General features: G+C 47.5%; 4 protein-coding genes across 11 annotated transcripts; 2 read left to right on the forward strand and 2 right to left on the reverse strand.

Annotated features, from left to right (window-relative positions):
- Nucleotides 1-1191: 1191 nt before the first annotated feature.
- Nucleotides 1192-53330, forward strand: MAP3K3 (mitogen-activated protein kinase kinase kinase 3). Its single transcript, XM_054014197.1, has 17 exons — nucleotides 1192-1505; nucleotides 10445-10566; nucleotides 10973-11062; nucleotides 16815-16855; nucleotides 23802-23901; nucleotides 25653-25766; nucleotides 30851-30971; nucleotides 34806-34939; nucleotides 35856-35929; nucleotides 37107-37174; nucleotides 37466-37558; nucleotides 38603-38794; nucleotides 40916-41064; nucleotides 42947-43078; nucleotides 44069-44198; nucleotides 47020-47197; nucleotides 49719-53330. Exons 1-17 carry the CDS (start codon nucleotides 1502-1504, stop codon nucleotides 49945-49947), a joined length of 1971 nt encoding a protein of 656 aa, XP_053870172.1. The 5' UTR covers nucleotides 1192-1501; the 3' UTR covers nucleotides 49948-53330.
- A 12456-nt stretch (nucleotides 53331-65786) lies between these two features.
- Nucleotides 65787-86624, reverse strand: LIMD2 (LIM domain containing 2). Of its 2 annotated transcripts, none has more exons than XM_054013994.1 (6): nucleotides 86507-86624; nucleotides 74922-75057; nucleotides 73218-73357; nucleotides 68023-68067; nucleotides 67398-67537; nucleotides 65787-66714 (listed from the first exon to the last, which is right to left on the reverse strand). In XM_054013994.1, exons 3-6 carry the CDS (start codon nucleotides 73257-73259, stop codon nucleotides 66555-66557), a joined length of 387 nt encoding a protein of 128 aa, XP_053869969.1. In that variant the 5' UTR covers nucleotides 73260-73357; nucleotides 74922-75057; nucleotides 86507-86624; the 3' UTR covers nucleotides 65787-66554. The 2 variants fall into 2 exon arrangements, with proteins under 2 accessions (XP_053869969.1, XP_053869970.1); XM_054013995.1 differs by lacking the exon at nucleotides 86507-86624 and adding an exon at nucleotides 75491-75582.
- An 8631-nt stretch (nucleotides 86625-95255) lies between these two features.
- LOC128829326 (E3 ubiquitin-protein ligase RNF113A) lies at nucleotides 95256-105489 on the forward strand. Of its 2 annotated transcripts, XM_054014705.1 has the most exons (10): nucleotides 95256-95409; nucleotides 96054-96130; nucleotides 97455-97559; nucleotides 99478-99585; nucleotides 100674-100783; nucleotides 101027-101133; nucleotides 102081-102170; nucleotides 103315-103408; nucleotides 104347-104453; nucleotides 105337-105489. In XM_054014705.1, exons 1-10 carry the CDS (start codon nucleotides 95310-95312, stop codon nucleotides 105408-105410), a joined length of 972 nt encoding a protein of 323 aa, XP_053870680.1. In that variant the 5' UTR covers nucleotides 95256-95309; the 3' UTR covers nucleotides 105411-105489. The 2 variants fall into 2 exon arrangements, with proteins under 2 accessions (XP_053870680.1, XP_053870681.1); XM_054014706.1 differs by lacking the exon at nucleotides 95256-95409 and having other exon boundaries at nucleotides 96105-96183.
- A 2459-nt stretch (nucleotides 105490-107948) lies between these two features.
- On the reverse strand, nucleotides 107949-135443 carry STRADA (STE20 related adaptor alpha). Of its 6 annotated transcripts, XR_008443293.1 has the most exons (14): nucleotides 135360-135443; nucleotides 130907-130991; nucleotides 129332-129389; nucleotides 127562-127590; nucleotides 120688-120790; nucleotides 119962-120083; nucleotides 117814-117922; nucleotides 117563-117686; nucleotides 116157-116328; nucleotides 114058-114162; nucleotides 111780-112021; nucleotides 110189-110231; nucleotides 109156-109431; nucleotides 107949-108716 (listed from the first exon to the last, which is right to left on the reverse strand). XR_008443293.1 is itself a non-coding variant. In XM_054014367.1 (13 exons), the coding sequence occupies exons 2-13, from the start codon at nucleotides 130940-130942 to the stop codon at nucleotides 109279-109281; spliced, it is 1272 nt and encodes a 423-aa protein (XP_053870342.1). In that variant the 5' UTR covers nucleotides 130943-130991; nucleotides 135360-135443; the 3' UTR covers nucleotides 107949-109278. The 6 variants fall into 6 exon arrangements, 5 of the variants coding, with proteins under 5 accessions (XP_053870342.1, XP_053870341.1, XP_053870343.1 ...); XM_054014367.1 differs by having other exon boundaries at nucleotides 107949-109431; nucleotides 130931-130991; XM_054014366.1 differs by having other exon boundaries at nucleotides 107949-109431.
- Nucleotides 135444-138414: the final 2971 nt, after the last annotated feature.

A 138414-nucleotide genomic window follows, 5' to 3' on the forward strand; every position in this document is an offset into this window, starting at 1 on the left:
TTTCGCCTGACTTTGTTAAGGAAACACAGTCAGGAGGGGAGTGATAAAGGAGTGCCATTGCCTAAGACTGAAACCACATTAGGAATAAATGGTCTATTTTGATCATGGCAAAAAATTAACTGGAGTACTTGTGGCACCTTAGAGACTAACAGATTTATTAGAGCATAAGCTTTCGTGGACTACAGCCCACTTCTTCGGATGCATAAGTGGGCTGTAGTCCACGAAAGCTTATGCTCTAATAAATTTGTTAGTCTCTAAGGTGCCACAAGTACTCCTGTTCTTTTTGCAGATACAGACTAACACGGCTGCTACTCTGAAACCTGTCAAAAAATTAACTGTAAGGTTGCGAACCCTTGAGGTGGTTCTTGAAGCCCCAACTCTTGGAGTCATGTGAGAATCTTAGTCTTTGTTTATTGTATTTTTTTTAAATGAAGTTTTTTTGGCCCTTGGTGGTTCAGAAAATGTGAATTCTAAGAGCTCAACAACAACCATACCAAAAAAGCTGAGTTCATCTCAAGAGTTTTTTGAAGCTACACCCACAGCTGTTGGGAACCTGACTGTCCTTGAAGGCAGGCGCCTGACAACCCTATAACAGAGAGGTGTCCTAGGCCCAGCATTTAATGATCTAGCAAGTGCAGATGACCCACAATTCATAGAGGTTAGCTAAAGAATCTAACCCAAGTAGGTGCATGGGCTGCAGGAGGGCAGCTGAAGCCCAAGGATGACTGCAGCCAAGTCATGAACACTGGGGGGAATTAATTACATTTAATTAAACAGCCCTGTCCATCATTGTTCCCGTTGCAAACCTGGGCAAACCCACAACGCAGGGCAAGGTGCAGGCTCCCACTTACCCAGCCCCAGCAGCCGGCTCTGCAACCTACCCATAATAGTGTAGGGGGGCGGGTCCCAACTCCCAGACAGACATCCATCAAGGTGATTGGCAGGTGTAGGGGCGGGGCTGAGCGGATACCGCCCCGTGACGAAGGAGGGGCGGGGCCATCCGTCTGATTGGCGGGGGGGCGGTGCAGCGGCTCTTCCCCTGTGATTGGCATGGAACGGTTCAGCCCCGTGATTGGGAGGGCGGCGCGGGCTCGCCGCCCGTGATTGGCAGGCGGTAACGTCGGGTGGGTGGCTCGGTCCCTGTGATTGGCAGGCGGCGCCGCCGGCGGCGGGTGCGTGCGCGCGCGCGCGGCGGCCGCTGAGCGGTTTGTTTTGCTGACGGTCCGGGCGCCGCGCGGAGGCGGTGCAGGGGAGAGACCGGGGCCCCCCTCCCCCCATCCCGGTCCCGCCGGGGGGTGGAGCCGCTGCAAGGAGACGTTGTCTGCGGCGGCCCGGGCCTGGGAATGCGGCGGCGGCGGCTCTGAGCCCTCCCCCCCCCTCCCTCTCCCCGGCCGCCATGGAGCCGCGGCCGTGACAGCCTGGGGCCGGAGACAGCGCGCCGGAGAGCAGCTCCCCCCGCCCCGCTCCGCCCCGCCTGGGCGCGGGCCCGGCCGCCGCCGAGATGGGTAGGGGTCCGGCTGCGGGGCGAGTCCGAGGCGGGACTGTGGGCTCCGGTGGGGGGGAGGGGCTGGTTGCGGCCGTTGGCTCCCGCGGGGGGGGGAACTGCGCGCGCCCGGGCCCCACTGTGAGGGGCACATGGGAGGATCTGGGGACCCCCCCCCGGTCTGTGGGTTTCGGCTGCCGGTCGATCTCCCCATTCAGGGCCCAGTTGAGAGCCCCCCCCCCCCCCGAATCCAGGTTCACGTGCCTCCCCCTGGGTGTCAGGCTGGACTCCCCCCGCTCTCCTGCCCCTGGGGTGCCACCCGCACCCTGGGGTGCGGTAACGGCTGGGGCTCGCCTGGGCCAGGTGCCCCGGGTGTTCCTAGGGAGGTCCTGGCAGGGCTACCCCCACCCATCTCGGGGAGACTCGCTTCTTTCATCGCATGAGCCCCCCCCTCCCCCTGCATCCCAGGAGGCCTCTGGGGGGGCTGCTGTCCCTGTCCACGGTGGTGTGTAGAGGCCCCCCTAGGGAGGTGATCAGTTACGGGCATAATTGCTGTGCTGAAGCCAACAATGAGGGGAAAATGCAAAAACTCTGCCAGGGTCAGTTATGGAGTAACTTTCATAGGAGATGTGTCTCTCCCCCCGGTAGGTAGTAGTTGTCTTCTACCCTTAAACGTGAGTTTGTATCCCTTATCATCCTCTTGTTTGCTGTAACAATGGGTGTTATCATTCGAGACTTCTAGGAATAATCTTTCTTTGTCTTTGCCTTGTGGCAGTGAGTTCCATTGGTTAATTAGGTGCTGTGTGAAGAAGTATTTCCTCTGCTTGTTTTTATTATTTTTAGACTTTCAGTTTCATTCTTGTATTATGAGAATGTAAATTACAGCACCTCCGGTATTTTTTATTATTATACGTTTGTCACAGGCTCTTTTTACCTCATCCTGAAACTAAATCCTGCTTGAAAACCATTCTTGAACATGACTGGAACTAGTATAGTTTCTTGCTCCAGTGTCAGGAGGCTTATATTTTGAAGAAGTTATGGTGGTTCTGTTATTGCCTGATGGTATTTGACAATTAGTGATATTTGAGGAGTGTCAACATTTTGTGAATTTTTTAAAAAACAATATTGATTTTTGATTGGTAATTTACATTTTTTACAATACTTTTAATATAAGTTTGATCAGGAGAGCGGAGCGCATTTCAGTAAAATTCTAAAAATATAGGGCAAGATTTTCAAACACTGATGTTTAAAGTCAGACACTTTTGGAAGGTGAATGAGCATCTACAGCTCCCCCTGACTTTGACTGAAGTTGTGGAAACTTAGCACCTCCAAGAATCAGGACACGGATTTTGAAGTATGGATTTAGGTGCTTTACTGTAGGAACCCAAATGTGAAAATTTTGGCCATAGCACTACTTGTGACTTGGAATTCTATCAATCTTCAGTCTCCTGTATGAAGCTTCCGTTCAATCCTCATTTGTTTTACTAAATTCATACAATAGCATTTTAGACAAGTAATGGAGCTGAAGAGCTGTTATAAATTGCCACCACAGGCTGTCATAATTCAACCTGAACTATTGGAGTTAATGTTTTAGGAAGACGTGAACTATAGAGGGAAGTGCCTTGCAAGGTTTTCTGAGTTTACCTGGTTTCTTGTTTAGTCCGAAATTAAGTCCATTGTAAACCAGGAGAAAAGTTTAATTTATGTAAACTAGAGTTTACACTTGACCATGTTTGTATACTGGCAAAGAAAGAAAGTACTGTTATTAACCTAACTGCAGAGTTGTGTAGTTGCACTGTTTTGGGAGTTGCAACTTGGATTTTTTTTCTGAAGTTATCTGGTTTGCTAAAACTCTGCTTTGCTATATAGTCTCCTGCATATAATTAGTTCTTATGTTAAAATATAAATCCATGCAGCATCACTAACAATGCTTAAAACAAATTCGGTTTAATTCTTGTGAATTCAAATGCTGATGTATTTAGCTCCATGACTAGGTCATGCTTAGAAATGCAGGCAAAATAGTCTGGTGTTTGCTCTGTAGAAACAGATGTGAAGGTCTTTCATTTTCTCAAGTATTGTGTGTTTTAAGTCAACCTTCCATTAAAATGCTTACTAATCACAATCATATAGCTAATATTTGTGCATGTGCTTGAGAGTTGCAAAATGAAAAGGGGTGACTTCACCGGCTGTTAAACTAATGAATGCTATCCAGCTTTGTTCAGTTGTTCTTAACTTATGAGCAGAAAAGCACTAATTACTATATAGCCATGATTATTTAGATGTCTTTGATATAAAAGAAGATTGGATAATTGATTCAGATAATGGAGGGAATTTTCAACATGATAGACATCAGGAGACAATGACCTAGTTTTGGATAGATGTCTGGATAGTCTAGGTTATACTGTATTCTTTACATTGTTCCATCTAGCTTTCTACTTTTCTTCATAAATTACCCTAAAAAACGTAGTTAATATACTGAGTAGTTAAAGGGATATTAGTTTTGCAATTTGAGGTAACTCCATTAACAATGCTGAAGTGCATTAAGGTTGATTCTCTTGCACTTTATAGGAGGTTATCACTAAATTTAATTTCTGTGCAGAGCTCTTCAGCAGTGTCGGAGAAGCTGATACTGCTTTTGTTAAAGAGCAACGTGCGTATATTTGAGAAGCGGTGGGGAGAGCTGTGTTGAGATTGAATGGCTTGGGTTAGACCTAGACTGAAATGCTCGTTGCAGGCCCAGCTGCAGTTGAGTCTTTCCCTCAATCTGCTTTTTTCCTGCCTGTGTCATTTCCTTCCCTTGGCTCACACACTTACCCGTAAGCTTTTAGTCTTTGCTGCATTGACAGCCACTGTTGCATTATGGGGGAGGGGGAAGGAATAAGCCTGCCATTTACAACCAGTTTTCAATTCTTAACTATTTTGTTAGAATTTAAAATAGGGAGTCAGGTTTTTTTCTATGCCTTACAGTCACATAGAGGAGCTTTGGCTTTTGACATTTGTAAGGCAAGTAAGTTGCAAATTTCTAAGACACTGGCAAATGTGAAGACATAAGCCTCTGATAGTGAGATTAACAAATTACCATAGAACTTCTCTAATGCAGTCTTGTACTGTTAGTAGTAATTGTATTACAATAGTGCCCAGCGGTCTGAATAAGAGGATTGAGGCCTTCATGCTAGGTGCTGTACAGATGTAGTAAAAACAGAGGCTGAACATGTAGTGCAATTTTGTGTCATTAACACTTTACTTTTACAAAATACCCTAGGGTACACTGACCAATGTGCACTGAAGGACTGTAAATTACACTTCTCCAATGAAAAAAAGCTTTAGGCTGTATTTTGATATTTCTAACTTGTAAAATTCATTAATTGCCATGAGTTTCCCAGTCACTGGATCAAACTAACCAGGTGCCTCTGTTAAAAAGTGTGCATCTTTCTTACAAGTAAACAGCAGACACTATGCTGTCACTATCCCTCTCGTTCTCATACCCTGCAAACTTGTTTATAGGGGTTTACAGGCTTCCTGTTTTTAACCAGTGTGCAGATGCTTCTATGCTTTGTTTGCTGAACTTTGTGATTTTGCTTTAAACTATTTCCATCCCTGCCATAGCAAATTTGCTGACTTGGTTTATTACACAGGTCTGAGTGAATTTTAACTGAAATAAATGCTTTACATAAGGAATAACTTTCCTTGTAAGTAGCAATTCCCCTTTATCAATGTTATAACATCCTGGAGTGTAGTTTTTAAAACATGAAAAGCATTTCCTGGACAACATCTTTCTGCACAAAGCAGAACTGTGTTTCTCAGACGTGCTGGAGACCTAGAAAAACAGGGTGTCTCAGTGCTCTTCAAAAGTTGCTTAGATTTCATTTGTAGTAACTTCTGCATTGTGCCGTAAAACTGATAGTGCTGCAAATACTTTTTTTTTAAAAAGTTGAGGCTGTAAAATCTTGATCATGTTAAAATAACTGTTGACCTATATAAAAGTCTTTCAAATTTGTATTTCCATTGCCATACAGACCTTAACTGAAGCTACATTTTGATATAAAATGAGTTCAAATCAAATATTTGATATTCAGTTTGCTTTAAAAATGGAGATAGGAAATGAAGATCAGACACCAAAATCAACTTAAAAAACAAACTGACAAAGTCTATCATATGTTATAGCCTACGGAGTATTCAGCCAATCAAATTGCCTACTTTGCTGGAAACATTCAGCTGTCTCGCTTATTTGACTTTGGGGTCATTATGTGTCTGTGAAGGACGTCAAAATAAACAGTCTACTGTTAAAACTGCAGTACAGCATTGTATATGAACTTGAAAGGGGCTGAGTGCGCTTGACCTGTTTCGAATTTGCAGGATTGGACTCGAATATGTCAGAATATTGACTAGATCACATTTTACACTTTTGTTATAAAAGCAATGGAGAAATCCAAGACACGGAATTTCCTTCTCCAGCCCAGTTCTCTAGTACTCTTTAAAAAGACCACCAGGTTGGAGACAATTTGAAACATAAATCTTTTACATGGGTGTGTTTATGGGCGATACCATGATACCCATAGTCAGTGTTGGTATAACAGTATAACTGTGCATGCACGCATAGCAAACTCTGATATTAGATATCCGATATTAGATTTGTATCCCTGTGGTCCTCCAATGTGGGCCCTAGCCACCTTTGTGCTGTTGGCTGTACTTTCAGGTAGTATCCCAGTCCCATAGGTTTTTTTGTGGTTTTACAATCACATTTTTCTAGTTTTAAACTTTCTCCTCTTTGTTGGGGTGTGAAACACCTGTGCTAACAGGAGTAAAGTGATTGTATAATGGAAGCAGTAAGATTAACTGTACACAAAGTGCTGTCAAATGCAAAATATAAACAAATTTGATTACAGAAATCCTTATTTTTCAATATGGAAGAAAGGAGATCCACTTAGGCGGCTGGGGAACAGTTATGGTTTAATTTCATTACTTTTGAGTACTTGATTCTCAACTTTAAGGTTGCATTAATTTTAAATCTTAGGCTATATTGAGACACACCATGGGCTAGTCTACATGGTGGTGGCTGGAGTAATGCACTCTGGGAGGGAACACAAGAGTAGCCATAGTGGGTCAGACCGGTGGTCCATCTAGTCCAGTACCCTGTCATCCAACAATGGCTGGTGCCAGATGCTTCAGAGGGAGTAAATAGAACAGCAGCTTGAGTGTTCCATCACCTGTTGTCCAGTCTGAGCTTCTGGCAGTTGGAGGTTTAGGGATACCCAGAGCATGGGGTTTTGTCCCAGACCATTTTGGGTAATAGCCATTGATAGACTTATCCTCCATTAACTTATCTAATTCTCTTTTGAACCCAGTTATACTTTTGGCCTTCACAACACCCCCTGGCAATGAGTTCCACAGATTAACTATGCATTGTGTGAAGTACTTCCTTTAGTTTGTTTTAAACCTGCTGCTGCCTATTTTCATTGGTTGACCTCTAGATCTCATGTTATATGAGGGGGTAAACTCTTTCCTGTTCACTTTCTCTATACCATTCATGATTTTATAGACTGCTATTGTATCCCCCCTTAGTCATCTCTTCTAAGCTCAACAGTCCCAGTCTTTTTAATCTCTCCTCCATACCCCTAATCATTTTTGTTGCCCCCTCTATACTTTTTCCAATTCTAATATATCTTGTTTGGGATGGGGCTATCAGAACTGCACAGAGCATTCAAGGTGTGGCTGTACCATGGATTTAGTGCCATGATGATATTTTCTGTCTTAGCTATCTCTTTCCTAGTGGTTCCGAACATTGTTGGCTTTTTTGACATTGGCTTAACTGTTCTTGAAGTCTGTAGAAACTTTACCAGTAACATCAATTGGAACAGAGTTAGGTCAATGCTGAGTGCTGTTGGAAATCCCACAAAAGTCTCCAGGACAGGAACTGTGTGTCTGTACAGAGCCTAGCAAAATAAGACTGACCCTGATTGGGCCTTTTGGATGCTGCTTTGTTACAAATACATACATTTCCTTCTTTTGCTTTGAACTCATAATGGTTTACATGGCATTTTGCATATATTCATCCCACATACACCTCCTTTGGGCGTAATCTAACTTGTTCATTTTGTTACTAGTAAGTCAATTACTGACCCGTTTTTTATAAAAAGTAACCTAAATTCAGGAATAAATATTTGTGATCAAGCATGTAACATGAAATGAGGAATAAATGTGCATCCTTTGCTTCATCAAATAAGCATTGTTTTTTACAAATGTACATGAGAAACATCTGTACTGTAACATTCAGAAATGTCTCATGTTCCCATTGATTCTAAGACTAACTGTTAGGCTTGTACTTATGTAAATCAATATCCTAGAGCAGTAACATGCATCCAGAGTGAATTTTAAAAAAATATCAATGACTTTAACTGGTTTTTTTATTTTTAACTCAGGTTTTGTTGAAATTGTTCAAAAATTAGCCCTAGAGAGAGCTGTAAATTTCAATTTAACCACACCATAAACTGATAGCTCTGAGTACTTTGGGAAGGAGGGGAAATTGCATATCAAGGTCTGCACATCTAGGGAATTGTAATCTCAGGTTTATGACAGACCTTAAAATAGTACAGCCTAAAATTGGATAGAAAATCTTGATAACCTTGTCTATTGTGTTAGTATTTCTTACAACACCGCCAAACGTGAAACCTATATCAGTAGGTTTCCCTTCATCCAACTCTCTCTCCCACTATCCCCTCCCATTTTTCTGCCCAAGACCAGCAAATTTCTGCATGACTCCATAGAGGACAACACATTCTTTTCAGTTTGTTTAAAGTAAAGTTTATATTTGGATCAGATTTTATAACCAGGTTCCACTCCTATTAGAGGAGATTTAACTGGATACAGCGTCTAGAGAAACAAATACCATAGAAGCAGCAAAGAGTCCTGTGGCACCTTATAGACTAACAGATGTTTTGGAGTGTGAGCTTTCGTGGGTGAATACCCACTTCTTTGGATGCATGTGTAAAACCATAGAGCTTTGATAAGCTATACATACAACAGTCCAAGAATATAGTATGTACACGTGCTAATGACAGGATTGTGTAACTGATAACGTCCAGTGATTTCTTGCTCAGAATGCATAGTGCTTCAGAAATGAAGCCAATAAGCCAGTAACAATTTCACCAAAAGTTCACATGCCCTATACAACTGTTTTTCTACAGTATTTAGATGATATTGAAAGCAAGGGACTAATTTCAGTGAATGATTTGGCATAGGCTAAGCAGGTGTCTAGGTAACTCCTACAGGACCTCCTGGTATTCCAGTTCTAGGCTTTCCACACAGCTCTGCCACTTCACCTCAGTCCTAAATTCCGACAGGCTCTGGAAGCTACACTGTATTGGTTACACGAGAACTTTTAACCCAAAAGGTCAATTTTTTCCCCCCTGACAGTTGTAACTAAGTGAAAATGGAATATAGCTGATATAGTTTAGCAGCCCCTCACTATGTGTTTGCTTAACTGTAACTGGGGGGAGTGTATTATCAACTCATCATAACTTCTTTTTTATGCTGATCTATGTTACAAATACGACCGAGTTAGGTGATTGGTTGCAAACACTGCAGTTAAAATGTGTAGTATCAGCAATGACTGTGTCCATGTAATTGGATTAAAGCCTGGGACAATCCCAGGCGTTAGCCTTATTTAAGGGACATAATAAGGTCTTGTGCACACCATAAGGTTAAACAAAGTTGTAACTAGGATAAGTAGACCCAGGACCTTTGACTTTAGTTATATTTGTGGCATAGCTAGGAATTGCATTAATCAACACTTTCACAGTTGTAGCAAAGCATGAGGCCACTTGACTAGTACTGTCCTATAGTTAGCAGGCAGCATGGGTGGTGAAAAATTTGCTGAGGTGAGAACTGAGACTGAAGTCAGCAGACAGAGCCAATGTATTGTTTGGTTAGTGAAAAAAGGCAATGCAAGTCTTGCCATCTCACTTCCACTTGAAGGCAGGGCCCCTGGTAGTTATGACAGGCAACACTGCAGAGCCCAGTTTATTCATAAGACTGACTATGTCTAATAAAATGCCAGAGTTATTTATGTTGTTGCTACATCTACCTGCTCAGCTTTGGAAATAGATGCCACTGGTTTCTCATGGTTAGCTCTTCAGGGCAGAAACCATACCCGCCTCCTTTGTGTGGCACCTAGCGCAATGAACCCCAATCCTGATTAGAGCCTCTGTGTACTACTCTAGTATAAATAACATTAGTTGCTGGCATCCCAGTCATGAGTTCCTACCATGTTCCTGAAGAGGCTGACCTGCAGCTGCTAGCTCTGCTCTGCAAGCCTTCAGTGCTCTTCTCACTGCTGCCCTGTTCTGACTTCTGTCCTGAAGATGTTCTAGCTTCCTTAGGAGACAACCTTTGTGCTGTGAGCACTTGTTTTGGGGATATGGGGAGAAGTGCCCTTGACAATCAGCACAAAAGTTTGAGACCTAGTAATAATTCAGAATAATTGGTTGGCTGGTTCCTTTCTTGCTGTTATGCAGGGCTAGCTCTATCATCAAGCAGTGAAGGTTCTCTGGGGTAGCAGAATGTAAGGTTGGAAGGGGACAGATGTTATCCAGTTTTCCTGTGACAATAAAACACCTACAGCTGGTCCTTCTAAGTGACCTAAATTACCCTTTAGCAAATTTTGCTAGGTGAACTGGACATAGTCCTGGGAGGCAGGAACTCCCATATTTGAATTCTAGCTCTGACCAGACTTGGTTTGTGACCTTAGACAACTCTCTACCCTTCCATTTACTTGCCTCTGAAATGAAGCTAATGCGTGTCTACCTCATACAGGTGTCATGGGGGTTAGTGGCTGTGAATGAAGATGTACACTGTGCACTTGAAAAAAATCTTTTGTCTCTCAGCCAGAGGAACACTAGTTTGAATTCCTGAAAGTTCCCCAACTGCTACTCACCAAAATAACTTCTCTCTTGTCAATTGCAGATGAGCAGGAGGCATTGAACTCCATCATGAAGGACTTGGTTGCACTCCAAATGGGCCGGCGTCACAGGCTGCCTGGCTTTGATACCATGAAGAATAAAGACACTGCTCATTCCAACAAACAGGTAAAGGATTGTTTAATGGAGATTGAAAATTATGACCTGGCACAAGGGATTAGACTAGAGTGGAAGTGGGTCCATTTGCTTCAACTGCAATAAGGCACCAGTGTTTAATGCAAGTCCTGGCATCGCATAGGGATGTGCCTACTTCATGGGCTTTATACTCCCCTAATTTGGATTAGGTCATTGGTTTAGGTTCACTTTAGGTTATTTTATTCCTTCTATTGGACTAAAGCAGGCAATGTTTTGATGATTATTCAGAGCAACTCAATGATCTGCCTCCCTCAGGTGTATGTAGAAAGGCATTATCTGGGTAGATTGGCTGAAAATTCTACCGATTGGCTTTCTTGTTTTAGCTTGCACAGTCCACCTTTTTTTTTTATAAACCAACATTAATATCTTTTCTTTTAAGAAAAAACACAATGCCAGCAGTCCAGCCCTCCTGAGCAGCCCTACAATAACAAACCAGTGTGCCTGTGCAGTAGAAGAAAAAAAAATTCCGGTAAGAAAACTGGCTTCCATTTCAGTATTAGCAATTATAAATTAAGAGCATGTTCATGCTCAGTGACCTTTACAGAGCTCATTTAAGCAGGTATGGGAAGGTGGTGACGTTTTTTTTCTATTGCTTTGTAGCTGTAGAATGTACCTTCCCCAGGGGAGTGTTGGAAGCCGCATTAGTTGAAACATTTACAAACTAATCTAGACAAAGGTCTGGAGATTGTTTTGTAGGGAAGAATCCTGCACTGGCTTCTTAGCAGAGGGAGAGTAGGACAAGATAACCAAATAGGTCTTATCTGTCTCTGATAAGGTTGAATTCACTAGTCTTGAAGACCAAATTATCCTAGAAATTCCACCTGTACTGTGTGCTATTTGTGTGAACCCCATTTCTGTGCAAACTCCGCAATACCCCCCCAGGCTTTTAATATGCAAATATTTGTCCAGCACTTTCAGAGAATTAATTCAAGTCACTTGGGCTTTACGACAAATGGTCAAATGGCTTTAGAGGAGTGGACCCAGTTTAAGCTTTGAGGCTGTTACGTATATCTAGTTAAGTTCCTGCCTGCCCCTGACCTCTCAGTATTGGATGTATTGCCTCACTAATGTGGGGAAGGTCAACAGAGTTCAACACCCATTATAGCAAAGTGTGGTTGACCCTGATGAAATGTGTAATCAGCCACGTTTTACTACAGTTAGAGATGATCAATGCTCGTGAGCCTCCCCAATTAGCATTGAACTCTGTTGTCCTGCTGGTGTGGAGTCAGAGTTCAACACCCATTTATCAAAATGTGGTCAACACCCATTATTTCTTAGGTGGACACAGTCAGACTGGCTGTCATACTTGGGTCTCTGATAAATGGCAAATTCATTGATCTGTTTTTCATGTGATTGTATTTCCCAAGCAAGGGATGCTCAGTGGGGTAAAAGTTAGTTCATTGCCATTTCTGCTATGGAGGCCAAGGATCAAATCCTGGCTTATTCAGGAAGTGGGAATGAACCTGTTGTGGTTTCTTGATCTACACCCGATTTGTCCATCAGACAGAATCTTCACTCCATTGTGCACAATTAGCGCTCTGCTCAGAAGAGGTTTAGGATTGGGGATGCAAGTGTCAAGACTGTTTGTGCAGTGTCTTAATGAACTGTGCCCCTCTCAAGCTAGTGCTTATTCCAGTGGCGTTCAACTTTTTGTCTGAGCCTCCCTTATGATAGATGGAGTGTCCCTTCCCAGGATCCCCTTGTGCTTTGCCATATCACAGTGGTGACCATGCCTTTCTTTTCCTTTTTCCACTCCTTTGTTCCCATTCTGTCTCCCTGTGCATGTTATCCTATTTTCGTTTTGTCTTTTCATTTTTCCTCCTCCTAACCATTGCCTCACTCATCAGAATGTTACATGCAGCATAGGGTAGGGGAGTCTATAGGAAGTTCTTTGGAGCTGAGCTGTTTGTTGTGAGAGCATAGGTGGTTTGAGCTAGTGAGTTGCTTCCTCAGCCCGTAGTCCTATTCCCCTGTGGAATAGTCACTAGAACAGGGAGGATGGATTTCAAGAAACTACCCTGTGCTTCACCCATAGCAGTGTGTTTTTGCAGAGAGTCAGACTAGATTTGGGGTCATGCTGCTTTACTCAACCTTGTGACTCTCCTCCTCTGCTTGTGGCACACACCTCCCTCCCACAATTTAATCAGCATCTCTGTGGAGGCCCACAGGTTGAAGAAACACTGGCTTGGTCCATTGCCCTCATGAGCAGTAGATACAAGTTTCTTAACTAAGCTACTGTCCAAGCTATGTGTATTTCATGGTGAATGTTGTCTTGAATGATGAGTCTATTGGTTTTCTGCCTTGTACCCTAACTCTGCCTGAGTATCCAGAAATCTATTGCTCTTGGGGTCATATTGCCAGGAATCCAGCTCTTTTCCAGTATTTCCCATACTGCCACTGATTGTCCATGGACCTATAGTTCCTAAGTTTAGCTTCTAACAGACTTTCACCCCCATATAGTTCTACTGAAACATAGATAAATTCTGAAATCTTCATCCCAACCTTAAAACTTCTCCTCACACACTTGACTCCTCATTAAGTCACCCACAGTGCTCAGGAAGGCATTGAAGGGATGATACTGACATGCTGACAAAGGATTAGTTCAGCCTGTGTGTCTGAGGAACGCTTAAAAGGGAAGCAAGTAAAGCAGTCCAATTCTTAAACTCCCTTTAGAGGTGTTCTTTACTTTCATGCACTCTTGTGCAGCGTTACTGTTGACTGTCTATATAGCTACCACCCTTTCACCCCAGGGAGGCTACATTTCAGTAACCAGCATAAAATTATCCCCGCCCTGGGTTGTTAGTGGGGATAAAACCCTAGGACCTTTAGCTCTTCTAAAAACCTATCCTTTAGAACAGGGGTTCTCAAACTGTGGGTTGGGACCCCATTTTAATGGGGTCGCCAAGGCTGGTGTTGGCCCTGGCCCCAGCAAGTCTGAAGCCCAAGCCCCACTGCCCAGGGCTGAAGTTACATGCCCACCCTCTTTTTGTTGTCATTCTATTGTTACCCCAATGTCTTACCTGGATTCTTATTTGTTATCCCTCTGTACGTTATGCCATTAAAAGACTCTTTTATAAGACACACATTATATATTCTCGCCCAGTCAGCTGGAAAACATCTTTAATAACCTATCGTTCCATCACTGTTTCCACTCTCCTTTTCCTGGATTAGACAGCCGAACTGGAGTAAATACACAAAGTTCCCCTTTTGATGTCCCGGTGCATAAAATTCATCCTTCCCTGTCATAGGTTGGTCTGCTTACTGTTGGATAGCACCGCCTCCTGGCGGTCCTGGGGATTAAATCAGTCAGGCCTACACTCCTTCCAGTGGTTACACCCAGTCAGTTTCTCCTCTGTAGCCACTCTTGCTCTCAGGAGCCACAGCTGTCCTCTTCTTGACTCAGCCCTCTGGCCAGGTCACTATTGTGATTTCCCTTTCTGGTGGGTGGTGGGGGGGAGAAGGGGGTGTCTCAAGGTTCCTGCTCTCCAACAGTCTCAGTCTTCTGCTACAGTGTCACTCCCGCAATGGCTGGCAGGTGAACCTGGACCCACCCTCTACTCTGGGTTCCAGCTCAGGGATCTTCTACCCAGCACCCAAGGTCTGTTCCCTGCACCTTGCTGCCTTTCCCTGAGCCGCTTCCATATCTCCTATAGCCCTCTCTACTCCTCTGAGTTTGCGTCTCTTCTTTCCCTTCTCCAGAGAGTAACTTTAGGCAGCACGTCTCTGCAACCTCCAAACATTCCTCCCTGTTCCCAGGGAGTGACTGCAGCCTTTCCTAGCCACCCCCTCTATCTTGTCTCTTGTAGAAGCCCCACCTGTCCCTTTCAGGTGAGCTTCTCTCTAATTAGTTGCCTCCAGCCTAAAGCTCCCCAGTTTGCAGTCTAATTAGCTGATTGGGCCCAACTGGCCTAATTCAGCTCTTGTAGGACCATTGTGGGGAGCACACCCCTTGCACTCCCCCCATTCCTGAGCAAACTTTAGGAAAGTTATATGTAAATTACTTTGGCTGCAGATCATTGTTCCTCTGGTCAGGAAGCCCGTTTGTCATGAACAATTATGCACCTACAGGACTTCTGCAGGAATACTGTGTACTGGCAGTGAATGTATGGGTCCCTTTGAGCTGCCTTCTTGACCACTGGGTCTGCCAGATATTTCCTCTACCTTAAAGCGCATTTCCTACCCACTTTTTTTTTTTTTTTTTTTTTTAAGTTCCTAGATGTATGATTGCCTGTTGTCTTTAAGGCTTTCACAGCTGGCTTCATCCACTCTAATCACTTAGGGTTGTGCAGGAGAAATGATAATACCTTATGAGAGCAGATTTTTTTTTCCTTTTTAGTTTTTGTCTTTGTGATCTAAATTGGAACTTGAACTTTGTTCTCTAGTGGTTAAATGTGCTATACTTTCACTCCCTGTGCTGTCTAGCATCCTCTGAGTTTACAGCTTAGTGCACAGGTACCACGTTGGGCCCTTTAATAAAACCTTGGATAACCTGGATGGCAAACCTTCTACACTTTAAATGATGACATACAAGTTACTTGAATTATGAAAGTATTGGTTGTGACTTCCTCATATAGGCTATGTTTATCTTAAAGCAGGGATTTAATGTCTTTTTATAAATAAAATGGCAAATCCTCCTTCATCTTTATAGCATTTATTATGAGGTATCAGACAGGGCATCTATATTGCAAAAGAATAACCCTCAGCAGCGAGTCTCAAAGCCTGAGTTAACTGACTTGGGCTTGTGCTATGAGACTAAAAATAACTATGTAGACATTCCCTCTCAAGATCTAATTATAACTGTAGACTCTAGACAGGGCCAGTTCAGTAGCACCCAACTCTAAGTACTATAGTGCCATGAGAAGTAATTCAGCCAATCATGATCTCTTCTTCCCAGCTAATTTTTATGCTGCAGTTCTGTTATTTGAAATGAATCGGAGGAGAGCAATGCTATACTATACTAATATAAGGAATTCTCACGGTTTGGTTACTTGCCTCCTGCGTCTGTTGCTGCTCTTTAAAAGTTCCATGGCCTCCATGCATCGTCAGTGGGTAATTAGACAAAATGAGCACTCGCACTCTTGCTCACGCTCCCCTTCTGGTGCATGGGGCCACAGATGGCCCCTCTCTCTGCTCCTTCACTCCCCACAGTCCCCCCTTTCACATTCTTTGTCACCATCTCATGCTGCTTCCCCATCCTCCCCTTAGCTCCGCATGGTGCTTCATTCTCCTGTCATTCTCCCCTTCCATACTCTCCCCACATGCCTGCTCATATTACACCTGTGAAGTCGTCCTCTTATCTGCCCAGTCTTCCTGTGAATCTTGATAGAAGAGGAAAAAATAGAATACGTGATAACTATGCCTGTCACATATCAGTTTTGTGTCCTAGAAGTTTACTTGGTAAATTTGCTTATACACCTCTACCTCGATATAATGCTGTCCTCGGGAGCCAAAAAATCTTAACGCATTATAGGTGAAACCGCGTTTTATCGAACTTGCTTTGATCCACCGGAGTGCGCAGCCCCGCTCCCCCAGAGCGCTGCTTTACCGTGTTATATCGGGTCGTGTTATATTGAGGTAGCGGTGTACTTAAAATTACCCTTTGTCCCAGATAACCAAGCGAATATGTCAGTTGCAAATTAAGAGTCAGATATGTTCCTGACTACTTTGTGTTGCTTTGGTGTTACAAAACAGCGTCGAATCCATCTTAACTGGCTTGTATGCGCCAGATACACATCTCATTTTACGTAAGCCATCAGATAGTAAGTTTGAGATGTTACAAGATTAATGCTGCTTATAAATTCCTAGTCTGCAGGGGCTGATATTGGGAGAAAGACACTAGTTGAAAAATGTTTCTGCTTGGGTGGAATGAGTTGGGAGGAAGGGGTCAACAAAAATGGTTCTTCAATGACCACAGCTATTGTGGAGCAGAATAGATGGACAATCTGGTGGTTTCTGATGAATGCTTCTAGAAGCCAGGCTTCGTTATTTGACATCAAATAGGTGAGAACTTACGGTATAAGAAACAGCCTAAGTACTGGAAACTTAAGGCTTTTTATGGGACTAAAGTGGGGAGAGGTTGAAAATTACAACATATTAAAAATGTGAGACCAGAACAAATTAATATTTTGTCACACAGGTCCTCATTGTATGCTTTGTTATATCTTATGAAATATGCCAAAGAATTTGATAATGGACTAATCTGTTTCTTCTCTCTTGGGCAGACTGATGTAAGGATAAAGTTTGAACATAATGGGGAAAGACGGTAAGTTTTGCATTCAGTGTTCTCATATACAATGTTTCTGATAAAGTACCCTAGTCAGACTAAATGGATGTGGACTTCACAGGAATTCCACATGGTGCATGCCATTATGTCTTTGAGCTTACAGTGGGTTTCTGTCTAAAATGGCTCTCTCTGACCTAAAGAGAATGCTTTACCCAGGGTTGGGCGAAGGATAGTTCCTGTTGAGATTCTTGAGTTCTCCCTTTCTCTCTTCAGTGCTCCCCCAACTCTCTATTTTTTTCCACTTTCACCTCTTTGAGGTCCTCTTTTTGCAGCCACAATCCTAGTACCTTCTGGTTCTGTCAATAGTGTTTATCTTGCTCAGAGGGGCTCCTTTGGAAGAAGGTATGGGATATCCTCTCTGCTCCTCAACACACATTTGTAGCTCAGGGAAAGAGGAAGAGGGAAGCTTAAATTAGAAATCACTAGGTTGATGGTTGCCTCTGCAAACCAGAGTCAGGATACAGTGTTGCAAATGTCCCATGTTTTGGAAGAGCAGCTGTAATACTCTTGGAGTGCCTCCATGTTGGCATCATTGGCTGAGAAAAGGGACCCATCGATGCACACTATTGGCAAATTCTACAGTAGATGACATGGGTGAAAATAGAGTTCCAGTTGCCCTAGTTGAACTTGTCTGTGTGTATTCTAGATTCACCCTCTCCTAGTTTGTTTTGGTCATAATTGAATTAAACTCTAAACATGTTTTTCAATCTGTGAACCCTGCATAAAAACTTGCTAATAAAATCTTAAGGTGAATGCTTCACTGGGGTGCTGCTGGGGATGGCTGTGCTGGGTGGTACAGTGACTCCTCTTTAAAAATGGAGAGGAACTCTCCTCTCCTAGGCTCTGATTCAGTAAGATACTTAAGTACATGCATAGTCCCACTGAAACCAATAGCATTACTATGCCCTTAGTTACACATGTTTTGAAGTACCTAACTGAATTGGGGCCCTGTGATGTGCTGTGATTTATATAACCACTGTTAAAGAAAATGAAGATTGCGTGCATCACCCTTGTCTGTAACGCCCAGCCCTCTTATTTTGCTGAAGTGGCTTGCCTTGGGAAATAGTAAAGAAGCAAAGGAATTCCACATAAGTGACTTTCTTCAGTCATGGTCTTGCAACCTTTATTCATGTAAGTAGGTTGGTCTCATTAACTTCAGTGGGGCCTTTGAGTCTGTAAAGATGACTTAAGTAAAGGTTGGAGGACTGAGTTCTTTGTATGTAGCAGTATTTTGGAGGAGAACTCTCAAACCTCCTTCAGGATTCTGATTAAGAAAGTTAGGTTTCATGGGGATGTCATTACTCATATTATTGGACCCTTTTGCTTTCTCTAGAAAAATCATTCTTATGATGTCAAGTTTAAAAAAAAAGTTATTGCACTATAGTAAAACAAAAAACTTAATTTGATGTATCCTTTAAATATATATTTGAACTTTTTAAAAATTGACTAGCTGTTTAGAGTAGTTGCAGGTTTCATACCTGCTCTGAGTTTCCCTGCCCAATTTTATGGCTGTGCAGTTATTTTTCTATTTTTAAAACTTTTTTCTCTTCCCCGTTGCTGCATGAAAGATTCTCACAAAAAGAAACAGACTATTCAGGGCAAACAGTGAAATTGGCTATACCCAAAGTACTGTCCATTGCACAAAAGAAACTTAAAATAGAGCTTTTTTTCCTATTCTTTTAGTTCTAATCAATTTACATATTAATTATAGTAACAAGAAAAGTCATTCTAGCCTGAAGTGACTTCTAGTTGGCAGTCTCTTTATTTTTCATTTGTTTGTGTTACTACTTGTTTTACTTAGCTCAGGATAGTGAAACTAGTTTGGTCAGTTTCATTTTTTTCCAGTGCTTCACTTTCTGATGTCCTTGCATTATCACTGCATAGCAGTTTGAGAGTTGTAGACACTGTAGGGGAAAGACTCTTTACTGACAACTTTTCATTAACTTTTATTCTAATACTGGATTTTGCAAGACTTACAAAACCCCCAAATTAATACTTTAAGGCATTTCCATGTGTACAGTATAACATCCAGCAATTAAAACGTAGTGAACTCCTGCAGTCTCTACTCTCTTGAGGCACAAGAATGTTTTGGTGGGATAAATTACCTTGTACACAGACAACTTAGGCATTTTAAAGTGTCTGATTCCAGAGAGAGAGAGGAGCGTTATTGCAGTTTAAGAACATTGTGCTAATGTTCTTAAGATGTTGATAAATCTTGAAATTGTTTGGTTTTTTTTTGTCCTAGGAGTACAGGAGAGACAATACTGTTGCCCTTTCAATCTGAGTGGCTAGTCAAAGTTCAGGGCCCTGGGGATGTTCCTGCTTGAAGTAGAAACTGATAGTCTAGTGTTTTCTTTGGAGCAATCTTGTTTATTTACAAGAAATGTGCAAAGTCCTGTGTCTCTGAACATAGGAGGAATCAAATAGCAAGAAACAGCTTCTTTTGTTCATAGGACCAAGAGCACTCTTTTAGCCTGCACCTGTGACCCAAAAACCTCTTCTCAGGTTTCATCCAGGGTCAGCCACCATGCTCCTTCCGGCTTCTGTTCCTGTCTGACCTCAGTTTCTGTGTTCCTCCCACACCCCTACCCAAAACAGTACACTGCCAAAAGCCCCTGGGTGCGTTTACACATACCTTTTGTCTTACGCGTGGCTTATGCTTACAATTATGTTAATTGAAGGGTAAATTAAACCTACCAATCTCAATGGGGGGTTAATATAACTCAGAACAAGATTTCACCCAATTCATAACACTACATATATTTCCTTGACAATACGGACAGTGAAGAGGACAGAGAAGAGTCGTCAATTTCATAAACTTTTTTTTTAAAGCTATTGGATCATATTACTCACAAAATTCACTGTCTTTAGGAATTCAGGCATACAACACACTAATCTTTTTTTGGTACACCAAGAGAAAATCCAAAAGTAGTCATAATCATGATCTACTGCATTCCTAATAGAGCGCTGACACGAGTTGGCTTCAAATGTCACACAGGAATGCTGTGGAGTACAACAGAGCCACTGTCCGACATGCCACAATATTTTGTGATATACAGTGTTGTGACAAGATAACTTCGGAAGTGGAACCTCATCAACAGTGCTATTGTCTCTCACATCTCCTTCCCAAATGCTTGTATTTAAGGTGGCACAGAGCTCAGGGAAGTAGAAAGTGGGTTTTTTAAAGTAACATTGAAATGAAAAGTTTGATTGTGTGTTAGTCTAATTATGCAGTTACGCTTGCCCTAATTCCCCATTCCCAAAGTGGCATGCAGTTACAGACAGCAGGCTTGCACTGAGAATGTAAGTGTGTGTGTTTCATTTCAGAGAAGCTGCCAGATCTAACCACAAATATTTAAGGTGGTCAGGCAGGAATGGACTCCTTAAACCCTGAACTCCATGATTTTGTGTTAGTTTAAAAACCGTGCACTCCTCTAATAGAGCTGTTTTCGGGTGCCACAAATCTTGTGTGTTTTTCGTGCAGTGTGTGTAGAATAGAAGCCTTTATAAGGGGCTTCACTGCAGCTGGGAGCCAAGTTATATTTGCCCAGTGCCAAAGTACTATAATTTCATGGATTGGTTTCTTGGTAATATGCAGAAAATGTTATTGTGGGCTGCCTTTTTTAACAAGGGCTATTTCTACATAGCTGAATGTTGTAGGTCTAGTAGCAAGGGGCTGAGGAAGCAGACTGAAGTTAGGAATTATTAAAACAAAACCTCTATATACTTAAAGGGTATCTAGTGGTGGTGAAATCTGCTGGATTGACAGTGTTGGAGACCAGTATCATAGGGCGAGTAAGCACACGCAGTGCAAGCTGGAGCTTCCCAAGCAACATATCTCTACCCTCTTCTGAAGGGATTGCCTCTAGGGATAGGACAGGACCTGAGTGGCCTAGTCAGTACTTTCCCTTAAAGGCTGACAGCAGGGTTGCCAATTAGTGCTAATAGTTGTGGTGGTTGTGATGTGGACTTCCATCTACTTGGAGCTACACTACCTTGCTTCATGTAGCAGCAGGAAGCTGGAGCAGCCATCAGCTTTGGATTAGAGTAACTCACAGAACGTGCTGGGTGCTGTCCAGACACATACAAGAGTCCCTGCACCTAAGAGCAAACCATCTAAACAAAGGGTAGGGGGAAGGGGTTCAACATATAAGCTAAGCGCTAAGGGCCTGGCTTTAGTTCTATGTTTGTTTATGGAGGAGGACCCTAGTGGGTTTGGGGCAGTGGTTCTCAATCTGCAGCCCGTAGGCCACTTGTGCCCCATCAGCACACAGTTGATCAGCTGACATCCTCAGGGCCAGACAGGTAGTATTGGATGCAGCCCACAGTGGTAAATAGGTTGAGAACCACTGGTTTGGGGAAACAAAGGAGTGTGGAGAGTGATGAATGGAAGGAAAGGGAATTGGAGTCTGGTGGGAGGGGTAGCAAGGCCCAGAAGCAGACGATGTTGGAGAGGCAAGGACAAACATACGGCCTGGTCCATGTGGAATGGAGAGGGCAGGCTGCTGGGGATCCGGGATCCCTGATGGATTCTCCATGGACTGGTTGGGTAGAGAGAAGGGCTGGTTAATTTGTATTCTTGCCAGTTGAGCTCTCCAGTTCCTTCCCCACCGCAGGTGTGTCTTTAACCCTTCTTGTGCTGAATGACTTAAGTTATGTCTGGGAAACGCATTTTCCTGATGTGTCCTGACATTGCATTCAAATGGGTTGATGTTCTGTTGACATATGAATGTCCCGAGAGTGCCAGTGAAGGGGTTAAATATTTTAAGGTAGCTGAGAGAGCTGTTCTTTAGGCCTTCACTTTACAGGCACAGTTGTTTAGTGTTGATGTAGCACAGAGCTTCACAACACTGATCCTTCCACTGGATAGAGGAAAAATAGTCCCCTAATGTAGTGTTGTCGGGATATACGACTTGCTGAGTACTTGACAACTTTCAACAGCAAGAACATTCAAACAAAATAAACAGTTTTAAGAATCAGCACTGAAGTTATCTATTACTTTGTCGCCTGAAACCTTTCCAGTTCCTATTCAAAGCAAGTGAAACAATAATAAATACTCAACAAGGAAAGCTGTATTGCGGTCCTTGGAAGCATGACTATGCCACAGGGTCACGCACTGTCCCCCACAAATAGCCACACCATTGACGGTTTTGGATTGCTTCTGGCTGTTTACGTAGTTTTTGGTTTTAAAATTCCTTTTCAGTTGAGACTGAGAGGGAAATGGCTGAATGTTGTAACTAGGATCTCGGTATGGCAAGAGGGTTGTATTTAGGGGAAACTAAGCAGATTATCAGTTTTTCAGGAATGGCTATATTTTGATGAATACCCATTGTGATGGGGCGTCTGTCCCTCACTGGCAGAATAGGGGTTAAAAGCAGCCCTAGAGAGGCTGTGGCAGAGGCAGCCAATTAGAAAGGGGCTGAGAGGAGTAGCCAATCATGGCCAGCAGGCTCATATAAGAAGGGCTGCAGGGTAGAGTAGAGTTCAGTAGTTGACTGGAGCTCAAGGGGAGAAGACCAGGCTCCTAGCAGGAGGAAGGCACGCCAGCACCTGGGATAGAGCAGGTGCTGGCGTGCCTTGTCATTTGTGTAGGTTACTGACAGGCAAAAGCTAGTTTGGTACTGGCCTCTTAATGTCCATGTTGATAGGAGTCCAGAGGCACGTTACCTATAGGTACACAAGGAAAGTGTTGGTGGTGCTCCTTTTAAATGTTTGTTTATATTGGCTCTTGGGAGATTTGAGAGGATGTTTTCAATGCGTGGAGTATGAGTCTGTCATATCTTTTACAGTATTTTATTTGGAACATAGGAGTATGAAACTTTCCATGCCAGTTCAGAGGTAACTGAACAAAATCCCACCATGTACCTGGCCAGTTGTGTAATATTTGACACAGTGAAATGAGGGGTGTCCTTCCTGTCCAGTGTGGTTGGCCACCTTTAAGCTTTGAAGTATCAGGCTTGTTTAGGACAAAACGGCAAACGTTTTGTTCTTTCTATACAGCTCCTAGCACAATGGCATCCTGGTCCATGATAAGGGCTCCTAGGCACTACAACAATACTAATAAGAATGGTTAACATTGTCCAGCCTCAGTTAAGTCCAGCTATATTCATTGACAAAAACTGAGTATTGCAAGCGTTGGAATAGCAGCAGCAAAGACTGCACAGCAGTTGCTGGTGCTGCAATTCAAGATCTTGGGACTTGGATACTCAAGGATGGCCAAAGCAGGGTGAACACTGCAAAGCAATTTCTGTGAATCTGGGTTTTTCACTTGAATCAAGTGTGCTTGTGCCCTTCTCTGTTAGAGGCAAGAAAACACTTCTAGGGAACAAGTTTACTTGTGGGAATGTTTGTGGAAATGGCTAATTTTAAGCAAATATTGGAAAATATTATCAGGAAGTAGGTCTTAAATTCATAAACTAGAGTATTTGCACCAGACAGTCATTTCACTTTTAGCATCAATCTTGGCCTCTAGCAGGACTTGAACTTGTGACCTTCAGAACCAAATGTGAGTCTCTACTTCTTGAGCTAAGGAGATGACTCATTTAGCTGGCAGCTTTAGTAGACTCATCTTCTTACGTGGAATCAGCCTGTAGAGGGAGATACTTCACCAGTACAAGTTACGTATTTATCTAATCAGGGAATAGAAACATACTGTGTCCTGTCAAACAGCTCTAACTTGTAATATGTACTCTGAATGAATCGCTTGCAAGCAAGCTATGAGCCAAGAATCCCTTGCAAAAACAATTAAATGAAATTCAACTAACAAATTTGAGAAAATCACTCCGTTAAGAATAATTTGTGACTGAAAAGTGCAACATTTGAATGAATTAATGTTTTTGAATTGTTCACTCGGTTCTGACCACATCAGTTAGCCAGTGAATCTTTTCCGTTTGGACAATCAGAGACTGTCTTTTTCGCCCTCCAGAATTATTCCATTTGTCCGACCCGTGCGATATGAAGATGTACAGCAGAAAGTGAAAACAGCCTTTGGCCAACCACTGGATCTCCACTACATGAACAATGAGGTACAGACACTTTTCAGGCAGTGTGAAAAGTACACAGGGGCTTCTCTAGAGACTGAGTTTAAATTTAACTTCCCAAATTTCATCTGAAATTAGCAGTTACTGCACAAGTTAGCTCTGGGGGGAAAATGGCACTATTAGCAAAAATCACACTGATTTCTAACTGTTTGCTTTGGAAACATTGACATCTTTCTTTCTCCTATACATGTTTTTTGGAGGGGATGCGGGTTTCAGGGGAAACAGGGAATTTGGAGTCATGTGACCACTGTGCTATCCATTCCAAATGCTGGTCCTGTTGAAATTGTCTCCCCCATCTCGGAACATGTCACTGCCCTCCCCCTTTTTCCTTTTCCGTACTACACCCTAAAGGATGGGATTTTTTTTTAAATCTGTTCCTTACCAGCACAATGCCACAAAAATTAACAGGAATAAGTGGATCGTCAGTGCTGGCGTATGAACTGACATTCTTGAAGTCAGATAGTTCTCCAGCACCTTCCTTGTGGCAAAGTTGCTGTGCTTTATAAATAGGAAAGTGCCATGTTCTGTAAATATTCGGGGCATGATGATTGCTTATTAGCACCAATATGTTTGGTGCAGTTCAAGACACCCTATGAAGACAATCTCTGTCCCCAAAGAGTTTACAATCTGATAGAAACAGTAGACAAGATGCACTAGAGAGGAAAGAATAAGGGGTTTTTTGTTAGCTTGGTTCATTTCTTGCATCTCAAACTGTAGCATCTCTCCTCTGAGCCATTCACTTTCCCTTTTATCATATGTACATTGTAGATGGAGTTAAATGCAGGAAGGATGGTGGCGAATATGCCACAAAGGGGGGCACTGTGGGAAAGGACAGTAGTGAGAGGAGGTGACAAATGGGACATTACAGAGCAACCTGGTAGAGTTGGTATCAGAGATGTAGGCTGGGATGGAGCAGTGTAAGGTCTTGGAGGCAAGGACAAGAAGTTTGGGCAGTGAGGATCCAGGGAGGTAGATCTTATCAGGTGAAGATAATTTATTGGCCAGATTTTGGATGTATGGAAGGGGGCTGACGAGGGCACTGGGGATGCCAGAGGTGGTTGCAGTTACTATTTTGATGGTTCTGTATGTATAAAGGAAATGCATGTGGAGTACATTCCAGAACTTCCCCAGTTGTCTGCCTGTCATTTCCCCTCCTAGTGAGGTATTCCTGAGTTAAACTGCATAGAGCCTCTGGATTTAACCTCCTAGCTTTGTAGCAAGGTGCATATTCTCATTTTTATCATCTCCCACAGGAGCTCAGTTCTGTCTAACCTGGCTAAAAACAGTGTTGTTCCTCCTCCCTGCATTAGCTTATTACCTGAGGTCCACTTTCCACCTGCCCCCTTATTCCCGGATTCACAAGTATCCCTTGTGACACTGCTGCTGCATCGTGGAGTGAGGAATCTCGCTCAGACCTTGGGGGTTTTTTGGTGGGGTTTTTTTGATCCACAGAGCAAATTCAAGTAGAAATCTCAGCCTTTTTGTAGCTCGCTCTCATGGGGAATCTTCCTTGAGGTCAGCCAGTACTGGGGAGAGGGGTGGGAGGAATGTCCCAGGGAAAACGAAGGCATCATGAAGAGTTTTCATGGGAGTCCAAACAGAGATTCTAAATGCTTCGTTATCCTATCTTGTACTCTTCATCTTCCAGTGGTTGTTTAAACGCCTGACTGGACAATGCGTGTGTTATGTTTAATGGCTCTGTTAATTACGTTTCTTTCTTGTTTTACATTTTGCAGTTATCTATTCCCTTGAAAAATCAAGATGACCTGGATAAAGCAGTAGATATCTTGGACCGAAGCTCAAATGTGAAAAGCCTTAGAATATTACTGCTGTCCCAGGACAGAAACCATGTAAGTAACCAATTTTGTGACACTGCAACTAAGTGAAATGCTTGAGATTTTTCACCTTGAGATCCTTATGTCCCCTAGTTAAAGAGCCTTGCACTGCAGTGGTACTCCAGTAAGAGAAGCAATATAAAGTAGTAAGACTGCTATGCTCCACATTCAAATAACCTCTTTGCTTGGACTTTACTAGTAAGTATTGGCTTAATTTTTTTCCTGGTTCAGCAGACTTTTAAGAGTAAAATTAGTATAAATAGAACCTCAGAAGCATCCCCTGGTAAACTAGAACAGGTCATCTTAGTGGATTTGGTTCATAGAGTTGATTTTTGATTTTGATTAGATAGCACATACTGTGTGAATTTTATAACTTAATATTTGTTTGGCTGGGTTTTTGACAGTATTTTGATTAGAGTAGGCGGTGCCCCTATAAGAACAAGGTGGGGCACTTGCTAGTAGAGTGTTTGGAGGAAACTGAGTGCAACATATGGGACACTTTGCCTGTGTGCCCAGAGAGCAGAAGGCCCTTCCCTTGTAAACTCTTCAAAGTCAAAACTTGATTTTACCTCACCATTCCAGAAAGCAAGCCTTATTTTTGAAGGTATAATATTAGCACTTCTTGGGGGAGTGGATGCCTCATGAGCTACAGAGCCTTTCAGCTTGTAGGTGGCTAGTTTGAATCCAGCCTAATTCAGCAGGAAGCTGCTCCCATCTGATGGATGTTTACTTCAGCCGGTATGAGATGAGCTTGAAGGGTCTCAGTTCCAGCTTCCACATCAGAAACTTGCTGTGCTTTGCACTGAGACACCATGAAAACCCGGGTTCCATCGGGAGAGTTTTCCCCCAAAGCGCTCCATGTTAGGGCTAAGCCATACTGGCAGGACAGAGACTTGTGCTGCTTGCTGCTATAGGAAAACGGAGGACACAGTGAGTCAACCGCCCTAGTGAATTATGTCCACCAGCATAAGATCCACACAACTTTTTAAAACTAAAGTTTATGGTTAAATGCAAATAGCTAATAACGGGCAGAGAATGGTACATGGAGCTGCACAAAAAGTTACTCTAAATGTAGCTGCTATCAAATCCTGAAAGTTCATTTCTATTAAATTCTGTAGGACTTCTCCATAAGGATGAGTGCTCAGCACACCTGTAATTCTTGGAGAAGTCAGATTTAAGGACTTAAAGGTACTTCAGCATCTCTCAAACATCACCGTCCATGTTAGATAAAAGTACAATGACCTTCAGATATGGTTTAACACCACCACTGTGCAATCAGGAAATAGCCTGTAAAAGAGAGCCTTACATTTTTGGTATTGGAGAAGAAACGATCATGTTTTTACTGCCCTCCATTAACTTGAATGTTTTCAGGCTACTAATAGGTGTAAGAGATTATCCAAACTTTACACAAGCCACCAGTGACTACCTGCAGTAAAGAATGAATTCTCCTCCCCTCACCAACCATTAGTCAGTGCTGTGATGATGTCCTCTATTAGTTGTTTTTTCCTCTTCTGCTGGAAGCAGAAGCAAATTGTTGCACAGCAAGGGCTTCAGCAAGTGCCACTACTTCCCCTCTCCTCTGACTTCCTCTTCAGCTCCAAGCTGCTTGACAAGAGAGCCCTGCATGTGATAAAGCAAAAGCCCATGAGCCTGAAGGAGGCTTCTTGGCTGCATGATCTCATCTGAGCGAGGCAGCGGGAAGCATTTTTTCCTGAAGTACAGGATGCAGATTTTGTTTTGGTTGGGCTCTTTTCTTTTTTGGGGATGGAAAGGTGATGCAGTGACTTTGGCACAAATATGTGTGTAAAACTAATCTAGTTTTACTGCACTAGCTGTGACTTTACTGGTGAGAGTTTACGACAGTACTTATATTCATTTAATATTGTACCTCTTGCCAGGGCAGCTATGCACCTTATCCTTTTAAAAAGAAACTCTGCCTTTGATCCTTTCTACCAGTACAGATGCTGATAGTAGGAACTGCTATAGCCAATCACCTGAGCTTGTAGAGAAGATTGAGTAGTAGGGCTAGATCCCATTGGATTTTGGGGTAACACCATTTGACTTCAGTGGAGTTGCATCAATATAGAATAGCCGAGGATCTGGTCCATAGAAAAAAACTCAAATAAAAAAAATTGAGAGATAAAGAGAACTTGAGAAAAGGCCCCCACTCCAATCCCTACCTCAAAAGTGTTGTGCCTTGGTGGAAAAAAAACTGAACTTAACTAGTCTTTCATTGTACCCTGCTGTTCACCAAGCTCTGGCTTTGGTGTGCCACCAGGGAATCCAGCCCTACAGGTGAGGGCTCTCAACAGAAAATGTCCTGCAGAGTTAGTAAGGCTGGCCTAACCGATCTCAGCTGCTGCTGCAGCTATAGGTGGGAAGGCAATGTCTGAGAGAATTTGACTTGTATGTTGCCAGTGATTAGTGATTTGCAGTCTCTGGTCAGCTGCAGGGAGGGGCAGGGTGAACAGAGCTGTTGGGCATTTAAATAAAAGGCATCTACCCAATTTGTTGTAAACATCTGTCTGAGAGAATCCTGTGGTAGGCTGAAGACTAGATCCTTATCTAGTGGGTTAGATGAACAATATCCCAAAACCCTTCATTAAAATACAGAGCCTCCCTTTGTCACTAGAAGAATTAATGCTGGTAATTTATCTCTAGTTGCTTAGGCACCTTTATGAAGCAGTCAGAGGACAGTGGATTACACCATCAGTGTTAGCTTTTAACTGCAACCACAACTAGCATCTGTTTACTGCTTTAGCCTCCCTTCCATAGAAAACACCTTCACAAGATCTGAGAGAACTGGCTTTGTGTCTGTATCTAACTACAGTCAGGTGTGTTGATGGCATTCTTAGTAGGGCTGTCTGTTCCTGTTGAAGATTCATCCATGCCCTTCACTCTTGCTACCCCTTCTGCCCCCAAAGACAGTGCTCTCCATGTTCCTTTAATAGCTGGGTAGATGCATGGTGGGATTGGCCTCACTCTGCTCCCATTGAAATAATGTGTTTTACCATTATTTCAATGAGAGCAGAGTTACGCCAACACTGAGTGCCTTTGGAAATCCTATTCATGGTGTCTAGCAGGGCTCTATATCACCTCAGTTCTCCTGCATATGTCCTTCAGACCCTGTGAGGCTCTGTTCAGCTGCACCACCTTAGGATCTGAAAAAAACTGATTTGGGGGTAAGCTTAGTTCCCTCTTTCTTTTCTTTCTCCTTAAAATCAAGCCATTACTTTTTAATATTTTGCATGCTGTGTATTGTAATATAAGGTGCAGTGGTTGGGTAGTTAAGGCACTTGACTACAATCCTGAAGGTCGTGGGTTCCAGTCTCACACTGACTTACCCATTTTGCAGCTGGGTGAAGGGGATGTGATCTGTTGGGTGAGGGTAGTCAAAGGTGGTCAGATGTGATGTCGGCCTCATTACCCCTTGTGTACCATTGGCTGTGAAACAGACATGCCTTAACCTTGTCAGCCCAATAAGCCATTGGCTTAGGGACTTTGATTTTGTATAGTGATATCGTCAGATTTTATATACCAGTTACACACTGCAACATTCATAGTCTTCTAATGTAAAATGAAGCACTCAAAAGGTTGCCTGTGAAAATGTAATTCAGCTCCCTTGTGCATATGCAGTACGAAACAGTCTTTAATTACATGGTCACATACTGTGTTTTCCCACAGGATCCCTGCTTCATTCAGAGGGTAGAAGGTTGTTCGTAGGACCCCTTCCTCATTTGTTGCAGAATTTGGAAGGTTTATATGAGGCAGGGGATTGCAGGAAGAGAAAGAATGGTCTCAGGTTTAAGAAAGTTGAATGTTACCTTGGAGAACTGGATTCATTCCCTGCCTCTCCAGAAAAATTCCTGTGTGATGCTAAGCAAGGCATTTTAACCCGACTTCTCCTAGGTGGTCACTTTCATTGTGTTCTCATTTTCTGGATGCCCAACTTCGGACTCTGGGATCTAATCACCAGAAGTACTGATCATACTCAGCTGCAACCGAAGGCAATAGACATGTAAATTACTATGTAATGCTAAATACGCTGAAAAATCAGGTCCTAGGTGTCTCAAAATGAGCACCCAAAATTAGTGAACAATTTTGACCTTAATTTTTCTGTGCCTCGCTTTCCCATTTATAAAACATGAATAACCCTCCAACTTCACATTGGTGATGTGAAAATAAGATATTTTTGAAGCACTCAGATACTATAGTGATAAGCACCATAGAAAAGACCACAAGGAAATTAAAATTCTGCCCTTGGAACAGCATCTGAATAGTGTGCTTTAATAAGGCTTGGAGTGGTGCACTCAACAATGAGGATAAAACAAAATATTGAATAGTTACTCCCTCTATTCCTTGACTCACTTAGAGATCCTGAGGAAATATGATCATGTAATTAAAGACTATCATAGTTCATACGTGCAGGGGGGCTGGATTAAGGTTGCCCAGGCAATCTTAATTCTGAGATTTCCTAACTTGTGTGTTTGACTATGTAATTTTAATGTAGATTGTTTGCAATTTCTTAGCTTGTTAAAAAACAGAAAAAACAAATTCCATCATGTGGAACCACATTGACGCCCACATGGCTTGTCAACGGGATTGGAACCTTTAAATCCATAACTCGGTCTCTGGCACTTGAGTTGATGGAGTAACTGATAACAGTAGTAGGTTGTCATCCTCTGTAGTTACTAGAGGAGGACAAAACGTAGTTTAAGGGATCTCCAGGTCATTCAGTCTCACCTGTATATCACAGCCCACTAAACGCCACCCAGCCACCCCCACACCAAGCTCATCAACCAGAACTAGATCAACATACATTTTGCCAGTGGGTTTCAGATTTCTGCTGACATCAAAGGAATAGTGAGCCTTGGGTTCCATTCCAGATTGTTCTCTAGTGGTCAGAACCTTCTCCACCTGTTTCATCCTGTAATCGGGAAGCTTGCCCTGCTGCTACCTGTATTGTTCCTGCTCTCTGCATGAAAAGGACTTCAGTCTTCAGGGCTGTCATTCATGCACCTTCTTGTTAGCAGTAAAATTCATATTTCTGAAAATGTGTCCGGGCTGCTCAATTTCTGCTTCCTCTTCTCTCCCAACAGACTAGTTCTTCACCACATTCGGGGCTGCCAAAACAAGTCAGGATCAAAACTTCCCAATCTATGGGGGATGTGAACACAGCCTACCAGCCACCAGAGCCCAGAAGTAGGCTCCTGTCTGTCAGTGAGTATTTCTCACCACTTCCCAGCCATCTTCGTATTCTTAGCCATGTGTATCCATTGGGCATTAGTGTTCATGCTGTCAGAGGAGACAGTTCTGAGAAATCTATTGACTGATTGTAGGAATATTCCTAGGACAAAATAATTCCTTATCAAAAGCCCTTTATACGTTTGTGATAGAATAGTAAGGAATATTGGTGTAATCTGTTGAACAGCTAAAGAGTTACTAAGTGGGATGTTCCAGAAATTCATTGAGGTTAGAGGTTTGGAAAGGCCATATTTAGTCCATTAAACTTTTTTATTTAGACTGGCATTTAAGTCCAGGAAACTACAATGAATTAAATCTTGGGTTCTGGCATCCATCAGCCACCCTGATTAAAGCTTTACTAGGAATATAGGAGTTGCCATAGCAGATCAGACCAGAGTCCTGCATATTCTGATATCTCGGATAGTGGTTAGTATCAGATGATCAAACAAAGGGTGAATACAGGAGGTAGCTGGGGGCTGCCCCATTCAGAATAATAAGTAAATGTACCTGCCTTTCATTTCTCGAGCTTATTCACAGCCGCTATTCTAATTAATTCATGTTCTAGTTGAAAGATCGTTTCAGGGCTGCTGACTGTAGCAGACATGCACTTTTCAGTAACGAGTTCCAAAGCAGTTGCATTTCATTCAGCAGTAGGGCAGCCACAAGAGAGCACTGAAGGTCACTTCCATAATGAAAACCTAATTCTTGTGTGCTGCTGATTATCAGCTCCCATTCATTTCATTGGAAGTTCTGGGTGCTCAGTACTTCCGAGGAAGCTTTTGCTGTGCCAGATCCTTAGCTGTACACGCATTCATTAAGGCAAATTATAGTGCCCTATTTAATTTGTTGACCTAAAGCTACCATGAATGCATCAATTTATCCTTGACCCCTGCTTGCAATGGCTTTGACTAGTTGGAGCTGCTTATCTGTAATGTTCCCTTGCATAATCGTAAAGTATTTTTGCGATCTGTGGGTAAGTGCTAAGAGCTGTTACTATTATTAGAGGCTGTAAACTTTTAATGTGAAAAAGGAAAAAAACAGACTCTGAGACACCCCTTGAAAGCTGTTTGGACAGAAATGCCATCCACAAATGTGACTTATAAATAAGCTTCTTTTGTATGTGAAATCTTGATGTGTAATTATAGAATCATAAAAATGTAGGGCTAGAATCAATCTTGAGGTCATTTTAGTCCGTCCCACAGTACTGAGGCAGGACCAAGTATACCTTTCAGGGGTTCTCGCAACACATTTTTTGGTGGCCTCCAAAAGTGCGGCCACCAACTCTTGCTGGTGGCCGGTATGACAATTTTCTGAAAAACTTTGTTTTTCCTAAAGCTAATTAATATGCACATATACCTGTCCAAATCATTGTAATTTATTTATGTAGGGTTTTTTTGCAGACTCAATAACAATGTACAGTTGTCTATTCTTTACTGAACCTAAACAGAATAGAAACATAAATAAGGTGGTTTGCATGTTCTTGTCTTTTTGTTGTTGTTCCTTTTGCTTTTTTGGTTTGTTTGTTTTTAATAGAATTGCTAGCTAGTAAGTCTGGGTCTGTGAAAAGTGATATTTGTATGTTTGTTAATATCACTTTTGACAGCAGCAGACTTGTTAGCTAGTTGGGAGGCAGTGCAAAGTGATATTAACAAACGCACAAATATCACTTTTGACAGCAGACTTACTCAGCCCTGGCAAGCCGGGGGACAAATTAGGTGGCAAGCAGGCACCTCATTTGTAGCCCAAAAATAAACCTTGAGAAGCCTCCATTCCTGTCACTGATATGGTTGTACTCTAGGCTATAGAGCAGTCTAGATCTCTGGAAGGTGGCTGCTCTTTCTCCCCTCCTCCCCCCACCCCCTTTTTAATTTGGGGTGAGGAATGTAACCCAGTTTCCTGGAGGATTTCAAGCTCTGCTTTTATGCCAGATGTAGATGGGAGGCTAATACAGAGCAGAGTTCTGCTGTGATGGTTTAGATGTGCAGAATACACCTGTGTGGATACTGCCTGCTATGCAATGGAGGTTTCTGAAGTAAAGATAAGCTTTATAAAAACAAAAAACAAAACTGAAAATGGTAAGTGCTGTCTGGCAGCACTTTGTTTTTTTTCCACTCACTTCCTTTGATATACATTGATTTAGAACCGACTTCCTTTTCCTGCCCAGTGATGGTGACCTTTCCACAATAGCGGCTGGCCTGAAGCCAGTGGGACTTGGGCTCCCTTCATCAAGCCATGGCATTGTATCAGAAAAAGTGAAAGTGTGCTCTCCTGACTCCGCCCAGCTATACAGCATGCTCTCCTGTTTATCTTGGTTCTGATTGGTTACCAGTGTCATGTGACCTCTGCAGGCTTTCTTAGAAAATCAGGCAGTCATTTTTTAAAAAGCAGCTGTAAATTGTTTCACATGTTTGGATGCTCGATGCATTCCAAGTTACCTCACAGTATGTACGTTGCCCTGATTTCAGTTTACTATCACAAGTGTAATAAACTGGGGGGTGGGGAGGTTAGTAATAGCTGTATGAAATATTGTCATTAGGAAGGCACTTGCCAGTTTTCATGTGCCTATTGCAGCAGCTGGGCATATTGCATAGGTTAAAGACAGCATCATCTAAGCGCACACGTCTGGGAGTTCTCACCTTCCCAGTTCTGCTGCTGAGTCACTGTCACCTTGGGCAAGTCACCTTGGTCCAGATATTTTTTTCTCAAGGTCCTGAGGACTCACGGCTTGAGTCAGTAGGAGCTGTAAGTGCTTAGCCTAGCCCTTCTGGTAATCAGGATCTTACCCTACCTTGGCCTGTCCAGCCCCATCCTTCCCCCCGTGAAGTGTCCATATCCTTATCCCTTCCTTTCTGAAGCACTCTGAGAAGCACAGAAAGAAGAATGCTGAGGATTAGGCTACCCTCAGTAAACAGCGTACTCTCTGCGCTCACACACACACTCTAGTCAAGCAGATGCTTGACCAGAAACCTCTTACAGTAAGTACCACAGTGCCCTAAGTTCAAGTAAAATGTGATGAAATCGTTCTCCTGTCCTCTAGTCATTGACTCATTCAGGATGGTTGAGACTAAAGCATTAATCTTTGCAGTGCAGTCTTCAAGCTATTTATGCAGTACCGATCTCAGGTGGCAAGGAGGAGATTGCCGGGTGTGCTTACTAATGCAACCCAGCACTGCTTCAGGTCTCCCGTAATGTATATTTAATGAAACACTAAATGTTGGGATGGCTAGCGCATGTGATGCTTGTTAGGCGTCGGGGATGCTGCTGCTCAAACTAAATGGCGCTGTATTTTGCATGTAGTCATTAATAATGGCTGTCCTGACAGGAGCATTTTGTGTAGGCAGAAGCTGATCAGGCAGCAAGGGGATAATGCTTCCATTATGTGGTCAGGGTAGCAAGAAGGCCCTCTGCCTTTGAGTGCTCTTCACTCTCCTTCCAGCACTGAGATAGTGGAGGCAGCACCGGAGTGTCATGAGGTCTGTTTCAAAAAGGAGAAGAGGGCAGGATAGATAGCTGTGATCTGTTGGGGCTCAGGGGCTTCACAGGTGACTCTTGCATGGGATTTTAAACAGCAGTCCTTTTGTTTGTTGAATTCTTCACTTGCCAGCAATGCAGCCATTGTATTGAGTAGCACCTATGAGCTCAGTTTCTGCACATACCTGTTACGATAGCTCCAGAATTGTTCTCCTCATCGTGAATGTTTGAGTGCTCCAGAATTCAGGCTGTTCCTGACTTTCTTGTCTTTATGTACATGCACACAATCTCTTCATTAAGCATCTGGATAATAAACCTCCCTCTGTGTCTGTGGTCCAGGTTCTCAGAACACAGGCCGAAGTTCACCTCCCCCGGGGTATGTTCCAGAGAGGCAACAGCGAATTGCTCGCCAGGGCTCTTACACCAGCATAAACAGTGAAGGCGAGTTCATCCCAGAGACCAGTGAACAGTGTGTGAGTATAAACGTGTGGGTGGTGGGGAATAAATCCAGTAAGCACCAACACTGCTCGCAGTCTTTCCTGTGCCTGCGTTCATCCTAGAATATTCACCAGCAAACAGCTGCTGCCTGCTTGTTCAGTTAAACTCTGCTGTTGTGTATGTACCACTCCAGTGCAGCCCTTGAAACCCTTTGCTATACTGCCAGGAGCAATCCCTAGGCATAACCTGTGCAGGCTCACCACCTATCAGTGAGCTCCTCTGTGTACCCTTGACACACATGCCCAGGGTCACCACCCCTGGCTCTGTGATCTTTTCCTGTCTGAGCAGAGACTGCAGAGACTCTCTCACACCAGGAAGCGGGACCACAGTGCATCTTGTGAGTGGAAAGGTCGGTTAGGGAACAGAATCTCTGCTGGTGCTGGAGTCAGATGGGGCCCCAGATGGGAGCTGGCACTCACCTTGGCAAGGCTGGGACAGCTCTATACATTGTGAAGGCCGACTGGTCTCCAGTATGATGTATATTTCCTTCCTTAAATATACAAACACAGACTGTATGACTCTAACCATATCATTATGCATCCGAAGAAGTGGGCAGTAGCCCACGAAAGCTTATGCTCTAATAAATTTGTTAGTCTCTAAGGTGCCACAAGTACTCCTGTTCTTTCTTCTAACCATATCGTACATGTCAGGGCTCTCCATTATCTAAAATAACATGGTGGCTCCAAACTGCTGCAACCATAATCCCAACAAGTCTTCTGGGGTGGGGTGAAAGATGGGGTGTACTTTCTAAATAGTTCCCCTCTCTTTCTGGACTTACCCCAGTCACTCACTCTGGATGAGCAATGGTGACTGCTGCATCCTTCTATGCAGCATTTTATGTGGCAACATCAACTCGGCTTACTATTGCAGTTTTATTACCTTGTTTTACAGATGTTGGACCCTCTAAGCAGTGCTGAAAATTCCATATCAGGAAGTTGTCAGTCCTTGGACAGATCAGCAGACAGGTACAGACCGACTGATAAGACCTCTTATGTGATCAAATTGTGATGAGGTTGTGTAAAGGTCAGTTTATTTTGCACTTTAAATCATTTTACTTAGACAATAGGATCATAGTCCTACATAATTTCCCAATATACTTCCTAGAGAGAACTGACTGCATTTTAAGATTATGGTTTTGCCAGAAAATAAAATAAATGAATCAAATGGGGCTTAAATAGCTTGTTTGTTTTAAAATACAGCCTTTCAGTGTATGCAGATTGTGTGGGGTTAGACTGTCGGAGAACATCTGGCTTCAGGGTACTGAAATTTGACAAGACACTACTTTTAAAAAAACACAAATATTGGGATGTTACGCGACATATCATTACACTAGATCCGTGTGGTTTATAAAATGTCGCATTTATTCCAAAGGGAAATGAGGGATTTCTCTCCCTCCTCCTGGAGGAGTTCAACTTCCTTCCCCTCTCTACATGTTGCTAAATTCCCCCCTGCTGGCAATAGGGGCACTTGGCTGCTCCTTGCAGGGGTTGGCCAGGATCTAGGAAGGCTAAGAGAGAAATCTTATTAGGGAATCTGAAAGGTGGGTAAGCCTCACTCCATCTAAACCTATTTAGGAGAAATGGATGTGAGAAGCCTGGTTTTGTTGCCAAGACTAGATTTGTGTAACCACCCACCTTAACCTCTTGGGAGACTTTGACAAAGGTTTCCGCCACTGCTTCAGCATGGTCACAGAATTCCATGTGTTGGGGAGGAGCAGGAAAGAGACTCAAAAGATGCTGTTAACCATGTTCATACTTTGGCAAGGTGGCTGCTTTTGGTCCTATATAGAGAGAAGTGTATGTTGACCTGTATAGTAGGGGAAACTGTCAAACCAGTAACAGACTTTCTGTCCCAGAGAGCAAACAGTCTAGGCGCACAAGCTGGACCAGCAGGGCTGATGGCAGGGGAGATTGAACCTAGCTAACTTGGGTTTAGCCGGGTTTTAACTTTGAACTTTCATAGCATAAAAGCACGAAATAAATTACTGCCGCATCAATTGTATTGCTGTGTAGCATCTTGGCTTTCTGTTGCTTCTGGGCCAGAGGTTTGAGATCTGCACTTACCCATCTGGAGCTGAATTAACTTGCAGTGTCCACTGCTGTAAATATCTTCTGAAATGGCTTGTGATCTTTTTTTAAATAGCCCTTCTTTTCGGAAATCACGGATGTCCAGAGCACAAAGCTACCCCGACAACAGACAGGAATTCTCAGGTATATCAGCACCTAGTATAAAAAGCATCCGTTATAGGTATTAATACAGGTTCTGACTTTAGTGTAGCTAATTTGTTATGTGCAGATATTAGTCTCACTCCTTATATTTTCTGTTTTTTGGTGGTTATCCCCCCTTTGTTTGCTGGATACATCTAGAGAACTTTTCAATGAAAAGCTATGAATTTACTGCCTTTTCCTATGAAGCCTGCTGATTGCGGAATGTGCTGCCATTAGAACTTGTTTACATTGCATAAGGAGTCTCTCTCTCTGCTCCTTCTTACCCGTTACCAGATCGTGAGAATCAAATATATGACAAAGCAGGGAAAGGGGGGACGTACCCTCGGCGCTACCATGTCTCCATGCAACACAAAGATTACAGTGACGGTGAGTATGTTGCAGCCCTTCGCCTCTTGGGTTGAAATTGGAGGGGAAGGAGGCAGCAGTTCCAGAGGTGAGCCAGCACCTTTGAGTGGCTGTGGGAAACTTAACAACTAGGGCACAAATGTAACTCCTCTATTTGGAGAGCCTCACCACACACAGCTTCCTTGTGTGCACAGTTGGTGCCATGCATGGTGGTAGTAGCTCAAGATGCATGCTGTCATGTGTGATACCAGGTTTCCCTACTGATGCAGGCTTGCTATCCTTTGCTCCGTCTCTGCCCTCCCTCTCTGAGGGCATCCTTGCTGAACAGTGCCTTCCCTGGGATGATGAATAAGCACGTTGGCCACAGGCTGGAGACTGTAACATAAAGAGGCTTCTACCTTGGGGATCCCCTCTGCTATTTTTATCCTGCGTGGATCTTTGGCACCAGCTATACCTCGTCCGGCTCACTTTAAAGAGTCTTTAAAGCTTCCTTTTAGTAAGACACTGATGGATTTAAAGGAATAAGTCTGTTCGATGACCTGCTGGCTGCTTGGGTAATTTTAGAGATTAAGTTAGTCTTAGCCTGCATACCCTAGTTAACTACCCCTTGTGCTGTGCTGTGCTTGTAAGCCTGGGGTGTTATCTGGCAAGCCAGTCTCTCAGTCCTCTTACTGCAGCCTGTGTGGCCATTAGCAAGCTTCGGAGCTTGCATGGCAGCTTGCCCACTAAGGCTCCTCAAACTTTGCTTTAATTTAAGAGTAAGTTCCTGTTTGGAGCTTGGTGAGGCTGCAGAGGAGGTATGCCTCAGAGTGAGGGCAGTAAAGTGACTCCCCCTCCTGTCTCTCTTGATTATGATGGAGGGTAAGTTGTCCTGCGCTCAAGTAGCATACTCTCTGAATGTGCATGTTTCAGCGTGTGACCTGCACTGTGGTGGATTTCACACGTCTGGTTTCCCCTTCCCCCAGGACTCAGGTCTCTGGCCATGCTTTCCTGTTTGTGCCTAGGTTATTTGGCAACACTTAACGGTCTCCTCCTCTCCCTCTTCCCCGTTGTTAATATCTTCAGGCCGGAGGACGTTCCCCCGGATACGGCGGCACCAAGGGAACCTATTCACGCTAGTGCCATCAAGCCGCTCCTTGAGCACCAACGGGGAGAATCTGGGCCTGGCATTGCAGTACCTGGACCCCCGTGGGCGCCTGCGGAGTGCTGACAGTGAGAATGCCCTTACCGTGCAGGAAAGGAACATTCCAACCAAATGTAAGTGTCAGGTGCTAAAGCAGCCAATCTGGGGCAATGGGTGCCGAGGGAAGGCAGCATGGATGAGGGGAGAAGGCTCTTAATTTAGTGGACCTGGAGTTGGTGTCCGTCTGTCCAAGAGCTTCACTAGGATAAACTGCTCCAAAGCCATGCAGCCTCAGGGTTGCATTTGAACATGGCCATCTACTCTGGCTCCTCTGGGCGATGGGTCCTGATGCTTAGAAACGAATTGTCTCAGAGCTTGGTGCTCCTTCTGCTCCCACCTGTGATGGGAGAAGCCAGTGAGAGTCCAGCTAGGAAAGCATTTCCAGACATAGAATATCAGGCTTGTTTTCTGCATCCCAGTCAGTGTTCTGGTCACACTGTTCAGCAATTCCCATTTTGGTACATTATGATCTGACTGTGTAAGAGAAATTCCAGTAACTGGTTATGCCTGAAATAGCTCTAGTGTCACTAAATAAGAACATGTGGATTTAAAAATACTTTGACAGCAGTCCCTAAAATACCCAGCACTGTTCCTCTCCATGATCCGTACCAGCAGTGCAAGCTCACGCTGAAAGAATTGGCTTTCCTATTAAAAAGCACAAGGTAAAATCTGAAATCAGCTGAATCCAGGTGATGTCCAGGGTTTTTAAGCAGTTCTTAAAGAGCTGTTTATTTCATTGGTACTGTTTATCTTGTGTAGAATGAGGCTTGCAGACTACAGTATGTTACTAATTAAGAATTATTTTTGTTTTTGTGATTCCTGGTAGTAAGATTTATTTCCATGTTAATGGAACCCTGGACTTGTTTGGGAAAGTTTGTTTGTAAAGAATAAAAATATCCAAGTTATTTCCTCATAAAAATAGGTACGAAAGGATAGTGTTAAAATGTGGAGAGCATCAAAGATCTTGTGCAGTAACTTTGAAAGTTAAGTTTAGTGACAAATGTAGGGGTTAACTGTTTAAAGCAAAGTAACTAGATCAAATGTATCTCTTTAAAACATTGACTCCCAATAGCAAAGTCAATTCTTTATGCCTCTTTGCATCCTCAAATTGGCTGCTTGCTGCTTGTTTTTTATAATGAAAATACTTTGTTTACAGACTTTTCTTCGTAATTGGAGGCAATCACTACCCCCCTGATTTAGTGTTACTCCTGTTTCTCTCTCTGTGCTGGTCTAAATGACTGCAAAATATGTAGTTCAGTGGAAAACTGAGCTCAGTTATTAGAATCTGACACCAGAGTTTCCTATTTATACAGAACAAAGGTTTTGTCCCCTCACAAAACACTCCTCTAGCCAGAATTGTGATAAGACCCCTGGAAATGGTGTCAAAACATCTCATCCTTATTGTCATTTCCAGCAGAAAAGAACTGATCTTAGGGCTTGTCTACACTGGCGCTTGACAGCGCTGCAACTTTCTCACTCGGGGTGTGAAAAAACACCCCCCTGAGCGCAGCAAGTTTCAGCGCTGTAAAGCACCAGTGTAGACCGTGCACCAGCGCTGGGAGCTGCACCCCTCGTGGAGGTGGTTTTGTAGAGCACTGGGAAAGCTGTCTCCCAGCGCTTTGCCGTGACTACACAAACCACATTAAAGTGCTGTCAGTGTAAACTAGCCTTTAGCAAGACACCCAGCTCCTTTTTATTCCCTGCAGGGAGCAACTGTGGCAAGATTAGGGATTTAATATTCACCTCCCTCCCCCTAAGGTAATAGCAGCCTCTCCTGAGTGGATGCTGAGGGGGAGGAAATGCTGCATTCCAAAGCAATAGACCACTTACCTGGCCAGAGATGATGGCTGCATTCCAATGGATTTATCTCAGTGGAACCCCTGATGGAGTGAAGCGTCACTAAGTTCAGTGAAACAACTTGGGACATATGCGCCAAGTGGCATTTCGTTACGTTGTGTTCCATGTGTTCATTTTAGCATGAGTGTGATTCAGTGATTAGAGCAGGGGTCTAGGAGTGCATGTTGGAGCCCTGAATTTTAGTCAGGGTTCTGCCACTGACTCACCAACCTCGGGAGAGTCACTTCCCAGCTGTAAAATGGATATTGAGATCTCTTTGTAATAGGATTGATGTTTGTACAGCACCTTGTGATCTTCAACTAGCACTGTAACAGGGCAAATTATGATTGTGTTTTCAGCTCCAAGTGCCCCAATAAACTGGCGACGAGGGAAACTTCTGGGACAGGGTGCCTTTGGTCGTGTGTACTTGTGCTACGATGTGGACACTGGCAGGGAGCTTGCAGCTAAACAGGTCCAGTTTGACCCAGACAGTCCTGAAACAAGCAAGGTATTTGAAAGAACTCCTCAAAGCTGCCAAACCTAACCATGCAGACTAAGATTTTGTCTGTCTCTCCGGAAGCTAACATCTTCCGCTGCCGGTGCTAGGGCTCCAGGCTGCAAGGAGTCATTTAAAAATCACTCTTCTGTTAGTGTTGAGAATAGCTTAAGCTTGAAACTGAAATCTATTTCCTTACTCTACTTTTGGCCCTCCATCCCGTACTGGCTTGTTGCCAAGTTCCTTGTGGGTGCTGAGTGGCTACCATTGGCCTTGTTAGACAAAAGTGCATGAGAAAAACTAACACTGAGATATTTGGGGGTTTGACATACAATTTTGTGTTTGCAAAGCCCCCTTAAGGGTAAAAAAAAATGGTAAATCTTATATTGACCCATTACAGGAAGTTTCTAAAGATTTATTATTCTCTAAACAAACTGAACTTGGATGTCTAACTTCTTGGCCAAAAGGAAGACTGTACGTCCAGGCTGAGAACTTGGCTCTCTTAGCAGTTTTAACTGGCATTCCAGTTGAAATGGGAGCAGGGGGCCATTGGGTGCATAGCCTGCAAGAGTAATGGAGTAACTTGCTGATGCCTGCACCGTGACTCTAATGTGCATTGCCATCAGGGGCCTCCTTGCCAGTTTAACATGCCAGCTTCCCAACATCTAGCGAGTTCACTGTGAGGCGGGAGAATTGGTCCATGGAGATTTAATTGTTCTAACTGAGCAATGGGGATTAGGATCCCAATTTAAGTGAGGCCCTGACCATAGTGGGCCTTCATTTACACCGAATCTCTGCTGTAAATCAGACGGTGATGCTGGGCCAAGGGAGAACAGGCTGGAATGTGTTTTGGAGGCGCTGACACCCCAAACCTGATTTCATTTATCTGTGTAGTGGCTAGTTTCTCCCTCTTGAAAAGATGCAACCTCTCCACAAATGAGAGAGAGAAATCTGGCCTGTGGCAGAGGAGACTGTTTCAGGGTCTGGAGGACTGAATCAGTGGGAATGCTTGTGGGGAGGGGGCGGGGTGGGGGAGACCATGCTGCTGTTCTACAAACCAGTTGTGCTCTGATACCTTTAAGGGTCAGCGTGTTCATTCTCTGGGAGAATCCGATGTGTTTCCTGTGCAGTCAGGATCTCTGATTCAGCCTGAAATTGTTGGATAGCCCTTCTGCCATTGTACTATAAAACTCTGTTGCATCTGTGACAAGGAAAAAGGAGAGAATCTTCATGTGTGTGGTTGCAGACACTTTAGATCCTACAAGATCAGCATCCCTTCCTAAGCTTGAATTTGCGTAAAACTCACTAGCATAAATCTGGGCAGGAAACCAGTGATGGAAATTCTTAGGTTAAGGGCGTCTAAGAAATACCTTGGTATCTAAAGGGCTGAGGATACTACACACTCACTCCTAGCACATCTGCGGGGCTTTCTATTCAGTTACTGTTTTAAAAAACAAACAAACAAAAACCTCACAACCCTCCAGTCCAGGAGGAAGGGACTATTCCCATGTTACAACTGGTGAAATAATTTATTTTTTGAATGACTTGGCCAAAGCCATGTAGTAAGACATTGGTAGTTAAGACTAGAAGCCAGGAGTTCCTGGTACTCAGCCCACTGGACAGCACTGCCTGTATGCTAGACCTTATTACATGTGAAGCACCTGAAATCATATGTACAAACTTTTTACACAATAAACATTAACCTGGTAGTAGCTAGAACATTCACTTTTTCCAGGGTCTGCCTTGGCTAATGCCATCCGGAGGATAGGTTTACACTGAGCCCACAGACACAAGGGGTCAGATTAGTAGCATCACGGAAGTGTCATGGGCAAGGGTTGTTGAAAGGGGGTGGTCCTTATGCACTGTACCTAACCTGCTCTCTCAACATCTGTAGGAAGTGAGCGCGCTGGAGTGTGAGATCCAGCTGCTGAAGAATCTCCAGCATGACCGCATTGTTCAGTATTATGGCTGCCTCCGGGACCGAGCGGAGAAGACCTTGACCATTTTCATGGAGTATATGCCTGGGGTAAGAGAGCAAACACATCCTCTAGAATTGTCGTCCTTGCCTGTTACTCTGATCAGGTCACCCCACGCTTTAAACCTTCTCAACTGGTTACTCTTTCTGAACATTTTAAGTTCAACCTTGATGGCCTGTCACGGCTCTGCCCCTTCCTACCTTCTCTTCATTTTTCTTATGGAAGTATCCCAGACTCAACCACCCACTTGTCCATTTCTCCCACGTCACCTTCCTATATTCTGTGCATGGAACAATCTCCCTGAACTCCTCTCTAAGGCCATGCCTCTCTCTTCCTTTAAATGCCTCTTCCTACAAAACCCGCAAGAAATTAGACAACCAATAAACAAACAGTTGGGGCAAACTGAGGATTTATTATACAACAAAAATATGTGATAGTGTATTTTTAAACCTTTCCCTGCCCTCCCTCTCTGCATCTGATTGGAAGCTCTTGGCAGAGATTGTTTCTTCCTGTGTGTTTGGAAGGTGCATACCATGTTGTAGGTGCCTCCAGAATACAGCTAAGTTCACTGGTTGGAAAACATGTTGGGGCAGCGAGATGGAACCTGTGTCCTACTGGAGTCTCTCCTGTTCCAAAGTTGTTAGTGTAGTTACTGAACTTAGTTGTTGCTTTTTTTTTTTCATATCCTGTTGGCAAAAAAAGTTGTTAGCTGGTAGTCCTGCATTGAACTGTGCAATATCCAAGCAGACACCAGATATCGGGTCCCCTTGAAGGGATTAGAGTATTTTCATATTCCATCCTACCCGGGATCATTATTTGTGACAGCCACTAAGGAGAAGTCAAGACAGTCTGATCTCTCTACCCCAGAGGACAAGGAGCTGAAGAGATTTTTTTGGTAGAAAAAAATATTTTTCAGCTAGTTTGCAGCTCAGAATAGCTAACCATGCTGTGAGCACAATCTCTTGGGTAATGAATGGATTCTCCGGATCCTGTGGCTTGTCATTTCTGAGCGAATCTTTTCCGTTTGCTTTTTGATATAGGGTTCAGTGAAAGACCAGCTGAAGGCCTATGGTGCACTGACGGAAAACGTGACCCGGAAGTACACCCGCCAGATTCTTGAGGGTGTCTCCTACCTTCACAGCAACATGATCGTGCACAGGGACATAAAGGGTGAGAGCATCAGGCCGGTCTCGGGCATGTATGCACCAACACAGGAATCTGTAAAGATGGGGGGGACGAGCGTTTATCTAGGAGACTGCATGTCATGTTTGGGGTTTGTTAAAAACTAAACACACTCTTGGAAGCCTCCAGCTTGAGCCATCGGTGTGACATCTCCTTTATGATGGCCTTCTCAGGGCCCAGAACAGTCAGCAGTACATAAGGGCCTTTATCAGCAACCTATAGAAAGAGGAGAGCTGTATGCACTTGTGACGGGTTGGGTCACAGAAACCCACTTGGGAATGCCACCTGATGTGCCTACGCTACTTCTGAGCCTGTTTTCCCTGCCAGCTTGGGACTTCAGTCCCTTGCCTGGTTTGAGCCAGACACACTTGCCTGCTGCAAACACCGATCCAAGTCTGAACCATGTCCCCCACAAGCTGCAGGCTTAACTGAAAACAGCTTAAGAAGTGCTTCTTTCTCCAGCACTCAGATACCGCACTCCCAATAGGGTCCAAACCCCAAATAAATCTGTTTTAATAAGCATTATACAGGGTAAACTCATAAATTGTTCACCCTCCATAACACTGATAGAGAGATGCACAGCTGTTTGCTCCCCCCCAGGTATTAATAAATACTCTGGGTTAATTAATAAGTAAAAAGTGATTTTATTAAATATAAAAAGTAGGATTTAAGTGGTTCCAAGTAGTAACAGACAGAACAAAGTAAATTACCAAGTAAAATAAGACGCACGTCTAAGCCTAATACAGTAAGAAGCTGAATACAGATAAACTCTTGCCCTGAGAAATGTTTCAATAACCTTCTTTCACAGACTGGATGCCTTCCTAGTCTGGGCCCAATCCTTTTCCCTGTACAATCCTTGTTTCAACTCAGGTGGTAGCTAGGGGATTTCTCATGACTGCAGCCCCCTTTGTTCTGTTCCACCCCCTTTTGCACAAGGTGGGAATCCTTTGTCCCTCTCTGGGTTCCCACCCTTCCTTCTCAATGGAAAAGCACCAGGTTAAAGATGGATTCCAATTCAGGTGACATGGTCACATGTCACTGTAAGACTTCATTACCCACTTGCCAGCACACATGTATACAGGAAGATTTACAAGTAAACAGAGCCATCTACAGTCAGTTGTCCTAGTTGATGGGAGCCATCTAGATTCTAAACCACCATTAATGACCCACACTTTGCCTAATTACAAAGGATCTCCATTATATTTCATATTTCTAGTTTCAGATACAAGAGTGATACATTTATACAAATAGGATGACCACACTCAGTAAATAAGCTTTGTAATGATACCTTACAAGAGACCTTTTGCATGAAGCATATTCCAGTGACATTATATTCACACTCATTAGCATATTTTCATAAAATCATGTAGAGTTCAACGTCGCCGCGCTGTTCTCCACTTTGCAGCTTCTGGAGGAGCTGACATTTGGTGGTTCTAATAAGGATGGTTTCACGGGGAGCTATAATCTTTAAAATCCCTCATCTGCAATTGAGCTCTTTCTCCCACATCCCAACAAAGCGAGGTTTTGTTCCTGGCTGATTTCCTCGCTCCCCACCTGCTGTCACCTACTTCGCTTCTTTTTTGGTTCCCTCCTAGATTAGCCCATGCCTGGCCAAACTGCTACCTCCTCATTGGTCGACAGGCAGGATGCCTTAAGAACACCACGTCTAGATCCAGCAACAGCTTCTGACAGCAGGGTTTCCTTCAGGCTGCTGTCCCAACCTGTCTTACCTCCCCCTTGCAGAAAATCTTCTCCGGCCTCCTGCACTAATGTCCTGTGTGACCCACAAAATCCTTAAACTGCCAGTTCCTAGTATTATCCTCTTAGGAGCCAACCAATCTCCTGTGGGTTAACAATAGTTGTCAGCACAGTTTTCTGTTATCCAGTGGAGAGCCAGGGGGAGCATTCTGGTTGAAGGTGGAGTATCCTATACAGACCTGTAGGTCCTCACATCATTACCAGGCTGATAAAGATGAGGGAGTCGTTGGTGCAAAAACAGCATATTCCTGCTGGGTCTTGTACATTCACCTTAAAGCTAGTCACATGAGCATTGTGCTCCCTGGCAGGTTACTCATTGGTACATCCCCATCCTCAATGCCAAATTGACACACTTGCCTCCAGGGAACTGGATGGACCCCTATAATACTCTGCATAGGGCCCTGCAAACCTAAGACTGCCCTACAGAGGGCACTTGACATAAGGCGTACATAAGGTTTATCAGACAGCAACAGTGAGGGGCTCTAGATCCCATTGCGAGCTTGAAGGGAGTGAAAAAGGCCCTTCTTAGGCTCTAACATACATCTATATAGCAAGCCTCCATCTGCCAGTTCCCTCTGGCCAGGGTAAACAGGACCTCCAAGCAGATAACATAGGCTAACTTGTTCATTGCAGGAGTTCAGTCATCTAATTAGTTCCATCTGCTAATCTTTGCTTTCTGGCAAGCAGAATATACACCAAACCTGCCCTCAGACAAGACCCCTCTCAGCAGAGCTATGTACAGTCTCAGCCATTGACCAGAGGGGCCCTTTATAGGTTGCCAGACCTGTTTGCAGACACTGCAACAATGAGAACACTGACTCAGCACTTCCCCCCCTTCACTTCCTTGTGTTTTTCCCTAAAGTGGCAGTTGTTGACAAATGGCTTGATTGCAGCCTGGAGAACAAAGATGGTGGCATAGCAGGTCACCAGAGGCTTAATTGGGAAAGATCCTATCATGGACCCAGGCACATCTGGATCAGATGTAAACTCTACAGGTTACAAATCCGAGAGCAGGATTGTACAACAGCTGCCTGAATTCTTTTCCCTCCAGGAGCCAATATTCTCCGTGACTCTGCTGGGAATGTGAAGCTTGGGGACTTCGGGGCCAGCAAACGGCTGCAGACCATCTGTATGTCTGGAACAGGTATCCGCTCTGTCACCGGCACGCCATACTGGATGAGTCCAGAGGTGATCAGCGGAGAGGGTTATGGAAGGAAAGCAGACGTATGGTGAGGAATTGCTCAGAGCTTTATCTATATTCCACAGAGAGTCAAAGCTTTTTTTGTCGTAGGTGATGTGGTCAGTTGTTAATGAATCAGCCCTGCCTCTGTAGATTTGGATTCAAATTTAGCCTGAATCAAAAATGAAAATGAGTCTGACACAATTTGGGCTAGCTGATCACAGCATGAGACCTGGGGCTGTTGCGGAGCGTATCATGCAATTTCATCTTCAAAAATCCATTCGGCAAGGCTATGGTCCCTCTATCTATTACATCATCACATGGAGGCAGTTTCTTTCCTCCTATCAAGATGTCTGTGTTCAAGACTGACTCTTATTGTACTTCTATCCTTCCTGTATCCTTAACTGTGTCACATCTAGGTTAGACAGAAAGCCACTTGGGATAGAGTCCTGTTTTCAGTTTTGTCTTCAGTGCCATAAGCGTGCACAGCACTTATAGACACAGGTTAGGATTTTGGTGCATTGACAGAACTGTGAGGAGGGAATGCCTCAGACTGGGATAGCAGGGGAGCTGAAGGTCAGGATTGAGGTGAACTGGCAGACAGACATATGGAAATTGTAAACACACTATGATTAGCACAGGTCAGGAAACAGTACTCACGCAATAGAGGAATTAACAGTCCCAAATCCCTGAAGTATTAGTTTCTGGAGACAGTGGACTGGCCAGGGCCATAGTTAAGTTATGCAGCTTTAATAAGAGTTACCGGTAAAAGCAGTGCTTATGTCTCCTTAATGAAATGAGGACTGCATTATTTTTCATACAACTACTTAACAGAATTGTAACTGAAAATTTTTCCCAGTATACAGTGGTCTCTCCCAACTAGGAATCTCTGGGAAAGCGTGGAGCACATGTGCATCCCCCCGGGATTGATGCAGTTGTAAATTTCCTTTTGATGCTGACAGTGGTCCATTCCCATCAGAGAGGCGCTGCTGTTGGCTGAGCTCCAGGCTTTACAATCCTGATGGTTATTTTGGGGTCAGAATTTTCCAATTCCATGTTAGTCTCTAAGTAATGTATATAGAGGAGACACAGAAACGTAACCGATCCTGCCACCTGGCGCTCAGCCACCGCTGGAGGCCTCTCCAGTTTTTTTCTTAAATAGCAAAATATGTGAGTTATTTGTTATTGCTGGAAAAACTTGACATGAAAAACATTCCTGCTGTTTGCTGAATATCTTAAAGAAACTGGATCTGCTTAAACGGTATAAATCAGTCTAAACAGTAAAATATCCCTGCTTGATCTTGAGCAAACCCCAGCACATCAGCACACATGGTTTGCATTTTCTGTACTCTCTTACTAAGTCTTAGAAAGACTGCGGGGAAATCAGTGTTAACTTTTTTTTGTTGGGTTTAAACCTTGTCAAGAAACTGGTACTTGTGTATGCATCAGATTTAATTCCTTTCCTCCCCTGCTTTGGTGATTCATGGGGATCTGCCTTTGATGAAACATCTTATTCTTTGTGGCGCAGATCAGAAGAGTTTAGTTTTAAAGATGAATGGGGAATTTTTCCCTATTTAATACACCTCTACCCTGATATAACGCGACCCGATATAACACAAATTTGAATATAACGTGATAAAGCTGTGCTGCGGGGGTGCGGGGCTGCACACTCCGGCAGATCAAAGCAAGTTCAATATAACGCGGTTTCACCTATAACGCGGTAAGATTTTTTTGGCTCCCGAGGACATCGTTATATCGGGGTAGAGGTGTAGCAGGAAGTGTGATCTGGAAGCCAGGAACTGCTCAGGTCTGTCAGTGATTCCCTCTTGGCCTTGAGCAGGTCACTTAATTCTTCTTGAGCAAAATTCACTGCCATCATACACAAGAACACTTCCATTCGAGTCACCGGAGCTACACATGCATCAAATCACTGCTGAATTTGTGTCTCTCTAAAATGGGGGATAATACGAGCTTTCCTTCCACACAAGGATAGCAAGGCTCTTAGTGTCTTTCTACTCTGAAAAGTGTTTTTGTCAAAATGGCCTGGTGGGATTACACATCTCTGATTTACTCAGTTTACAGGTACAAAGAGCTCTTTTCTATCTTGCAGCCCTGCAAACCTCCCCCCTGGGATCTGAGAGTTCAGCTGGGTGTTATCCTACTCCTGCACCAGCACCTGTGATACGAGTTCAGAAGGTCAAATGATGCTGTTAGTGGCATCTGTGTGGACCTGTTGCCTTCAGTGGGTAGCACAGGTGTTAACTGAGGACAGAGTTTGAGGGCATAGGGCTGCAGAGTTGTAACTTAAGAAATTGTTGATGTTGTGTGAGCCACAGTGGAACCCAGTTCCCTCTCCCAGAGCTGCCAACTCTCAGCACAGTAGTAAAAAGTAGTCGGCAGATCTGGCTTGGAATCCATGCAGGGAATAGATCTGAGTATGAGGTCATTTTTATAGTCCCTTTTCCGAGCAGAGCTGTACCTGACCACCTGCTGCTAGGAATTCCTCCGTAAATGCTAAGCATTATTGTATGAAGCTCTGTCTCATATTGTTTTCCTGTCTGCTTCTACAGGAGTCTCGGCTGCACTGTCGTCGAGATGCTGACCGAGAAACCACCTTGGGCAGAATATGAAGCCATGGCAGCCATTTTCAAAATTGCCACCCAGCCAACCAACCCCCAGCTCCCTTCTCACATATCGGAACATTGCCGGGACTTTCTAAAGCGAATCTTTGTGGAAGCCCGGCAGAGACCTTCAGCCGAAGAGCTGCTCAGACATCACTTTGCACAGCTCCTGTACTGAATTACCTCCCATGCCAGCAGTTCACTCTGGGCTTTCAATGCCCCTGCCTGGTGAAACCATGCAAATGACCGTTGTGGAGCTGCGTCTTCAAAATGCTGTCTCAGCTGTCCTAGTCCTCTGGACAAGCGATGCTGAGGACCCTGGGGTCTGGCCTTGTGTCCTGGTATGTTTTGCTGGACTGATGCTCATTCTACCAATGGCTGTGCAACACAGAGCTGCATTTTGTCCTTGTTAGCTTGTGAGGTTGCAGCTGGCTGCATGTTTTCTGCCGGCACAAGCAGAGGGATCTAGGAAGCTTCTTGTTGAATGTACGTAGGCAACAGAAATCTGGACCAAAGTGGGACCCGGAGGAGCTATGTTCAGAGTAGAAACATACGACAGCCACCCAAACCCGCTCTCCACAGCGGGCTTTACAGTGTGGATCGCTCTGTTTTCCAGACTGCTAGGTCTTTCCAGGCTTCTACAGTCCAAGAATCCAGCAAAGCCATGTGTCATTGAGCACGCGCTCTCTATATAATTATCTATTTTTCTTCTTAAGTATTCAGCATCTGAAGGTGTTCAGAAAATATTGATTCAGAAAATATGTGAATAGTATTATTTTATAATGAAACCTGGGGTTCGGGGTGGGAGGGGGAGTTGTTTTGCTATCCAAATGTCAGGATAATTAGAAAGGAGTTCCAGCAGAACACGTGCTTTATAGGGCCTGTGCTAAAGGGCTCTCCCAGCGAGGTTAGGGAGTCCATACTTGACTTTCAAGGCCAAAGTTATCCTACTCACTGTACCTCCCTAAGACTTCTTGTTCCAAACAAACCTCTTCTGGAAGGGAGAGTTCGCAGGACGGCTTTCCGCTGCACCTGTCTTTTCAAGTGATAAACTATATTTATACCAATCCCTTAAACCAAAGATGATTTCAATGCTGCCAGAGAACTTACTTCAGGGAAAGGTTAAATACTTGCATTAGGCCAGACTGGCAAAGCTACATGAAGAAAATGGGTTGCCCTTCCTTGCATAGGGAGGAGTTTTCTGGACACTAGTTCACTGGGCGTTCTAGGCTGAAACCAAAGGTGATCTTTCCCTGCATGTTTCAGTATATGTGGAAATATTCGTTTCAGGTTTCTATGATCTTTTAAAAAAAACAAAACAAAAACATGTTAGAGAAGCTTTTGTAACTGAGACATGTCAGTTAATGAGGGAAAGGTAAAGAGCATTTGTCATGCCTGTCTAAAATCAACTGGAAAAATGGGATTGGTCCCCAAGAGAGAGAGGCATAATGTACACAGACCACTTCACTCTGTTGCAGTGGTTCTCAAACTGTGGGTCGGGACCCCAAAGTGGGTCACGACCCTGTTTTAATGGGGTCGCCGGGGTGGCTTTCTACTTGCTGGGGCCCAAGCCCCACCACCTGGGGCCCAAGCCCAAGCCAGAGTCCTAGGCAGCATGGCTCAGACTTCAACGTCCGCCCTGGGTGGTGGGGCTCGGGTTACAGGGCCCCTACCCAGGATTGAAGTCCTCAGGCTTCAGCCCCGCCACCTGCCTCCACCCCACCTGGGGCGGTGGGGCTTGGCCGGGCTCCTCCCCCTCCTGGGGTGGTGGTGTAATTTTTGTTGTCAGAAGGGGCTTGCGGTGCAATGAAGTTTGAGAACCCCTGCTCTATTGTATCTTGCCATGGATATGTACCAAGCTTCTGACATCTCTGCCCCTGGTGACTTGCTAGTCTCAAATGCTGCATTTTGGTTGGTACACTAGTCCTGGTCTTAGTGACACAGAGGACTGAAGGTAATAAGACCTCATTTAAAGGCACACTTGTGGCAGATTAAGTCATGGTTTTTATTAAACAGGCTCCTCACCTAGGAGTAAATAACACCTTGGGTTAATAAAACTGAAAAGGCGTAATCTAAAATGGCTTTCATGGACCAAACTGAGAGACATGTAAGCAATGAAAGCAGGCTAGTGATTGTAATCAGTTTCTAGTCAGTTTCACTTTCAGGCTCTCCGCCACTGACACAAGGATGCAGTGTTTGGGTTGCAAGCATCTTTTCAGAAATTATTTAATTCCTGTGGAAACACATCTGTTGATTTTACAAAAACCTGGATTTTGAGCCAAAATGTTCCAGATGGTGTCCCTTTTAAAAACATACAGCCTCACTCTCGGTTGCCCTATGCATTGTCATCACTTGCACCAGTGCAAAGTGGGGGTATAACACTACCACTCTGCTTTGGGAGCATTTTACACACACACTTTGCGCTGGTGCAAATGACCACATAAGGCGCAGGGCAATGGAAAATTGGACTCGTTCTCGATAGGACTGAGTAGTCCTTCCATTGGGCCAATGGCAGCATTATTCAAGCCTGTGGTTTTAGCACTTGCAGCCAGCTCTTACCTTTTGAAATGTACCAAAGATCAGAGCCTTTTCCTGCTACAGAATTTAACTTGCAGGTGTACAGCAGCCGTGAGGACCAATACAGCATTCTTCTTTGGCCCCTCTTTACCCAGCTTGTCCTCACAGAACTGACCAAGGCCTCGTCTGTGGTCTTTACTTATTACCCAGCACATCACTGTTTGGGAGAATAGAATAGGGGGCTGAGGAAATGGTGCAACTTGTTTAACGTTTCAAAGCAACTAAATCCTCAGGATCTGTTGTGGCTTTTACCTCATACGTATCCCTGGAACGCTGTTCTGGAGCAGAGCAAATAGCATTCTGGACTGACGTGCCAAGTCCTTTACCCTGCCAGAGCCTCTGATCTTATCCAGAGCTCTGGCACTCCCCACCTATGCTGAAATGTGCCTACTCTGCGTATACACTTGTATTCCAGTTTTTATTAATGGAAGAGTAAATTGCAGTTGTACAGTGACAGAAGACTTCTGTCTTTGAGAACATGGTAAGCCAGCTCGGACTTCTTGTATTCCAGTACCTGACCCAATGCCGCCCGTTCGGCACAAGTACAAGCCAAAGCATTACTTGTATGTTTGGAGATGCACTTTTATGAATGTAGTTTATATCGCTCTTTTTTAGCTCTTTTTACATCATGTAAACATTGATGCCTCATACTTTTATTTATATCGTAAAAGATCATATTTGGTGATTTTTATATATATCGACTCGACTGTTACAGGGGGAAATAAATTTGACACCTTTATGAATTTAAAAAGGAAAAACAAAAGCAGCTGGTTTTGCAGAGCATTTGCTGATGGTGTAGAACGAGTAGTGCCAACCCAAAATGCCGCCTTTGGTTCCTCACCGGGCCTGTCAGGCACTCGCCCCCATTCATGCAAACTGAAAATCTTCCATCTGTCCCAAGTGGAGCAACCTTGAGGACTGACTCTCATTCACACTAGGCCCCGTCCGCATAAAGGGGCCTTAGAGTGGGCATTCGTATCCACTCGTGTACAAGACAAGAGGCCTTACAAAACTCTGGCAATGCCAATAGAGCCCATTTGAGGGGTCTGCCTAAAACTAAGCAGTCGTGACTATCGCAAATCTCATTTTACATCTGCAGCTGCTCCTCCCGGGAAGGGAGGGAGACTCAATGCTTGTTATGAGCTCTAGGATCCTCAAGTGAAAGGTCCTGCAGTAATGAAGAGAATTAGAATCTCTGAAGGATAACCCTGTAGTAAACCATTGCTCCTGGGACAGTTAAGACCTCAAATCATTAAGGTGAAATAGCTGCAAAATCCCCATTAGAAAGGAGATTGCTGAATGCCTCACCTGCATGTTCCATGCAATCAACTTAGCATTGAAACAAACCAAGCGTGGAGGGGATTTAATTCCCATTGAGCTTGTGAGGAAACAAAAAATTGGCATTTTGGTCTTGGTGTGACGATTCTGTGCATTCCAGGTTATCCACTTGCTCTCCAGTAGATCTGATTTCTCTCCCAGTACCTGTAAATTGCAGCAATTTGGCTTCTGTGCATGGAAAAAAAAATATTCCAAAGGGATTCAGTGAAGCTGTAGATCACGAAAGCAGTTCCCTTTATTTTGCTGTTAATAAGCAAAACAAACTGATCCATAGGGGAATTGGTGCCTACTTTGGTGACGCACATTATTTCTGAGGTGCCAGCAGGGCCTGTAGAACTTGTTGATGCCTCAGGAAATGTATATCCCCACTGTATAACCATTGCCTGGTATGCAAAGGCCAGGTGTCCAGCACCATACAGCAGATAGGACGAGTGCCCAGTGATTGGTGCTTAGTCACTGTGGCTGCTGGGGGGATTAAGTGTCTGAAAGTGAACTGAAACCTGTGTTCGGCACCTAGGCATTGTCCCTGCAATTGGGAATTGACTGATTTTTTCAGAGGCCTAAGGGAGCTGAATTCCCCGTGGGATTTGGGCACCAACTCCCAGAGGCTCCTGGGACTTTCCCAGGCAACATTAGGCGCTGATCACACTGAATTGGGTTTGAATTTCCCAGCTGGGAGCGAGACATGCCTGGGAAGCAGTTTAGAGGATTCTGGAGTCCGTAACCACGTGTTTGACACAACCTATGGGTAGCAGGGAGATATTACTGTTTTAACCTGGATTGTGCAGAAGACCTTGAATCAGTAGTTTATCTGATTATGTATACCGACCGGGGGCTTGCAGTGCAAAGCCAGGCCAATGTATCGTTTCTTTACAATAAAATTATCATTTATATGAAAACTGGCTTCTCAAGCGGTGTCAATGCTCGTGTGTGTTCCTTACAGACGGAAGGGAAAAAATGAGTGGGACGTAATATCTTATTGGACCAACTTCTGATGGAAGTGACAAGCTGTCGAGCTTCATGGAGCTCTTTGAAGCTCAGCTGTCCTTTCAATCCATAGAAGTTGTCCCAATAAAAGGCATTGCCTCGCCCACCTTGTCTCTCTCGTATTTTAGGCCTAACCTGGTTACAACAACGCTACAAATGGCTCCATTGCCAGTGGTTTCTCGGGTAACTGCGCTGACCTACTTTCAAACACAAGGCTGAGCTTGGTCTGCGGAAGAAGTTTTTTGCCCCAGTGACTCTCCTGGGGGATTGAGGGAGAGAGATCCTAACTGTGAAGCATTGAACGAGGATCCAGTCCTGGGGCCAGGTTGGTATGTCCCCTCTGGCTAAGTCCCTGCCACCGGAAGGGGTGGTGAGCATCTGCCCTTCCTGTCATCTTGTTTCTGCAACTCCAACGGAGGTGCCAGAATGGGACAGAAGAGAGTCTGCGCCTCTCTAAGTACTTCTGTGGCCCCCATCACACTGGTATCTGAGTGCCATCCGAGTATCGAAAATAGAAATACCATTCTCTTCCTCCAGCTTGCCGAAGAACAGCTTGGTTAGTTTATTAGGCCTTTGTCTGAAAGGTGTATTGAGAGAAAGCAGTCAGATGACGGGCTCTGCATTTAGCTCTGAAGGGGGTGATCCCCATGCTCCCATCCCCTGTGGCGGGGAGTTCCGTAGTCTAGGCCTGGCTCCTGTGAGAGCTGTATCCTGCACTATTTAATGTTATGGCTGTGGGAGGAGGTCATAGTCGGGAAGAGAGAGAAGGTCTCTTAGAGCTTAGGTCAATCTCATGGAGGGCTCTGAATATCGGAACAGACACTGAGCTGGACTCTGATCCACGATGAGACCATGCGGAGACCTGGGGTGATGTGCTTATGGCACCCTGTGGTGTTTAATTGGCTACTGTGTTTGGTCCCAGTTGGAGCTTTCAGGGAAAGTAACCTAGAGAAGCCCATGGAGCTTCTAGGGCAGTTCTCACCTACAGTCGGATGCTGCCAGCTGTGCACATGACCTAAATCTCCAGAAACAATGGCAATCGCCAGAACTGCTTTCCCTTGAACATTGCTAGTTGGTCCTTCCGGGGAAACAAACAGACTCAGAGAAACCAGCCCATTGTCCGTGGGGCAAGTAACGAGACTAGAGAGCGCATACAACAGGGGCTTTGGGCTCGAAAGGGAGGAGGAATCTATCCGTCTCATTGGAGCTTGCTAGCAATTGGAGTGAGACTTTCAAAACTGCCTACAGCATTTGGATGCCAACGCCCACTGCCGTCAATGTGTCTAAATGGCTTCAGGTCTGACTTTCATTTACAGTACCCCAGAAGAGAGCAGAACCCTTAATCCCCTGGGAAACTCATGGCTCAAATTGTCACTGGCTTTTTCTGGTGCCTTTTCAAACGGCTTGTCGTGTTCTGCTCTGGTGCAAGGACCTGAGTCCTGGCTTCCCTGAGCAGGACCCAAATGCCTCCAGGATTGCTTTTCTCCCTGCTGGGAGTAGCTATTTACCATTTCATTCAAATATTTAAAAGTTGGTTATTGTAAAGTGTGGTGGGACCTGAGTAAAGGGGGGGTTAACGGTCTGATGCAATATCAACCCCTAAGGGTGTGAAATTACTGAGTTTATTTTAAAAAAAAAAGCCATGTAGTACCCAAAGCCTTTGAGAACCAGACACCAGAGGCTGTCCTGGCCAGAGCTCTCATGCAGTGCTAGAAATCACCCCACATCTCCTAGCTCTGTCGTGTGTCTCATTGCAGGGTGTCTGTCTCCAGTGTGGCCAAATAACATCTTTGTACCACTCCTCCATGGTCTAGTCCCCTGGCAACTTCCCATTCCTGAGTGTTCATCAGCCCCTCCTGGTACTCTGGACAAAATACTGTTCTGGGGCTAACTTGGATTCTTAAATTCATGGTCTTGCAGAATGAAGAACCTGGCATCTCTAGGGATGTCACTAAAATCAGATACCCTCTTTTTCCTCTTCTCTTGTTTTAGGACAATAGACACTTTCTGTCTCTCATGACACTGGTAGCTTAATTCTACTTGGTATCCAGTAAACATTACTGGTAGCTTTTTGGGGTACAGTATTAATGCATGCTTCACAACTACGGTCCCTTAGTCATCTGATTCTTCTGCCAAAGTGTAGGTGGCTTTACCATTGTTGTCCTATTTCTTAAATATTGGCCCCTGTCCTGCTACCATGTGTGGAAGTGGAGATAGAGCAGAAAAGAACTGACTGGGGGGAGATGACCGTGAAAGTGACTAGACACCGTGCTGATCGATTCATACATGAAATAACTTCTCTGCCTTTTGTTTCTTGTAATGGGTAAGTATTATGAGTAACCGTGATACAACTATGCAAGTGAGGTGACTCTAAAGATTTATAATATTTGCCTTAATCTCAGAGCGATTGAATGCTGCATTTAAAGGGAAAGTCACCTTAAAGTGCTACATTATATACACCCTAATGATTGTTTCTAGTGGGACTATAACTCCTGAATTGGGAACCCTTGTTTTCTGGCTTTAGTATTGTTTGTGTGTATATATGCAGGCCCACCGACCGCAATTCCAGGCCCCAGGGCAGAACAATCAATGGGCCCCCTAGAAAGGGATGGCTGAGGTTTATGATGCTACTTTTTATCCCGTTGAGAACACATTAGAAGAACCCAGTATACGTAAATAGTGGCTTTGCTTGATGTAGTTACAGCACCAGTATTAAACAAATTGTGAGTCTAAATATGATGTAGAATTTGTTATTTTGAATTATATATTTAAATTAAATAAATACAGTATGGAATGAAATTGGGGAGAGTCCAGCAGAGGGCAACGAAAATGATTAGGGGGCTGGGGCACATGACTTACGAGGAGAGGCTGAGGGAACTGGGGTTATTTAGTTGGCAGAAGAGAAGAGTGAGGGGGGATTTGATAGCAGCCTTCAACTACCTGGTATGAAATTAATTCTTTATAGAATACGAAGGATCACATACAGTACATATGCTATGGAAGAGGAAGTTGAAATAAAACGTACAACACAAATTTTCATTACTAGGAAAAATATTGGACTTTGTCTAATCTTGAGAGGAAAAGTCATGTGCTGAATTGGGGGGCTTTGTATCTTTGGAGAGAGACCAATCTTATCGATAGTGATCTACCGAACTGCCTGAAAACGTCACAGCCAAAGATGCCTTCTTGAAAATTGCTAGGTATTTTTTTTTAAGATACAAATATGTGAAGTGACAACGGCATTCACTGAATTGCGTGTGCGCACGAGGTGCTGGGCCTGCGCTGGCTGGTGCCGGCTGCGCCACTGTTCTCTCTCAGGTTGCTGTGATCTTCGCCAGGCCTGTCTCTTGTAATGACTCAGGGTTAGATCTTGACAGTATAAACGTTCAGTGGATTTTTATTATTTTTTCCCTCTGAACTCTACACGGCTGAGAACTGGAGCACTTTTCATGTTTCTATCCAGAGTGTCTCAGGGCTTGGCTTGACTTCGGATCTGTCAAAGTCCCTCTGCTGGGCAAAAACCAAGGCATGGAAAGGGGAGGGGAAGCTTGAGGCTTGTGCTGAGTTACAACAGAGAGACCCTGTGCGTGAAATGAGCTGCCATGAAAGGGTTAGAGTGTTGCCTGCAGAGTTGGTCAGTTGTGTTGGATCCCGTGACAGACCCAGAAGGCACAGCCCAGCAGCAATGGAGGCCAAGGTCGTTTCTGCCTCGCAGATTCTGGGCCACTTTGGGTGCTGCAACAACCCCAGGTGTAAGTTAGAACAGCCCCAGGGCTGCTCATACAGCAGCCATATGCAAGCTCCATAGGTGCTGTTCTGGAGCCCCAAATGCTGGAGCTCGTTGTGCCCTGGCTCCGCATTGTTCACCCTGGCTCCCTTCCTGGCAAGCCTCTCTGCTGGGGGCTGTACAGAAATGTAACATCCGTTACTGCTGTATTGGGGACATTCCTGTAGGTGCCCTTGCAGCCCCCTTCACTGTGGGGCTGGAATGTGGCTCCAGATGCTCCCCTTGAAGTAACCTTTGCAACACTATTGGAGTCTGGAGACTCTGCAACTACCTTGAGCCAGGGCAGCCTTTCTCTTCCCCCCTGGCTCGTTCTACTTGGCAAAGGGTGCCGGTGGTTTTCCTCGCTGTGGACGTGAAATGAGCGTGGATTGAACCATTTCTCTAGCCCAGCCCAGCACTGAGAATCGCCTTAGTGCAGGGTGGCTGCAGATCCACCAGGGGAGCACAAAACTCACAAAACTTTTTCTGTGCTTCCTGAAGTGGCTGGCTGGCTGGCTTCCATCTCAGTGATGGAAATGAAAAGCCAAGCGAGGCATTGCAGCCTTCAGCAATAATCCCTGCTGAGCCGCGGCCCTCCTGAGCGGCAGGGTCACTTTCCAGGAGAGATCTTGGCCCTTTACAGGTCGGCCACATTTGGGGGCCCAAAGAATCCTGACCACACTCCTTGCTTCCAGCACTTGGCCGGCACCAATTATAAGCAGCCATCTAGCACCATGTTACAAGCCTGCGGGAGCCCAGGGAGGCTGCTAATAGCTGGAATGGGGTAGGAGGAATTCATGCCTCAACATAGGGGCTCAGAGCCAATGTCCAGCACTGGGGAATGACTATGGGGAGAGGGATAGCTCAGTGGTTTGAGCATTGGCCTGCCTGCTAAACCCAGGGTTGTGCATTCAATCCTTGAGGGGGCCATTTAGGGAACTGGGACAAAAATCTGTTTGGGGATTGGTCCTACCCTGAGCAGGGGGTTGGACTAGATGACCTCCTGAGGTCCCTTCCAACCCTGATATTCTGATTTGAACTAAAGCGATCACTCCCAGCTCTGAATAGCCTCCAGTCCCATTAGCTGTTAATGTGGCAGGTAGAACATGTGAGTTGAGCCAAAGGGGGGGTGGGATCTCAAAGGTGGCTCTTACTTTAAGTTGACAGCTTGTGTCTCCAGGCTGCAAGTAATGGTGCGGTTCAAAATCTGACTCTAGCTTGGAGCATTGGCACTGTCTTCCACATCTAGCCATGGAGAAGACTCCTGCTATAGGGCCAGCTTCTGCTCTTCACAGCTCTGCGAGCTCTATTAGCGTAGTGCCCATTTTACAGACTGGGCAACTGAGCCCCAAGAAGGTGCCAGTGATGGAGCCAGGGACTGAGGCCAGGCTTCCTTGTGCTCCGTTAGCCAGAGGAACAGAGCAGCCGGATCACCGCCTGCTCTCACTGGAGTCAATGGTGTCTCTGGGTCTGTCTGTGTGGCCAGCTCTTGTGATGTTACCACAAGTCTCATAATATTCAGGTATCAGGGGGTAGCCGTGTTAGTCTGTATCTACAAAAACAACAAGGAGTCTGGTGGCACCTTAAAGACTAACAGATTTATTTGGGCATAAGCTTTCGTGAGTAAAAACCTCACTTCTTCGGGTGCATCCGAAGAAGTGAGGTTTTTACTCACGAAAGCTTATGCCCAAATAAATCTGTTAGTCTTTAAGGTGCCACCAGACTCCTTGTTGTTTTTGTGATAATATTCAGGGCTTCTCGTAAAGCCCCCGCTCCTGGAGTGGCCTTTCATTCAATATAGAACAAACTAAGCTTCTAGCCCTCATGGAGAAAAGAACTTGAAAATGTGACCCAAGGGTGACCTAAAGTCTCCCCAAGCAGAGAGCAGATTAAACACAGCCCCAATTTGTTACTGTGCTGACAGGTGCCAATGGCTGCCTGAGAGAGAAGGCGGTCTTGGATCCAAAGAACATCACAGGCCTCGTTCAAACTGTCTAGTAAGAGTAGGGAGGTTGTTCAGGTGTCCCTAAGTCAAGAAGGAGGTTGAGAAATTGGAGAGGGTTCAGAGAGGAGCCCCAAGAATTAAAGTATTGGAAAACCTGCCTTTGAGTGGTAGCCTCCAGGATTTAGCCTAGCAAAGAGTAGGTGAAGGGGTGACTTGACCATGGTCTAATCTGAAATTAAATCAGAGGGTTCTTTCATGGAGCAGCCAAAGGTTGAACATTATGCAACGGCCAGAAGTTAACGCTAGACAAATTCAGACTAGAAGTAAGGTGGAAATGTTTGAGAGTGAGGACCCGTAGCCACTGGAACAATGTATCAGGGTGTGGGGTGGATTCTCCATCACTAGGTGTTTTCCTACAAGCTCTGCCCAGGAGGGAATGCAGGGCAGTCCTATGGCCTGCGCTACAGGACGTCAGCACAGATCATCACAAGGGGCCCTTCTGTCTTTAGACTTGATGGAAACCATGGGGTGGGCCAGCCCCTCTTTCAGGCTCCGCAGAAGAAGCAATCGATCCCCTTTAGGTAGTAAAAACAGCTGGGCCCAGTGGGGTTACTGCCTGAGCCAGAGCCCCTAGGGCACCGAAGGGTTTCCTGCTTGCCAAGGGAGGGGCTAGGATCTCGGGTGCAGGCCCAGTGTGCGGAGGCAGAAAGCCGGGGGGAGGAGGGCGAAGGCAGCCCTGAGGTGGCTGGAGTAGCAGAGGTGGGGATTTCTGAGCCAGGGAACGGCCTGCTCTGTTTCTGTGCTGCTCAGCGAAACAAGCCTTCATCTACAAAACCACGGACACAAACCTGTTTGCACGGAGCCCAGAGCTGCCTCCTACCACTGCCTTCTCCTCCGCATGCACCCAGCCCTGCAGGGGCCCGAATTCTGGCTCTGGACCAAACAGGAACCATTGTTTTAAGTCTCTGTTTTAAAAATTCCCTCCCGAGGTGTTGACGGGTGATGTTGGCAGGTTTGGGGCTGGAGAGCGGGGTTTACTGCTGTTGTTAAGAACACAGACTAGACTTTTGTTGAGGGAGGGAGGAAAAGTCATTATCCCTGTTCTCAATTTTTTTTGGGGGGGGGAGGGGGTTAACTTAAGGCCCCAATTTCTGCAATGCTTTCCTCCTTCCCTCCCCCGCCCACCCACCCCGCCTCTCCCAGGAGCAGTTACAAAATCTAAAATGACTCGGAGATTTTCAGAATGGCAACACGCATTCTCGCTCTCTCAAATGAGAACCCAACCAGCAGCGCCCTGTGTGCGCCAAGTGGGAGGAAGCGAAACAGGCTTTTGAAACTGCCTCGGCTGCTTTCATCATCCAAACCAAGAAAAGGTAAACAAACTCCCCGGAAAGTGAAAAGCAAATTTAAAACCTTCCGCCTCTCCTGCTGCCCCTATTTATTCATCTAAGATGGGGTCACAGGCACCTGGGGCATTTTTAAAATATTTCTTCTAGGCACAGACATTCCACGAGAGCTGAACCTTTTGTTCACTCAGCTTTGGCTGTCAACCACAGAGCGAGAGGCAGGCCCTGGCCTGGAGCGAAATAGACCAGCCACAAAAGGGTGGGATGTAAGAGCGGTGCTAAGCTGGGAAGTGATTTACCCAAAGTCACCCAGCAAATCGGTGGCAGATGCAGGAAGAGAACCCGGGTCTCTTATCTCACCGACCAGTGCTCTAATCATACAATACTCCAATACTGCAATCAAAAACCAGTCTGCTGGAGTCTGAGCCAGGGTGAATTAATTCAGGCCTGCAAGGCTCTGGCTGCAGGGCTAAAAATTACAATATCGACATTGGGGCTGGAGCCTGGGCTCTGAGACTCTCCTCCCAGGCTTTCAGAGCCCTTGCCCAAACATCAAGGCCAGCTGACCTGGGCCAGCCGGGTAGGGTGACCAAATGTCCTGATTTTATAGGGACAGTCCCAATTTTGGGGTTCTTTTTCTTATATAGGCTTCTATTATCCCCCACCCCGTCCCAATTTTTCACATTTGTTGTCTGGTCAGCCTACAGTCGGGCCATGCCACAGGTCTTGTATGGCTACGCTGCTATATCCCTGAGCCACGCTGTCTCCTTGTTGAAACTCGGCGTTATTGCCACATGATTCATGTAGCCTTGACCTCAGCTCGTTACATTTCCACTTGCAAGAAGTTGTCTCCCATTTGTATGTTTTACAGCTGCAGCCCACGCCTTCTCAGCCCTCCGAGGTAATTAGGAGAAAAGCGTAACTGCCGTACACAAGGGGCCTTTTGTAGCTCAGCGGCAGCACAGAGAATGTAATTCTTCTGCAATCACCTCTGTAAGTCATAGCAAATAAGACTTTAGTCATCCCCCCCGAGCTCTGCTGGGAGTCAGACGCATTCCCATGAGCCAGCAAGGTCAGCCAGGCAACTGGCCAGGGCCTGACCCTACTGGAGACTGTGGGAGCTCTGAGTTCGGTTATCACGTCTCTCATGAGATGGGCTAAATGTGAATCTACCTGTGTGGCATTCTCACTGTAGTATCTGCACACCTCCGCTGCCTGAGAGCCAGCACTTTTAAGGCCAAGGTCACAAACGGAGGGGGTGGCAGAGGGACTGGAACTGGGGCCTCCCACGCTCCACCTTAGCATCCTAATTACTGCAGCAGGATCTGCCTGTGAGGCAAAAAGAACCTGGTGCCTCATTAGGGTGACCAGATGTCCCGATTTTTGGGTCTTTTTCTTATATAGGCTCCTATTACCCCCCCCCCCATCCCCTGTCCCAATTTTTCACATTTGCTGTCTGGTCACCCTATGCCTCATGGGCTTGGGAAGATGGATCCTGCAACCCCTCAGTGCCACCATGTTCTCAGTCATGGGGTGGGGGGGGCATCTGCCCCCAATGGGTAGTGGCTGAGGGGTACCCTGCAGCATTAAAACCACCGCTCTCCGCTACCAGCATCCAACCCCTTCCCCCTGTGCCCAGGCTGGGGTGGGGTGTTCAGCAGGTGCCCATACCACAAGCCCTGGGTCTCTACAATCACCTTTATGTTGGCAGCACCGTTCCCAGAGGCTGGTGTAGAATTTCTCATGCCAGTTGTAGGGGGAGGAAGGGGCTCACTAAAAGGGTGTGGAAGGGTCAAGAAACAACTTTCCTGTAAGTGACTAAGTGGCCAGCCCTGTGAGCGGCTGTACGCCTTCGCCTTCACCTCCAACTGCAGTCAATGACCTCCTTGGGATAAAGGGGACTCTCCATTGGCAGTATAGGGCCTATGACACGCAGCTCAGCTGCTCCAATTCCATCCATTAAAGCACAATGATAGACATTTCACCCACTAGCCAGGCAGTTACACTATCATCTTCTAGTTCCATGGCAGGGGGCCCAGTGATCGGGACCCCCAAGGAGAGGAGAGAGAAACACCTTCCCTGTGGCTCATAGAGCTGTGGATTCCAAGGCAGGCCTGCTTCTGTCCAAGTCCCTGTCTTTTTCCATTCTGTGTTCCCTTCCGCCCGCCTCCACCAGGGATCCCAACCAGCGTTGCCCTGCACTGACCTGAGGGGAAATCCACCTGCAGAGCCGAATACGGCAGCTGCCCCGGCTCTGTGGAGGGCTGAGCCCCCCCGAAGGTGCTCTGGGGGGTGCTGTCTCCTGAGGCAGAGCCGGCTGTGTGTGGCCCTAGCCCAAAGAATGAGAGTGTAACAGAGCCAGCGATCGAGCCACCCGCCCGGAGCGCGGGGCCCACGGACCGCGGGCCTGTTAGATGTGGTGGCTCTCAGGCCCCCTCCAGTACCGGCGGCTGGGCAGACAGTGGGAGGCGCCGTGACCACCGCCACTAACTGAGCTGGGGGTTTTACCGGAGCCAGGAGAGGCTGCTGCGGTTAGAGCCGGAGGGGCCAGGTTCAAGCTGTGTGGCTGCCCCAGCCAGGGGGCCAGCATTACACACGGGGCTCCTTTGCTAGCCGCACGTCAGTCATTCAGTCAGCCCGTATGGGCCAAGGCACGGCCCCTATAGCACGGGGGAGACGCTCAGGCCTTCGACTAGCCTGGCTCTAGGGGACGTGTGCTGCAGCGAGGCCCTGCCCCAGGCATCGGAAATCACCTGCCATGCAACTGGGGCGTGAACGCCGAAGTCAGAGCCCGACTTTGCTGGGTGCCTGACTCCACCATGTGCGTAACCAGGCATGCGGCCAAGCCAATCGGTGTGTGAACAGAACCAGCACCTGCCGCTGTTCCCTGCGCATCCTGGAGCGTCGGCCGGGCCCCCCACCATTACAGCATGGTGTTACCCGCTGCAGAGCTCACGCTGTGTGACCCAGGCGTTGGGGGTGGGGAAGGGGAGCAGGCTGCCCCCCCCCCCCCCGAGCCCAGCACACCCCAGTTAGCTCAGGCCCCAGCTGGCCTAGCACCAAGGTTTTCGTACCCATGGCGAGAGACCCAGCACTGGGCAGGCAGGCCCACCCTGGAGGTTCAGCATCCCTCTCCCATCCCCCGCAGGAGCCGAGAAGGTGGGTCAGGCTCACTGCTCCCCAGTTTGGTGCTGGGGAAACTGAGGCACCAAACTGCCCAATGACATGCTGAAGGAAGCCTGTGGCCACGCCCTGAGTGCATCAGAAAGCCGATTGGGTCGTGATTCGTGTCGCTGTAGAATCTGGCTTGAGCGAACAGGGAGAGAGCTGCGGAGCTCCCCCATCCCCACCAGGGCCTGAGCTGTTCATGGGGGAAACGCTGCTCTTTAGCTGCTCTGTGCAGCGGTACTGGCTGAATGGGGAAGGGGTGGGAGCCTCTATGGCACGCTGGCCTCCCTTACACCAGCGCTGCACTTGGGTCAAGGCTCAGCCTCTAGCCGCTAGCCAGCCTCGCCCGTCCTTCTCTAACCCCATCGGGCACCTTGCGCTGCGTGTGCTGGAGGTCAGCCACTGTTCAGTATATTTCTTCCGCTTCGTTTGCACCCACCCTCTGCCAGATGCACACTTGTGCGTGCGCACACCCACTTGTGCGATGCACACTCTGCATGCAGCCTCCCGCACTTCGCTTGCTGTCTGGCCCCTGCTCAGACACCCTAGGTGTGGGTCTGGAGACAGGCTCAGTTAGACTCAGCCAGCCAGCGCTCTGTGGCACCTGTAGGCTGAGCTGCCCTGGGTGACGGCCAGGTCAGCCCAGCCCAGTCATGAGGAGATGCCCATGTGACTCACTGGTAGAAATGCCACCTGAAAGGGCCTGGAATGAATCCCAGGCAGGGGAGGCACCCTCCTCTCTCCCCCGTTCCCCCCCGCCCCGCCCACCTCCTGTCCATGTGGCCGGCAAAGCAGGAGCTCTCTGGGGCAGTCAACTCTAGCATCTGACCAGCAGGGGGCAGTCACACCCACCATCGGCGCCGACCCCCAGAAAGCAAAATGAGTCAGGCAAGGCTCGGAAACCTTGTATTACAAAAATAATCAAAAAAAGCGCGTGGCCGTGGCCTGGTGCAGCAAGCCGGCAGCCCGGGCTCCGGTGCGGAACGTACCAATCAAAGGCAACTAGAAAAACCAGACAGACAACGTTAAACAGTCACGGGGCAACATCGGGAAGGCTGAACACCCTCCGCTGACCTGAGCTGCTGCAAACCAAAGAGCGACCCCCTCCCTGCTTCTCCCCCCCCATGCCAGCACCGGCAGGCAGGACGGGAGTGGGAGGGGGACGGTTGACACCACGGCACTGGCTCTGTGGACGCCCAACTGCCTCCTTCTCCTGGGCAGCAGACACCTGGGCCACGGGGACGGGGTTAAAGGAAGTGCACTTTGCATGCTCGTCTGGTGGGCACCCAGAGGCTCTTCCCCGAGTTCTGCAAGGGGGGGCATATAGATATTAGCAGATACGCCCAGGCCAGCCCTGACCCTCTCCCACCGAGCACCTGCTCTCAAGGGTTATGCTCCATTCAAGTCGGCCCCCTCCAACCGTCCCCACTGAGCCTCGCGCTTCCCAGCACCCTCCCGCCCCGCTCAGGTCCTTCACCTGCCAAAGGACACCCCCCCGCCCCGGCCACGTGGCTGTTTGGAGCCAGGCGGCGTCTGCCTGTCTCCTGGGGGTTGCCTTTGCTTTACAGCAACTCAGTCAGCCCTCGGTTCAGCTGTATGCTCCACGTTGCCCGTTCTGGGTTCGGCGCGGGGGGGGGGAAGGGCAGGAACGGGCCCCATCACGCCGACTTGGTCCCGCTCTCCACCTCCTTGTGCACCCACAGCTCCTTGTGCTGCTTGCGCCCGAACCCCTCGTCGTAGTTGCCTTTGCTCTTGAACAGCTGCTGGAAGTGGGGCTTGCAGTAGAACTCGCCGTGCAGCGCCGCGTAGCTGCCCAGGCTGAAAGGAAGGTGGCACGGGTCAGCCAGCCCCGGGGTCAGCCGAGCGCCGGGAGATGCCAGCAGGCCACAAGGGGGCGCAACCGCAACTCTGGCAATGACCGGACAGCCAGGGGAGGGACTTCAAAAGGGAGAATGTGAGGCAGAGGGGAGCAGCGCAGAGGGGCTTGGGGAGCAGAGCTGCGGGAATCAGTGAGGGGTAGGACAGGAGAAAAGACCTGTCACGTCTCTGCATTGTCACCGGGCACTCAGCAGCCACCCCGGCTCGGAGACGCCCTTGCGCCCAGCAGGGGCTCGAATTCTAGGGTAGGGCAGCTTGGAAACGTCCTTCCAAACTCCTGACCCGGCCTTTGGAGAAGCCAAACGAGCGACGCTCCCAGTGCAGGCTGGCATGGGACCTGGGGCGCGTCAGTGCTCTGGGGCCCGCTGGTTGCAGTCAACCAACATTCGAGTTTCCTCCCTTAATACCGGTGCTCCAGCCATGCCGGAACGCCTGGGGCTGCCGCTCCGGCCGGAGCAGCGTTCCGGTCCTTCGGCGCCTCCGGGAGAGCTCTGGGCAGTGCCTCGCCCTGCACGGCTTTTCACAGGACTCCAGCACTTGATCCCGAGTCTGAGCAAAGGTCTGTGACTCCTGGGGGGCTCAGCCCAACCCCCCCTCCCCCCCCAGCCCAGCCCGCTCCTCACCTGAGCTTGGCATTGCAGTGCTTGCAGCAGAAACAGGCATTATGGAAGACGAACTTATCGGCCACCAGCCGCTCCATGGGGTAGACGGGTTTTTGGCAGGCCGCGCACATCTCCTTCACCTGGGCTTTCAGACTGAACGACTGATCCGCACGGAAACCAAAGGGAGACGGTGGTGAGGGGAAAGCGCCACCTGCTGAGCGCCCGACAGCATCAAGGGAACACAGGTGTCTGGCCGCCCCCACAGCCCACCCGCTGGGTCATTATTAGCATTTCAAATTAGCCTGAATGCTGGGGCATTGGATTTGTGCAAATCAGAGCCATCCACCCCGCACCCCAAGCAAATAGCTCTTCCCTGGAGGTTTCCATCCAAACTGTGACCCAGCCCAGCCCCACTTCGCTTGACAGCGGCTATAGGCACAGAGCACAAGATGTGGGTACCGGCTGCCTTGTGATCTGTTCTTTCCATATATCGCCTATCACACACTCGGGGCAAAAGCCACCCTGGCCCAGCCCCTGGCACGCCAGACCCGTCCATTGCCTTTAGGTTACGCCTCCTCGTTCAGAACCCGCAGGGGCTGCCCCTAGGGTGGGGAATGGGTCTGAGCCAGTCGTGCGGGTCAGGTACCTTGGAACGCTGCACCGTGCTGCCTCCAGAGTTGCTCTTTGCCTCCTAAAGTGGGGGAGAGAAATCAGTGAGAGACTCACCCAACATGCAGCAGGAGAAGGAGCCGGCCAGGCTACAAAGAGACACCTGGTGCCTGACTGGGAAGCAGGGAGATGGTGGCAGATTAGACACGTGTGGGAGGGGGTTAGTTTTATAAGGAACTTTTAGGTTTGTTGCTGATGACACACCGGGCTTTATTTTTCATGCTCCATACGAAACAACCAACTTCCTCCTGGTAACATAGTCCAACGGGCATTTCCTGTACTAAGTAGTACTGTAATTGGAACTACCACTAGAGGGCACTCGACATGCTTAGGCCAGAATTTTCAAAAGGTCAGCTCCCACAATCAGGGCCGGATTCTCCAGAGCTCAGCACACGGGGTCCACTTTTAAGAAGTCTGGCCTTTACTCTGACCCCCTAATGGGGAGCTGAGCGCTTTGGAAAACATGGCCCCCCCATCAACACAGCTGCCAGACAGGCAGACACACCCCTCAGTGAATCCTCAGGCATTGCAGTTTGGGGGCTAGATGCTTCACCCCACTTTACCAGCTAAGCCCCGCTCTACCTGCTGTCCCTCGTCATACAGGAAGCCCCAAGATTTAATGAGACAAGCCAAGCAACAGCTCAGCGTATGATGGCCATCCTTAATCCATGGCTCGGGACTGATGCTTGCTGACACACGCACCCACTACTGCAGCCCATAATCTGGTCAGGGACGTGACTGGCTGGCTGCAATTATTATTTCATTGTATTACGGTCGTGCTGAGATACCGCAGCTGAGCTCAGGGTCCCTCGCACTGGGTGCTCCACAGACCCACAGTTGCTTCCCCAAAGAGGTTACAAGCCGAAGAGATAAACCAGCTGAAGGGTAAGAAAAAGGAAGTCTCGGTATCTACATTTTACAGATGAGGAACTGAGCACAGACCGGTCAAGTGATTTGCCCAAGGTCACCCAGGCAGCCTGTGGCACAACAGAGAATGGAACCTAGCGCTCCTGAATCCCAATCCATTGTCTCAGCCACAAAACCAGCCTTCCTCTCCGACTGCTTCCCTTCCCCTCTCCCCCCAGCCCCTCCAAGCACAGACATTAACACAGGCATTACTCAACTCCTGCTGCATTAAACAGACCACAGCCCATGGCAGATATACTTGCTCTACTCCATTTGCCTGCCACCAAAAAGATCAACCTGTTTAATAATCTCTGAGAAAGCACAGCCACACAGGAATATAGGGAAATGTGTCATTCAAATATTACATGCAAATAAAAACATTCAAATCGCTAGGTCTAAAAAAAACCCCTAACAGCCTATCACTGGTACGACATTTTTACAGCCTGGTCCCTGACTTCTAAGGGCATGTTGTCTATTATGTTTCACCCATTACTAGTTGTGTTAATAGTGTCCTGTGTTTGCTTGCTAGACATGTGTTGTATGTGCTGTTGAACAAAAGGCATGTTTGTTAAATTACAACCACAAGCGCAAATGGCCTCTCAGTATATTGCTCTGAAACAGTTGCATAAACTATGACCCACTCAAGACTTGGTCGTGAAGGGTCAAAAGGGGGACAAGTAGTAGGAACATTTTATGTTTGTATTTTGTAGATTTTAAAATAAAAAATAATAATTAAATGTATTAATGTATGATTTGACCATATCCTGCCAGCCACCCTTTTTGAGTAGCAAAAAAGGAATGGCCGAATGTGCCATTGGTAGAAATGTATCTGGCAGAATTTCTTTGTATCCGGACTAATTTCAAGGCCGTAACAAACCGTTAAGGGTCACCACTTTGATGTAGATTTAGCAGTGTAAAATAAGTGAAAGAATGCCGTAATCGTTTTTCTTTTGCATTGCAATTTAATGTTCCTGTTCAAAATGTTCTGTGTAAATTAATTCTGTTTTGTATGTAAATAAAAAAATGTATATTAAAGAATAAGTGTAAAGGCCATCACTAAACCAAATCGTCTAAAAAAACACGGAGACAAACAGAAGAGCGCCAGGAGGCTGCAACCCGCCCCTATTCAAATGTCAAAAAAGGGCAAATTAACAACTCAAAAAATAAAACAGGTCCCTATCAATAAAAACCAGCATAAAATAACTCCCTAAAAAAATTAATAAAAAAAATAATTTAAAAATAGCAAGCACTCGTCAAACAACAATTAATGACAGCATGACGGTGCAAAACTCATTGGTCCCAATTAAAAAAAAAAATCACTATATAAACAGGGGGCCTTGCCATGAAACTTTGGGTTCGTCCTGCCAAGACTTCCCCGGGGCATCGTGTCGGGACTGACAGAACCCGGCTCCTCCCTTGATCAACTAGATTGATCCGGACTCTGGACTGGTAACTATAACGTTGACCGGCGGGACTGTGTGTGTGTGTGTGTGTGTGTGTGTGTAATGTAATTAAATACATATGCCAATTTGTTGTATCTTCAATAAACGCAGCGTATTGCCTTTTCCCCGAAAAAGATCCCATGTGCTTCTTATGAGCATAACAACACTCCAGCGGCACGTAGGGCCCTGCACCCTGGGACTGCCAATGTCACTGCATCATCTCACCCAGCACTGGTTACCAGAGATTCTACTGCTGCTCCGGCCCTGCTTCATTTGCCCCATCACCTCACCCGCTCCACCCAGTGGTCTGACTCTGCTCCCCGGTTTGTCACTGACAGTGCGACGCAGGTGCGAGCCAGAGAGTTCCTCTCTCAAACAGCCGTTCAGGAACACAGGGAGTCATGGGCTTCTAGCGAGGTACTCAGCAGCGTAACCCAACTCCGGGAGCAGGGAAGTCAATGAACTGGGTAATGAAAATATGTCAGTTTCTGCCCTGTTTGCTAAAGCTTTGTAACTCCAGGCTTGGCGGCTGCTTCAAAGACACCCCTGACCGACTCTCTCCATCCCCTCTCGCTCCACTTCCCCAGCCTCCTCTCTGTCCCCCCACAATAGCCTGTTACTGCAAGAGCCTTCTCCTCTCCAGTGCCTGCTGTCTGGAACAGCCTCCCTCTCACCCCCTCGGTTCTCCCTCTCCTTTCCCAGCGCCGCCTCTTCTCCCTCTGGCTCCGTTGGTATTTTGGGGGAAAACAGTTTGTGTAACACACATGCTGGAAATGCCCATTTCCAGGAGCCGCCTCCACAGACATTTCCCAGCTGTTCTCAGTGCCTGGCACAATAAAGCTGAGGCCAGGGGCCAAATTCTCCTCTCAGGCCAGGTCTACGCTACAGCCCTCTATCGGTATAACTACGTCACTCAGGGGTGTGAAAAATCCACACCCCTGAGCCACGGAGTTACACCGACCTTACCCTCCGCGTAGACAGCGCTGTGCCCACCGGAGCGCTTCTCCCGTCAACATAGCTGCCACCTCTCGGGGAGGTGGGTTAACGACGCCGACGGGAGAGCTGTGCTGCTGTACAAGTCTTCACTCACACCAGCACAAGCCTGGAGTCACCCACTGATCTTAATGGAGAGAGATCTGTAGCAAGGAGAAGAAAATCAGGCCCTGTGAAACTAGATGGACTCCCCTGACTGGGCAGAAGCAGTTGCAGGGTTTAGAAGAGAAGCTGCCCCTTTGCCAAGGGGTCAACTGCAGAGCGAAACCTCCACACAGTCCCCCAGACGCCCATGTAACTGACCTGCATGTCTTGTCATTGATGGGTAAATGGGTCCAGACCACTCTGTGCCTGGCTCGGGCTCGGACTACGCACAGTCTGCCCAGACATCGCTGTGCCTGGCCGGCACGCTCAGTGCCCCCAGGAACAACTTCGCTGAACCAGGAAAAACATCATCACTTTGAAGCTGAAATACGCCCATGGGCAGCTCTATCGGCAGCATCCCATGTCTCATCTCTTCTCAGCAGCCTCAGGTCGAGTGCGTTGCTTGTTTAATAGCCGTCACGTTGTCCCTCGGGGGAAGGACTAGCTCCTGTCCTAGCACGGGATGGTCTCGGGTCTTTTTCCATCTCTACCTAGCCTGATCCTGAATGATACATATGCTCCTGATGGAGATCACAGACTGCCATGGAAACACAAATAAGCACTCGGCACCGCCAGGCAGGAAAGGGGCGAGTGGTAACATGGCGGGTGGGCCACAGACCCAGCTAATCCGCTTTCTGCTTCCTGGGGGTCAAATTTCCGACGGCTTGTCAGTCTCAACCGGGGGGGGGGCAGATTTTCCAAAGTACCCAGCAGACGCCACTGTGATATTTAATGGCCCGATTTTCACCAGTGCTCGGCACCCAACACGGGGGTGAGCTCTTGTGAAAAGCTGGCCCAAAAGGCACCACCTCTGGTCAAACCCTTCCTTAAGACATCGCTGATCCCGATTCTTTTCTAACATGGTTGGTACTGGTAAGTATCCTCCAGATAGCCTGGGCCAATTGTTTTCAGCCAATGGGATAGTAGCATAGGTGCTGGAACTGGGGGTGCAAGGGGGGCTGCCACACCTCCTGGCTTGAAGTGGTTTCTATTATATCCAGGGCTTACAGTTTGGTTCAATGGCTCTCAGCACCCCCCCCCGCCCTCCCCCCCCACACACACACTATAAAAATTCTTCCAGCACCCCTGGATAGTACAGTAGTGAATTTGTTGCTCAGACTAGTCACTGTCCCTGTTGTCTGGTTGGTCAACTAAGTGATGTGGCATCATCTCTGCTCCCTGATTGGATGACTGAAATATTTCCCATGGTGACCAATACAGCTTTTGGAAGAAGACAGGGTCAGGCTAAAGAGGGTGAAAATGCCAGGGATCGGGGCCACGTCGCGACCAGCGTGAGGAATACAAGCCTCTAGTGTCACATCAAGCTGCAGTCCCCCCAAAAGCCGCAGATATACAACACTCACCCTGGGTGGATTAGCGGGCATGGGCCCACAGATCTCTGGCACTAGCATACCCAGCGCTCTTAGCCAAGTTTGCAGCAGCCGCATCAAACTCGGCCCAGCCGCCCCTAGGTGGCATGACCCTGAGTGGGGTTGAATTACATCTAGCAGGGTTTAACTAGTCAACCAGCTGCAATAATGGCCGATGGATCACCCACGACCCGAAGCCCGTTTCCAAGCGCTCAGTACGTGCTCTCTGCCCCTGGGAACACGCAGTTCCTTTGGTGGGGCGGTTCCCACTCTTGCTATGTGAAATAACAACTCCCGGGGGTGAGGAGGACACTTACGTGAGTGGAGGTCGCGCTGGCTGGTCCCTTGGCCTGGAACATGGTTCCTTCCCCCTCTGGCTTTTGGTTTAATCCCGAGGTTGACGTCAGTGGCCAAATGCTGCCGGGCTGCTGCGGCTAAGTCTGGCCCCTTGCGATATCTGGGGAGGACATGTCAAGAGAAGCACGGCTCGTATGGGCAGCCCCGCTCCCTCGCTCCGGGCAAGCTGCCACCAGTTCAAGGCTTGGCAGGGTCGGTGCCTAGAGCGCGGGTGCTTGACCCTGACCAGGTGAATTCGCAAGCTGGGTCCCGGGCAAATATGCAGAGCTGCCCTGGGGGGGGGGGAGGGGGGCAGCAGCTCCAGGCTTCCTCGGTGTGACCTGGGGAAAGGGCAGTGGTCACCGCGCTGCTTGTGGGTGCTGGGGAGGAGGCGGTTCAAATCCTCAGTGGTGCCCCTTGCCTGACAACACCTTCCTCCTTCCCCAGGGTCCAGCCTCCAGGATCAAGCTCCTCAGATTGTCTAAGGAATCGGAGCGACTTAGGCGCCCAAATCTTCCAGGCTCCTTGAAAATCCCAGCCTGAGCACGAAGGATGGGATTCACAAAGGTGCCTCACTTCCACTGAAACCAATGCGAGTTAGGCACCTAAATACCTTTGTGAGCCCCGCCCTGAGCTGAGTTTAGCCCAGTGGCCGGGCACTTGCCTGTGTAACAGGCTGGAAATCCCAGTCTGCAATAATTGGATGAACGCGGCATGTGACCTAGACAATGAGGGCGAGACCCTGTGAAGTGGCATTGGGTCACTGGGCGTTCCTGTAGCCAGCGACCTTAATAGGGGGCAGTTGGAAAAACGCAATGGCTCTAGATAGTAGCCTCCCAACATGCCCTTGGGGGCGATTGTGCAGTACCTGGCCCATGACTGGGGCTCTTTGGTGCTACAGAGAAATAATAATGGCGGAGCTATCAGAGGGCAGACGCCACAGCCAGGCTCCAGGCCAGAGTCACGCAGCAGTTCTGTCAAGGCAGGGAGCCCGGCGATCAAAGGGACCCGGAACGTGGGAGGGAGGGGGAGTTGTGAGTGATCTGTCTGTGGGGAAAACAGGCTGACTTGGAGACAGACAGGTCCTGGGGGAGCATCTGAAGCGGTGGGGGCCTTGCCCACCTCCCGGGGGGTGCTAAGCCGTGGGGAAAAGCAGGCACGCGCACAGACTGGGGATGGTTTTAAGAGAGCTGGGGTCACCCCCTGCACAGACCCTCGGCTCTAGCTCTAGGAGGGGCCAGGTGCCCCCCGCATCAGGCTCCGCGCTGTCCTCAGGTCGAGCGTGCAGGATTTGCAGGTGCTGCAGGCCCTGAGAAAGTGCCTCCGATTTTACCCAACTCATTTCCCGTCTCCTCTGTGGTTGGCTTGTTATTTCCTGCTCCACCGAGCCGCACAGCCGGAGTTACCCTTGGCCAGACGCACATGCTCAGCGGGGTCAGAGCAGGCCAGCCACCACCCGCCGGAACCAGAACCCTGGATCCAAACACCCACTAACAAGGGGGGTCACAATCCAGACCCACCTGGAGGGGCTCGGGCCCCGTCCTGGGGCTTGCCCTAGGGCATGCACCCTGGCAAAGAGAACCAGGGCCCTCTCTCTCCTAGGACCATCAAAGGGGTCTGTGGACCTCCCGAGAAGCTTCCTGACTCAGCCAGAACCAGGGCTGAAAAAGAATCAAAGCTCTTACCAGGCTCCGTCGAGCTCCAGCTGTGGTTGGGGTGGAGCCGAGCAACAAGCTGAGATGCTTTGTCCCTAGTCGGGAGATTGGCCCTCGGGGGAGGGGACGTTCTCAGCACCAAGGAGACACTCGGGGTTGGGGAGACCTACAGCGAAAACACAGAGAGAGTCTGTCCCGGTAGAGCAGTAACAGCATCGCCCAGTGCAGGGGAGGGGGGCGCAGGCTCCGACGCCGGGGGGGCTTGGCACTGTCCAGTGCCCCACTGCCCTGATGTAAACGCACTCCAGTCGGGGGGGTCCAGAGCCTAACCTGCCTGTTCTCTAGGGTCACAGGAGCATCATCCCCGCTGCCTCAAAACATGTCCAGAGAGCAAGACACCAACAGACGGGGAAACAGCTGCCCAGACATGCAGAAAGCCCCTAGGTTTCTCACCTACCCCCACCCCTCAACCTCTGCCCTTCACACATCCCTCACACCTTCAATCCCCCTCCTTCCACACACCCCACCAAAGCTCCCCCCTCCCACATGCCCTGCCCTGCGCAGACCCATGTCAGAGACCCTCCCCTCTGCGCACGTACCCGGCTCAGACCCCCTCGTCTCAGGAACGAAGGCCCAGTGGAGGGGCCCCTCGGTGCACAGCTCTGCAGGGACTGAATAGGAGATGTTGCTACACATCCTTCCTGCCAGAGGACAGGGAGGGGACGCAGCCGTGAAAGCAGCCAGGGAAAGGGTGCGCTCAGGAGTGTGGGTCAAACATCCTGTGTTAGGTCAGAACCCACAGGGTGGCAGCTACCACCAATGCGGCCGCCCCGCCAATGGAGGTGCTAGTGCAGACAGGGCTCAGGCATCGGGGTCAGAGAATACGATGGTAAGAACGCCGGGTTCCTGTCTACACTACAGCCTACGCTGCTGGGAGCGGAACAGACGGTGAATTGCGGGGCCCATACTCGCCAGCGTAGATGCATCCAGAAGGGTTGTCGCCGTCCCAGCCCATAGAAGCTTTACCAGTGGCTCTAGAGCAGCCTTTCTGGGCATGGCCCCGCTGCTCTAGAACAGCCCTACCCGTACTGCATAGGCTGTGCTCTAGAACAGCCTTTCCATGCACGGTATTGTGGCCAAGAGTAGCATTACAGGGGGCTCTCCCCCCCCCCCCGCTCCAGAACTGCCTTCCAGGCTCCAACATCATCCCAGCCATTCTGGAACAGACTTCCCACATGCCACCCTCCCTCTGCTCTAGAACCACTGTCCAGAGCGCAGTGCTGCCGCTCGAGAACCGCCACCTGCTCACTGCGCTTTGCCCATCAGTCTGTAGGAAAGCTTTGGCTAGACATCCCTGATGTGCTGCAGGCAGCTAATGGGTCCAGATCCTCTAACCGACCCGGGCAGCCTCTGCCAGTCACATGGGGCCCGATCAGCGTGGCAACACGGAACCTGCACGCTCAGCGGGGGGGAGAACAGCTTTAAACAAGCAAACTCTGCAGGTGGCATCAAGGGCTTGGGTTTTCCAGGCTGGATCATTCCCAGCTGAACTTGGTCCCTGAGCCCAAACTGGTCACCTGTCAGGGAGCAGAACCCAGCCCTTCTGAGTGTCACTCCAGGGTCTCGCCGCTGGGCCGCGCTGCCTCTCAGTGCCTATAGTTTTACAGCGTTCTAGAACCGAAAGTAATAGTTACAGAGCAGGAAGGAAGCGTGGTGCGGTGGGCAGGGACCCCACTCTCTGCTCCTGCCACTGGCTTCCTGTGTGATCTCGGGTAAGACTCAGCCTCTCTGGGCCTTGGTTTCCCATCTGTACAATTGGGATAATAGCACCGCCCTGCCTCCCAGGTCTGTTGTGAGGATAACCACACTAGCAACTGCGAGATGCTCCGACACTACAGCAATGGAGGGCCAGATAAGCACCTTAGAGCGTGTGTGGGACAATGACAATGAGGGCGAACAGGAGGGGCTGGGCTCTGGAACGAACCGGAGATGATGAAGCAGAGAGAGAGAGACAGGCATGGCAGGAAAAGGCGATCTTGTGGGAGATAGAGCAGGTCAGCGCTAGCTGAGGAGAGAGAGGGGAGCAGCCTGGGGAGGGTGTGCGTTACACACCAAGAAGTGGGACTGGTCGCTGGCCCTTGGCCACACATCGCCCTATGCCCTCAAGAGAGCGAAGAGAAGCGGGGATTGAGACTTGCTGCCATCCACCACAGAGGATACTTAGCTCTTAAGGTCACTCCTGCTGGAACAAGGCCTGACAAAGCAACTATCAGTGATCACGCAGGAAGCAGCAAAAAAAAAAAAAAACAGCTCGGTAACGGAGCTTGTCTTTGAATGGCGGTGGAGGGGACTGGGCCAGATTCATCCCTGGCGCAACTCCACTGACTTCAGTGGCGTCACGCCAGCGAGGAGTTGGGCCCCCAGTCGCTCAACACAGGAGGTTGCCCAATCAGGGTTTGGCTGGACTGTAAACCAGCATTGACGAACCACGTCCGGCTCTGCAATAACAGGTGCAGGGACCCGGCAAGTCATGCACACTTGTGCCTTATGGGCCAGTCTTTCAAATGGCTCAGTGCACCCACAATGGGGGACGAGGCCAGCACAGCGGGTGCATGCTGGATGCTGGGCACTTGAAAACTTGAGTCCTTGTTGCCTAAATGGGAGATGCGCTCTCTGGAAAAGGGGGGGGTTCTACACTCCTCTGGCAGTGCCATTTATACCCCCTTTACGTGCAAATGAGAATCACGCCCACTGCAGCCTGTGGCTGGGTTTGCAGTGATTGCTGCTGAATCCTATCATCATTTCCACTCCTGGCTCTGCGACTCACTCACTTTGACACCTTGGTCAAGGCATCATGCCGCCGCCTGCCTCAGTTTCCCCACCTGCAAGGTGAAGCTTGTGATATTGACCAGCTGGACCTCACATGGAGGGGTGTGCTTTGCAAGGCTAACTCTGTCTGTAGAATACAGCGAGTCAGGAATTTTGCAACAAGTTGTTTTCTCGTCAATAGAAAAAGGGTCGACATTGAATCGAAATGATCACAATGTTCTGATTGACTCAAACCGGGGGGCGGGGGGGGGAGGGGCCGGGGGAGGTTCCGTTTTTTGTTTCACAAATATTTTTGAGATTTCGACTTTTCATCCTAGTCTGAGACAGGGAAAAATGTCAAATGCTTGAATATATTCATGGGGCAGGAAAACTGTTTTCCCACCCAGCTCTAATGTAGAGCACTTTGAGATCCAGAGACGAGAGGCTCTCTATTAGTGGGTGCTAATTAACGATCGATTATCTAGCCCCGATCCTCCTCTGTGGCCCATGGAGTGCAGGCAGCGTGACACACTAGCAGTAACAAAAGGGGCGACTTTATTATTTTTGTTTTAATAACCAAGCAGACTCGGTGCCGCTTTCTCATGGCCCCTTTTGACGTTCTGCGTCGGATGCTCCTGGGAAATGGAGCGTTGTCGCCAGCTGCCGCTGGGAGTGGATTCCCCCCAGTCAGGAGCAACTCTGGGCTCACTCAGCAGCAGTGGAGCTTGTCAGAGAGTGAGCGGAGCTGGCCGTGAAGGGGAGACGTGGGAAATGTCTCCTGCTGGGATTCTCACCCTGCGGAGCCCCTCGGGGCTTTGGGGCATCTTAAGTCATAGCACAAAATCCCTGTTGAGGAAACGACATGTTTCCCCCTTCGCTCTGCCAGCTGGAACATCCACTCAGGCCAACGGTTGCTGCCACCTGATGCCTGTTTGGGAACCGGTGTGGAATGGGTTGGTGGGTACTTAGTGCAGACCCCCAGTGGAACAGTCACCTCCTGCCCCTTGTCAGCAGCATCATCAGAGAGAGGACGAATGGACCAGACGATGGTGACCAACCTGCCCCTTCACCATTAGAGGGTGCCCCTCCAGGGCAGGGCGTGGGATGGAGGGGGCGCCGGGACAGCATGGAGGAAGCCTGCGCCTGTCCATGACAATTCACCAATGCTGGACTTGCTTAGGGCAGAGTCCTGAAGTCCCGGCTCCAGCAAACTCCCAGAGACTTCAGCAAGTGTGTGCCGGAGTCAGGACCTCAGGATCTGGCCCTTCCGTTCTTTTATTTAATTATTGTCTCTGTAGACAAGCTGAAGGTATCTGCAGGGTGGGAGGGGCTCCGGCAGCCACGAGTACCATGCAACAACGCTGAAGCACCACAAAATGAGTCACTTTCTGCTGACACTGAACAAGGAACTTTATTAGAATAAGGAAAACAGGCTCAGTGGTTTGAACATTGGCCTACTAAACCGAGGGTTGTGAGTTCAATCCTTGAGGGGGCCACTTAGGGATCTGGGGCAAAATCAGTACTTGGTCCTGCTAGTGAAGGCAGGGGGCTGGACTCTTTTGGGATCCCTTCCAGCTCTATGAGATAGGTATATCTCCATATATTATATTATCCCTTAAGCTGCTCTGCCTCTCTGCTTCACTGCAGAGTTTCTGCCTAGAATCTTTCCCACCACCCCCGGTTTCCTGCTACAGATTTAAAGAAACAGTACCCGATTGTCGCAATGAACAACCTCCACACACCCACGGGCACACATAGGGTCTGTCAAACTCTGCCTTCTGCTAACCATCGCCCCATGCTGGCGTGTCACTCGGAGGACATGATCTCCCCTGCCATAGTGAAATCTTCACCTGCCAATTGCTCTGATAGGACTAAGGAGACTTTCGGCAGTATATTTGTGAGGGGCAGTGGTACCTCTCGGCACGGCAGAGATGAAGATTTCCTCCCTCCCCTCACTGCGTTCTCTTCTCCCAGGCCACTCGGCACAAGCCTGGAGCAACCTCTGGCCAGCTGGTGAGCGGCCCTTCGGAAAGCCAAAATGCTTCCTGTAGGGCTAGCGAGCCAGGCACCAGGCCCCTCTTAAGCATATGGTTCCCATTACAAGCACTGCGCGGAGCATGTTTACTGGTAGGATAATTGTGCCTGTGCGTCAGACTTTCCCAGGGGTAAAGCGCAGGGCAGGAAAGCTCCCTCGCGCTGCAGGTCCATGAGAAACAGCACCAAGTGAAGGGCTCCCGGCCTCATTTGCTAACGACCTTTGAGTGAATTTCCGGCTGGTGAAAGGTGCCAGGTATCCAAATCAGCACACGGTCTGCTAGAACAGGGGGATGACTTGCACTCAGTACCGTAGACACGGCTCTTCCCTCTGCACCAGGGAAGCGTGTGTGAAAGAGCCCAGCCTGGCGGCCCGTGGGGTTGATTTTCCTGGCTTAGCCATCGTGTGCAAGCAGTGATAGTGCAAATTTCACGCACACACACACACACACACACACACACACACAAACACACACACACAGAGTCCACCCTCAGTTTCCATGGCCCATTCAGCCCTTGCCCTCTCTGCCAGCCAGGGCACCAACTGAATTTTTTTGACATGTGACATGCTGAGACCCACCAAACTCACTGCACCCCGGGCAGAGGTGCCCCCGTTTCTATAGCAACAGTTTTGGGGCCTTGACTGGCCTGGGCTAGATCGGCAGCAGGCGTTCCATCCTGACCCCCACGGGGCTGGGAGGCTGCACTAGCGCGAGCATCCACTTTGCTGGGTCCAGACGGGCTCGCAGAGGACGGGGGAACACACTGGGGACCTAACTGAGTATCCGCAGGAGGGAGGTTTTCCTTCCTGCCCCGCCCATTAGTGCAAGATAGGAGAGAGCCTGGGTCTGAGCACGCTCAGGGCTCACATGCGAGCTCTCGCTGGACGCTTGGAGGGACGGGCGGGCGGATAAGAGCAGTTGGAGCAGGTCGCGGGAGGGCGGGGTTAGTCTGTGGCAGACTAGAAGCGCCCCCTAGTGCTCTCTGACCTGTTCTGCATGTGAGACACTGGGAAACATACGGACCAGGAATGAATAGCACATGGGTGATTCTCCTTTCAAGCCAAGGCAGAGAGACAAAAGATGGCCCAGTGGTGAGGGTCCTCGCCTGGGACTGCGGAGGTGTGAGTTCAAGCCCCTGTGCTACCAGCTTTCCTGTGTGACCTTGGGCAAGTCACTTTGTCTTGCTTTGCCTTGGCTCTGCATCTATAACATAGGGATAAGAGCACTGCCCTACTTCATAGGGTGCTCAGATACTACAGTGATGGGGGCAGGTAAGTACCTTCCCTAGATGCTAACCCAGCAGCTACCCTTGACTTCAGTTGGAGTTGCTCAGCGTCTTGCAGGACTGGGAGCAGCCGAGTGCAGATACAATGCACCAATCTCACAGTCCTAGCCCTTTTCCAGCCACATCTTGCGGCCGAGTTGCCTCTTGAAAGATTGCCCGTGGGAAGGAAATCTGCAGATGGGATGCTGAAGAGAAATAAGTTTCTAGGAGAAACAGGGCTGCCTTTGTCAGGGGCGACACTGCACGAACCATTTTGGAACGGAGAGGAAAAAAACCCTCCCACTCACCCCCACAAGTATCCTTGGAAGCAAAATGGGAGCGGCTGGAGCAGGTGTCTTTGGAAGGACACCAGGCAGAGGGGAATGTTGAAATCCATAGCAACTACCTTTCAACAGTGGGATCTCAAAGCACTGTACAAGCCCCTCAGCTCCCTGTCAGATGGGGGGGTGGGTGCTGAGACTCCCCTACTTTATGGCCAGGGGAAACTGAGGCACAGCAGAGTGGTCAATTTAAAAAAAACGACTGTTATGATTTGTATTGCAGTAGTGCCTCAGGGCTCTACTCAAGGATTGGGAGCTGATTGTCCTAGGTGCTGAGAAACGGGTAGTCAGAAGACAGTCCCCAGGGAGATCTCAATCTAGGTTTCTGACAAGACAATTGAAAAACTGGGGCAGGAAGAGGGCAGATGCGCTAGCACTAAAAGTGCACGTTTCCCAGAAGTAGGGTTGGTCTCCACTCGCCCCAGGCCCAGCTGTGTTCAGTTGGCAGCATCCCGTGGGCACTGCAACAGAGGCGAGTCTTAAGGAGGCGTCTGGAGAAAGCGCTGCTGGGGGATTCCTGCAGTTGATAGGCGCAGAGTCAGCGAGTGGAATTGGAGGAGCGGTGCAGGGCAAAGGTTCCCCTGCCTGAGCCGGAGAGCAACAGCACCGTATCTGCCCTAACCCGTCAGGCTGACAGGCCCAGCTCTCAGCAGAGGAAGCCCTGAGTTAGCACGCTGACCATGATAGATGCATCAAGAGCGGCTGTGAGCTTGCACTGAATGCAAGCACCAGCCACTAGGAAAAGAGGTGCCCGTCATCAACGCTGGAGGGATGGTTGGGACAGTCTGGTCACTGGTGGAAGCAGAGTTCCTTTGAGGAGATTTGGGACTTGTACATGAGACTGCAATGTGGTAATTACTGTGGCTAATTGACTCCCATGAAGAGAACAATTAAGGGCCCTGTGGCTCGCTCTGTGCCATAAGGCCCAGATCCTCAAAGGTCTGGCTCTTGACGCCCATTGATTTCAGTGGGAGTTAGGCATGTAAATACCTAACTGGCTGATAAAGGTGCTGGGCCACATCTGTTTATTGTCGTTATCGCTGGTCGAGTCCTGACCCCCCCCCCCACCAAGGTGGCAGAAGGATTTTCTACCCCCAAGGTCAGGGGGACGGAGGAATTTAGAGCAAAGAGGGGAACCCCCACTCCAGTTCCAGCCTTCTCGCCGGCAGGAGGTCAGAGGTGCCGTGGGGTTTGGAGGCGAATCTTCTGCTGGAGTTGACACTTTCTGATGTCTGTCCGATAAGCATCTGGACTCCGGCACGTTCCTACCGGGGGTGCCCCAGAACTCTACAGGACATGGGGCTGCCCCAGAACTCTATAGGACCGGGGGTGCCCCGGAGACAATCCCATGAACTCTAGACAGCTTTTGTCCTTTTTCACTCCTCCTTCCATCACCGCGCCCCTCCGTCTGGCCGAGGGGGGCTGCACACTGCTCCCTCTAGACCCACTGGCTCCCCAGAAAGTGGCCCAGGACTCCCTGTGCCCCTCAGGGACTGAGGAGGCTGCCCATAATGGGCTCACTGGCTGATCCTGAGGGGGAAAGATTCCCCCCTAAGCAATCGCTTGGTAAAGCCTCCCAGCAGCCTTCAAACGTCACCGCAGGGAAGCCATCTCCTTGGGAGGTTCCACACGCAATCATAGCTGCGCTTGGGACCATTACCAGCCGGTGGCAGCCTGTCTGGGCCTGATCCTGAAAGGTGACACTGAAGTGAGTGGGAGTCGGGGGTGCTTGGCTCATCTCAGGATCAGGCCCTGTTGTTATTAGACACCAGCCAACCCATAGAAGCATTAGCTTGGCCATGCCGAAATACTGGTCCATTTGGTGTCCTGCTCCTGGCAACAGCCATTACGTGATGCTTCAGGGATTGGCAAAAGCAATACACCTAACGCAGCCAGACTGGCATATGTTGCTGTGTATGGGAGCACAGGATTCATTCCTGATCCCCACAGCGGCTCTCAGCTCATTCCCTGCCCCAGGCACTTTGAATACCACAGAGCTGCAAATTACACTGGCCATAAAATCATTCGCCCCCCCTTTTAGACTCTTCCAATGGTATCTGACTTTCAGTCATACTGGGGCAGAGAGTTCCACAGGTAGATAATTAGCTGCATGAAGAATTAGAGGGTCTGCAGTAGTTGGGCACAGGCAAATGGCTAAGACAGCGGGACAGACAAGGCATTGAGCGGTTAATTTGAGGCTCGTAGAGAGAACCATTCGGACATATATCTTAAGGTAGAATTTACTGGTTTTCTGGCATTGAAAAAAAAGCAACTACCACACTCTCCTAAGGTGCCTTAGCGCTGATCCATCCTGACAATGGTAACCAGATCTTAACAATGTTTTTGTCTGGGAATTTCCTTGGTTTTTTAGAATGTACCTAGAGATACTCACATATGAACGCACACTCAACACTTATACTGTCTTCTGCTAGAGAGCCTACAAATAGATACAGGCTTGATTCAAGTCAATGGAACATTGGGGTGTTCAGCACCTCAGAAAAGAGGCAAGATTTTCCATGGTGATTAGTGGTTTGGGATCCTTCATTTTTGGGGTGTCCAGCCTGAGACACCATAAAGGGGCATAGTTTTCAGAACAGGAGCTCCTGTCCTCTGATAATCAAGCCCCTTCCTGGGTTTTGGGTTGGGCACCCCAAAAAAGCACTCGTTCCCACTGAAAACCTTGCCCGTCATTTGTAAATTCCACACGTGCTAATGGCCCTTATAAACACCGAAACAAGGACCACGGTGGAGTTATACTGTCTGAGAGTCCCCCTTCAAACACCATGACTGGACTTCTCTTTGGCTCCAGGCCACCTCTCCCTGCATTGGACCTCTCAGAGTTCTTCAACTCCATCTCCAGGGTGGCTCAGTTCCATTCATCCGTGTCTCCCAACAAATGCTTGCAAGAACTCAGCCAGTCACTGATGGGAGTTCTTGGAGGGTCACAGTTTGCAGGGCTATGACTGTTGAACTGAGCCCTATCCCATACCTCGCCAGTACTGAATGGTACCAGTGCTGATGAGACCAAACACAAACCACTTGGGATTTCTCGAGCAAGGTGATTTGGAGACTAGACATTAAAAAAAAAAAAAAGTAGGAGACCTTTAGAGGGTGCGGAAAGCCAGTCGTTCTGGTTTAATTCATCTGAAACTGGCTTAATTCATCTGAAACTCCACTGTCCCCTTCAAATTTGCCGCTTTCCGCTTTTCTACTAAACTCTCTCTGCTTTGTGGGTCTCTTGCCCTCTCAGCCAATGGGTCTGTTGCATCTACCAGTTGCATCCTGTCTAACATGCAGACAGAGCTCTCTCAGGGGCTGTCTTCTTGGTTTTTTGTTTGCACAGCAGCTAGCACAATGGGGACCTGATCCTTGACTGGGGGGTAACAAGCCTACAAGTTTGGCCTACAAGTCATTTCCTGTCAGTTTCAACTGGACTAGGTTTTAAATGATCCATTTGAATCAAATGGGTCAGTGTGTCATCTCTCTGTGCTTCCGTTTCCCCCATCAGTAGCATGGGGACAATGATCCTGACCTCCTGGGAAAGCATTTTGAAATCTATGGATGCAAAGTGCTAGATAAGAGCAAGATTTTATTATTAAAACTCCTAGACCTGGAACAATCTCCCAAGGGAAGCCATGAAAGCCGCTCGCTCAAGAGGTTTAGAGCTGGACTGGATGAGACATTAGGAAATGCACTGTCAGGAATAATCCTGCATTAGCCAACGGGGGATAAACTAGCTGTGATCTAACAGCTCATCTCCCATCTCTGGTTTCTCTGATCACATTAAAAATGGACACCCCCCCCCTCCAGCCCCTCCCTCGTGTGTATTGCAGCATGTGACAAAGAGCTGCTGAAGAGGTTACAGCCCAACCAAGGCTGGGAAATTCAAGGGAGGAAAAAACAACCCTGCGGTGCAGACGGGGTGGGGGGGATGGTGGTGAGGAGGGCTGGCTGGAAAACAAGAAGTGGGGGGGAGCATGAGAAACACCTCAATAGCCCTGGGCTGTGGGAAAACCAGATTCAGTTCCCTGCTTTGAATTAGGCAGAGCAGGACCTTGAACTTGCATCTCCCCCGTCCCATGTGCATGTCCCTACCACGGAGTGGGGGCCAGACCAGACAAGCTAGCCTGGACCTGCTGAAAGTTCCATCACAACCACTACACTGCCACCAGATGGTTCAGTTTGACCAAGGAGGCATTTCTGATGGACCACAAGTTGGAACCAAACCGTTCCAGCCGGCTTCAGGGCTGTGTCTCCAGCCCAGCCGCCCCCAGCCCAGCATCACCCCCGGCCCGCTCGCTCTCGCTTCTGCTCACCACCAGGCCAGCTCCTCGCCTTGCAAGACCAGGCAAGGCTTGGAGAGGTGTCCATCTCCTCAGAGGGCTACGGGTTCACGCCGCCTGGCCCCTGGCTGACCCCATGTCCCGGAGTGGTCCCCTGGCAGGACTTAATGTATAACGAAAGCGGTGCCGGGGCTCAAGCAACTGTTTTACTTTCATAACTGACGCGGCAAGCCCAGAAGTGCCGGGGCTCTGAACTGCGCGGCCCAGAGGTGCCGGGGCCCTGAACTCCCCCGTCCAGAGGTGCTGGGGCCCTGAACTGCCCGGCCCAGAGGTGCCGGGGCTCCGGACTGCCCCGTCCAGAGGTGCCGGGGCTCCGGACTGCCCCGTCCAGAGGTGCCGGGGCTCCGGACTGCCCGGCCCAGAGGTGCCGGGGCTCCGGACTGGCACAAATTAAGTTCTGGCCACTGGCCAAAAACAGACACCCCGGGCGGGTCATGCAGCCTGAAGATTCTGGCCCCAATGGCCACCCATCTAGACCTCCTCCCACCGCCTCCTCGGAGAGCAAAAGTTGCAGGCGCCGTCCCCTTATGTCTGGCCTGTCTTATGAACCCCCCTTCCCAGAAACCGGGCTGGGCTGGAACCCCCTTCCCATCCCCCCCCTTTCCCCTGCTGTGCAATGGTCCATGCGCCTCCTTCTCCCTGGCTCGGTGTCTGCCTCTCTGTGCATCTCTCCATCCCCTTCCCTCCGGGCATCTTTCTGCTCCGGCGCCGGGGGCTGTTCCCGGCTCCCTCCCTGCCCCCGAGACCAGCAGCAGCAGCTCCCCATCACCCCCCAGCCCGCAGCATTGTCTCCTCCGGCCGCCGGAGCTTGTGCTGGACTCACCCTGTGCCCGCGCCGGGCTCCTCGCGGGGCTGCAGAGCAGAGGGGGGTTCCCCGGCGGGGTCTGTCCGTCCCTCTGGCCAGGAAGGGGGTGGGGGGGGGGGCTTTGTTGGGTTTTTTTCTGCCCAGACTCCGCTCTGGGAGCTGCTTCCTGCCAGCTCCCTCCAGCCGCCTTGCTAGTCCTTTTATCACAAGGCTGCTGCCTGTGATTGGCTCCTCGCTTTTCTCCTTTGTGTGAAGCAACCTATAACCCCCAACCTCCTCCGAGCCCCCCTCGGTCCCCCTCTCGCCAGTCTCTCTCTGCCCCCCCCCCCAATAAAACAGCCCCCATCCCACAAGACCCCCTGGCAAAGTTCTGGGGTTCGGGCTCAGCCATCTATGGCGAGGGGGTCAGCAGTGACTTTGGCTAGAGACGCTCAGGCCCCCTTAGCAACACTATGGGGCAAGATTCTCTCTGCTCATGGCAGCCTCCCCGACCCCTCATGGTAGCTCCCCTGCCCCCCGAAATTCCCTCCTTCCCATAGCTCCGTTCCCAAGTTCCAAGGCTTGCTAAAGCTTGTAGGGTTGGTGGACTACAGGCTCAGCCGTGGGGTTGATGCATTGCCTTGGGAGATCCCTCCCACTAAGGTTCACAGCAGACACGCTCCCTTCCTAAGGACCCGAGAAGGCTTACTGCCGTCCATCTCTGTAGTGTCTGAGCACCTCACAGTCTTTAATTCATTCACCCTCACAACCGCCCTGTTGTGACAGGAAGCATTAGTATCACCCCTCGACACTGAGAGACTAAGTGATTTGCCCAAGGGCACCCAGAAAGTCTATGACTACGCTGTGCTCAGCTCCCACTGCTCTTTTGAAATTCGCCCTTTGTTCACTTCTTTCCAGTGTCACACACCAACCTGTTGGGGAGTTTTGCTCTGTAAATGTATTAAGAACCCCAGTAGCGAATTTGTGACAAAAACTAAGCTGGTTTCACATCATGGTCCCCAAAGACGCCTATGTAGCACAGTTACACGGATAGATCTCTACAAGGATACATGCCGGTTAAGTACAGTTTGATGCCGTGCAGGAAGCCCTAGGTGTGTTTAGACGAAACATCCGTCTGCAAATGCATCCAGGTGACCTAACAGCTGCAGAATTTGTCTACAGAACAAAATGCAAAAAACATTAATGAATTTCCAGAGGTTGTCAATGGGCTGGGATGTAATAACGAAATAATACATCCCACTGACACAGATACAGATCCCACAGTATGGCCTAAAAGACAAGTATGACATAAAATCGCATCCTTTCCCCACTATGAGTACAGGGGCATTAATGGGCCACTTCGCCTTGAATGATCCCTCGAAATATGTGTTAACAAGTTATGCTAAACAATCTGTTCCCCCGGGAGTATGTTTCCCAGACCTGAAGAAGAGCTCTGCGTAAGCGCCTAAGTTTGTCTCTCTCACCAACAGATGTTGGTCCAATAAAAGATATTACCTCATTCACCTTCTCTCTAGTCTCTCTAATATCTGGGGAACAACACAACTACAATAACACTGCGTACAAAACGTTCCATTATCACAGCTGAACTTGACTGGATGGTAAAATTAGATGTTGCTGAGCAACTACAGACACTAAATTACTTGGTTAAGAATATGATCGCTATAATAAAGTCCACACAGCATAAGTTCAGAAATACTATGCATAATGCACAGTGCCCATCTGGGTAGTGAGACGTAAGAACAGAGTCGGAGATGCCCCATTATGTCATGAATGCTGCCATGAAAGAGAAGATATCCGAGTGTGAAATCTACAACGAACACAGGAAACACCATGGAAAAGAACCGCTGAAAGCATGTGAGATTCCTCGTTGCCCTTGGTCCAAAGCTGGTGCAGATCTATTGGAAAGAAACAGGAAAGTAGTTAGAAAAGAATCATATACCAGGAAACTAGAACGGACGAAATACAACAATGCCAAGCCAAGTGAGAGAGGAGGTTGGATTTCAAACAGAAAGTGTCTAGCAAGCGGCATCCACCCACACCAAAGTGATGTGTCAGACCCGCTGCTGAGGGAGAACCCTACAGGAGGAACCGAAAACACCTAAACAAAACTCAGGAGACTGGCTCTATCCATGGTACTTATCTGACCCCCGTGACATTGCTACCCAAGCACCTCACAACCTTTAATATACCCCTGAGGTAGGACAGTGCTGCTATCCCCATGGCGCAGATGGGGGAATGAAGCACAGAGAGTACATCTACACTGCATTGTAAACCTGGGTCTGCAGGACCTGGGCTTGTGGACTTGGTGTTTCCGAGCCCATGTTTGAGCGTCCGCACTGCATTGTAAACCTGGGTCTCACAGGCATGTAACACGCCCACACAGACATTCTGACTCGGGTCTGCAGCTTGACCTGCATCCACACTGCAAAATGACAGGGTTTGGATGTGCGTCCTAGGACCCATTCCCCTGGTGGGTCCTAGGACCCAGGTCCAGAGGGCTTGCTGACCTAAGTCAGAAAGAGTTGTGTGTGGATGGTAGGGAGGGTTGGGGTCAAACCTGAGTCTGAGCCTTGGTTTACAAATGGAGGGTAGACATACGCATGGTCACACAGAGAGTCTATGGCAGAGGGAACTGAATTAGATCTTCCAACCCGTCCCCCTGACCAACCGGCCTTCCTTCCTCTCCTGGGTCTCTGGTTCTTGAGGACATCCAGATTGCCAGCAACTTTGGTCAGGTGCTTAGAGAGGGAGCATATCTCCCACCCACACACCGGCCTCAAAAAACAGCCAAACACAGTCTCCAGGGCGTGGCCCCACCTCAGCGTGGGAACTGAGCACAGCAGAAGGAACTGTTCTGAAGAGAAAGCAGCAGCTGTTTGATCGGAAAGCCACTGAGAGCCGTTACTGACAGACACCCAATACAAGGCAAAATAAGGAAGTTCCAGATCTGCCCTGTATCTTGTGCCATCGTTTGCACCAGTGCGAGGGAGGGTGTAAATTGTTACCCGTCTGTAGCATTTTGCACTCCCATTTCGTTGTGTAAGTGACGACACAAGGTGCAGGGCGATGAAGAATCAGGCCCCTTGGCTCCGGTCCAGGAGACGTGTGTGTATTTGGTTGTGTTTTACTACTTGGCCAGGTCAATTTGTGGGCAGTGGTTTAGGTTTTGTGTTAAGAAACGTAGCCATGGGTGAGATACAGACCCCTGCTGTGTGCTAGGGGTGTCAGCTGAGTTATGTTTTCTTGGGGGATAGCTTAGTGGTTTGAGCATTGGCCTGCTAAAACCCAGGGTTGTGAGTTCAATCCTTGAGGGGGCCATTTAGGGATCTGGGGCAAAAATCTGTCTGGGGATTGGTCCTGCTTTGAGCAGGGGGTTGGGCTAAATACCTCCTGAGGTCCCTTCCAACCCTGATAGTCTATGATCTTTGCACCTGGAGCCGTCCTACATGACTGAGACATGGAAACAGATTAATCAATACAAATACCAGGCTTTTATGCAGCATGTTTCATCAGATGATCTCAAAGCACTTCACAAAAGAGGCCAGGATCATTAGCGCCATTTTACATATGCACAGAGATGGGAAGGGACTTGCCCGAAGCCCCCTGGCAGGCCAGTGGCAGAAGCCAGGACTAGAACCCAGATCTCCTGGGTTACACTCCCAAAAGGATTGGAGCATTCTAGAGAAGAGGACCCTCCTCTGCTCATTAATCTGATCTCTGGCTGAGTGACTGACTGCACAAAGGGCAGCATGGGTATGAGTTTATATCATCTGTGTGGGAAGGACCTTAACTAGAAAGTGTAGCAGCTCACCCCCTATGCTCTGCTCCACGCCAGTGTTTTCCACTGTTAAAGGAGTCAGACCAGAATAGCAGAGGAAAGGCTCCAAATCAGGAAATTAGGTGCATTGGCAGGAATTGGGGCGAAGGAGCCTTAGCTACCCAGCTAAGACAAAGGGGATTGAATAGCCCTGCTGCATGTACAATAAAAGGCATTGGGCAGCTCCTCCTCCTGTTACACTGGGCACCCTCTAGTGCTCGGTAACCTGGCATCTTCCCCTTCACGGGGATCCCAGGCTGGATTCTCGTGCCCCGTGGTAATTCATGGATCCTGCAGCCCCAGCAAGGCTCATTTTTCCATCTCAGCCTCCACCACACCCAGCAAACCTCCAGAATGATGCTCAGCTCTATTACTTGTTGCTATGGTGACGAGCAAGGTGCCAGCGCTGGTGCAGGCTGAACAGCAGAGCTAGGAGGAGACTGGAGTGTGTGTGTGTGGGGAGGTGTAAATCACATCCCACGTTCACCTGCACACACTTCTGCCTTCCTGCTACTGTCCTACCCCAGCATCTTCCCCTCCCCAGCAGGCCAGACACCAGAAACATCCACGCGATGGAACTGGTACTGGTCAGAGACCTCCCCACCCTGGCCAGAGCCAGCTCCATAGTCATCCTTCCATATTGTGTGGCTTCCAGTAGAGACAAAGAACACAGAACAGAGCCAGGACTCCTGGGTTCTAGTCCTGACTCTGCCACTGACTCCTTGGTGTAACCCTGTCATGTCTCTCCATGCCTCAGTTTCTCCAGCAGAAAAACGGGAGTAGAACATAAAGGTAAATAAATGTTTGTAAGGCCCTTGGGTGCAGAGGGTTACTACAGTTCGGATAGGCCTGGGTTGGATGGTACCATGTGCTTACGCTCTTGTCACTGTTATTGGCCAACAAGCATCCTGATCTCTACTCAAGATGATGCAACCACAGGGGAGGAGTGGGAACAAGCTACCCAGGGGATGTGTTCTTCTCTCTTGCTCCTTTGTACCCGTTTGTCCTATGATTGTCTCCTCCCCCTGCCTCTATCTGCTCGCCCCTGTGGCCATATTGGGGAAATCAGGCAGGCTTGGAGCTGCCACAGTTCCACCCAGAGGTCAGAGAGAGATTTCATCAGGTCAACAGGTGTGTATGTAAACAGACCAGGGGGAGGAGGGAGATCTGGATTGTGTCTCTCCCCTTTTTATTGTGGCCCCTTCAGAAGCTGGGTGGTGGTGTGAGCTTTTGAGGGCGTCCTACGTACAACTTCCAAGCAGAAATTACCAGCCCCTTGACCACTCATTTTCATGTGCCCTCCTCTTCCCTGAGAGTTTGTGCTCGTGCATTTAGTTGCATGAATTTGTGTCGTTTAGTCTGGTGTGTGGGTATGTGTGGGTGCGTGTGTGTGTATATTCACATACACATACACCCCCCCACACACACACACACAAGAGTGAGAGAAGAAAATCTTGGCTCCCTAGCCCTGCTGTTTGCTTTCCCCAGCCGCACTGATGAGTCCTGTTGCTGCTCCAGCACCCACGGAGGAAGCCATAGCTCAGGCAGACTGCCAGCAGCAGATGCAGCTCTCCTGGGAACAGCCATTCTTAGAGGTTGCTTTTGACAGCCCCGTCCTTCAGACCCTCACTGAGACAATACGCACCCCCCACTCCCCGGCCAGGATTGCCACAAACCAGAGCATCTGAGCAACATTGTCTGGTTTTGTTGCCAGTGGAGATTAAATTATAGAACACGGACCTGCTTGATTATTACAGGAGGACAATAAAAGGAAGAATCAGGGAGTGACAGATGGTCTTGGGCAGCCCATTGTTTGATCCGAAACCTGCTCAATCCCTAAATAGCTGAAGTCTGTAACATCACTTAGCAGGAACATGCTACACCTTCTGAACAGTGACAAGGACAGATTAATATACATTTCATTACATCAAAACAAGGCCAGGAGGAAAGGATTCAATCTTGTTAAAAGAGAGGGGACTGAGGCCAAGACTCAACGGGGAACCCAACAGAGTTTTCTAAAGAACCAAGTGTAAATCTGTCTGAGAACAAAATGGAAAAGGATTCTGTGGTTCCTACAGAGACATGGGAGATGAGGTGATATCTTTTATTGGCCCAACCTCTGTGGGTGAAAGAGACAAGCTTTCGGACTACACAGAGCTGTTCTTCGGGCCTGGGAAAGATACTCAAAGTGGCACAGCTAAATACAAAGTGGAACAGTTTGGCATAAGTCATTAACACATATTGTAAGAGACCATGCAAGATTCTTCTCTGTTATATATAAGTCCATCAACAGGGGTTACTCCAGAGGACGCCTGTGTAACTGACATTAGAATCTGGCCCTTTTTATAGTCCTTAGCGGGCATGACCCACAACATGACATGAGGAAAGTTCAGGAGGGTTCTGCTTAGACATTACCATGGTGGGGCCGTATAAGTACCAGAGAGGGAGGAGGGAGGTGCATCGGCTGAACTGAGTAAAAGCTCATGACTGGAGGTTAGAACAAGATGCCTGGGCAGAGGCCTGGGGACTGGAATAGCAATGAATCCTGCAGATACGTACCTTGGCAGAGCTGTGGTGGCTCTGGGAGTAGAATAAGAGAGGTCATTGCAGACCAGGATTGAGGTGCATTGGCAGAGCTGTATGAGGGCTGTTTACGGAGCACCTGACCACACACCGTCAAGCAAGTGTTTCCAGTCTTTCCTGCACTGGGCACTAATATACCTTAAAACTGGGCATCCCCTCTAGGAATGAGAGATCCCACCTCTAGGAATGAGCTTCTGTCCTTTCTGCTGCCAACAGGGCGTCTGGTACAATTTGGACCCATGTCCCATCTAGTGGCACCAAGACCACTTAGAGACCAATTAATGGGTCTGCTCTACAGCCTTAGCTGACAGCCAGTTGACTTTTAGCTCATGTCGTAGAGGCTCATGCACTAAGCTCGAGGTCCTGCCCACCGCCGATGGGATCTGTCGGCGTTACATCCACTCTTAGCAGAATGCACCAATTCATTTCACACAGGACACCAAAGAAGAGAAAGACTTTTGGTTACTCCTAGGGTGACCAGATAACGCATGTGAAAAATCCGGATGCGGGGGAGTAATGGGAGCGGGGGTGGAGTAATGGGAGCGGGGGGGGGGGGGGGGGAGTAATAGTATCCTATATAAGATAAAGGCCCTAATATTGGGATGTTCCTGATAATATCAGGCGGTCTGGTCACCTTAGTTACTTTTGACCCAGAGACAAACGGAACTCTAACCCACCCCTCTCCCAATTCTTTGAGCCAGCCAGGATCACCAATAAATCCCCTACCAAAGACACTAAATCCTCTGTACTTGAGAATGGCACCCCTTGCTGCCAGCCACGCTCTTTGCTTGACCAGTTCAAGAACGGGAACCAAATGATTTGCATTGGTGAGGCTTTCCGCTCACAGGAAGTGAGGCAAGGCACAGAGAAGAGCGAGGTGGGGAGATGAGACACAGGTGCAGGGAGGAGGAATTAACCTCTCAGATGCTGCAGGCATAGAGATATACATGCCACCTCAGCATTCATTTGGCAGGCTAGAAAACAGCGGTGTTCTTAATATTCAGAAACAGCTGCTACTGACTCAGTGTAACCTATAATAATCTCTTCTATTAGCACCTTTCGGCCAGGGATCGCAAAGAGCTTTACCCACACAGACATGGAGATGGGAACGCAGGCACCTGTAGGCTGGGATGTGGCAGCTGTCTAACAGGGGGCAGAATGTAATAGCCAGAGGTGGCCTTTGGCCAGGACAGCCAGGCTAACACCCGACACTGTACCTAGAAGTGCCACAGGTGGCCAGGAGCTCGGCTTTCCCCCATTCAGAAGAGAGCAGCCCTGGAACCGTGGAGGTGCTTTGTCTTCAGCACTGCCCCATAGGCAAGGAGGCCACCTCCTTATGGCACACACGGCTCGCACCAGCCACTCTCCCCTGCAGGGGGGGGGGCATTTCCCAGCCTGGCCCCTTGGGCTAGTCTCATTAACGCCCCCACGAGCCGCAGCGCCACAGTCTGAATTAGAGCATCCATGGGGGGCTGTGCCAGACCCAGTCGGTGCTGGGAGGGGAAGCTGCCCCCTCTGGGGCGGCCCCTGGAAGGTGAAAGCTCCCTCCTTGGGGCCCCTGCTTCCCCCTCCCATCCTGGGGAGCCCCTGCCCCCTCCCCTTCCCGGGGCCCCTGCTGCCCCCTCCCATCCTGGGGAGCCCCTGCCCCCTCCCCTTCCCGGGGCCCCTGCTGCCCCCTCCCATCCTGGGGAGCCCCTGCCCCCTCCCCTGCCCGGGGCCCCTGCTGCCCCCTCCCATCCTGGGGAGCCCCTGCCCCCTCCCCTGCCCGGGGCCCCTGCTGCCCCCTCCCATCCTGGGGAGCCCCTGCCCCCTCCCCTCCCCGGGGCCCCTGCTTCCCCCTCCCATCCTGGGGAGCCCCTGCCCCCTCCCCGGGACCCCTGCTGCCCCCTGCCATCCTGGGGAGCCCCTGCCCCCTCCCCTGCCCGGGGCCCCTGCTGCCCCCTCCCATCCTGGGGAGCCCCTGCCCCCTTCCCTGCCCGGGGCCCCTGCTGCCCCCTCCCATCCTGGGGAGCCCCTGCCCCCTCCCCTCCCCGGGGCCCCTGCTTCCCCCTCCCATCCTGGGGAGCCCCTGCCCCCTCCCCTCCCCGGGGCCCCTGCTGCCCCCTCCCATCCTGGGGAGCCCCTGCCCCCTCCCCTCCCCGGGGCCCCTGCTTCCCCCTCCCATCCTGGGGAGCCCCTGCCCCCTCCCCGGGGCCCCTGCTGCCCCCTCCCCTCCCCGGGGCCCCTGCTGCCCCCTCCCGGCACTGCTCCCAGACACGGCGAGCGGGAGGCAGTGGTTGCGATTCCTCCTCCCCGCCGCTAGGGGGCACCGCGCGGCGCTGCTGCCGGCCGCTCCCTTTCCTCCAGCCCGGCCCATCTCGTTGGCGCCGGTGGGTCCCTCTCTCCGCTCCCCGGCCCGGCCCGTCTCGTTGACGGCGGAAGATGGCGGAGGAGACCCCGGTCTGCAGCTTCCTGTTCAAGAAGCGGGGCCCGGCGGCCGGCAGGGGGCGGCGCAAACGCCCGGGCAGCGACCAGGAGCAGGGTGAGGATGGGGGAGGGGGCTCGGCCCCGCTCCGGACCGTGCCATTGTCCGGCGCGCGGGGGGGGGGTGTTTCCTGCTGTGCTATTATCACTGAGGATTCCGGGCCATACCATTTGTACCGCGGGGGTGGGCGCTGGGCTGTCCCAATACCATGGGGAGGGGGCGGGGTTGGTCTGTTCCATTATCTTCGGAGAAGGTTTCTGGGCAGGCCCAATAGGACGGGGGGAGGGGTTGTCCCATTAGCAGTGGGGAGGATTTCTGGACTGTCCCATTATCACTGGGGAAGGGGGTTGAGGGTTTCTGAGTGGTCCCAATATCATGGGGGGAAGGGGTCTGGACCGTGCCACTATCCTAGCAGGTGCGGGGGGGCCTGACAGACTGGAGGGGCCTTGGGGGGCCCCCGCGTTGTGCGTAACCCCATGATGGGAGCTGAGCCAGCCTGACCCCGAGAGGGGCCCGGGTCCCCCTGCAGCCTGGTGCCCGGCCCCTTATGCAGGCTGAGTGGCCCCCAAGAGGCCTGTGCCCAGGGCCTGGCATGTGGGGAGCGCTCCTTGGGGTGAGGGAATGGGGCACCGTGGGGCTGAAGACCTGACCTGGCCTGGCTACTCCTGCCCCTCCGGTTGATGGCTTCTTTTGCTCTGCAGGCAGCAGCAGCGATGAGGGGAGCACGGTGGTCAGGAAGGAGAGGCGGCGGGAAGCGCACAACCCCATGATCCAGAAGGTGACCGAGCCCATCGCAGCGATGCCCAGCTCCACGCATTGTCCACTCCACATGTAACAGACCTCTCCGTTGAGTGCGGGGCGGGATGGGTCCCACGTTTGGACCCAGGAAATCCTTGGGGGAGATCTGCAGAAGGTTCTGTGCACCAGCACCACGAGCCTGCATCCTCGCCTAGCCAGGGCAGTGCCAGACACTCCTTTGGAGTGGATCCAGCCAGTTTATAAGATTCAGATTATGCAGAATTCAGATTCTCACGTAAAAAAAAAACATCCTATGTTTCAAGCCCGTCTGGTTGTGGGAAAATCTTTTCAAACGTGAGCAGACAGTAACTCATGCAGAATTGACTTCCGGGGTCTGCAGGCCTCCTTGGCCAATGCCCCACTGTGAGAGAAGTGAACTTTCCCTCTCCTCTCAAGGGCGTAATATCTTTTGAAGCCTAATAAGGACACCTAAAGGACCCAATTTTACAAATCTAGGTGTGCAAATGCATAGGTTAGGTATAGGCATGTGAAAATGGCCAACAAGGGGCAGTAATTGGGAGATCTAAAAGTGCCCTGTGTGACTTTTACCCAGAGTGATGCAGTATGCCACAGGAACTTTAGTAACTGAAAATTTAGGCCAGGATTACACCGGTAGTGCTTTGCCAGTATAACTCTACTGGTATACTATATCAGCAAAGGGCTTCTCGTTAGATGCGGTTTATATCAACACAGCTCGCTCTTTTACCAGCATAGCTTATTTCACCCCCACCCCACTCCAACTGAAAAAAGTTATACCAGCACCAATGCAGTTTGGCCTGTATAGCAGCATCTACATTAGGGGCCTCTGCCGGCACAGCTATAAGGGTCAGGGATCACACCCTTGATTGACAGGAGCATGGTGGCAGACGTCTGTAATGTACGTATAGCTTTAGTTATTGGCAATGGCTCGCTTGATCTTTTCTCCGACCTCCTATTGTTACCCATTGGAGATGTGCTGTAGATTAAGGGAAATGAATGGTTCTAACATTGCAGGCCCACAGATCCAAATTAAACCTGTCACTTGGCTCTCTTAATGCAAGAATTTAACTTTGTGGTGCCCCTCTCTTGGTCTGGGAGAACCAAAGGTGTTTTGCTCCGTCCTCCTTCCAGCCCAGAGGTAACTGCATTAAACCAGTGCTGTGTCTATATGGGCCCTGATTTCGACAACTCCACTGGTTTGCCTTCCTGGGCTGCAGTTCTATCTCTTGCCAACATGTGATGGGGAACGTGTCCAGGTGTTGTGCTCAGTTTGCTGGTGGTGGATCTTTCTCGGTTCTTCAGATATTTGCCCTCCTGTCTTTCAGACCAGGAAAAGTGGTAAAGAGAAGACCTCGTATGGGGCAAGCAGCAGTGATGATGAGGGGAAGTCGCAAGGAATCGGGGTCGCTTACAAATCAACGAGATCGGCGGTAAGCACTGTGCAGCACGTGGCTTTAAAAGGGGCCAGAAGGGACAATTAGATCACTTAGGCTGCATAACAGAGGCCAGAGAGTGTGTGTGGTTGGTTTTATGATTGGGTCCTAGGATCAGGTTTTGTTTTTGAAACTCTCTTTAGTGTCCATCTGGTGCTTTTCTCTCCCTCGAACGTCTATCACTGTAGTATCTGAGTGCCTCCCAGTCTTTAATGGATCTGTGCTTACAACACTCCCATGAGGAAGAGCAGTGCCATTATCCCCATTGTATGAGCTGAGGCACAAGGTGGCTAAGTGACTTGCCCATGGTCACACAGGAAGTCTGTGGCGGAGCAGGGAATTGAAGCCAGGTTTTCAATGTCCTAGACTAACACCCCAACCACTGGAACAAGGAACTCAAAGAACTTTACAAGGAGGTCATTAACTTTATCCCCATTCTGCTGATAGTGAAACTGAGGCACAGAGAGGAGAAATAACTTTCCTAGCGTCACACAGCAAGTCAGGGGCAGAGTGGGAAACAGAACCCAGGAGTCTTGAGGCTCAGTCCAATGCCCTAACCATGCAATTACAAAAAGAGAGGTGTGTGTGTCTACAAATCCTTATTGACGTAGAAATTTTGTCTTCCCAAATAAACGTCACAAAAGGCCTTTTTGCTAGTAACATATACTTTTCTCTAGTATTGGCAATCCAAACAGCATGGTTTAGTGCAGGAGAAGCAGCCACTGCCCTATCTAGTTTAACTGCCCCGAGCTGAACAAAAGTCTAAAAGGAACAGCCTGCACGTATGGGAAATCAATTGGATCTAGTTTAACTAATCCGAGGAGGTGTTAGTAATGCAAACAGACTTTTTTAATGCTTGCCGTGTTGTGGTAGCTGCGTTGGTCCCAGGATATTAGAGAGATGAGGGTGAAGTAATGGCTTTCATTGGACCAGCTTCCATTGGTGAAAGTGACAGGCCTTCGAGCTACATGGAGCTCTTCTTCAGGGCAAGAAGCGGTACGGATCTCGGCTTTGACACGCATTCCCGCTCACTTCCCCTCTCTGTGCCCCCGTTTCCTCCTCTGTAAAACAGGGATCTCGCTGAGCTGCCTCCCACAGGAGTTGCAAGGATCTATTCGTTCATGTTTGTACAGTGCCTTGTGACGAGCTCAGGGCTGCGATTATTATTCACCGCTTGGCTGTCAGGGAAAGGGCTGCTGCTGTCAGTTTCACCCCCCACCCCCACCCCCCAACAGAAAGGAAGAGGTGCTGGAGAAGAATGTCGCTTTTATGCTGGAAACTCCAGAGCTCAGTTTATTTGTAATCCGAGGCCGTGATGCTCCCACCTGGATATAATTGTACTTAAATCTCTGCACGTGGGACTGTTGATAAAGGGTTGATGAAGCCCAGGATTAATAGAAATGTTTTCACAACATTAAAAAAACAATCTAAACCGAATAGATGTATTAACTAAATTAAATGGTAAACCTCCCACAGCTGGGTTAGAAATCCAGACACAACAGCCTTTGTAGGAAGCACGGTCTAGTGGTTAGGACACTGAATTTAGACACCTAGGTTCAATTCCTAGCTCTGCCATCGGCCTCCTTGGGCAACTCCCTGCAAAATAGGGGTAAATGCTTCCCTGTCTTCGGGAATAAAATCCATGAATGAGTGCGAAGTGTGATAGAAGGCCCGAGGTGTTAGAGAACCAGGAAGTGAAATGGGCAAAGCGACACCAACCTGGCTAGGTTCATTGTCAGGGTACCAGAGTGAAGTGCAACAAGCAACCAGCTGGTATCAGCGGAAAGCGACTGTCCCCATTCCTCCAGCGCAGTGCATTTATCCTGTGCTCCTGACTGCAGGATCTGAGCAGCTCTCTGCACCGTGGGAGTCTTCTCTTGACTGTGAATGGGGAAATGTGCTTCTTGCATTTCAGAAACCTGTAGGTCCGGAGGACATGGGAGCGACGGCTGTGTATGAGCTGGACACCGAGAAGGAGAGAGATGCCCAGGCCATCTTTGAGCGCAGCCAGAAAATCCAGGAGGTCAGTCAGCCGTGACCTGTAAAGCCAGAGCTCTCTGGGGGGAGATGATACATTTGTCTGTTTAGTCATGTGCTTTACCCCGTTCCTTGTCCATCCCACCAAGAGGGTTTGCTGAGTCCCGAGGGGCTGCTTCCCAGTTGAAGTGGGGGTAAAGGGTTAGTAGGGGAGAAGGGCCCGGGTTCAAATCGACCTGCTTACTGCAAGCAGTCGGAAGCAGATTCACCAGGGGTGCCTGGTCGTTTACATGGGAGCTGTGGTTGAGAGGTCTCAGCCTGGAACGAGGGATGCTGCAAATCAGGCCAAAGCAGCTTTGGCAGAACTGACTGGAATAACAGGGTTCTGCAGGTGTGCTGGCAGAGGGATGTGTGTGGCTGTGTTGGTGGGGCAGGACTGAGATAGCACTTGGGGCTGCAGAGGGGCACCGGCAGAGCTGGGTGTGGGGAGCCCAGGGCTGGAATAGCCGGGGTCTGCGGGTCAGGACTGAGGGGCACCGGCAGAGCTGGGTGTGCGGAGCCCAGGGCTGGAATAGCCGGGGGGCTGTGGGTCAAGACTGAGGGGATTGGCAGAGCTGGGTGTGGAGAGCCCAGCGCTGGAATAGCCGGGGGCTGTGGGTCAGGATTGAGGGGCATTGGCAGAGCTGGGTGTGGAGAGCCCAGGGCTGGAATACCCGGGGGCTGTGGGTCAGGATTGAGGGGCATTGGCAGATCTGGATGTGGAGAGCCCAGGGCTGGAATGGGGGTGAGGGGCTGCAGGTCTGGACTGAGGTGCATTGGCAGAGCTGTGGTGGGCAGCTAGTCCTGTTCCACGCCTTTCTTCCAGGAGCACCAAATTCGCCCACTGATCTTGAAAAATGGAGGTGGGGGGAAGCTTTATATTCCCTAAGTTTGACAAGCCAAGTATAAATCCCTTTCCCTGGTTACAGTGGGCACCTCCTGGCTTTTATGGGCATCCCCAGTGCTCTGAGAAGGGAGCTGGGCGCGAGGATGGATAGCAGAGGAGGTTGGGGGCTGGCGGGGCCGGGAAGCAGATCTAGGGGACTGGGAGATGGAGCTTTCTTCCCGGACCGTTTTCTTGCTTTCCCTATGTAGGAGCTACGAGGGAAGGAGGACGATAAAATTTACCGGGGCATCAATAACTATCAGAAGTACGTGAAGCCCAAAGATACGTCGATGGGGAACGCCTCCTCGGGAATGGTCAGGTAGGTGCTGCCTGAATGATGATCTGTGACCCGGTTTCTTTAGCTCGGTGAGCCAGCGTGTGGAGACGCTTGCAGCAGGCGCAGCAGAAATGTGTCTGTTCTGGGGACAGAGCTTCAGTCTCCAGTGTTGTAAGCTGGCCCCTTTCACCAATGCTCCCCTCCTTTGGAAGACTGATTCAAACCAGAACCTGCCTGTAGGCATCTCGGATGCACCCGTTCTAAGCATTCTTCCGCCCCTTTCAGGAAAGGCCCGATCCGAGCGCCGGAGCACCTGAGGGCCACCGTGCGGTGGGACTATCAGCCCGACATCTGTAAAGACTACAAGGAAACGGGCTTCTGTGGCTTTGGAGGTGAACGTCCCTTTCCCTTTCCACAGCACCATGTCCCATCCTGAGTTCCAAACTAACTAGCTGGCCCCTTTTTAAGAACAACGTCCAGGCAGGCGCAAGTCCTCCAGACACTGTGCCAGATTCACAAAGCGGCTTCAACCCAGGCAAACGCTTGTAGAGGCAAACGGCAGCATTTAATGGCTAATGACCTGAACTTGCAGGTCCTTGAGTAGAGGATGTCTATGGATCTCAGCAGGACATTTCTGGAGGATGGCCACAGACTTCAGGCAGCCTGACTCTGTTTTATGTAGTGCCGTAAATGTACAAGGCGCTGGGTCCAAGGCAATTGATTTCTATAACTTGAAATACAGTAATCACCTTGCTAGGTGGCTCTTACTCTAGGGATCTCAGCATGCTTCTAAAATAAAAGATGTGCTGTAGAAAGAAGATGAACCTGTCCATTCAGCGGGTATTATTGTCAGAGGTGACTAAGGGCGTATGGGTGTGTGGTTACAGCTTTGGACTGGGAGTCGGAGATCTAGAGTCTATTTCCAACGCTACCATTGAGTGTCCCTCTGGGAAAGTCTCCCTCTGGCAGGCAAATAAGAGAGTATGTGAGGGGATGTGCTCCACCCATTCCTTAGTGTTTGTGTGTCCCATGACGGGGTGAGGGTTACATGTTGGATGTGACGCTTGGTGCTTGGGAGCTCCATTGATCAGATCAAGATGCAAGCTAGGCTCTGTAGTCTCCATGGGCCACGCCCCTGCATTAAACAGGAGGGGGGATTGCACTCTGATAAGTTACCTCTCCTGGGCTAAGAGGGGCTGCAGGTCTGGACTGAGGTACATTGGCAGAGCTGTGATGGGCCCCTGCAATACAGCATCCATTTATAAGCCACTTGCAAAAGGCAGTAACTGAAGAGTGGTGGGAGGGAATGCTAACTCCTTGTCTGTTTGTCCTACGGCAGACAGCTGTAAGTTCCTCCACGACCGCTCCGACTATAAACACGGCTGGCAGATTGAACGGGAACTGGACGAAGGACGCTACGGAGTCAACGGTACAATAGCGGCCCTCTTCCTTCTCTCCCTCAGCTCCGTTCTAATGAGGTCTTGCAGCGTTGGTATTTTAAAACGGGCTAGACTGAGGGCTCTCAGGTGATGAAGGGTAAAGGAGAAGAGATCAGTGGCTCCTTCCCTGTCTCAAATGACATGCTAAATGGTGGGTCACAGGTTTCAGTTAAAGATAAAAAGGACAGTTCTTCATGGCAGCGGGTCACAAAACTGTGGAACTCCCTGTTGCAGGATTGTAGAACCCAGTCCTGCAGCTGGATTGCTATCTCCAGTAATTGCTGCTGGTATGAGAACTAAGAAAGGACTGAACAACTCTGCTGATTGCCACAGGGGCTGGAATGAATACCCCTTCCGTGAGCAGCATTGCCAGTGGGCCAGGTTCATCTCCCGGGGGTGGGGACAGAGGAATTAGGCTTTCTTTGAAGTATCAGGTTTGCGCTAGTGCCAGAGGCAGACTGGGGCCAAGAAGAATTAATGGCCTGATCTGCTATGATAAATCCTGTGCTTTCTGAAAACTTCACCCCAGGTAGTCTTCCCCCTGAATGGGTATTGATCTGTTGTTGCTCATCGCCCAAGAAGAAGCGATCTCCCAGCTTGTGGAGTGGGGCTGCTGTGACATCTCACTGCCTTCCAGCTGCACTTCCACATGTATTTCCCCATGGGAAACAGCGCTATTACTCGCCGCTACGCAGCTCAGATGGTGGCAGTTGCTGCGTCTCACAGCCACAGGCTGGGTGGTCCCTGTGAGCGGCCACAGAAGATTCCAGGGGCCGTGTTATGTGTGAAGCTGTTGGGTTTGGTTCAGTGACAGCTAGTCGGGGAGGAACACTAGGAAGGCGGCCTCGCTGGTGTCTGCTTATAGCAGTGAGTGGGCGAGGCAGAGGAACCTGCTCCTTGTGAGATGAGCAGCGAGCATGTTCGCTCATTAGACCTAATTATATCTCATTCCCACGCAAGCTACTGACATCAGAGACGCCTCGCTGCCAGAGCTGGGTTATTTCTGGCCAAGGACCAGGCCCACCTGCTGTGTGCATCCTGCGCTGGGGGGGTAGTTCGTGCTCTGGGCTGTGGCGGGCTGATCTGGATGCCCCCTTATCACCTGACCATGGTTAATTGTTTTCTCTCCTGCAGATGAGGAAAACTATGAGGTGAGCAGCGATGACGAGGACCTGCCCTTCAAGTGTTTCATCTGCAGAAGCTCCTTCAAGAACCCCGTGGTTACCAAGTAAGCAGCTGCCTCTGCTGCTGGGATGGGGACCCAAGCATCTGACTTTTGGATCAGTCTCACTGAGTCCATCCCTCACTCTCCATGGCCGCTGTTATTACCCACCTCAGGGTGACGCTGCATCTGGGCCTTTCAGTTCCTAGCTGCCTAGACCCTTCCCTGGCGTTTTTCTAGCACCGTCCCTCCAAGGCTCCCAAAATGCATTCATTGTCCATTGTAAAGCATGGCTTTTATCACCAGCCTTGAGATTTTTCATCCCAAAGCTTTACTGGTGCTTCATAAGCATCATTATCCCTACTGTACATATGGGGAAACCGAGGCACAGGGTGGTAAAGGGACTTGCTCAAGGTCAAAGAGTGATTTGGTGGCAGAGCTGGAAATAGAATCCAAGCGTCGTGATGGGCATCCCACCCTACCATCCTGGCAGTGGTGAGCTGGGAGATCTTTGTGCCTGGATTGGGAGCCTCTCCTCTGATTTGACAAGGTCCTGTTAGCATGGCCAGGCTTCCATGTAGGACTCCTGGGAACAGTTCAGTCATACTCCCTGGCCTGGGATCTCTGCAGAAGCAGCGAACCCCGTTCCTGGGAGCAGGGGCAGCTCTCTTGGGTGTAGGGCCTTGTGCCTTGCTCTCATGCAGGAGGGCTGCAGCTGTTCCTAAGTCTCCAGGCTGTGGGATGTTCCCTCTGCTGCATTTGTACTGTAACAATCCCCCTCAGGCCAGGCCTTGCCGTAATGCCCTTCGCAGGTGCCTACTTGCTGCTACGGGGCGGGGAGAACGCTAGCTGCTCAGTTCCCCCCACGGGTCCCAAGGGAGTGAACAGAGTCAGAGCCCTCCTGTCTCCAGGTGCCTCCCAGAGATGGTGACTTTGGGTCTATCTCCTGTGGGCACAGTCCTTTGTGGGAGACTTAACCTGGCCCCCTTGTTCCCTCCCGGCAGGTGCAGACACTACTTCTGCGAGGGCTGCGCCCTGGAGCACTACCGCAAATCCAAGCGCTGCTACGTGTGCGACCAGCAAACCAATGGTGTCTTCAACCCAGCCAAAGGTGCCTCACTCCTCCCACCCTGTTGGGATCACAGGCCTTTCTTTAATGCCAACCGGGGTGGATGTTACTGCACTGGGGAGGGAGGGCTATCTCCTCCTCTCCAGGTGGCGTGGCGTGGCTTGGCTTAGCACAGCCTGGATCACTCACCTTGCTAAACAGATCGGAAAATACAGATGCCCTCGTGAGTTGGGCTAAAGCTCTGAGCTGGTCTCCAGCCTCCATCTCCTTGCAAGAGCTGCATGCTCTTCCCCAGCGTACAGCTGGCCAAGTGGGGCCAGACAGGGCGCTCAGCAAGAGAGAGGACCGGGAAGATCTTCTGATGGGCCGGATCCAGTTTTCCTCTTCTGCCTTGGGTGGGATGAGCTGGGCGGGGGAGCAGCCTGACTGGACACAGTAACCAAGAGCATCCAGAGGGTCAGTGCAGCGTGTGCCTTTGGGTCACATTGCGGCAGGAGGTGGTGGAACGTCCTAGAAATCACGTTTCCCTCTGTCTGCTGGGGAATTACCCAGGAGCCACGAGGCCTAGAAGGGCGTGCGGCTGCTCCCACCTCTCGAGCCCTGCCTGAGCGATCGCAGCTGTCTGCCCGAGCCCGCCTCTTGCAGGTCCCAGCCCCGCTCCCAGTTGGCATTGCACTGGTTTTTCCCGTGCCTGACACCTTGATGGCCCCTTCACCTTACTGGACCCTTGCCTGAGAGCGGAGCTGCAGTTCCAGGGCTCATTTCAACCCAGCTGCACCTCCCACCAGCCAACTCTACCCTCCATGGCTCCCTCTGGCCCTTAGCTGGCCCTGAGAGCTATTTACGGTCGTCCTGGGGAGCCGCAGCCCTTGGGAAGCACAGGGCCTGTTCAGAGCCTCACCCCTGCTCCTCTTGTCTTTTGCAGAGCTAATGGCAAAGCTAGAAAAGCACAAGGGTGAGGAGTCGGATCCCTCGGAGCATGGAGATGAACCACAGTAGCACAACTCTCTCCCCTGTTCTCCCTCCCACCCCCACCCCTCAGGTTTTGTAATAGCCCAATAAAAGTTTATAGAAAAGACCTGTCCACGTTGGATTTTGCTCCTAGGAAATGGTCACAGGCAGGTGAGTAGCTTGTTAACCCACCCAGCAAGGATCACTAGGAAACCCCCTTGCGCTGAGCTGCCAGACTAGCTCCTTTAGCTGTCAGCGCCCCAGTGGTCTCTGGCACATGAAAGTGGGAGACGAAGAAGGGTCTCCCAGCCAGGCTAATGCACAACACAGCCTCCAGTCAGCTGCTAGAGAAAATGTGCCAGCAGAGCCCTTGATAAGAATAACAGTGAGGCAAACTTTCCTGGGCTAGAAGGTGGTGGTGGGTGGGCTGAGGTGGCTCATGCATGCTGGGCTGTAGCATTCCCCCCCACCCTCCATGCCTGTAGGACCACAGTGAGGCTATGTCCCCTCCACGCTGCAGCAAACAGCATTTTAAATCACACAATGAGTCGTCATAGTGAGACTCTCACTACAAGGAAGTCTTGGTTTGCCCAGTGAGCTTGACAGACAGCTACGTTACTCGTGGTCTCCGCTCCCTGCCAAGCATGAACGCAGAGAAGCTTCCGCCCCCGCTGGTCCTCGTGAGGTTTATTTAAATGGCGATGCCGCTAGGGTGAGTGACTGCACAGGAGCTAGGAGTTCTTGAGCTATTTTAGAGCAGGGGGAGGAGGCTAAACCTATCTAGTAGAGCAGGCTGAAGGAGGGGAAGAATTTCACAAGTGTGAAGGTGTTTCCAGTTCCCCGAGTTCAAAATGAAACTTTCCAAAACCTCAACCCCTTGAAAGGTCACATGTTCCCCCCCCCTTTCTGGCATCACTGTGAAGGACGTCTAAAGGATTTTACTTTGTCCATTTCTCTTTCCCATCTTGCTTTTAAAAGAGGTGCCAGTCTCCCATTTATTTATTCACCCTGGTCTGCTGTGTGTGTAGCATTGATTGTGCCGGTTAGCACCCACCCCTATGCTCTGTCATATCCTCTGGGCTTTGCCCTCGGTGTACCTGTCTTTATACCCTCCACAGCATGAGGGCGGGGTTCAGCTTTCCACATCAACCTCCTACATGTTGCTCACAACACTATACAAAAACATCCCAGCACTCCGCTCTTCACGTCCTAAGTGCAGTGAATGGGAGCTCAGGCTGGATTTAATGTGATTGCTTAGCTGGCTCCAGCCCACTGTGCTAGAATTCCTTTGGGCATTTGAAATCTAAACTAAATTACAAGAGTAAAAGGGCATCCAATCAATCTTCAGCTAGACCCGCGGTCACCGCCACAACCCACCAGGAGAAACTTCAGCTCACAGGTTAGTTGGGGGAGCTTCATGCCTCTGGGGTTGGGTATCCTAAGGTTTTCACCTTGACTGTGGTAGTGACGTCATACACTGAGGGAGGGTGAAGCAGGGTGGATTTGTCATGCACAAAGAATTATTTCTGGCATTTACTAAAATGAAGAGCAGTTTAATAGGTGTAATTTCCTGGAGCTCTTTTGTTTCCCTAGGTATCATCACAGGCTGTTTCTACATGTGGGTTGAAGAGCCTTTTCCCCCTCCTCCCTAAACCTGTTAAGAGTCTCAAGGTAGTGTCTTGATTTTCACGCTTCAAGACAGCCCCATGATAATACAGTAACAAGGGTCCCAGTGTTAGTCATTAGCTAGAAGTTTTAGGTCTGCCTACTTCTGACGGCTACAGCTGTACAAGGGCCATTCACATGGTGGGAAAACACAGCCCACACAGCTTCAAATAAACCACTTCCCTTCCTACACTGTACTGTGACCCTGGCAGATGCCAGTCCTTGAGGTTAGAGCTGCACTGATTTCCTCCTGTAGCAAGCGCTTCCCGGGATTCATGCCCCAGGCTGGTGTTAGAGAAGGAAGCAGCCATCGTTTCAGGCAACACTAAGCTGACCTCTGCCAAGTCTGGTCGGCCAGGTCCCATTGCACTTTTTGCAGAAAGGGGGGCTCTGGATTGTCCTAGGCCCGTTCCAATTCATGTAATGACATTCTGCCTCTAAACTCCCACGCCCGCAGCTGCAGGTTCAGTGGTACTGTATTTGTTTCCTGTCCTTCACACTGCTGTGTTGTTAAATGACTGCACTTCAGTGGTGGGCAAAGTGACCCTTTCCTAGTACTTTATCCGGCAAAGGTGAGGTGTTTAGACAGTGTAAAGTACCCAACCGAAGGTCTAAACAAAAATGAGACTCTCTAGCTCTTTTATAGCACTTCTCAGTATCTCTCACAGCGCTTTGCAAAGGAAGGTCAGTGTCACGGGCCTCATTTTAACATTGTTGCCACGTATAAGGCAATATCCGCCCACTGCCTCCCATTGCAAGTTGCTCCTTCAGACCAAGACGATTCACGGATTAAGGCCAGAAGGGACCATCGCGATCATCTTGTGTGACGACCTGCATAACAGGCCAAGTCAGGCTGGTCAAGGAGGAGAGGGACCCTTCAGCATCTGCACAGAGCTAAGAAAATACAAGGAACACTTCAGAAATACTTACATTTTTATTTGTTTTGGCAACAAAACTAGAGTAACAAACTTTATTCGGGTTCAAGTACAGTTTATAAACACAAAAAGGACTTGTTGCCAGCACCACTGCTCTCGGTGACCACCAGTACAGGACTGGATTCTCAGTGCTTCATTGAGAAGGAAGATCTATGATGCTTAGAAAGGATGAACAAAAGGCCTTAAAATGCAGTCTAGAGAACCGGACCACCACAGTGAAGGGAGAAGCTGCCACAGCAGCAGAGGCTCCGCCCATGGCAGGGCACAGAGTTGCACAGAAAGCAGCACACAGAGAGCGAGCTCCCAACTTACCTTTCCCCCTCCCATGGTAGGTTCTCAGAAACAGAAGCTGGCCAGCACGTTTCATGTAGTGACATTAGCCTTGCTGCAGGAGGAGACCAGCCAGACAAATGGCATGTGTTGTAAAATATAGTATGGTGCCGTTTCAAAGACATTCAAAACTACATCTTACTTTTAAAAAATGCAGCTGGTGGCTGAGGTGGCTACATGAAGGGGCAGGAGCAGCTGGTTAGTCCCAGAAGCTCTTCTGACCTGCACGTCAGGGCATTCAGCACCACATGGCAAGAGTTTAAAAACAAACAACAACAAAGATCTACCCGTCTCCTTGAAGAGACGAATGCAGCCGTGCAGAGGAATCTCCAAGCCTCCGAGCATGGCTGGAATAGAAGGGGACACCTTTTTCCAGTGCTGTCTGGTCTTCCATTTTCCTCTCAATTAAAGCAGCAGGCTACATCTGTTATTGCCAAAAGAGTGACCCCGTGAGAAGAATGCCACAGTGATAACCTGGACATTCTCTTCTAGACCGCCAAGTCTAAGAAGAGTTGCATTCCTTCTCCCCTCTCCCACATTTGTCTCAAAGGCACCCTTGTAAAGGAACAAAACAAAGGGTCTATCTAAAGCTAGGCTAAAGACACACAGAACCCTCTGAACTTTAGAGAGTCAGTAACATGGGGAAAACGACGTGTATGGAGACCAACAAATTGGGACTGACTCAACTCTGGCGAGCAAAACGAATACAGCCTATACCTGGTGCTTAATAGCAAGAGCTGGGAGGCTCCTGGCACCAAGCAGGAAACATTCAGCATTTCCTACAAACAGATCCTTTTTTCCAGCTAGTTTCTGTCCAAGGGTGATTCCAGGCTCTACTCAAGTAAACAGGTGAAGTTCCTTACCATAGTCATGTAAACTCTTCTGCATGTAACATTCATCGTGGCTTCATTTGAGAGGGGTCAATAAATTACTATGTCCAGAAAGCTCCTTCAAGGGCTTGGAACTGTATTATTTGCCACGTTGCTCTAGAATTCCCAGTCATCCACCTCTAGCTGTTCCAGACTGGATACCAGTCCAAAAATGCCACTGGGATCCTGTGGCCGCGTACCTTCGAAGTTGGTGATTGGTGTGACAGGGCGCAATAGTTCAGGAAGTGCTTCGGACGCACGACGTTTGATCTGGAGGCAGAGGGAGAGTTAGTTTTGGTTTGAGCTGTTCTCAGAGGCAAAGGTTTTACGGCATTAGTACCATTCGCACCACATGTATGACATCACAATATGGACTGGACTAATAGCAGCAGCACAGCATACTGGCTGGTCAGGGACGTCAGTCCGTCTAACCCAACCTTCTGTTGCCCGAGTTAGGAGCGCTGCAGGGTTTGGCACTGTGCCCTCTAAACTTGGTGATAAACCTCCTCAATCTTTTTCTAGGGACATCTCTCTGCCAATTCAGAAACAGTGCTGATGGCACTCCGCCACTAGGAGAGGCCGGCAGAGTTTGGGGGAGGGCAAGATCTTTGGCACTGCTGCCAGAATACCCCCTCCTCCACTGAGCCCAGGACTTAATGAAATCCAAAAAACAAATTAGGAAAGGGGGGGGGGGGGAAGAGAAGGGAAATTCAATGAGATTTGAGTTCGGATTATAACCAGAGAAAAAAGCTAAGACGATTTTGTACAACTAATAGGCTGTCCCCAAACATACCCATGCAAGCCAAGCTCTTTGAAACTTGGTCCTTCCTGGCTATAGGCGTTTAGCAAGAACCCCGGCTAAATGGTGCTTTCAGTGCTGAGCTATCCAGAGGGGAGGAGTCAACAGCAACGTCTTCTCACCCCCATCCTCAGAACTCTGCTCCCCACAGCTGAGGAAACGGCCCAAGAAGGGGTTACCACGGGAAGGCCACAGCCCTCTACCAGAAGATTAAATGAACCACTTTACCTGCTTGAAAAAGGAATGATTCAGCAGGGTGCTTGCACTTGGCCTGTACAAAAGAGAATTAGAAGGGAACGAATCACCATACAAGAGTTGAATGTGATTAGCGTAAATGACACTGATCTTCTAACAGCTCTCCTCTGGGTCTTTACAAGCTCTTTACAAACACTCACCCACTGTGAGATATAGGGCAAGATGATTCTTATTTTACTGAGTGGGGAAACTGAGGCACAGACAGGGGATGAGACTTAACCAAGGTCACATAGCAAACGAGTGGCGAAGGTTGGAACAGAATCCTGGTCTCCTAACTCAGGGCTGTACCTTGCCCGTTTATACGCCGTAGCAACTTTTATCCTCTAGGCATCCCCAGGGGGGTTGACAACGGAAGGAGTTAAGTACCTTTGCCATCAGAATCTGCTTCACAAGAGGCAAAGTTGTTGGCCAGAATGACCAGGTTATCCCTAAAGATTTCTCAAAGGGCCATGGGATCTGTAGCTCCTTCCGTAAGGCTTGGTCCACACTGGAGCGGGGGATCGATCTAGGAAACGCAACTTCAGTTATGAGAATAGCGTAGCTGAAGTAGACGTTTCTTAGATCGAACTAAGTTTACTTACTGGGGTCCACGCGGCACAGGCAAGCTCCCCTGTCGACAGCGCTTCCTCCTCTCTGCGAGCAGGAGTTCCGCAGTCGACGGGGGAGCGCTTCTGGGATCGATTTATCGCGTCCAGATGAGACGCGATAAATCGATCCCAGAAGATCGATCTCTACCCGCCGAATCAGGCGGGTAGTGTGGACCTAGCCTAAGACAGCAGCATGATTGAAGACAGAGCAATCAATTAACTGAGAAGCCGTGTGATGCAGTTATCACAGGACAATCGCTGCCCTGTATACTCCTCTCCCCTGGACAGCGAAAGAAGCTGTACCCGAGGACACAGCAAAAACTTCTGCAAGCCCAAATTATGAATAGTCTATTCTAGTTACAGAGAAGTTTACCACAGAGTAAGATGACAACCCGGCCCTGGCTAACTAGAAAAGGAAATGCTGTTCTTGCTCCGTTCTCAGCTTTTATTCATTGAAGTCTCAAGCGGAGCTCTCCTGGTTGGATAATGAAACGGTTTCTGGGACAACGTGGTCTAGTGGGAATACGAGTCGCCAATCCTGAGTTAGTTTCCCCAATATGCCACAGACTCAATGTGCAGCATTGGGCAAGACATTTAACCTCTGCCTCAGTTTCTCCATCTGTAAAATGAGGGAAACACCTCCCAAGAAGGTTGTGAGGCTTAATAACTGAAATTCTTTGGGTTCTCTGATGCAAGGTCCTATCAAAGTGCTACATATTCTAACCGCTTTCAGGCTATATATTTATAGGTATTCCGGACAGTGCTTTTGCAGTACATATGGGGCACCTCTTCACACAGCCATGCTTTTAATCAGAGATCACTGAACGAAACGCCAATACTGAGACCCAACTCAAAAGCCATGGTGAAAGATCAGGATTAAAACAGTTTTTAAACCACAGAGTCCATAATTACAGTAGCCAAGCCCCGAATGGTGTTTAGAGCAGATCTGTAACCAAGCATTCCCATTCTGGCTGTACCTCAAGTCGGAGTTACGCTGAAGGCACTGCTCTACGAAGTGATGGAAGTGGGGTGAGAAAGTCCGATGGTAAGGGTGCAGTGTTGACTCCCCATTGGCGGCCCTCACGTTGCTAACTGCCATCCCTTCACCAATCCCGGAGTTAGCACACGAGCGGGATGTTTTCATGGTCAGCTCCTCGGCAGGGATCGTGGTGGTGTCTAGCAGGCATGGAACAGTTCCGTTCAGCTTCTCCAACAGCATCTGAAATGGAATTGGATGAAAGGATGTCACATGCATGATACAGACTAGATACATTTAAGAGAGCAGGCCAGGGTGTATCTGAAGTTTAAATACTCTGCCACAATCTTCAATTGTGTCCTGCAAGTGGGTCCAGGGTCTGCATGTGTTGTATTTTCATTCAGCACTGCTCTTACTGCAGGACTTAGACACTAGTGTCCTGAGTTGCTGTTCTAACAGATTGTATTACATGAACTTTATGGGCCAAATTCCCTTCTCACACAGGGCCCATTCGTGCACATTCCAGAGCGCTCTCAACCTATCAGAAATTCACAGTATCAAGCCTGCTGCGTGGTTCCATGAAGTCAGAGCAGTTATACACGTTACAGTGCAGCATTCAGCCCCTTGCAGCGGTCATACTTGATGGCAAGTCTGTAGGTCTCCTAATCCAAGAGGCAGGCAAAGTTCTTAATTCTTTGTTATAACCTGGACTGATGCCACATTCCTGAAGGGCGGAGGTGGTTGTAGGGAGGAGATCAGGACACCTCTGCTTTCATATTAGATTCCCCTGGTTTGGGATAGTTGCTCTCCTGGAGCTCCTGTTGGATCCTGGTTCCCTCAGCAGCATTTAGTCCCCTTCATTCTTGCACCAAGGTTTCATGAAGTGGCTCAATGTGAAAGTTGATTTGGGTTAAAAAGCAGAAAGGGGAGAGTAGATCAGGAGAAAGCAGCACGTCCAGGGCCCGTTTACATAACAAACCTCCAATAACCCTACACTTATCTAGGAATGCACAGGACAATGCTTTCTGTTTGGGAGTGATGTTATGATCTGGACTGGACACCAGAGCTCAGGAAGCGTGAACGCTCCAACTTGGCACAGGTGACATGTAACAACCCATCTACCACTGCTCTCAGTAATCAAGTTCTGTACCTGGACTTTTCTAGCAGTAGGATGGTACATTTCTAATCTGTCTTTCAAGGTGTGCCCCAGAACCCTACTAATGTTAAAATGTTTCCCAGGGAGAAAACAGAGGGGGACACCAAGCTGCTCTGGTCAATCTGCAAATGAGGACTGACTTATTTTGAACTGAATAGACCTGCTCCTGCTTCCACTGTAACCGATAAGATTTGATAGAGACCTCAATGGGAGCAGGCTCTTGACTGGTATTGGAGGAGACACTGTAACGGTCTTCAATTCTCTGTCTACTGCACTGTTTGTAATACACCTCTACCCCGATAGAACGCGACCCGATAGAACACGAATTCGGCTATAACGCGGTAAAGCAGCGCTCCGGGGTGGGGTGGGGCTGTGCACTCCAGTGGATTAAAGCAAGTTCGATATAACGCGGTTTCACCTAGAACACGGTAAGATTTTTTTGGCTCCCGAGGACAGCGTTGTATCGAGGTAGAGGTGCATTCGATTCTCAGGTTTTATAGAAATCCACACAACATGTGGAGAGAGGAATCCCTTTGAGTTATGGATTTGATTAAGATTAAAGGAATGGCTCCGGGAAAGAAAGGCAGCCCCAAGAGGAAAAAAAGGGAAGGTTTTATTACACATTAAAAAACTCCAAAAAGGTGTCAAGTCAATCAATAATAATCTTACAACCGAGGCCTTCAGAAGAAACTCCATATTTTGGAACATTTAAAAGAAAACTGGAGACAGAACACTAGAAAATTTACTGTAGGGAACAATTCTGCGCTGACGAGGAGATAACCTAATAGATCTTTTCCAATGCTAATTTCTACGTATGCCTTTATGTACCTCTGAGATGCAGACTCTGGTAGAGTGGAAGTCAGCAGTAGTTTAACAGGTAAGAAAGGAAAGAAGAGAGGCGAGGGTTATTACCCTTACTTTTGTGCAGAGTGCCATTAGAGATCTTTCACGACCTCAAGAGCTCAGAATCTGTCACATCTCATTACAAACACAGCTGCTGCCAGTAACTTGGTTCTTTGCATTTAGGTATTATTGACAGATACAGAATTCAATTTCCTAACTGCACGGCATGCCGTTATCAGGTTGGGATGGAAGGAGAGCCCACGCAGCTTGTAATCCCTACCTGAGTAGCAGGCATGTCCTTGAATGGGACGTGGCCATTTGCCAGTTCACAGGCTGTTATCCCCACACTGTATATGTCGGATTTTGCATCATAACCCTGGAGATTCTAGAACCAAAGAGTGGGATGGAGAGAATTAGCTATAAAGTCAGTGAAGTGTTATGCTTATCCATGTGGGAATCTGATCAGGTACCTGAAGGGGAAGGACAAAAACAACAATTAAACCAAAGTACCCCGGTTCCCACAACAGAGTATTTGTAGATGTTTCACACTACAAAGCAACAAGGTTTGAGGTTGCTTGTTTTTAAAAGAAAATGTAGCTCTGTGTGTGCTGGTGATCAGTTTTTTTGGAAGGAGACAGAAGGACGACTGCCCAGCGGTTAGAGCGCTAGTCTGCGACTTGGGAGATCCAGGTTTAGTTCCCTGCTCTTCCACTGACTTCCTGCGTGAGCTTGGGCAAGTTACTTAATCTTTCAGTGCTTTAGCTCCCCATCTGTAAAATGGGGATAATAGCACTGCCCTACCTCACAAGGAGTTTGCAAAGACAATTAGACTGTGAGGTGCTTCAGCACTTGGTAACGGGGGCCACATAAATACCCAAGATACATTCTTTTAGATACAGAAAGAGAATGACCATTTCATGTAAACCGTAACTCAGAAACTAGAATTTGGGGCGTGCTCCATCCAGTTCCCCTCCATTTCACACAACTACGCAGACTCCCCTCTGGAGCTTAGCCCCCGTACAGGCGCAAAACTCCATAACCAACGCTCTAGTCCCGGCCCTTCTGAAGGCTTATTTTGCCCCCATTGATCACCTGCTTCCCCCTCAGGCCGGGCTGATTACACTGCTGCTGTTTTTAAAGGAAAAAAGAGCCAAGAAAGAATGAAAACTCATCAGGAGGAAAGGTGACGCTGAAAGTCTCTTCGGGTTTAACTTTTGGGAGCAATGCACAGCACAGCGGCGCTAAACAGTGAGCAGCCAGAAACCCAGAGAGCCATGGGAACAGACTGACAACACAAGGGAATGCGTATAACAAGACCAGAGACAAGCATTATTACACTCATGAACATGCTACGGTGACAGCATGAGGGCTGTTAGCAAGGGCTAAGGGACAGACCTGGCATTCAAGATTCCACCCAGTTTAAAGGAGTCTGTTTTAGCAGCTCTCCTGCCACCCCAGGTGCCTATCTGTGGGAGAGTAAACGGTCTTTTTCCCAGTTGCCATGGAGAGACCACTGAATACGATGTCCTATGGCTGGGGTTCTCAACCTCTTTCTTTCTGAGCCCCCCCGCCAACATGCTATAAAAACTCCACGGCCCACCTGTGCCACAACTGGCTTTCTGCATATAAAATCCAGAGCCGGCGTTAGGGGGTGGCAAGCAAGGTAACTGCCTGGGGCCCCACGCCACAGGGGCCCCAAAGCTAAGTTCGGCTTCAGCCTCGGGTGGCGGGACTCAGGACCCCAGACTTCAGCCCTACGGGGCGGGGGTTTGGCTTTCTTCCCTAGGCCACAGCGAGTCTAACACTAGCCCTGCTTGGCAGACCCCCTGAAACCTGCTCAAGGCCCCCCCAGGGGGCCCCGGAGCCCTGGTTGAGAACCACTGCCCTATGGAATGAAAAGATGCCTCTGTGGGCAACTCAGAAGGCTCACGTTCAGTGTCATGGGGGCAGTACGGCTAACGGGCTGCGCTTGCCACCAGGATATGAAATGCCAAGTTGACATGAATGGGGGTCTGGAATGGGGGTCCAGAGCAGTATGACCCACTCAGGACAACAGGCAAGTTTTGTCATTAAAATGCCAAAGGCCCAATTCTCCTGCTTGCAGAATCAGAGTAGCTCCCATTGAAACCCATGGTGGGGGAGAATCAGACTCCAAGAAGGTCCGTGCTGCCTTTTCCAAGAACCATGATACAAGTTTTGTTACACAATCAGATGCTCTCCCCAGGCCACAAAATTAGCCTGAAAATAGTTCCTTGCTTCTTGGCAAGAAATCCCAGCAACAGTGAAGGACATGGGGGGTCTCTGTCCACTAGTGAGAAAGTCAACATTGACAAAGAAGAGGAGAGTGAGCCATGAAATGACAGTAGTTCTATACAATACCTGCTGCAAGACTTCAGGACTGAGCCATGGTAGGACCTTGATGCTATACTTGGGGAAGTCGTGGACAACTCTGAGCCGCTGCCCGTGGTTGATCATGCTTAGGTTACTGCGCAGGCCTGAGAGGTACACCTTCCCATCCACAGAGATCAGGATGTGGCTGGCTTTCACACTCCTTAAAGCAAAGGGGACCAGAAATAGGAAGTCAACACATGGTCAAGGATCATCTACCTTAGAAGGATGTTAAATTCCTTACCAGCATCCATGTGAGAAGGTTATTCTATAGGGATTTAAGGAAGGCATATTCTGAAGCCTAGGCACATTGAACATCCAGTGAAAATATGTGACAGAGTGAGTACCAATAGCCTAGAATAATCAGGTTTTCAAACCTAAGTCCAAGTATGTGTGGCAGCCATGTTAGTGTTTATCAGGAAAAACATAAATCTGATTAAGGGTCTGGAGGCACTGATTTAAGAGGAGAGATTAAAAGAGATAAATATCTGCTGCTTGGCAAGGTGATATTTGCATAAGCATAAATAAAGCCTCATCTCTTAAAAAAAAAAAATGCAACTTTGTACCATTAATCTAAAAAAGCTAGGAGAGAGAACTAAAAGTGAAAGTACCTGGAAAGTAGGAAACCGTAATTTATTGGCCATTCCACTGGATGAAGGAATAGGCGATCACCTCCCTAACGTGACACTGGGACAGTAGAGTGAACAATGATGGAAGGATGGGAATAATGCAATCTGCTCATTCCCTTAGAGGTTTTGCTTGGATATTGTGTGAGGTCATTACAACCACCATAAAATACAGATGGACCCGCTTCACTGAAGCCTCAACACAGAGGCGTAAACTACATCAGAAAGACCCCTCTGCACGCTAAGGATAGAGAAGAATATTCACCCAAGGGACGGCAGATGGTTGCCTATCCACTGGAGGGGGCAGCTTTAATTCCTATCTGGGGCTCCATGGAAGTTAGTATATCCCTTGAGTATGCCCTCTTCCCAGCTAGCCTTCCAACTTCCCTGGTAAAAAGGAAGATGCAGCTGTTTTCTGCTGTCACAACCTCCCTCCTCTCATCTTTCCACCTTGGGGACCCCGTGGAAGGGTTTACTTCAGCAAAAGCGTCATCTAGCCCCAAGTTACCAGTACACTTTGCCTCAGGAACACTCGGCGGTTTGCTTTTTTAAAGTACTATTTCTGTGGTAATGAGAAGTCCAGGACAGGACAATGGACATGTACAATAAAGCTCTCTACAGCAGCAGCAAGACAAGCTCCCCTGCACTGGCAAGCTAGATGCAAACCATATTCTTATTCCAAATCCCTTGAGATACCTAGTCCCATCTGGATGAATATTGTTTGTAAGCATTTCCTACAGAAAGTGATACAGAGAGCAATTTCCTTTTTACCTATGTACATAGCCCATATGGTGAATGTAGTCAAGAGCCTTCAGAACGCCCTGGAGGATATAAGCAATAGCTAGTTCACTCATTCCATCCATGAAATGGGTACAGATTAAATCCTTTGCAGAACCTAAAGAGATGAAGAAACATTTTTTGACGGAGCAGGAAAAACAGAGGACACTCACCTAAATAAAGATGATTTCACAGATGCTAAAGCAGCCTGGTTAGATAGCAAACATATTCTCCTCTCCACCTACCATAAGCCATGAAGGAGGTCGCTACCCAGAGCTCATTGTCAGCTATGAAGGTCGCTTTATACGGCACAATGTTGGGGTGGTTGAAGAGTTTGGACACATGAAGCTCACCCTAAAAGCAAAAGGATATTTTGAATCAGTACAAAATAAATAAATACAAAACTCCAGATATGATACAGAGGAAGGTTAAACTGGACGAAAAGTAGCACTTTGATTGTCTGCCAACAGACTGACTTGAATCTACTCTTCACCTGAGAAGCTCTCGTCTCTCCTTTTGCAGATAAAGAGGGAAGATATAACAGCTAAAATAATCTCTCACCAGAGTAAGATTTTCCCGGGACGAGGTCTGTGCATAGGCAATAGTTGCTTAGCACTGAATCCAGGAGCTCCCAAGTTAGTGCAACATGTCTGGCAATCCCAACTTCCAGCATAAAGGAATAGTCATGTGGGAAATTTTACATTAATTCAAAGAACACACATACTAAATCCCCACCCCAAATATCTGTTCTGACAATCTCTGCGCAAGGGCTACTTGGTGTTTATATCATGATGTGTCAACATTAATACCTATTTGAATGAATTTACTGGAGAAGGATAAACAAATTATGGCATCAGAGCGCCTGTATTTGGAACTTGATACAATATTTCCTTGCACTAATCTTCTTTTGAAACGGAGGAGCACATAGGATGCGATTACAGCAGTTTGGTACGGAAAGATCATTGGGTTCTTCCTCTTCAAGTGCAACGTATAATCCTTTAGAAGAGAACGGATTAGATACAAGTCTTGATTTTAACCGGAAGAACAATCCCCTTAGAACAGTGGTTCTCAGCCAGGGGTACGCAGAGGTCTTCCGGGGGGGGTACATCAACTCATCTAGATTTGCGCCTAGTTTTACAACAGGCGACATAAAAAGCACTAGCAAATCAGTACAAACTAAAATTTTATACAGACACCGATTTGTTTATACTGCTCGATATAGCATACTATTTATCTATTCATTCCAACTGATTTATAATTATGTGGTAAAAATGAGAAGGTAAGCAATTTTTCAGTAACAGTGCACTGTGACACTTTTGTATTTTTATGTCTGATTTTGTAAGCAAGTTGTTTTTAAGTGAGGTGAAACTTGGGGCTACGCAAGACAAATCAGACTCCTGAAAGAGGTAGAGTAGTCTGGAAAGGTTGAGAGCCACTGCCTTAGAATAATACTCTGCTTTCAGAGCAACTTCCACCTTGGCCCTCAAAGTACTTTACAAACATGAATCACCTCACAACATGCTTGTGAGATGGGCAAAGATCCGCATTTCACAATTCAAAAACCAGGCACAGAGAAGTGACTTGCTCATAACCAGAGAGCAGCTGAGCTGATTCCAGAGAACCCAGAACACTAGAAACTCAGTCCAGTGCACTAATCCCTAGACCAGGGGTAGGCAACCGATGGCACGCGTGCCGAAGGTGGCCCACGAGCTGATTTTCAGTGGCACTCACACTGCCCAGGTCCTGGCCACCGGTGCTGGGGCTCTGTGTTTTATTTTAATTTTAAATGAAGCTTCTTAAATATTTTAAAAACCTTATTTACTTTACATACAACAATAGTTTAGTTATAAGTCTATAATATATAGGAAGAGACCTTGTAAAAAGGTTAAAATGTATTACTGGCACGCGAATCTTTACATTAGAGTGAATAAATGAAGACTCGGCACATCACTTCTGAAAGGTTGCCGACCCCTGTTCTAGACACTCCACCATCAGCTTCAAAATAATTTTAGATGTATCCGCCAATTAACATTTACAAAACTATAACTCAGTCTGAAGGAGTATCTACTGCCAGCACCTTACAATGGTTTTTTAATTTGATAATTTCTTCATTAGGATAATTGGTCTTTGTGGGCCAGTATTGCAACTACTGTGTCAAAGTTCAGAGGGGTGAGGTTCTTACCCACGAAAGCTTATGCTCCCAATACTTCTGTTAGTCTTAAAAGTGCCACAGGACCCTCTGTTGCTTTGTGTTAAAGTTGTACAGCATCCTAGATACTTAGCAATGGACACCTTAGAAAACATTAAACAACCTGCAGCTGAGATCCTAGGAGTCATGTTCTTTCAATATACATGAAAGATGCTGTGCCCCATTCTAAAGATTGTAGCATCACCTGCAAGAATGTCACCATCTCATTGGTGCAGGCTTCCAGGTTAATCCTTCTGACTGTGACATACTCTCCTGATGGTTTATACCTGGCCAGGTTCACCGTCATCAGCTCCTCAAAGCCGTGGCCTGAAAAAAGAGTGAGATTAACCCCATAAACGCAAATACAATTGACTGTGTGTTGTGGGAGAGCTTCCACCAACACTTCCTCCTTAGCAATTACCCTCATCCCGTCTCTCACTTTAACTGTTTTCGATGGTCTTGTCTAATATAAAAATGTGCTTGTTCTACATCACCTTCCAATTTAGAGCACTCTGCATACAAAACCCATTACTTAAAACCCTGCTGGGAGGTACCTCAGTAATATTCCTATTTTACAGATTTGGAAACTGAGGCACAGAGAGATGAAGTGACCTGCCAAGAGCCATACAGGGAAAGCCAGGCAAAGCCAGGTATGAGACTCAAGAGTCCCAGCTGATACCCTTTTGCTTCAACCTCAAAAACCACACCTCCTCTCATCTAGTATTTATCTTTTACTTTGATTGTAAGAGCTTCAGGACAAGAAACCCATCTTAATTTACATGGTTATATAATGATTTTACTACTACTAAAACAAAACAAGAAAGAAAGGACATTTTACATTTCTGAAAACCACCACACAAGAAAAATTCAGTACCTTACAAAGGAAGACTTCACGAAGAATGAGAATTAGGTGTTTTTCTGGGAACATTACCTATTATGGTGAGCAACTCATAACAGCTGCTGTCTGGTAAAAAGCTGCTCATGGTGTCCCTTTTAGGGGAAGATGCTAGCGACTCGGAGCTCGCATCATTGGTCTAGAAGAGCAAGATAAAAATCAGAAACGGATATTAATTACATCTAGTAGAGAGATCATCTGTTCCACATTATATTTTTGCACATGCTCATAGTATCAGGACATATTTGAGTATAAAAGCTAGCAGTGTCTGCTGTAAATATCTTTAACACAAACTGAAACCCAGAAGATACCTCCTTCCAGAAAAGCCAGACAGCTGCTTTCTATGACATGTAACCAAACAAGGTAATTTAACCATCTACTATAAACCAGAAGGTCTTTTTAAAAAAAAGATTTTAACAAAGACAATTACTGTTCCACATGACAGCATTATTCCACCCCTTTGCAATAGCCAGGTTTCTCCCACTCTTTACAGACTTCTGCATCATCTGTTTGCTTGTTCAGGGGTGATAAACTGAAGGCCTTTCTATGGTGGGGGGTTTTTTACACTCTGGCAAGAAGCTTTTCCTGGCTGAGGTTGCTACTGTTAATCCATGCATGCTCTCTCTGTGGCGAAGGCTGACAAAGTTGAACTTGTTTTGCTGCAGGAAGAAGGGATGAACCAACTAAGAAAAGCCCAAGATGCATAAATCAGACACACATGGAAAGAAGTCCCAAACGGGAGCAAAAGTTTAGCTGCAACAAAGAGCTGGTACAAATGAACACGGGAGCAGCAGTCCCACGTCTGCCAGCTTGCATCTTTTCACTACAACTAAGAGAGCTCCCTGCTGTATCTACATGCACAAGCTGAAAAGACAAATGTTCTTCTCTGTTCATGCTAAGTCATGCTTACAACTGATTAAAAACAAGCTGTGCAATTCAACACACAGGCATTACAGTCCAAGTTGCATTACAGGAGCCTGTCTCAAAAACAGACAAATGATTTGATATGTGCAAAAAGAGGCCACAATCTCTGGCAGCATTAGAAGCACGGTTGCATTCTAATTCTCCTCGGTGGGGGGGTTTCAGAGGAGCAAGAAAAGTCTATACATAGTGTTCAGGCATGTTCCATTATTGCAGTGTATTTTGTCCTTCAGTTACGCTTATAGTTAGATGAGTGACACAAGGAGGCTCCAGATTTTTCTCTCTGCAACAAACCAAATCTGTTCATTTTATGTCAAGTTTGAATTAGGTGAATTTTTCCTAAACTGCCAGAAACACTAACTCCACCTGGGAGCTGGAAACCCAGGTGTGTCCTTTCTGCCTCAGATCACCAGCCATAAATATTCTACAATCAGACTTTCCTGACAATTTTGCTATTGATGCATGCAGCAGGGGAAAAAAAAAACAACACAACTCACTCTCCTGTAGCTGCAGTGGAAGTGGAAACACACACTTTTTTCTGTCACTGAAAGAAGGAGGTATAATGCAATGACAAAAAGCCATTAAGTAACAAGAGGCTATTGTAACCATACCCACACTATGGCTTGGTCTACACTACAAAGTTCTGCTGGCATAATTATGTCAGCTAGGAGCGTGAAAAAAATCTCACACCCTAGTCAATACCGCTATGCCGGCAAAACCCCTGGTGTAGATGCAATTACACTGGCAGAAGGGTACTTTTGGTCAGCATAGCTAATGTCCTTTGGGGAAATGGTGCAGCTATGCTGGCAGAACTCCTTTGGCTGGTATATGCTGCATCTCCATTAGGGGGCTTTTGCCAGCATACTGTAGCTATTCCGGCAAAAAGCTCCATAATGTAGACCAGGGCCGGCTCCAGGCACCAGCTTAACAAGCAGGTGCTTGGGGCGGCCAAGGGAGAGGGGCGGCGGCACCTGCGGCAATCCTCTAGGAGCGAAAGACCTGCCGCTGAACTGCCGCTGCCGATCGCGACTTTTTTTTTTTTTTTTTTTGCTTGGGGCGGCAGAAATGCTGGAGCCGGCCCTGATGTAGACAAGGCCTGTTTCTCCAACTGGGGTCTGCGGACCCCTTGGGATCTGCAAGGGTACTCCAGGGATCTGCGGGCCCTGCTGATCAACTCCTCCCCTCCCTCCCAGCACCTCCTGCACACCGGGAACAGCTGTTCCCTGGCGTGCAGGAAGCGCTGGGAGGGAGGGGGAGGAGCAGGGATGGGGCGTGCTCAGGGAAGGGGGCAGAAAGAGGCAGGGAAGAGAAGGAGCAGGGGTGGAGCGGGGACGAGAAGGAGTGGTGTGGGGGCAGGGCCTGGGGCTGAGGGGGAGACTTGGGGGTCCGCAAAATTTTTAAAATAAAAATGGGGGTCCTTGGGTTGCTAAAGTTTGAGAACTGCTGCTAAAATATATTCTGAACACTTTAGTTCTAACTTATTTAAAACAAAAAAACTTACTCCATCTCCTAATGATTGTTTTTAAAGCATTCTTGATTCAAATATTAAATACTTGCTTCTTTAAGCAACAGCTGATAAGGACACTACCAAGAAGTAAAGGGGTCCTAGAAGCATCCTGAATCCACTGGTTCTAAAGACAAAAGGAAGGTTTTTTCCAGCACCCTAACATTAACAGCTGACACCACTTATGCATTAGAAAACAGAGTTCTCTTTAAAATGTTATGCATGAATTTGGCAAATGATTTTAATGTTATGAAACTGGCTACATAAGCTTCCCAATTCCATCAACATACCTTAGTTCTAACCTGCAGTGCCCTCTGTTATTCCAGTCCTGGCCCCACTTCCCACAGCTCTACAAGGCCACCTCAGCGGTTTGAGCATTGGCCTGCTAAACCCAGGGTTGCGAGTTCAATCCTTGAGGGGCCATTTAGGGATCTGGGTCAAAAATCTGTCTGGAGATTGGTCCTGCTTTGAGCAGGGGGTTGGACTAGATGACCTCCTGAGGTCCCTTCCAACCCTGATATTCTATGATTACTGAGTGCAGCATTCTTTAATATTTCAGTCCTAGGCTCTGTTAATGCACCTCCATCCTGAGCCCCAGCTCCACCACCTATTCCAGTTCTGGAGAGTCCCGCGCACAATGCTATTAAACCTGCAGTGCTCGTGTTCCAATGATGGGGCTCTTCTAAGCAGACAGCTAGAACCTCTGGCAAACTGACTGAAGCTTTGGCAATATGGATAAGCGTCCACTAGGAATCAGGTTTAGACCAAACTTCACTTGTGGCTTTAACCCAGTTTTAGACTCGGGTCTTAAGAAGTCTTAAGAAAATCCGATTTGGCATAAAACTTGGCTGGGACAAACTAGAGACTAACAGCTTCTGAAACAATTATGCTGGCTAGCAAGGCAGAATCCCTAGAAAGTTGCAAGCAACAACACAGCTTTTGGCAAACTTCAACATTCTTTCTTTGATGATTATGTCAGTTACATGAACATATGATCCCAATTTTTCTACCGCAATTAAAGTACTGGGAGCCAAGGAAACCAGCAGTTTACTCTTAAGCAGGAAGAGACAGTTTAGCAAAGGGTAAAAGTTTGCCAGAAGTCTCCACAGGCATTGACGAGAAATGAAAAAGAACACATCTACTATGTACTCACTCATCTGTGTTTTGGCCACATGGCGATTCAATACATTTATATGTAAATGCACTCTTATTAGAGAAATGCTAAGGGCTCCAATTCTAATTTTAGGAACGTGGGTGAATAGGCTATATCGTATAAAACTTGCTGCAATGCATTCACAAGATCTAGGCTGATTGTACAGGTTATATACCCTGTGTGAGATCAGACACTGGGCCACTAGGTCTATATGAGATTATACTTCCAGCTGCTGAAACTAACTGTCAAGAGGGGAAGCTACAGAACAGGCAATTTCACACCTGCCATTCTAACAGGAAAAAAAAATTGGGACTAAAACGTTTCAAAGGTTAAAGTCGTGTTTAAATCAAACCAGAACCAAACAGATTTGACTCTTCAAATGAGAGTAAAGAGATCAGTGGTGGAAGTTTACTTGAAATCAGGAATCAGATGAAGAAAAAAAAAAAGATAGAGATGATAGTACGGTATTCAAGCTCGGCTCATAATTCCAAAATGGCTGGTTGTTTCTGCTAAAATGATTAACAGTGAAAAGTAGACAATATTAACAATGGCATTATTGGATATCAGAGTCAACGCTCTACTTGAGGGGAAGGGGAGAGTATAAACCTCAGAGAGCTATTGTTTTAGTCAACCTACATACTCAAGACAACATTGTATCAAAGGTCTGGAAGCTTAGTTTAAACTAAAAAAAAGCTTAAATACCGAAGAAACTAATGGGACCACCAGAAAAATGCAGGCACCACCAAATACTAGCTCGATCCATCACTTGCTTGGAACTCAAAACCTCACATCAATGAACAGGTCAAGAGTGACTGTCACTAACAGAAACTGGGGAATCTGAGTTGTTCAAATTATCTGCACATTTTTAAATGTAAGCTAACTAGAGTTCTCAAAATACGAATTATTATTAGGGGCATTTAGCCCTTAGATCATTTTAACCTTGAAAAATTAAAAGGCTATTCTTAAAATCTCTTATCCTCAGTATCTAGGGCAATCAGTGCTGAATTAATGCATCAAAATGATGGAAGATTTGCCCTATGTCAGGAATTGTAGAATCACAAAAGTTGGAGATGGGAAAGATCCATCAGGTCAATAAGTCCACTATCCTTGGCCACTGAAAGTTTGTTTCCTACCATAAATTAGCCCCAGTTCAGATAAAGCATCCAGTTTTCTATAAGCTTTCTACTAATGGAACTGGGAGTCAATACTCCTGGGTTCTAATCCAAGCTCTGTAATACAGATATAGTGTATCTCCCTTTTCCCATCTGTAAAATGGGGATAATGCCTACCCCAATGAGGGAGAGGACAAGGTTTAATTTTTGTAATAACCTCAGTGAAAGGCACTATATTATTTCAGCTCATGCAACTGAAGCACAAAGAGGTAAACGCTAATCTTTGGTTCAGCCATGATTGGAATCTGGAATCCCAACAGCTCCAAATCTTTTGCTCTGGCCACTATGTCACACAAACTATCATTTGGCTGTGAATCGAAGGCTGCTACCCATTCTTATTTCTAGATTTCCATTAACTATTCCTACCAATTCTGACTTTCACAGTTAATGCCCCGTTCGTTACATTTTCCATCATCTCCACTCACCCCTGTCAATGGCAGGACTGAAAGGAAAGAAACAGAGGCAGATGGAGGCCTGTGAAGCAGAAAGGTACCACCAAGGAGATGAAAATTATTCTGCAGCAATGACAGCTGCTCTGAAACTGTGCATTACGTAGGTGGTTTGCTTTAATACAATGCACTCCAAATTTAGCAGAAGCCAACAAAACAGATGCAAAAAAAATTAAATAAATCTAATACGTTATTTTTTAACTATGGTGCAGGCTGTTTCAACCAAAATAGAATGTATCATCTGCTCCCCTTTAGAAATAATTCAGTACATTAGAGACCTTGATTCACCTCTCTGCAGATAAACATTAAGTTTGAAAACTCTACAACTAATCACAGTATGCAGAAGGGGCTCTACTCAAAAGTTAAACACTGTATGAGATTGAAGAAAAAAAAAAAAAAAGTTAAACTGAAATGTTATTTATGAAATATTGCAAAAAAGCTCCCCGAGAGTTTCACACAGGATAACTTTTGGTGTGCAGTTAAAAATCATGAAAGCTGTAAAATGAAGAAACGTGTGATTAGCTGCATGAAGTATCAGAGGGGTAGCCGTGTTAGTCTGAATCTGTAAAAAGCAACAGAGGGTCCTGTGGCACCTTTAAGACTAACAGAAGTATTGGGAGCATAAGCTTTCGTGGGTAAGAACCTCACTTCTTCAGATGCACTTCTTGCAAGATGCACTTCTTACCCACGAAAGCTTATGCTCCCAATACTTCTGTTAGTCTTAAAGGTGCCACAGGACCCTCTGTTGCTTTTTGCATGAAGTATGACATTCATTAAGGGCTAGCATTTCAGGCCTTTTAGAAATTATTTGCATTTGCCAAATCAAACGCTGGTGGATTAGATTTTGGATTCAATGCTGGGTGGAAGATAGAAGGTTTTGTTTTGTTTTTTTACTTCCCAAGTTTCTCTTGCTCACTTTTGACTCAAACTAAAAACAATTCCTTTCCCTGATTAAGTAACTATTGCCTTGTTTCTACAACCATCTAGGGGAATAAGATTTGTTGTAAATGAAAGAAAGTCAGCATCAATACTGCAAAGATGTCTAAAAGCCCAGGATAGCCTCTCATTTAGGCTACGTCTACACTGCACACCACTGGTGCTTTAATCAGGACCATGAATAGGACATGGATTACAGGTAAAGATTCAGACTGTCCTGTTTTGGACTACACTATGTATTTTTAGATGGGAATTCCATAGCTCTCTAGGGAATCAGTCCTCAAGCAGAAAAGATTTCTCTAAGCAGGTAGCAGCACCTGTTGAAGGCTCAAGACTGTTACTGTGGGCTCTGAAGGGAGCTATGCCAATGGGTTTTCAGCAGGTGAAGTCCCATTTGAAACTGAAGGTTATCTAATTCTCAGTTTGATGCTGGAGTCTCTTTTTGCAGATGTGGCATAGGGAAGAGAAAGGAAAAAACTGGGCACTGGTTTTGAATGCTCAACCTGAGACAATTTGGGCCCTGTTTTCAGAACCACTTTTGAAAATGTGAGCCTAAGGAATTAAATCTCAGATTTACAGCTGAAACGTCACATGCAACAGCTTCAAAACCACACACCAAAATCTCCTTTCCAGGGTGAAACTTGTTTTCACACATGTAAAGCTAAATATACAGATGATGAAGTATAAAAATAAGGTAGAAAGAAAATCAAACTTCCACAAGGAATAATCTCCATGCAATGGACCACAGCACCACAGCCTGCAAAAAATCACTTACTTTTCTCCGAGAGTCACCCGGAGGCTGCTCTGGAGTAAAGAAATTAATTGTTCACCATGTTTTCTTCAACAAACAAATACCCATTCAAAACATAGTTTGACTATATTTATGAAAATAAATAAAGTATATGCCCTCAAAGCATAGTTTAGGTACTAGACAGGTATAAGGATATATTCCCAGGCAAAATCTTTAACTTACAATTAACATCACAACAGTAAGTAACAGACATTAGAAAACATATCAAAAAACCTAATTCTAAAAGTAGGAAGTTACACAGTTTCAATTAGTCTTACTGTTCATACATTTACCAAGACAAACATAGGTTTGGGAGATTTGTTTTGTTTTTAGATTGTAAACTTAAACCCATTGTTTAAAAAGAAATAGTTTAATACATCTGATGGATTTAAATATTTGGGATAAACTATTTTGGAAGTTTAATGAGGAATGCAACCAGTGTAGAAAGTAGCAGTTAAATTCTACATAATTCCAAGTTTCCCGAGGTAACAAAAATCCACATTTCGACAAGGACACTTATAACAAGGTTTCTGTTTAGCTAGGGGCTTAGATAAAATGGTCCAAATTCAGCCCTGGTATAAGCAAGTACAATTCACATTGAAATCAAATGAAACAGTGCTGTTAATATTGGGTTGAATTTTGGTTTAACAACTTCATTTCAGAGCAAAGTTTCTAATCAGATTTGTACATTAAAACATGACAGATATTTTTAAATGTATTTTCTTCCTAGAAGTGCAGTTAAATCAGAAGAATCACTGCAAAAAGCACCACCCACATCAGGAGCAAAGAGATACTAGCTACAGCTAGGTTTGAAATTGGTTCTGGTAGACCCATGCTTAAACATGTCTGAAAACTGGTGCAGCTAAACTGTTTTCAGCGACTGGTTGTAGGCAGGGATTAATTTTAAAAAACGGTGCTAGCCAAAACCATGCATAGCTTCTAAACGTGGTAATAGTTTGTAACCATGGTGAGAATGGATGTAGTGTAAAAAAGGTTTGATAGAAACCACATCTGAAATGGGGTTCAACATGACTACAAAGCCCAATGTGGAAGGGAAAATCTGCAGAATTTACAAGTCAAATGGAAGCTTTTGCTAACTACTAACTCCACCTGGGATCTAATCATCTAGCTAGCTTCCTTTACATCATCTGTCACAAAGATTCTGTCATCAGAATTTAGCTGACAATTTTGCTAATGATGAAAGCAGCAGATTAAAATCCAGTTTACACTGTTGTCTCTACCCTAGAAATGAAAGTGTTACTGTTTTAAAACTTGTTTTTTGCCAGTGAAGTCAGTAGGCCCGATTCAAAGATACTCAAGGAGTAGATCTATTGTAAAAGGTGGCACCATATTTACATAGTTACTTTACTGACCACAGTTACACCTAAAGGCTTCTCTTCTATTAGCTTTAATACTTTGTTGCCGAGTCTAGTTAAAATAAACATTTGGAAAATTCTCAGTTTCTGTAATTATCCTTTTCAAGTTCAAAATCTGTATTTAACAGAGAAAAAACTGGTTATTCAGGAAAGACCAGACTGCACTACAACGTTCTGAAGTTCGTACTACTACTGACTTTAAAATGAAGCTGCTGTACAAAATCTAAAGTTCTTCCTTCTAAGTCTACTTTTGTTGGCCAATTTGAAGACAGTGCTATAAACTGATTTGTTCATTCATGTAGCACATTTACTGATACCAAACTGATGGGTGCTTTCAAGTTTAAAGTAAAAGATTTTTACTGAAGCGTGGAGTACTTACCTCCAAACAGTTCAAATTCTCTCAAGCCTTCTACAATGAACTTTTCGGACACCCACCGCTAGAGAAGAAAGTCCAAAGCCAATTAGTTATTCCACAGCTCATCCATTTTTATTTTATGTCAACCAAAACAGAATCATATAGATCACTCTGACCATTCTAACACGTATCTCCTTTGCAATGAGGGAAATGAGCTAAAATTCATTCAGCAGCTGTAAATATTAATATTTAAAAAGTAACAGACATACTGATAAACTGTTATTCTTTCATGTTCTGGAAGAAACCAAGTCAAAATGTTTAAAACTCAGAGCAGCCATAAAGGCTGATAGTGACATGATCTCTATCCACTCAGTTCAACTTTTGATTCACATCAAGATAGATTAGATACTAGAAATAAACTAATATCCTGGGGGCATGGACTATGTCATTGTAAGCTTGTATAGTACTGAGTACACTGCTAACACTCAGTAAACATGAGTCATTTTACTACTCATTTATGGTAAAAATCTTGGTCAGCTTGCTGAAGCAATCAACAAGTTTACTTACATTTATGTTAATCTACCTCTGTTTGAAGCAGGCCGGTATGAGAAAGAGTCCACATTTAATTGAAAAGAAGCAGGATTTCATTGTATCAGTATTTAGCACAATGTGAATGAGGTTAAAATTTCAAAAGGGTCATTTTTACACCATTCACAGTGATCATGTCAGAGATTCTCTTCTGTCACACACACACTTTGCTGCTATCTTTTGCTGAGACTTATGAAAACACATCCTAACTTTAAGGGACACCAGGTTTCCAATCATATTTACAATACATTTCCTTACCTGCGTTACTGCTGCTTTATATTAAAAAGCCTTTTTAAAGTGGATCCGTTGCACATTTCATTCTCAACAATGTATCTTCACTACTTAGTTTACTTCCTGTTTAAGTGCTATACACAACAGTTTTTTTTATGGATTTCCAGCATTTAAAAGGAACCATTTTAAAAGAAACAAACAAACAAACAAGACTTCATTTTAAGTTTAAAAGACACGAATATATACAAAATATAAATGAAACTTAACTAAATTGACAGTGTCTTTTAAAGACATTTCCTCCATCTATTTTTCAAAGGTACCATCAACACAGTTAAGTTTCAGCATTTGTTTTTTCTGCAATTTCTGTACATTATAAAACAATAAGTAATAAAATCATTTTGTACAATACATATACAGAAAAAAGATGTATTCAACAATCAGCACTATCTAAAGAGAATGAACTCAGCAAAATGCACATTATAAGCATTTGGCAACACATCTAGCTCACAGATACATACCTTTTAAAAGTAACTCTCTTTAATAAATCAAAATAATTGTATTTAATTAAAAATCTAGTTCTCCAGCAACAAGATAGATTATGGTCCCAATCCTGCAACAAGAACTGTGTGGGCAGGGCCTTGTGGAGCTCCAAGTAAGTTAATGGGACAGGCTCCACCCCACACAAGTTGTTGCAGAATCAGGGCTTATCTCCGTGTATAGGGAAAGATTTACAAAACCAGTGCTTTTTTGGAATAACGCTAGAAGCTGTTTAACACTCACCCTAATTCGTTCTGGATTACTTACAAGAAAAGACATGGAATCCAGATTTGTAATGCTACTCCAAGTTCGTGAAATTAAAAATCTCCTGAAAATGAGAGCAAGACAATTGTTTTAAGAAGGCAAAGCAAATGAGCTGTCTCCACTCTAAGCGTTTCCAACAAATGAGTTCCTGCTCTGTTTATCTTGTTCATTCTATAAAGCATGTCTCCAGTTGCACACATCAATACCTAGGTAGCTCTATTGACTATTGAAAGATTAGAGCACAAAGGGTTTTGTATTAATTAACTTTAACAAGCTCTGCCACAGTGACAAGTTTTGCAAGGTGAATTTTCCCAAACAGGTTCAGAAATATCTGAACAAACCATTTAAAAAAAAAAAAAAAAAACTTTAGAAAAGATATTTCACAGAGGTGGATATGCAGTACAATATTTGGTAGACTACAAGTTCCACAGGGCAAGGACTCTTATCCTACATTTGTACTACAACTGTGCAAAAAAACAGATTAAAATTCTCTAGCAATTCAGACAAATAGGGAAAATCATTTTTGGTCAAACAAAACATTTAGTTTTGATTTCAAGCTTTTAAATTTTTAAAAAATAAAATTAGAGAAAGTTTATAAAAGAAGAGTAATTTTAAATAAAAAACCAAAACATTTAATTTAAAAAATGTCTAAACAAACAGTTTGAGGGATTTTTTTTTAAAAGGCTTCCCACCCACCGCCACCAAAACAAGTAAGTGAAATCCACATGAATTTGCAAAATGTTTCTATGTAACCTGCATTTTTCGCCAGTTTTGTTTAAAGATTTCATTCAGCTCTAGCTGTACAGAACCTCGCGTAATGGGGCCCCAGTGCTGTTTAGTTGTCTAGGTCCTACCGTACTATAAATGTTTAATAATTTCCCAGAGAGAATAGCAACAGAAAGGTACACAGCATGTTACACAGCTGTTAAGCAAGTGGCTGTGAATAGGAATATCTGAGTCCTAATTCTTCTGATTGAGTCCTAATTCTGCTACTGATTTGGTGCATGACCTTGGGCAACTCACTCACTTGCCCTGGTCCTCAGTTTTCCCATCAGTAAAATGGGGATAAAAACCACTTACCCACCTTTGTAAGGCACCTCAGATGAAAGATGCTGTATAAGTATAAAGTATCATTATCTTGCAGGGGATACACAAAGGAAGTTTTATAAAATAGAACTGCTGCAGTGTCTCAGTAGGATCAGTGTGGAATGTCCAGAATACAATATACATCATCCCCGCTGACAGTTACAAGAAAAAAGTCTGTCCGCTCCCCAGTGGACAAAACCACACAAACTTACTTGATCCTAACATCGACTGTTCCAAGAGGGAAAAATAATCAAGTGAAATCCTTAAACATGACATCCATCACAATCTCTTCACCACCTAGAGGATAGCTATATGCTCTCTGAAATCCAACCAACAGACAAAGAGGGCGGCCATCATAGTGGTCAATCATGATGACTGCGCCAACCAACAGCTCTCAGACACCATCTACTATAAAGAACTCAAAGAAGATCCCACACCACAATTCACACAGGAATTTAAGGATATCACCAAATCCTACCTCCAAACAACTCCAAGAGAAACTCTACAACCTCATCCCTCACAAACTTCTACATGCGCCTCAAGATACACAAACAAGGGAACCTATGCAGACCTATCATATCTGGCCATGGCACTCTGACTGAAGGAATATCAGGACTCAAAGACCATCCTCAAACCACTCACCACACAAACAGCCAGTTTCCTCCAGGACACAACCCATTTCCTGCAGAAACTCTACAACATTAACACCATACTTGCCACCATAGATGTCACCTCTCTATAAACCAACATCCCTCACCATGATGGTGACGCTTGCCTGCCTTAAATTTCTAACAAGACAATGGACAATGCTCAGAAATCCACCCCAAACACATAGCCAAACTCATCCATTTCATCCTCACCCATAACACCTTTACATTAACACTTTGGCGAAACCATGGGAACAGCTGTGAGTACTAGGATGGCTCCCCAATACGCCAAACTCTCCCTGGGCCACATTAAGGAAGAATTTCTGGAGAAAACGCACCGCAAAACTAATGATATATCTAATATACATTGATGATATTTCATCCTCTGGACAGATGGCCTAAACTCCCTCATAGATTTCTACCACCACTTCAACAACCAACACCCAACCATCAAACTCTCTCTAGAACACTCCTACGCCAGCATCGACTTTCTGAACACCATGATCAGCATCAACAATGGAAACCTACAGAAAACTAAATACAAGACACCCACAGATCACCACACTCACCTCCACAGATTCAGTTGTCATCCCAGACACACCAAGAAATGTATTATGTACAGCCAGGTGCCCAGATACCACAGAATATGCACCAAAGAGAAAATCCAGAATACATATCTTAACACGCTGGTTCTCAACCAATGGTTTGGGGCCCCCTGTGGGGCCACGAGCAAGTTTCAGAGGGTCCACTAAGCAGAGCCTGCATTAGACTTGCTGGGGCCCAGGGCAGAAAGGCGAAACCCACTGAACGGGGCTGAAGCCTGGGGCTTCGAGCCCTGCCACCCGGGGCTGAAGCCAAAGTGTGAGCAACTTAGCTTTGTAGAGCCTCCTGTGGCGTGGGGCTCTTGGAAATTGCCTATCTTGCTACCTCCTAACACTGGCCCTGGCTTTTATACGCAGAAAAACAATTGTGGCACAGGTGGGCCATGGAGTTTTTTTGGCATGTTGTGGGGGGGGGCATCAGAAAGAAAAAGGTTGAGAACCTCTGCCTTAACACACTTAAAACAGCCTTCACTAAACAAGGACACTCCACCAGAGCAGCAGACGACATCATAGAATGGACCGTCCAAATACCAGGGAGAACCTGCTTCAAACTCAGGGAAAAAACCCTCCACTGATCACATGCTCCTAGCTGTCACCTACCACCCCAGGCTAGAACTGATACAGCGTATCATCAAATAACTACAACACATACTTGATGGGGACCACATCCTGCAAGAAATCTTTCCCAAACCCCCTCTTCTGGCCTTCAAACAACCTCGCCAAGCTCACCCATCAGAAGCAAGCTCCTCGCAGACCAGAACACACCAATTCAAAACAGCACCAGACCCTGCCAGAACAACAGATGCAAAACCTTCAGACATATCTTCACTGCTTCGATGATCAACCCCGCCCCGCCAAAACACACCTTTCAAGATCCATGAGTCCTACACAGGCCTCTCACAACATGTGGTATACCTCATCCAGTGCATCAAATGCCCCAACAACGTGGGTGAAAATACACTTTGCTCTTGAATGAACTTGCACAGAAAAATGATAAAAGACAATAACACCCTATCACCCATGGGCAAACACTTTTCACATCTGAAGACGTGGGTTTTTTACCCACAAAAGCTTATGCCCAAATAAATCTGTTAGTCTTTAAGGTGCCACCGGACTCCTTGTTGTTTTTGTGGATACAGACTAACACGGCTACCTCCTGATACTTTTCACAAAGTGATGATGCAATATCGGCTCTCTCAGTCCTTATCCTTTAAGGAAACTTGCACTACACCTTCACAAGATGAGCCTGGGAACTTAAATTCATAACTCTGCTGGACACTTAACAACCCTGAACAGACCAGAAACATTGTTGTAATGGGTCAAAAAAAACCCAATCTGTAATACGCTGTGCCACCTACTAACCCTCCTTTGTCCTATAACTGCAAATATGTTAATTACCCACTTCACTGTGAAAGAGATGGGGACAAGAGGGTGGGGAGCTCCAAGTGCTGGGGGCGAGGCAAGGACCGGGGCACACAACCGGGGGGGGGGGGGGGGGGGGGGAGGAAAGGGACAAGGGGGCGGGGCAAGGACCGGGGCACACAACAGGGGGAGAAAAGGGGCGGGTATAAGGGAGAGGAAAGGGGCGGGGCAAGGACAGGGGCACACAACGGGGGGAGGGGAAGAAAAGGGACAAGGGGGCGGAGCAAGGACTGGGACACACAACGGGCGGGGGGTGGGGGACGGAGATTGGAGGAAAGGGACAAAGGGGCGGGGCAAGGACCCGGGGCACACAACAGGGAGGGAGGAAAGGGGCGGGGATAAGGGGGAGGAAAGGGGCGGGGCAAGGACCAGAGCACACGAGGGGGGGAGGGGAATAAAAGGGACAAGGGGGCGGGGCATGGACCAGAGCACACAACGGGGGGGGGAGGAAAGGGACAAGGGGGCGGGGCAAGGACAGGGGCACACAACAGGGAGGGAGGAAAGGGGCGGGGATAAGGGGGAGGAAAGGGGCGGGGCATGGACCAGAGCACACGAGGGGGGGAGGGGAATAAAAGGGACAAGGGGGCGGGGCACCCAGCGCGCGGAGGGGGCGGGGCGGGGACGAGGCGGCCGGGGGGGGCTGTAAGGCGCGCCGAGCGCCCCTGCCTCACTCACTCTCTTCTCCGGCTCCAGGCTCCGCTGCCACTTCCCCGAGCCCCCGGTTACCTGGAGAAGGGGGAGACGCTGCGTGCGTGACGGGATGACGTCACCGCGCTGCTGCGTGGCATGCGCACTGGGCCTCTGACCCACCCCGAGGGTAAATGGGCGGGGGGAGAGACAATCCCTGAGCCAGGCTCGTGGCCACACCCCCCCCCCCCGCCACACGCACAGGGTATGGGGGGGAGGGGCGCGCTCTCTGAGCCAGCCACCTAACTAACCCCCCCCACCTGCAGTGGGGAAATGGGGGGGGCAAGCCTGGAGTTAGCCCTATAGGACCCCCCACACACACACACACACTCCTTGTAGATGGGGGGGGCGGGCTCTGAGCTAGCCACACCCACGCTGAATGGGGAGAATCAGTCCTCAATTCCGGGGGTGAACAGAGCACCCCTGAGCCGGTTACATAACTCCCCCCCCCCATGCGCCAGTGGAGTGCATGCAAGAGACCCCAGCTTTGCACTTAGTTGTGGAATCCTTTAAGTGAAGCTCCGAGTGAGAGCTGGCATTTTGCCTCAGAAAGATTGCAGGATTGTCCGTCCTTTGTCTGAAACCCATATAGTGCAGATACTGGAGGTTGAAAAAGCCATCTCAGGCTTGTATGGATGGGATAATAAACTTCCTCTGCACACTTTTGTACAGTAGTAAATCATAATGCAGTAACAGCAGCAAAACTAATTTTTTCAGTATTACCAACTTTTCTTAAAGCCCCAGCTTCTAGAGGCATATGGGAGAATTTCGGTTTCTATTTAAAAGAAATTTCCACCTCTGCTGAGGGGAAAGAAAACAAAAAACTGCAAAATGTGAGTTCACTAAAAGCAAATAAAAAGAACCCCCAACCTGTTTTTTTAAATCTTGCAATGTTCAAGCCATGATTTTGGGGGGCCTGATGCATGCTTTTGAAGGCGTAGGTTGGCAACACAGTTCAGACTATGACATCAGAGTATGCTAGGACCTTTTGTAAAAGAGATAGCAACAATTTACAAAATAGTGTTCGTGGATGTCAGTTTCAAAATAATATACAAAACATTATCCAAAATAATAATTTTGGATGAGAAAATGAGCCTTGGCCAGTTAGGATTATTAAAATCTCATACTTCAAAAGTACAGAGATGAAAACTCCATGCTGTGGTCAAAATTCTAACTTGAGTAGTTATTTCCTATAGCGGTACCCTGGCAGTTTTTGATTTACAGTATTCAGTATTATTCCCTTTCCCTCAAACTCTATTCTTGATGCTATGAGTTATTAAATACCTCAACCGCTGCCACATTCACTAGAGGGGACAGTATTATAGGACTAGGCAATGACCTTTATACCATTATAGCACCTTCCATTGAAGGATCTCAATGTATTTTACAAACAAGAGGAGGCGGTAAGAATTAGCCCCATTTTACAAAGAGGTTAGATTTCTTATCCAAGATTACATGGTCTGCATCCAGGCCTCCTAGTCCCCTTTACTACTGGCATGAAGGAGAGCCTTTTTTTTTTTTTTTAAACCCTTTCCTCATCGATCAGGTATGCTAAACAGTTTAGCTACATCAGGGGGGAGGGATAGCTCAGTGGTTTGAGTATTGGCCTGCTTAAAGCCAGGATTGTGAGTTCAATCCTTGAGTGGGGGCGTTTAGGGATCTGGGGCAAAAATCTGTCTGGGGATTAGCCCTGCTTTGAGCAGGGGGTTGGACTAGATGACCACCTGAGGTCCCTTCCAAACCCAATATGCTCTGATCTTTCCTAGTCTGGTGCCCAGAAATGGGTACAATACTCCTGCTGAGGCCTAACCTCCTGTGTTTTACATACAACATTCCTGTTAATACACCCCACAATGAGTGTAGCCTTTTTCACAGCAGCATCACATTGACTCATTCAATTTGTGATCTATAACCCTCACCTCCTTTTCACCAGTACTACTACTCAGCCCATCTTGTAGTTGGGCATTTGCTTTTTCCTCCCTAGGTGAAGTACTTTGCACTTGTCTTTATTGAATTTCATCTTGTTGAATTTCATCCCAATTCTCCAACTTGTCAAGGTCATTTTGAATTCAAATCTTGTCTTCCAAAGTGTTTGCAACCCCCAACTTGGTGTCATTTGCAGATTTTATCAGCATACTCTCCACTTTATTATCCAGGTCCTTAATGAAAATACTGACTAGAACCAGACCCAGGACTGACCCCTGTGGGACCCCACTAGCTATGTTCTCCTAGTTTGACAGCAAAATATTGATAACTACTCTTTGAATATCATCTGTCACCCAGTTGTGCACCCACCTTATAGTAATTTCATATAGCCCATATTGCCTTAGTTTACTTATGAGAATATTGAAATATACAAAAATATTTCAAGCAGCAGGAAATTCAAATCCTCCAATTCTCTGTACTTACAAGAGTAGCCTGGTTTGTACTGAGACCAGCACACGGGGGTATGTCTAATTTTAGACCTGTGATTCTTGGCTTCTTACAAGTTCCTAGAACTCCTGATGTTTGAAAGGCTACAGCTTACCTTCTCTTCCCCACATCTGGAGAACAGGAGAATTGAACCTGTATTTAGAGGGCAAGTAAGATACTCCACCTGCTTAGGGATTTTAAAATCAGATTTATCACAATAGATAAATCTTAGAAGTATGGGTGGGCCTATATGTGGAGGGTGGGATTGGGTATGGGAAGCAGAGTTAAACTGGTGTCAGAATCTCAGCTGAGATGAATTCCCTGACTCAAATACTCAATTGTGATCCCAAAAATCTTTTTTTAGTGGTGGTGGGGGGGGCGTTCATTCAACTTGAACAGAATATGAATGACCCTCCCTGCATCCCCACCCTCCCCACTGTGGGAGTACTAGCAACATTTTTAATTTAATGCAAATGCATTATAGAGTTGGGGTCATCAACCCTTCATTTTGCAGTGTTCTGTCCTATCCTCAGAACTACTCATAAACTTCCTGAAAATTTAGACACAATCTCTTGGGCTGCGATGTATATTTCTTTAATAAAATACGGTTATTTCTTCCAAGATCAATACT

Source organism: Malaclemys terrapin, chromosome 25, assembly GCF_027887155.1.
Source record: "Malaclemys terrapin pileata isolate rMalTer1 chromosome 25, rMalTer1.hap1, whole genome shotgun sequence".
NCBI lineage: Eukaryota > Metazoa > Chordata > Testudines > Emydidae > Malaclemys > Malaclemys terrapin.

What these genes read in the sequence shown, in the direction of transcription:
- MAP3K3 (XM_054014197.1), top strand. An exon ending in GAACATAATGGGGAAAGACG is followed by an intron (nt 16,856 to 23,801) that starts GTAAGTTTTGCA and finishes TTCGCCCTCCAG; the next exon opens with AATTATTCCATTTGTCCGAC. An exon ending in TCCACTACATGAACAATGAG is followed by an intron (nt 23,902 to 25,652) that starts GTACAGACACTT and finishes TACATTTTGCAG; the next exon opens with TTATCTATTCCCTTGAAAAA.
- LIMD2 (XM_054013994.1), bottom strand. Translation starts at nt 73,259, where the DNA reads ATGTTCCAGGCCAAGGGACCAGCCAGCGCGACCTCCACTCAC. An exon ending in CCAGCGCGACCTCCACTCAC is followed by an intron (nt 68,068 to 73,217) that starts GTAAGTGTCCTC and finishes CCCCCACTTTAG; the next exon opens with GAGGCAAAGAGCAACTCTGG. An exon ending in CACTGCAATGCCAAGCTCAG is followed by an intron (nt 66,715 to 67,397) that starts GTGAGGAGCGGG and finishes CCTTCCTTTCAG; the next exon opens with CCTGGGCAGCTACGCGGCGC.
- LOC128829326 (XM_054014705.1), top strand. Translation starts at nt 95,310, where the DNA reads ATGGCGGAGGAGACCCCGGTCTGCAGCTTCCTGTTCAAGAAGCGGGGC. An exon ending in ACAAATCAACGAGATCGGCG is followed by an intron (nt 97,560 to 99,477) that starts GTAAGCACTGTG and finishes CTTGCATTTCAG; the next exon opens with AAACCTGTAGGTCCGGAGGA. An exon ending in AGGACGCTACGGAGTCAACG is followed by an intron (nt 102,171 to 103,314) that starts GTACAATAGCGG and finishes TCTCTCCTGCAG; the next exon opens with ATGAGGAAAACTATGAGGTG.
- STRADA (XM_054014366.1), bottom strand. Translation starts at nt 130,942, where the DNA reads ATGTCTTTTCTTGTAAGTAATCCAGAACGAATTAGG. An exon ending in CGGGTGACTCTCGGAGAAAA is followed by an intron (nt 120,791 to 127,561) that starts GTAAGTGATTTT and finishes TTGCTCTTCTAG; the next exon opens with ACCAATGATGCGAGCTCCGA. An exon ending in AGATGGTGACATTCTTGCAG is followed by an intron (nt 117,923 to 119,961) that starts GTGATGCTACAA and finishes TTTTGCTTTTAG; the next exon opens with GGTGAGCTTCATGTGTCCAA.